Here is a 144,179-nt window from a genome sequence, read left to right on the forward strand (position 1 = left end):
AGGCTAAAACTTCTTTTTTTTTCCTTCAGCACTTTATGTCATGCCACTCTCTACCGGTCTGTAAGGTATCTACTGAAAAGTCTGCTGCCAGATGTATTGGAGCTCCAATATAAGGTTTTTTTTTGGGGGGGGGGGGGGCTGCTTTTTTATCCTTTCTTTATCCTTGGCCTTCGGAAGTTTGATTATTAAATGCCTTGAGGTAGACTTCTTTGGGTTAAATCTGCTTGGTGTTCTAAAGTCTTCTTGTACTTGGATTTTGCTATCTTTTTCTAGGTTTGGGAAGTTCTCTGTTATTATCCCTTTGAATAAACTTTCTGCTTCTATCTCTTTCTTTAGTTTCTCTTTAAGGACAATAAGTCTTAGATTTGCCCCTTTGAGGCTATTTTCTAGGTTCTGTAGGCATGGTTTATTGCTTTCTTCTTTTTCCTTTTGTTTCCTCTGACTGTGTATTTTAAAATAATCTGTCTTTAAGCTCACTAATTTCTTGTTCTGCTATTAAAAGACTCTGGTGTATTTTTTTTTTTTTTTTGGACAGAGTCTCACTCTGTTGCCTAGGCTGGAGTGCGGTGGCACGAACTCGGCTCATTGCAACCTGTGCCACCCGGGTTCAAGCGATTCTCCTGCCTCAGCCTCCTCAGTAGCTGGGATTACAGGTGCCTGCCACTGCACCCAGCTAATTTTTGTATTTTTAGTAGAGATGAGGTTTCACTGCCTTGGCCAGGCTGGTCTTGAACTCCTGAACTCGTGATCCACCCACCTCGGCTTCCCAAAGTACTGGGATTACAGGCGTGAGCCACCATGCCCAGCCAACTCTGATGCATTTTCAATATGCCACCTGCATTTTTTAGCTCCAGAATTTCTGCTTGGTTCTTTTTAATCATTTCAATCTCCTTGTTAAATTTATCTGATAGAATTCTGAGTTCCTTCTCCGTATTATCTTGAATTTCTTTGAGTTTCTTCAACAAAGCTATTTTGAATTCTCTGTCTGAAATGTCACATATCTCTGTTTCTTTGGGAGTAGTTCCTGCTGCCTCATTTAACTCATTTGGTGATGTCATGTTGTCCTGGATTATTTTGATACTTGAGATGTTCAATTGTGTCTGCACTGAAGACTTGAATATTTATTGTAATCTTTGCAGTCTAGGCTTATTTGTACCTGTTTGTCATGAGAAGCCTTTCCAGATATTTGAAATTACTTAGGTGGTGTGATCTAAGCTGTATTTGCTTTAGAGTGCACCCCAAGCTCAGCAACATTGTGGTTCTTATAGACCCATAGCATACCACATTAATGGTCTTGGACAAGATCCTGGAGGAATATCTGGATTACCAGGAAAAGCGTCACATTCTCTTTCCTTACTTTCTCCCAAACAAACAGAATTTTTCCTCTCTGTTCTGAGACCCTGATGCTAGGGGTGGAGTGACACACCCCTGTGGCCACCACCACTATGACAGCACTGGGTCAAACCTGAATCCCGCACACTACTGGATCTTACCCAAGGCCTGCTGTAATCACTCCCTGGCAACTGCCTATGTTCACTCAAGGCCCTGGACCTCCACAAGAACTATTCAGGTCTGTGTTTTTCCTTTTAGAGTGGCAAGCTTTCCCGGGCCCTGGGCAAGTCCAGAGGAGTTGTTCAGGAGACAAGGACTAGAGTCAAAAACCTTAGAACTTGACCACTTGTTCTACTGTATTGTGGATGAGCTTGCACTCAAACCACAAGAGAGAGTTTATTTTCACTTCTTCCTTCAATTTACGAGGCAGAGGAGCCTGAACCTGTGGCCATTGCCACCATAGGACTATGGGGACTATTGCTGATGTTCCTTTAAGGCCCAAAGTGTTCTTCAGTCAGCTTGTGCTGAGTTCCGCCTCATCTAGCATTCACTTTTTAGGGCAGTAGGCTCCCCTCTAACAGAAGGCAGGTCCAGCATCACCATCTGAGAGCCAAGGCTTAGAATCAGGTACTCCAAGAGCCTTCTTGGTGCTTTATTCCCCCGTGGCTGAGCTGGTACCTAAGGTGCAAGACAAAAATCCCCTTTACGTTTACCTATGCTTTTCTCAAACATAAGTAGGCTCTCTCCATAGCCACCACAACTGGGAATGTGCTGAGTCTCATTTGAAGCCAGCAAGTCTCAGAGTCTCACCCAAGGCCCTCGACATAGTACCTGGGTATTGCTGCTGGTTATTCAGTGCCCAAGGACTTTTCAGTTATCAGGTGATGTATACCACCAGGACTTGGTCCTTCCCTTCAAGGCAGCAGGTTCTCTTCTGGCTCAGGGTGTGTCTGGAACTGTTGTCCAGAAGATAGGCCCTGGAAAGGCAGCCTTATGACTCTGACCTATGCCCTATCCTGCTGTGACTGAGCTGGTATTCAAGATGAAAGACAAAGTCCTCCCTATTCTTGCCTCTCCTCTCCTTAAGCAGAAGGAGAGGGTATCTTTTGGAGCTATAAACTGTGCAGCCTGAGGTTAGGGGAGAGGTGATGCTAGCTTGCTAGCTCTCCTTTAGCTCCTCTCCCAACCCCCAAGCAACCAAGTTCACTGTCTCTTGACCCAGTTCAGTACTAGAACTTTCCTAGGAGTTGCACTTCTTGTGGCCTAAACTGCCTTTCAAGTTTATTTGAGGCATGAGAGCTCTTTAGCTTGTGATGGTGAGGCTTGCAGGAACTCAAATTCTGACTATTGGAATCAGCAAGTCTCCTCTGGCTAGGGCTTGTTTGCTCCCTCTGTGGACAGGCATCAGATATATTTTAACTGCTTTTCCTTTCTGCTATAACAGAACAGCACTGAGTTCAATGCCTCACAATTGCTACACTCTCCCTCCCGCAGTGCACAGAAATGTTCCCCACACCACATCACAGCTGCTAAGGAGTGGGGGAGGGGTGGTGTCTCCATTCAAGCCTGTTTTTTCTACTTCTTCAGAGTCTTTATTAGTTATACAAAACTAACGCCAGGTACTGTGAGAACTCACCTCATTTTTGGTTCTCATGAACTTGCTTTTGTTGTGTAGACGGTTGTTAAATTGGTGTCTTTGTGGGGGCGGGGGACTATCCTGTAGTAGCTTCTGTTCTGCCATCTTGCTCTGCCTCCTCTTTCTACTGCAAACTCTAATGGCGTGATTTTTAACCAGATGAAAGACAGGTCAAGATAAGTTAACCTCATTGAATCTGGGGACTAATGGCTAACTGTAGAGGAAAATTTCTCACTCACTCTCTCACTTTTCAAAAAATTCTGAATTACAGATATTGTTTACTTTTGGATATACTATTAAATTTCAGTGTGGCTATATAGATATTTTTATTATTTCTTCCTCCATTAAAACAGTAATGCCTTCCTATTTTTGTTGATAATATTTTTTACTCAATTACTGACAATGTAATATAATTTTTATTCAATTAATTTATAAATAGAAATGTTTTCCAGTTACAGCTGCAGTTGAAAATGACCAATCAAAAATGACAACTGGCCCTAATATATGTTATATTATATATTTTAATTTTAAAATTATGTATGTATATAAATATTTTATATTATTTTATATTACTTTTTAATACTTAATTAGATGACCTCCATAAGATCACCACAGACTGTCCTTTCCTAGGATTCAAAATATCCTTCTTTTTTCCTACTTGTGGAGACATTTATTGAATGGCTCCTTAAAAATAAAATGAAATTTTCATCACTGTAATCTTATGTTGGACATCAGCAGGCTCCTGTATGTATAAACTTATGTAAGTATACATGTACATATGCATGTATACATTTATAAAACTGGTGTCCTAGCTTTATTCTTTTACAGTCCGAAGGTATCACCAAGATGGTGTTGATAAATAGTGCTTCAGATTTACATTTACATTAAGTATGTTTAGTCAAAAAATAAACCCTATTTTTTTCTTGATCGTCTCATTTTAAAACACACTGTTTACATTATAGAGAATATTGAATCCAGTATGACTACAGCTGCAACAAGAAATTGTACTAAGTATCGAGTTTTTCACCCCTCTTCAGCAATGTCAGGAAAGTTCTATTTATTAGAATATTATTCATAAATGTCATAATTAAAATTATGTTAAAATTTATCTATGAAATTTAGTTTTGTATTGGCCAGAAATTAATTACCTTAATTTTAAAAATTATTCTCTTCAATATTGTTTGGATCTGTGTGCCCACCCAAATCTCATGTGAAATTGTAATCCCCAGTGTTGGAAGTGAGGCCTGGTGGGAGGTGACTGGATCATGGGAGTGAAGTTCTTGTAACTGATTTAGTAACATCCCCCTTGGTACTGTATAGTGAGTGAGTTCACACAAAATCTGGTTATTTAAAAATGTGTGGCACTTGCCCCTTGTTCTCTCTTCCTCCTGCTCCATCCATGTAGGACGTGCCTGCTTCCCCTTCACTTTGCACCATGACTGAAAATTTTCTGCATCCTTTCCAGAAGCCATCATTCTTCCTGTACAGCTTGTGGAACTGTGAGCCAATTAAACCTCTTTTCTTTATAAATTACCCAGTCTTACATATTTCTTTATAGTAGTGCAAGAATGGACTAATATGCTCTGCATGCTAATAATATTCAGCAGCCAATTTCTGGAAAAACACAACTAGCTGTAATTTTTTTAAGGAATGTGACTTGTTATGTTAATCTTATAATACTACATAAATACCAAAGCTGTAATTTTTTTAAGGAATGTGACTTGTTATGTTAATCTTATAATACTACATAAATACCAAATGATAAAGAATAATTACTTTCCAGTACTTAAAAAACCGATTGGGCTAAATGCCCTGATACTGGTTGGACTTACTACACTTGTTCTTTTCTAAACTTAGAGCTAATTTTCTCTCACACTTTGGAGAAATATACCTAAAAAGTTTACCAAAATTAGGTAATAGCCCCTGTGGCTTTGTATCGAATACAAATGCCTGTGGCTTTGTGTGTTTATGCTAAGATAACATCTCACCACAGTCTGCCCTGTAGGAAGGGTTTTATTCCATTTGGTGTTTTAATACTTACACACTGTTAATGTTTAAATTCACCAAACTTCTTGTCGTCTATGTGCCCACTGAAGTACCAAGGAGAAGCCAAAGATACTGACTTCCATGTTTCTACCATCACTTGGGAGTCCCTGTATTAGAATCCTCCCTCTAAACTGACCTTTACGTGGTGATATCAGTAAAGAAATTCACATAGATTCTGTTAGGCAACTTTTTTGTGGGTTTGTTGTTGTTGTTGTTATAATCTTAACCTAGATTTCTGCAACAGTGCTGGGAAAAGTAGATTCATGTTAGATTTTTATAGAACAAACAGGCAGAGGTTTATGTGCTGGCTAACACTTCTTGTTGCATTTGGCTAAATGCATTACAATAAGTCAAGGAATGTCTAGATATAATTCAAGAGCACACCAATTGGTTGTCCAAGATGGGACAAAGTAGTTCACAGGATCTTTTCCTATGACTAGGACTTGTCATATCAAGCAGTTTACAGATGTTCTATGAACATTTGTTGTTTTCCTAATGATTAATCTTAACAAGTATATTTTTAAAGCATCTTTAATGGTGTTGAACAGGTGTCATCCTGTTTTATATATCAGAGTATTCTACATCAAAAGGAGACTTAAATGATTGAGAAAAACATAGTGGAATCCAGAAAGAATGACACCTGAAACAAAGATGGTGAGTATAATAACCCATCTATCCTGTGTGTGGTTGTTTTTTCTCAGAATGAGGGAGAAGCTATAAAGCAAATATCTTTATCTTTATTTACAATAACTCATAAGTAATATAAACACTGACTTGGCTCTTATTATAACTGTATCTAGGGTACCATGAACTTTGAGTGACTGAGTGAAGATGGCAGACCCATACTGTATCTAACTATAGACACTTTTTGACCAATAAACAATGGGGCTTGCAGCCAGGCACAGTGGCTCATGCCTGTAATCCCAGCACTTTGGGAGGTCAAGGCCGGTGGATAACTTGAGGTCAGGAGTTTGAGACCACCATGGCCAACATGGTGAAACACCTTCTCTACTAAAAATACAAAAATTAGCCTGGCGTGGTGGCACACACCTGTAATCCCAGCTATTTGGGAGGCTGAGGCAGGAGAATTGCTTGAACCTGGGAGGCAGAAGTTGCAGTGAGCTGAGATTGTACCATTGCACTCCAGCCTGGGCGACAGAGGGAGACTCCGTCTCAAAAAAACAAAACAAAACAAAACAAAACAAAAAAACAAAGAAACAATAGGGCATGCTTTAACCATCAGTACACAGACCTACACATTCAATTTGTCCTATCCTGAAGGCAAATTTTCAATGCTTAATTAGCATAAACAATATACACTCCTTTGTTTTGGAACTTAAAATACTCTGACTTCTCTCCTTTAGTAAACTACTCAGTGAATTTATTCAATGGCATGTGCTCCCTTGCCAAGCATGCTAATAAATGCAGCTCTGTAATTTTTTTAATTGCAAAAATAAGACAGTTTGTCTACAGAAAGTACAACCATTTCTCTTCTGGAATTGAACAATTTTCCTATTAATATGTTAATATTTCTGGGTCCAGGCAAGGGTTGCCCTGTCCCAGATGGTACACAACCTAACTTTAGACTTCTATGCACCCACTTTTTAAAAATTTTTGAATTACGGAAAGGTAATTCACATATGTACATGTTTGTGGTGATTTGAGGATAGAGGAGGTGAGGGAGAGCAAGAGTCAAATGAAGAATATAATTTGAAGGCATTACATAAATAATTACATTATTTTATATTTTGTTTCTTGGTAGCAGCATTCTGTTTCTATTATAAGGTGTTTTAAAGTGGCTGAGCCTCTCATTTTAAGATTCTTTCTTGCCTTTATATAAAAAACAAAGAGACCAATGATTTTCTGTGCTTATTTTAATATCTCATATTGACATTCAATTCTTATTTTAATTAGGAAACATAATATTGTAAACTATGGTGTACAGTGTTTCAATATTTAATTCATTTAAAAAAGATACCTTTTTACGAGTGGTAATGAAAATACACGTGACTAAAAGCAGAGCACTGATAATTTTGGGGGGAAAAACTTAAATTTATTAAGGAAAGAAAGAAATTGAACCAGGCCATTGTTTTAATATGCACATAATTAACTGTAGAACTTTATATTGTGAAATTTAATTAAACACGTTCTAGCCATTTGGGTTTTGAAATGCTAGGTAAAATACTAAGTTAAAGATGTGAGGAATCAATATTATCCTTCTGGCATTTTTGTTTCAGCTACATAATAACTTTTTTAGTAGGTGTGTAAAAAAGCTCCTGATATTTTTGCCTTGATCTAAAGGAAAATATGTTCTATAAAGGGTAAATCTATTAATTAGAGACCCACACAACTTTCTTTCTTGCTAGTGTAATCGTTAAATTGATTTTTCCAGTCCATCATGTAATTGTTCCAGCGATGGAATCCTGCTTTCCACTCCCATTCTGCTTCATCAATATTTCCTGTAAAATATGGAATAAGTTGTATTAATCAAAATTTTTATCTGTTTCATTAACTGAAAAATAATTTCGAATACAAAAGCCATTTTCTCTAACTACACAGTACAGCATTATTTTCTTTATTTATTCTTTATTATTTGTTATTAGCTCGCTTTGCCTGAAAAGAGATTTTAATAAAATCTTTACAGATTATGTGAAAATGCAAATAATGTATATATAATTTATATAACGTATAACATATAAAATGGAAAATGAGTTTATATATTGTATTATGTATAATTACATTACATATATTTTCTTTAGTTTTCAAGAGGATATGTAGATATTATGCTCTTTTCTTGACCCACTTTAAAATAACACAAATTTCATTTAATGGTCTCATTTACATATATAGTTATATAACAGATAATTATTTCTGATGAAAATTATATATGACTACAGTCATCCTTAGTATTTGTGGGGAGTTGGTTCTAGGACCTCTCAGGGATACCAAAATCCTCTCATACTCAAGTCCCTAATGTAAAATAGCATAACATTTTCACATAAGCCATGCACATCCCTAGATAATTCATACCTAATATAATGAAAGTGCTGTGTAAATGTTTATTATATTATATTGTTTAAGGAATAATGATAAGAAAAAAAGGTCTGTATATGTTTAGTATAGATGTATTTATTTATCAAATGTTTTTGACTCGTGGTTGGTTAAATCCATGGATGTGTAACCCGCAAATACAAAGGTCATACTGTATTTATTAATGCATAAGGATAACTTTTTAATTATCATTCCACATAGATTTTACCCTTATTATAATACAATGTTTTATTTTATTTATTTATTTTTTTTTGAGACAGAGTTCACTCTTGCCACCCAGGCTGGAGTGCAATGGCGCCATCTTGGCTCACCGCAACCTCTGCCTCCTGGGTTCAAGAGATTCTCCCTCCTCAGACTCCCGAGTAGCTGGGATTACAGGCGCGTGCACCACCATGTTTGGCTAATTTTTGTACTTTTGGTAGAGATGGGGTTTCACCATGTTGGTTGGCCAGGCTGGTCTCGACCTCCTGACCTCAGGTGATCCACCTGCCTCAGCCTCCCAAAGTGCTGGGAATAGTCATGAACCACCATCCCTGGCCAATACATTTTAATGGGAAACAACATTAAGTCATTGTTTCAGCCACTTACCTTGAAAGCAGTTTATTAATTGTGTTGTAAAATAGAAAGATGATTCAGATAATTCCTGCTTTCAAGTAGTTTGCAAAGTATATGCATGTGTTAGGAGAAAGGGGTGTGTAGGTAGGAATAGCGTGAGGCAGTGAACCACTAATGGTCTATATACTTCAAGAACTTTGAAATTCTGATTTATTTGGAAGTGTATTGTTAAAAAATACAGATTGTGAACAGTAAAAACTATTAAATTACAATGTTTTAAGACACATATTTTTGTTCCTGGTATAAAGGCATAATAAGCAATATATATAACTGTGGTTTTCTTTTTAAACTTTTAGAATGCTAAGCTACAGTCATTAAACTAACAAAAAATTTTAAGTAATTTCATGTATACTGAAAATAGGGGCTGGCAACTCTTTTAATATATACTTTTCAGTTAGAAATCTTTGAAATTAATTAAACTTTGTAAGATATTACTTTGGAGGAGAAAATTTAGTGACTAATTTTAAGCTAGTACAAAAATAAAAATATTTAAACCTTTTTGCAGACATTACAATATCCCTTGTAATTTAGGATATATTTAGGTTTGAAATGTTCACAATGCTTGGACATTGGAAAAATATTTGAAAGTTTACATAAAGTGTTTCACTTTCATGTAAAAATGGCTTTTAAAAAGATCAGTCACTATAATCACAATTTTTTGGTGAATAATAGAACTTCTATAAAGGGTCAAAAAAGATTAGATGTGGAAGAAAGATGTTAAATATCATACCAAATTATCCATTTTTATGGTCTTTTAAAAAATAACAAAATGTTGTTTTAAATCTTACTTATATAAAATAAAAACTCTAAATTCCAGAAAAAATTTTTCTTGATAAATAAATTTTTGGTAATTTAAAATTTAGACCATGAATTTTAATCCTTATAGAAAGAGTCCTAGATCTGATTTTCCTTTTTTATTCATGGAATAATACCAAAATCACTGATTTACATAAATTTACATTTTTTCCTATGTGTCTTATCAAATGTCTATACAATTTAGTATTTTGAAATGCTTTTTAGTTCACAAATGCTCTATAAATCTAAATCTGCTTTAGAAATAGGGGGCATTGATTGAGACAATAAAATATGAAACATTTAATTATTTCCTAATGAAATCCAGAGAAAGTGAATACACCGTAATGAGTAAATAAAATATTGAGTTTGAAGTAAATCAAAATCAAAATTAAACGTTTTCCTCTTTCCTCTCCTTCTTTTCTTAGTCCGCCTCTCTTTCTTTGTCTTCTTATTTCATATTGGCTTGTTTATTACTAAGAAGACAAAATCTAGTCACAAGTCAATTTTCACATTATTATCAACATCAGCAATATTCATGATTAAAAACCATGTAACTTAAGTGGCTGGAACATCATAATAAAAAATTTAGGGCTGGCACATTATAAACAAGGATTAAACTTGATTAGCAAATTTTAACTTATTTAAAATTTGAGAGGATAAAGACCTTTATGGTAGGCAATGTATTTGCTTTACAATTGATTAATTAAAACATAATTATATTGTAGAACAGTCATAATGCTCAAACAATGTAAGTTTCTTAGAATTGTAACCTCAACCAAAATGCAGGCTTCTAACTCAATGTACTTATTGTGAAGGGGATCAATATATATTTTGTATGAATTCAGAGATACAAAGAAAGAATAATGCTGCCACCAATGTTTCTTTTCATGCCTCATGGTGTCTGAAAGTCCACAAATATAATGATAATAGCAATGTTGATTGTCATTCTCTAAGTGTAAATATTTTTTATGAGAAAGGGAAAAAATAATCAAATTCTGAATGAGAGAAGAAAAGGAAATGTGTAGAAAAGAGAAAAAGAAAGTGGAGGCTTGATACTAAATTCACAGGTCAAATATTGATGTGACGTTTTCTTTAAACAAGATAAAAATTAATTTTAGAAATAAAGAACCCTAACTTGTAGAAAGAGTTTTATTATTATTTTTTCTTCTTTATAGTGGTAACATTTTGTGTTTTGGACACTGTGAACATAATGGAAAGACTACCATAATATATTATGGTTTTAATTATATTTTATAAAGAAAAATGAATCGATTGACCTTTCCAGATTCTTATGTAGAGAGTAAATATAAAGTCCTCTTTATTCATACTACAATGATCATACTATATAATAATATGTATAAAAAGTGTCTTAATTCATAATATCAACAATAGGTCACATAGTATTTATCCATTGACCTCAGCTGATGGCATTTAAATAATACATGTAAAATACGGTAATATAGAGAAGTGAAGATAAAAGGACAAGGGCAAATATATAGCAGAAATGTAAATAAAAGAAAAAAATAGAGTTGGCAAATGTATAGCAGGCATGGTAAAAATCAAGGCCAAAAAATAAATGAGTAAATAAGTATATATTAATAGGATTTTAAATCCTCAATATTAATAAAGCTTACAATTCTCGTAACTATTTTTCAGAGAAATATCTTCATTCTTGTAGAATTTCATGCAACTTTATTATTTCTTAAATAAAAATAGAGCAGAAATAAATAAGGACATTGAGGACCTTATTCATATAACTATGTAGTAAGAATACAGTTGATTTAAAACATATGTAACCTTAGAGACAGATAATTTACTTTTTGCCAAAGAAAAATAATGTGTTAAAAATAATGTGTTACATTAGTTATCACCCCAATAAAGCTTATTAAATTTGTATTTAATAAATATATAAATATGTAAAATAGGGAACTGTATAATCTATGTTTACAAAATAAAAATTTATGTCAAGATTTCGAATGATCAAATAGACATATCAACTAAAAAGATTATCTAATACTTAAGATAGTTTGTGAATATTTATAACGTACACATATGTATAGAGATATTAAAAACAAGTTTCTCCAAAGCAAATCTCTGTGTGCAGGGGCAAAGCAAATTTGCAAGTACAAATGTTTAAAAGAAAAGGTAAAAAATATACACACAGTTGACCTTGAACAACATGAGTCTGAACTGCACAAGTCCACTTACATGTGGATTTTCTTCCACCTCTGTCAATCCAGAGACAGCGAGACCAACAGCTCCTTTTCCCCTCCTCCTACTCCTCAGCCTACTCAATGTGAAGATGACAAGTATGAAAACCTTTGTGATGATCAACTTCCACTCAATAAGTAGTAAATATATTTTCTCTCTTATGATTTTCATTTTCTTTACACTAGCTTACTTTATTATAATAATATAGCATATAATAAAAATATTATTCATAAAATATGTTAATCAAATGTTTACATTATTGGTAAGGTCCAGTCAAGTAGGCTTAATTAGTCAACTTAATCAGTAGTTAAATTTTGGGGGATTCAAGAGTTACAGGCAGATTTTCAACTGTGCAGGGGTTGGTGCCCCTAACCCCCAGATTGTTTTTCCAGAGTCAACTGTTTATGCAAACATAGATGATATTTCCAAATTTGCATTCAGAGGCAAATTTACTAGTAAATACTTTTACACTAAAACAAGAAAAAGCCAGTTTACAATAATTTTTAAAGCATAAATAAAATAAAATAAATATAAGAGAAGTGAATATATTCCTGATGCGAATGAACCAGCAAACAAAAGCAGCTATTTGGAAGAAAGACCCTACCTCAGAAATGAAATTATTATGTTGATGCCATATAATATTCTTACAATCTAGACTCTAAGAAGACAAAGGTAAAAAAGAATAACTCGTGAATATAGTAAAAGATTATACATTTATGAATCAATAACCAGAACATATCAGTTTCTCATTTAAAATTACTAAATGGCTTTACTCAGAATATAATTTAAATTCTTTAGCATGATGCACAAGACACTTCATCTCTGGTTCCTGCTTATCTGGCTTCTCTCCACTTTGCCTTCACATTGAGATTCAGTGCAGGTATCTTCTCTTCTTAAAAGCTTTCCATGGTCCTGGGCCCTGACTCCACTTCACTGTGAGTAAGCAGACCCTGTCATTTTCATCTGTGCAGCTCTAGCTGCTAGTGCAGTTCCTGGCTCACAGTAGCAGCATATAGGCTCTGTAAATGTTATCAAATTAGTTGACAAAAAAGACTTTTTAAAAGATAAATTATATTTCTATTAGGTATCTTGTTATACATCTGATAAGATGTCCAGAAAACATTCAGAAACTAGTTAACTGTCAACTACCTAGGAAAGATAACCCATTTAAAACCACCACAAATGTCTATTTATAATTTTTTTTCTCTTTCCATTTTTTATATTTTTGTGGGTAATTGCTATTAGGAATATTTCACATTAATTTTCATTAATAAACATTTTGCAAACCAGTCACCCTCCCCACCCACAAAATACTTATGTTGGCTTTAACAAAAATGTTAAGTGGTGTTTTGGAGAGGGGATTATACCAGCATTACTCATACTGATTGTAATTTTGACAACATATTAATCTCGTACTACGGATGCAAGTACATTTTCCACTCTGTAGGAAAAGAAACTGTTTGAAAATTCTGCAAGGGAAATGGCCTTCAATGAAATTCAACATCACCTCATGTTAAAAATTCTCAATAAACTAGGTATTGATGGAACATATCTCAAAATAATAAGAGCTATTTATGACAAACCCATAGCCAATATCATATTAAATGGGCAAAAGCTGGAAGCATTCCCTTTGAAAACCGGCACAAGACAAGGATGCCGTCTCTCACTCCTATTCAACATAGTATTGGGAGTTCTGGCCAGGGCAATCAGACAAGAGAAAGAAAGGGTATTCAAATAAAAAGAAAGGAAGTCAAGTTGTCTTTGTTCGTAGACAACATGATTCTATGTTTAGGAAACCCCATCGTCTTAGCCCAAAACCTCCTGAAGCTGATAAGCAAATTCAGCAGTCTCAGTGTACAAAATCAATGTGCAGAAATCACAAGCATTCCTATACACCAATAATAGACAAGCAGAGAGCCAAATCATGAATGAACTCCATTCACAATTGCTACAAAGAGAATAAACTATGTAGGAACACAGCTAACAAAGGATGTTAAAGACCTCTTCAAGGAGAACTACAAACCATTGCTCAATGAACTAAGAGTACATAAACAAATGGAAAAACATTTCATCCTCATGGATAGGAAGAATCAATATTGTGAAAATGGCCATACTGCCCAAATTAATTTATAGATTCAATGCTATTCCCATAAACTACTATTGACTTTCTTCACAGAATTAGAAAAATCTACTTTAAATTTAATATGTAACCAAAAAAGAGCCTGCATAGCAAAAACAATCTTAAGCAAAAAGAAGAAAGCTGTAGGTATCATGCTACCTGACTTCAAACTATACTACAAGGCTATAGTAACCAAAACAGCATGGTATTACTACCAAAAGAGACATATAGACCAATGACACAAAACAGAAATCTCAGAAATAACATCATACATCGACAACCATTTGTTCTTTGACAAACCTGAAAAATCAAGAATGGGGAAAAGATTCCCTATCTAATAAATGGTGCTGGGAAAACTGGTTAGCCATATGCAGAAAACTGAAACTGGACTCCTTCCTTACACTTTATACAAAGATTAACTCAAGATGGATTAAAGACTTGATGGTAAAACCTCAAAAAATAACAATTCTAGAAGAAAATCTAAGCAGTACCATTCAGGAACAAGGCATGGACAAAGACTTCATGACGAAAATGTCAAAAGCAATTGCAGCCAAAGCCAAAATTGACAAATAGGGTATAATTAAACTAAAGAGCTTTTGCACAGCAAAATAAACTATCATCAGAGTGAACAGGCAACCTACAGAATGAGAGAACATTTCTGCAATCTATCCATCTGACAAAGTTCTAATATCCAGAATCTACAAGGAATTTAAACAAATTTATAAGAGAAAAGCAAACAACCCCATCAAAAAGTGGGCACATAATACGAACAGACACTTCTCAAAAGAAGACATTTATGTGGCCAACAAATGTATGAAAAAAAGCTCAACATCACTGATCATTGGAGAAATAAAAATCAAAACCACAATGAGATACCATCTCACACCAGTCAGAAAGGCAATTATTATAAAGTCAAGAAACAATAGATGCTGGTGAGGCTGTGGAGAAATAGGAATCCTTTTACGCTATTGGTGGGAATATAAATTAGTTCAACCATTGTGGAAGACAGTGTGGCAATGCCTCAAGGATCTGGAACCAGAAATATCATTTGACCCAGCAATCCCATTACTGGGTGTATACCCAAAGGAATATAAATTATGCAACTATAAAAACCCATGCACAACTAGGTGCAGTGGCTCACACATTTAATCCCTGCACTTTGGGAGGCCGAGGTAGGTGGATCACCTGAGGTCAGGGGTTCGAGATCAGCCTGACCAACATGGAGAAACCCTGTCTATACTAAAAATACAAAATTAGCCAGGCGTGGTGGCATATGCTTGTAATCCCAGCTAATCCCAGCTACTCAGGAGGCTGAGGCAGGAACATCGCTTGAACCCAGGAAATGGAGGTTGTGGTGAGCCAAGATCACGTCATTGCACTCCAGCCTAGGCAACAAGAGTGAAACTTCACCTCAAAAAAATAAATAAATAAAGCCCATGCACATGTATGTTTATTGCAGCACTATTTACAACAGCAAAGACATGAAACCAACCCAAAAGCCTATCAGTGATAGACTGGATAAAGAAAATGTGGCACATATATACCATGGAATACTATGAAGTCATAAAAAAGTATGAGATAATGTCCTTTGCAGGGACATGGATGAAGATGGAAGCCACCATCATCAGCAAACTAACACAACTAACACAGGAACAGAAAACCGAATACTGCATGTTCTCACTCATAAGTGGGAGCTGAACAATGAGAACACATGGACACAGGGAGGGGAACAGTACACACTGGGGCCAGTCGGGGGTGGAGGGTGAGGGGAGGGAGAGCATTAGGACATATAGCTAGTGCATGCGGGGCTTAAAACCTAGATGACGTGTTGATAGGCTCAACAAGCCGCCATGACACACGTATACCTATGTAACAAACCTGCACGTTCTACACATGTATCGCAGCACTTAAAGTAAAATAAAAAAATAAAGAAAATTCTGCAAAAGACCAAATGGCTCAATATACATAAAACAGTTAAAATCTGGCAGATTATAAATTTTTATGTGGTATGAAAAATAATAAATAATAAAGTTTTTATTTTCTAAAAATAATTGCCTAATGGATGAATGATAAACACACACAGAAAATGTGAATTTGTATGATACAATATGCATAAGTAAATGTAACAACTCATATTGTTGACCTGAGTATTCCTTGGAAAAATGATAGTACTTTATACCTAGGCTAGCAATTTTAGTATAAATTTTCAAAGCATATTAATAGGACATAAATCTAATAAGAGGTTAGAGGCTCTCTACATAAACATGAATATATCACATATATATATTCACCTTGATACCTATGACCTATTAATTTGTTATATTTTTATTCTTCAGCTTTCTATGCCCAATTTTAAATCAATAATAATATCCTTTTTAACCAACTCAGTAATATGAATGATTTTAGTACTTTAAGATTATTTCAAATGTCACCAAGTCTTGTTGTGATTGTAAAACAGAGACAACTTGCTTTGTGTGTGGGTTTTGGGGAGATAGAAAAGATGGGAATCAATTTTTTGTTTAATGCCTCACAGGGTAAAGAGAAGGGAATAGTCGTGGAAGGCAATTTGTGAAACGGTAAATTTATAAACACATTGGCATAACTTTTTGAGTTCACTTCTTTGTGATCTTTGTTTTGCATGTATTGTCACATTTGGAAAAAAAATCGTTTTCTCTTCTATGAAAATAATAATGATAAGTTTTTTGTGTGTGGTTGTTGTTTTTTGTCTAGCCAAAAAGGACACTGAGTAAATTTTCACCAGAGCTAAGTCTATTTAACAAAGTCTAAGGAATTAGAAAATATTTTAGTCCATTCAGACTGCCATAACAAAACATCATACACTGGATAGCTTATATACAACAGCAATTTATTTTTCACAATTGAGGAGGCTTTCCAGCAGATTATACTTCCATCTAAGATCAAGCAACGTAGACTGTTGTCTGATGAGGACCTGCTTTCTGGTTCATAGATGGCAGTCTCATTGCTATGTTCTCACATGGAAGAATGGGGGAGTTCCCTCAGGATTTTTTTTTTAAAGCATTAATCCCTTTTAAACAGGCTTTTTCTCCATGAACTCATCACCTCCCGCAACGATTCACCTTCTAATACCAGCACCTTAGTGGTTAGGATGTCAACATATGAATTTTAGGGGGACACAAACATTCAGACCCTAGCAGAAGAGAATGCAAAGGTGAATTAACCCACAATTGCTAGTGGAGGTGAAGATAGGAGAGATTATACTGATATTTAATTAAGTCTGCCATCATAATTAAGAAACAACAACATTCTTCATGTATTTGAGTGTTCACTGAAAATCTGTCTCCATCACATTATTATTTTTCTGTTTTTGATCAGTTATTAAACTTATCATGGAATGCATATTTCTTTATGCAATAAATCTCAATCATTAATTGTTCTGTCGTAATTTTGAGCATGGGGTAAGAACATAGAGTGAACTAGTATAAACTTAGGCTAGGCTTTGTGAAGACTTCATGTAGTTTAAAGTGGAACAGTTAATTTAACTTGATTATTAAGTTATTCGAAGCCACTTGTTTATTTGTTTTGTTTTGCTTTTAATGAGGAATTGATAATTCAGGCATATTAAGACAATAAACTAGTTTCAACATTTTCTCCAAATCACCTTTGCACTCCCTCATCCTTGACTGCCAGTCTTGCTAACTGATTAGCAAATAGTAGTAAATGATTTTCAAAGTAACCAGTTCAAAGGGTATTTTGGCCCTTAAATTTACACGTGCTTTTTAGTGTTGGCAAGCATGATTTATTCAAAGGTCAATGGAGGAATTATTGGATCTAACTTTTTTTCTTCATTAGGATAATATGAAGGACTTCTGTTCTTTAAATAAATTTACTCTTCCACTTTTAGTGAAAAAATATTATTATCCTTGACAGTGGGTCATTTTTCTACTTCTTTTTCTTTTTTCAAATAGTTATGATATTGTAATATTGAATAGTTGTATCCTTGTGGAAATCTGAATTTGATAACATTTGAAATAAATATTGTGAATTTTATTTCTTGCAGGTGCATGCAATAACAGCATAGCCATGTGCTGAAGTATGGTCTGAAAGTTAAGTGTTAGAATTTGTGTGTTTAAACAAGTTTCAAGAATCATTTTATTTGAGAACATTTATTGCTCAAACGTAAACTATTGCTGAGGTGGTACTTACAAAGCTTATTGGGCTTCCATCTTGAGTAAGGTAAACATTTTTCCTTTTAAGAAAGCCAGCTAGTAGTTATTCTTTGAAATTTTTCTTTAGGTATAAAGTTGCTTTAAAAAAAATTCCAAAAACTTTAGCCCAGGTCATCTGACTAACGCATTCTCAAAACATTAAAGATTAAAATATTTGAAGTTTTGTGACTTGAAAAATATAAGATATGGCAAGAACATGGGCCCTTAATCTTTTTAATCTGTCCACACTATTTATTTATAAAACCTAAATCCTTGTAACTTCAAACTGATTTTGTTCAAATGTAACATTTTTATTACTAGTGAATACATGTTACAATAATTGTATCGTGCATTTACTTCAAAATTATAAAATATATCTAATATGAAAACCTTATTATGGGGGAATTAATTAGAAAAAATGGTATAATACAAAATTATATTTTCAAGACACACTGAACCTAACCTTAAGCATGGTCCTAGACCACAGCTAGGTAGGTATTTCCATAGAGCTCAGCGTTACACAAGCTAGGAATTTGTTCAACATTGTATGGGAAATAGCAGCAGCTGGCAAAAACTTTGGAGTTTGTTTATTTAATCTGCTTTCTGGCAGGTAAGTATTTGGAAATAGAAATTTGTGAAGGATAGTTTTTTAAAATGCTGATATTCAAATTTTATTGTATCATCGCATAAATTGCAATAGATCACACATGATTTAACCAGAAGGGCTCAGCTTGGCTTATAATAAATAAGTCACTTAAAATAACCCACTCATTATATCTCAAATTATAACCCTCTCATATAAAAATATTTTAAATAAAGATTAATAATATATAGTATGTGATATGATAAATGATAGTATCTCTTTGGGTCTCTTGGCATATTAATGAGTTACCTCATCGTTATTTACACCCGGAGGACAAAAGGATGGCACTGTTGCTCTGCCAAGAGAAGCAGAATCCCATCCCTGGTTATATATTATGTCACAGAACATTTGGTAATACACAGAGCACTGGTATATCAGAAACATTTCCCAAGCAGATGGAGTACATAATTATAATTTTTGTGAGTAATGTCTGATAATCAAAAGGCATATTAAGCAATCAAATACAGCTCTGAGATGCCCATATTTGCTGAAACTAGCCCACAACTTATCTAAACAAGAAATGGAAAACATCTACTGTATTATGATACCAAATATACAGCCTGAAAATTACAGATCGTCATGATGAGCAGAATAGCAAACTCTGAAGGACCTGACCAGCAATATGTCTGATGGCTGAAAATCAATTACTTTCAGAAAGTATACTTAAGGAACCACATGGATTATAAACAGCTGAAATTTTAAAATCTAGACAGTGAGTTGGATATATGTCATATTTGTCAGAGAAGATCAAACTAAGGTGACACATGTTTGATCACTCAAGTGGATTGAAATATTTTCTTAATAATGAATATTGAGATAATAATCTGAACAAATTTTCATCGTATTTCCTTACCCATTTCTCACCAATCACTTCCTTAAGACTAGTTAACTAAATAACTATTTGTTTATAATATGTAATATTATATCATATCATATTATGTAATGTGCGTGTGTGCTCTTAGATAAATATTTCCAAGTTCAGAATATTTAGAAATTTTTTATTGTGTTTTTAAATATGTAAACTTCGGAGTTTTTTTCTCCATTTAAATCAAGGTTCTATTATTTATCAATAAATCTGTTTTTACCAATTTATGCATCTTATTTTTTAGTTCCATACATTATGATTATTTGATATATTTATTTCTTTGTCCATTAATTAATTCCACAAAGATTATCTGAATAACAAGTAGGGCTCTATTTTAGTTTCCTTTTTCTATTTTATATTTCCACAGGGTGAAATCTATATTTTAGTTTTCTTTATTTAACTACTAAAGTACTGGTCATATAGTAAGAGTTCAAAACATATCTAAACTTGATAGAAGAAAGTCTTAAAAATAATGTGTTCATTAAACCAAGTTATTTTAAAGTCAGAGATACATATAGTAACTCCATCACCGTGCCTTGGAGAGTATACTTCATCCCTTTTTTACATAACCCATCATCTATTAAATAACCAAACACTAAAAACAGACACACCTGTCATTTCCAAGACTTTTGGAAAAAATGATGTCCAGAATCGACATTGTTGAGCACGTAGTTTCGTCATTATTCTTGTTGACTCTGTATTCAAGGTTAGATATTTTTGTTCAGTGCTTTTGAAGACAGGCCAGCTTGTGCTATTGTTCTGAGTCTCATTTGGATTCCTAAATAATAAAATAGAGACATTATAGTAAAATTGAAATCATTGTTAGATTAAAAAGAATATTGTTTTCTAACACTGTTCACAAGAGCTTTAAAGAATTTAAGACAGAAAAAATGTGGATATATATTGATGATATGAAACGTATGTGAACTGGGCTTAGTGGTTTGAGCACTGAGAACCACTATGTTATTTAAAATTGTAAGAATTGAAATTTAAAGTTGAATTTTTTATATGCATTTCTGCTTAACATATTGGAAGAAGAAATTTTTTATTTCAATAAAATATATCTTCATTCACACTTAAACGTGCTCAAAGGGTGGTGTTACTTTTGTTTCATTATCTTCCCTTATCCTAGGCCCAAAAATTTCACAATAAGGAATCATATCACTTACTCATCTTTTGCATCTATTTCATTCTATATACTCTTATTAATACTGCTTGAGTTTAAGACCAAGTTTAATTACAAATCTTATTATGTAATAATCTCATTACTCCAGGAAACTTCTTTCAGTCCCACTTTTAAGTTTAGCTAACATCTCATAGATCTGTTTACTAATTAAAAATCTTTCAATAATTCTTAAGTGGTTTCATATTAAGGTTAATGAACATGGTACCACCCACATTTCCAAATTTATTTTCAGATATTCTTTTTATACACCCAGCCAATAGGAGTTAGGGAATTAGATAGAGTTCCCCAGTAAATCCCTCCTTTTTTCATTTCTTCTCTTTGCTCTAGCTGTTACTTTTGCTTGGAATTCTTTTATTTTCCAATTTTATGTGTCTAAACTCATTCAAAACTTTCATATTATCTTTTTATGATATTTCCCATGCTTATAGTTGTTATTTGAAAATGAATAACTGTCGACTCTATCTTTTCAATATCTACAGTGTTGAGCTCATTTATACCTTTATAGCACTCAATAATATATTAATGCCAAGGTCACACAAACAGGAACTCAGAGATTTTTAAAAGTGGCTCTACACAGTCACTACATCTGTAGATTTCCTTATAATATATCTTTATGTTATTAGTATGAGTTAGACACAGATCTAGCCTCTAGAAATATAAATATGAAACACAAAGTTTTCCTCAGGGAATTTATAAGCAAGAAAACCCAGGGAAACAAAGAACTACAACATAAGATAGCATAAACCGAGTCTAAAAAAAGGGCCACAAATTGTTCAGAAGAAGGAGCAGTCATTACATGCTTGAAAGGAAATTACCTGATGGAATGGGAATCTGGCTGAAAGAGAGGAAATAAGGACCTGAGCTAGAAAGGAAAGTCGGGAAAGCTAGAAAAAGGGATAGAATTAACATAGACATTAATGATTAATCTACTTCTTAGTTCAAATAATGACGAAAAAACTAGTTTTGTTGAATTCTAGGATAGAAGGAGATACAATTGAATATATGGACTTAGGATATCAGTGTTGTCACATTAAGGTCTAACAGCCCTGGAAAATTGTTTGAAATCGAACTTGTAGGCATTTACTACTCTTGAGGAACTTTTGACTAAATGGCTAGTGTGAGCATAATATTTTAGAAATATTGATCTGAAGGTGGTATTTAGAATAATCAAGAAACTATAAAGTTTTTCAGCCTTTTCTAACATAAACAAAAGATTAAAGTGACAAAGATAAGTAATTCATTCCTTGCTCTTATTCTACCTTATGCTAAATCATATTAAGAAAAACTCTGGTTGAAATTTTCTAAAAGTTCAACACAAAAAATCCTTCATCATTCAGATACCTTCTGTATATTATTAATAGATAGAAATTTTGGAGTAGTATGAGCCGATCTAAGTTTGTTTTGTTTTGTTTTGTTTTGTTTGGCCAAAGTCTCTAAGTCCAGTAGAATTTGGAAGAAGTAAACATTCATCCAGTATGGTTATCAAGAGGCAGATTTTTGCCATCAAGAACTTATATTGAATATGCACCATAAATTCATATTTTATCATAGATGCAGACATGTTCAACCATGAATTCAGGAGCTTTAGAGACAAACAGTTTCTTGATGTACTAGTTTATTTTATGGAGGAATTGGATAATTTAATAAGAATTATTAATAATCAGAGCTATTCAAGCTAAACCAATATCATAGCAAGATTGAAACCTCCTGCTTTAGGGTATTATTTGAGAGAGGTCAAGGAGAAAATTTCTCCAGATCACAGATGGCACAATTGTCTAGGTAAATTATGTAGTCTTTTTTCTTTCTTTTAAAGCTGTAGAAACTAACAAGTACAGCTGCTGGAGGCTGGATATTAAACCAGGAGAACCGATGGTCTGATTCAGTACAGCAATTCTTATGTTCCTAAATTGTCCAGTTTTCTTCTAATTCTGCTCTACTTTACTTATGGCACCATTTTAACTGCGCATTCATTTCTGTCTTCTGTGAATGGCAACGTAAACAGAGCTGACTCGTAGTTGAGTTCAAGAGCAAAGCACTAATGACACTGCCAGTGAGTGTTCATTTAACAAACTTTGTCCTATGAAATAACTCATGACATACCAAATTGTAATTTAGAGATAATAAGATTCCTTTGCCTATAGATGCAGCTATTTCAAAAGATTGAAATAGCTATTGAAGTGATGCAGTATTTTATTCTATAATTTGAAGAAATCTCCAAAGACTTACAAAATAACAAGAGAGACAATTCTGTCTGTATCAATTAAAAGCTTTGTGAAATACAACATATTTCCACCATGCACAATTCCAAAACACTACATATTTTTTATTTCAAAATTATAACATAAATTTAAACATCTTGACTTTGCTATTTCTCAAAGAATTTTTTGTTCTCGTCACAAAATAAATACTTCAAAATAGTAATAACTAAAACTTTCCATGAAGTTGTATGTGTTCTATTCTTAGTATCAGGTTCTTTTTCTACTTTGTGGTATACCAAAATGCTCTACAGATCACCCATTAGAATTTTCTTCATATGTAGGTTTGAAAGGTTTTAAGACACAGCTAACTTAACAACAAAAAAAAGCAGAGTATCTTTTTTTTTACATCTGTGTTACAGAAAATTACTTGCTTGTCATTGATATTTCAGCACATAGTTGATAACTCATTTTATGAACAGATTAAAGAAAAAGACATCAATTGATTCAGGATGCCCTGATATGAAGAAAAATTATGCATCTAGCTTCAAAAATAAAGTATTCTTGGAATTATAGAATCCTAGTGCTGCCTACCTAAGCCTAAAACGAGAATTAAAATTATCCTTAGGAATTCAGAGACAGTTATTTCTAAGTAAGCTATAGTAATTTTTGAGAGAATATATTTTAATTAGCTTTAAAATCTAGTAAAATGAAGCTATAGTTAATAGTTACATATTAAAAGTCTAGATGAAATCTTTCACTGTCATAAGAGGTTTGAGGAAAATATATTGAATAAATTTTAAAATGTTAAAATATTTATAGATTCCATTCCATGTCACTTAAATGATATTCTATTGTAAAATAAGGAATAGAAGGGCTATAAGAAGACCTAAATTTAGAAAACAGATTCATTCCTTCATTCAACCATATTTATAAAGTGTGTACTAGATCAGGTATTATTTGAGTGGTAAGAGATTCAACAAATACAAAATAGAAATTCCTTTATCTTGCCATTTTTATTTGATGAGAAAGACAATAAATAAGATCAATAAAGAAATGATGTAATATGTTAGATGATACTAGGTGCTAGTGATAATAAAATGAGGACTGGGGATAAATAGAAATGGCGGGTGAGTAAGTATCAGTGTGTGTGTGAGGGGGGGATGGTGAGGGAGTCCATAATAAAACATGTGATTGTCCTTTGTCTCTCCCTGCCAGAAAGACTGTCCATGTGATTAGAGAGTTGAGACTTTTAGCCATGTGATATCATACTGACCTCCATGGAGGGGAAGGAGCTGAAGATTGATTTTAACCATGCGAACAATGATTCAATCGATCATGCCTAAATATAGTAATAAAATCCCAATAAAAACTAGAGATACAGGTGAGCTTCTTAGATTGGCAATACTCCATAAGTACACCGGCACAATAGATGTCCTGAAGATAATAGATCTCTGAGGACAGAGAAGTTTTGCATTTGGAACATTCTAAGTCCAAGATGCTCTATGTGTCTCATTCCTCAGCTGGTTCTAATTTGTAACTTTTTGCTATAAGAAAACTGTCATTGTAATTACAGGGCTTTTCTGAGTTCTATGAATAGCTCTTCTGAGTTATAAAATCTGACAGAGTCCACAGGGACTCCATATTTGTAAACAGCTAGTCTGAAGTGAGGGTAGCCATAAGGACCCTAAACTTACGACTGGTGTGAGAAATCTTGGACCAATTTCGAAGACTGGAAGATTAAACTTGACTTTCTCTAACTCTGGGTAAGGGAGCTTTGTAATATTTAATAGAAAATGAAGTGAAGACTTGAGGAGAGAAGGGATGAGCCAAATAGTTGTTTGGGGAAATAGTATTTCAGTAGAAGGGATGGAAAACAAAGATCATGAGAAAAACACGTGCTTAGAGTTTTCCAAGGAAAGCAAAGGGGACAGTGTGACTAGAGTGGAGGGAGCAAGGGAATGAGTGTAGGAGGTGAGGTTGGAGAGGGGACAGTAAGTTCACATTATTTAGTGCCATGTATGTCTTTGAAAGCATTTTGTGCCTACTCAGAGTAAGAGAGGGAAGAATTGGAGGGTTTGCACAAAGAAAGAACAAGACTGGCCAGGCACGGTGGCTCACGCCTGTAATCCAGCACTTTGGGAGGCCGAGGTGGGCAGGTCACGAGGTCAGAAGTTCAACACCAGCCTGGCCAACATGGTGAAACCCCGTCTTTAATAAAAATACAAAAATTAGCTGGGAGTGATGGCGGGCACCTGTAATCCCAGCTACTCGGGAGGCTGAGGCAGGAGAATGGCTTGAACCCGGGAGGTGGAGGTTGCAATGAGCCGAGATCACACCATGGCACTGCAGACTGGGTGACAGAGCAAGACTCCATCTTGGGGGGCGGGCGGGAAGGAAAGAATAAGATCTCATTTACATTGTTTAAAAGATCATCTGTCTGTAGTGCTGGGAATAACTACAGATGGTTCAAGGTGACCAATTAGGAGGCTACTAAAATAATTTAGGTGAGAAGTGTTGGTTGCTTGAACTAGAGACGTAGTGGCAGAAATTGAAATAATTAGTCAGATCTTACATGTATTTTGTAGGTAGAGCCATTACTTGGCAGATAGATTAGATATAAAGAGGAAAGGAGCAGGCAAGGTTGATTCCAAAGATTCTGGCCTGAGAAACTGGAAGAATGAATGTAGTTGACATTGCTGAGATAGGAAAGACTGCAAGAAGAGCACGTTTGGAATGCAATATCAAGAGTTCACAGCTGGGCATGATGGCTCACGCTTGTAATCCCATCACTTTGGGAGGCCAAGGCAGGCGGATCACTTGAGGTCAGGAGTGCAAGACCAGAGTGGCCAACGTGGTGAAACCCCGTCTCTACTGAAAATACAAAAATTACCCGATATGATCATGCCTGTGATCCCAGCTACTCGGGAGGCTGAGGCAGGAGAATGGCTTGAACCTGGGAGACAGAGGTTGCAGTGAACTGAGATCTTGCCACTGACTCCACCCTGGGTGACGGAGCGAGGCTCCATCTCAAAAAATAAAATAAAATAAAATAAAATAAAATAAAATAAAATAAAGAGTTCACATGTTAAGTTCACGTGTTAAATTTTACATCCAAATGGAGATGGTAAGTACGCAGCTGGAAATTTGTAGTTACTCTTGATTTTACTGATAGAATCTCTGCGTTTCAATTAGATCCACCAGTTCTTACTTAACATGCATTTTTTTATTGGAATGACCTTGCCTAGAATGTGACACACATTCCATGATTAAAAGTGAAAAAATAACAAAAGTTAGAATAGCTTTGTACTGAATAGGAGATTAGACAATATTACTTCAAGGAAACTTCAAATTCATTTAAAGGGCATAATATTACTTTTGATAAAAAAAATCTAAGTAACGGAAAATTTTCTTTTAGGAAAAATTACCCGGAAAAGAGTTAACCGAAACAATTTAAGAATAAAAAATCTTTGATTATAAAATACTTCTGATTATATGCTAATAAAATAAAGTGCTTCCATGAGAAATACTTGAGGGCTGAATTGCGACATCATAAAACTCAAATACTAGAAAACATGAATGGGATATTTTTACTTAGTAATGATTAGTAAAATAATTGGGAGAAAAGAATTATTGAAAAACAAGATGCCATTATAAGTGGAAGGTAGCAAACATATCTTTATTGTTACCTCTCTAATATTAATATAGATTTGAAATTATTTTGGTCAAAGGTTTTCACCAATTAACTAAGAATCTCAAATCGATTACTAAGATAAAATAGATTAATTTGTATGTATCACCATTTTAATGGTTACAAATTCAGTGTTCTTAGATGCTCACTTTGAAAAATTCATTAAACATGATATGGGTTCAATTCTGTATGTATGTGTATTGCAATAAAAACTGATTTAAAATGTTTGTTGTGCTGATATCTTCCTCCAAAAACTGCTATCATTGCTGTCTGGGCAACTTAAAGTTGTACATTTGGTTGTTTCATCTTACTTTTCCTATAAACAATGTCTTTTATTGATTTGCAAATACTTTTTCTCATTCTGGAGGTTGTCCCTTTTCTCTGTTAATTGTTTCTTTTGCTGTGAAGAAGATTTTTTTAGTTTAATACAGTTCCATTTGTCTAAATTTGGTTTTGTTACCTGTGCTTTTACAGTCTTAGCCATAACATCTTTGCCTACATCAATGTTCTAAAGTGTTTTCCATATGTTTTCTTCTAGTAATTTTATGGCTTTAGGTCTTAAGCTTTTTAATGTAATGTTCTCCCAGCTACACTAACAATGTTACTCAATTTACAAATTTCAATACAGCTATAATATTATAAAATACACATAATGCACTATACCAATTCATAGGATATACAATGCCTATATTTCCCCAAAGCATAGCTCCTTGTCCTATTCTCCTCCTACCATCTCTTCAGACAGATCTTCCTTGGGAACCAAACTGAAGTAGTCAGTGTTTATCACCTCATATTTTTCTATGTACTTTAGCTGTCCTTTTTCCTTTTTTCTCATGAGAGGGTAAGTCTCATTCAAACTATCATTTGATTGCTTTGTTCACAGCCTGAAATTGTGCCTGACTCATAGTGTGCAGGCAAGAAATATGAGTAAAATAAGTAAGAAACATCACAACTGATGTGTGGTTACCTCTTCGTCCTTCACAGTAAATGTTCACATTTAAAAACTACTACCACATGGAAAATAGTTCACAAATGACAATTTCCGTATTTTTAAGAAAAACAGTATTCCAAACCAAGTAATGTGAAATTCTGCTTCCAGTAACTATTTGTTGTGGCAATCAGACACCCTGGGACAACTTTTCAGTGTCTCACGTGCAAACCATTTTTTACCATGTTCATGCCTGTAATCCCAGCACTTTGGGAGGCCAAGGCGGTGGATCACCTGGGATAAGGAGTTTGAGACCAGCCTTACCTATATGGTGAAACCCCGTCTCTACTAAAAATACAAAAAAATAGCGGGGCGTGGTGGTGTGCACCTGTAGTCCCAGCTCCTCGGAAGGCTGAGGCAGGAGAATTGCTTGAACCCGGGAGGCAGAGGTTGCAGTGAGCCAAGATTGCGCCACTGCACTCCAGCCTGGGCGATGGAGCGACACTCCATCTCAAATAAAAAAAAAAAAATACACAGATTTCTTAAATTAAATAAATTAATTATAGTATTTATTCTTAACTATATACCCAAATAAAATGAGTTTAATATCCACTGAATTTTATTACAGCAATTTAATATTAATCCGTGAATGCATTACTAGTAATTTAATCACACTGGCTCCATTTTAATCCACAAGGCAATGTCCTAGGTAATTTGTTAGTTTTATAAAACCTTTTCTTTCATGGTTTTCTACAAGCTTCTAAGATGAATCTTTAAAGATAAAAGAAAAATGTAAGTATTTTTTCTTTGCATACTCACACATATACACAAGCTGTCATAGTCTGCTTGGGATTATATAACAGAATATCATACATTGGATAGCTTACAGACAACAGAAATTGATGTTTCATATTCTGGAAGCTGGGAAATTCAAAATCAAGGCATTGGCAACTTTGGTGTCTGATGAGAGGGCTTACTTCTTGGTTCATAGACAGCAGTCTTTTTGCTGTGTCCTCACATAGTAGAAGGGAGAAGGGAGCTATTTGAGGTCTCTGATATAAGAGCACTAATCTCACTCATGAGGGCTCTACGCTCATCACCTAATCACTTTCCCAAGGCCCAACCTCCTAATACCTAATACCATCACATTGGGAGTTAGTATTTCAACATATGAATTTGGAAGCACACAAGCTTTCAGCCTATAGAGCAGACAAACATGTGTGTGTGCATGTGTGTGTGTGTCTGTGTGTTTGCATCTCTGTATTCTGCAAATTGAATATTAGAAATACCCAAAATAACTGAACAAATATCATTTATATAAAATTTTATTTTATATTATAACATACAAATGAAATACTGTAACAATGCCAAATTATATAAATTGAAAATTATATTTTGAGCTTCAGAGAAAATCAGTCTTATCTATTTTTTCATGTCCAGTGCCTATCATAAACCTAGGAAAATATACACTGAAAAAAATGGTTTTTGCAGTAAGAATTAAGTGAATAGCTTTCGGAACTTTGGATGTATCTTGGATCAATTCAGTATCAGTTCTAAAATAAAACTTTTCACTTTATTAAAAAAGAAACTCACATTTTCTCATGTGTTAAGTTAAAGAAAAATGTCTTGTAAATATTAATCTTCTAAAACTCACATTGAAAACTCACACTGATTCTTCAAGTGTCGTGACATAGCAAAACGTTTGACTTCAATGTCCTTCATCTGCTGATGAGGAGTCATTATATAGACGACTTTCTCTTAAGCCTGTTCACAAACTAAAATCTAACTCAGATTTTCCAAGGCCCACTTATATTCTCCATCTTGACTTACTATAGTTTGTTAGGAAGGTCTTTATAACTGTATTCTTTTTGTTTTCTGGAAGATGTAATAAAGGCAGAAAAAATTAGTTACCAAAGCAATGTGAACTGTATAATAATGCAGCTGTGCATAGAGAATGTAAGAGGATTATTTGCAATTTAGATTATATTTAATGCAAATATCTCAATCTAGTTCACTTTTATTAGTTGCTTCCTCCCATCTCCAGACATTTCTATTGCTAACGGTAGAAATGAGAAAAATAATTACCGAAGAACAATTCCCTAGATTCATTATAGTTTGTTCAGTTTTTTTCTTAGTTAAATAATAAGGTTTGCTATTTTTGGGCAGGAATCAAGGTACCTAGAGGGACAGGATTATAATAGCATACCTTAGAAATTTGCAAAAATTCATAAATTAACTAAGGATGATTTCTTGTATCTAAATATACTGTGCTATAAGAGTCCATGGCCAAGTAGCTTATTAAACTTTTACTGTTTCATCATTCCTGACTTGTGGATTGGAATACATCCTCAGCTTCACAGAGAATTTGGATATAGGTTTTTATGAGAAAAAAGAAGGGAAGAGAAAGGGAGAGGAGAGGAGAAGAGGAGAAGAGAAGAACCCCACAGGAAATATATAATCTGTATGATCCTTTACACAAATTTGATCAAAGGCAAAACATTTCAATGTGCTAAACTTTCTAGGAAATAAAAAAGAAGACTTATTTTCATCCAGCACTAATAAAGGGGAACAAATTACACTTCATTTAAAAAAATACTAGGAAGAAGACATACTAGCTGCACATAATTTTCAAACTTTAAGAAAAATTAACAGCTGTAGTAAATGGAGGCATGCAAAAATATTGGATGAGGTTTCATCACTAGCAATAAGCAAAGACCAATTATGATATAATATAGCTTGACATCTGTTATCAAAGTGGATGCCTCATAAGTAAGAAAGAAACATTTGGTTTGAAGGGGAAATAAAAACACACACAAAAATGTAAAACTGAATCCTGCATATAAGGTGAGACTTCTTGAATGATTTCTGGTATCAGAAGTCTTCCTTTACTCTAATCATTTGTTTTATTACTAGATCCTAATGAAGAGCCTTGTTCATATTGTCAGTCAGTATTGTTAAGCTCTGTTCTGTTCAAGAAATAAAATGGAGTATAAAATGCCTTAAGCACAAAGAAATATTTTTTCTTTTTAATCCAAATCAAAATCTTCACGTATTTTCACCGTTGCTGAGATGTAGTGTGTTTTTTTAATCCTAAATTTCTAACTGGGAATCAAGTGCCCACTTAAAGCATACTTTTATATATTATGTGAACATTTTAATCTTAATAAGTATTTAAAAGAGGCTTGTGTACTTAACCCACTCTCCTAAATACTTCACTAAAGTCGTTGGATAGAGTCATGAAAACAAATTGGTTTCCAGTGCACAGTTCTCTTTTAGTAATTTCTTTGTATTGCACATCTTCAGTTATTCATCAGCTGAAAGGGCAAAGAGTTACCACACAAAAGATCTCTAAGATCTTTAGTACACTGTTGGTATGATGGATGAACAAAGCTTTCATGGTCTGGAAGATTATTCTGTCTTCTTTCCTCTGCATTGTTTGGATATAAAGGTTTGCATAATTAGCTGGCAAGTTAAAGAGGAGATACGAGGCAATGTTTAGCCTCCTCCAACTTCAGAAAATGAATTGGGCTGAATACTAAATCATATTAAAGAAAATCAGAAACTTTTTCTTTCCCTTCCTTCCTTCTTTCCCTCCCTTCCTTCCTTCCCTCCTTCCCTCCTTCCTTCTTCCCTCCCTTCCTTCCTTCCCTCCTTCGTTCTTCCCTCCCTTCCTTCCTTCCCTCCTTCCCTCCTTCTTTCTTCCCTCCCTTCCTTCCTTCCCTCCTTCCCTTCCTTCCTTCCTTCCTTCCTCCCTCCTTCCTCCCTCCCTCCCCCCCTTCCTTCCTTCCTTCCTTCCTCCCTCCCTCCCTCCAGTCTCTCCTTTCTTCCTTCCTTCCTTCCTTTATTCTTCCCTTTTTCCCTTTATTCATTAGCTGGGCAAGTGCATCCAGATGTCTTCCCTAATTTCCAAATGTGAAGATGCATTATGTTTGTACCCATTTTCATCTTCCAGAGACAACAAAGCAACTGTTATCATTTGAATGCGATCATACGAATCCCAGAGGAGTGACAGCCTAATGATCTGTAGAAAGCTCAAATGTACTTTCAAATAATGGCACTAGAACACTTATTTTAATAAGGGGGCAGACTTTGCATTAATTATAGATAAGAAAATAATCTCAAACTTGAAACAAATTGGCTTCTTTTTTGAGTCTTCCAAATTCTATCGGTTTTGCTCTTATTCACGTCTGTTTGCTTTAGTCTGTGCCATAAAATTGATGGCAGCAAGCCCACAGTTTCAGGGATGAGTCTAGGAACTGCCAGAAAATGTCCTGGAAACTTAGTTTTGTAGTAGCATATACAAATCTTAAAATAGCTTGATTTTAAATGCATACTTAAATATTAGAAAAGACTTGGGAAATAATACTCCAAGAAAATTATACAAAAATTTAATTGTGATGTTTTTCTTTAATGGGTAGTTTCAGCATATCAAATAATTGTTCTTGAATTCAAAGTTATTGACTTTATATCACTATTCACTGGAGGTCCCAACATTTGACTAATCACCTCCATTAGACTTTAAGGCTCCGTAATAGCAGACAACATGTCTGTTTTTTTGACTCTTGTAGACTTGCATAGAGTCAGTGTCTGATAAAAGGCTGTTTGGTAAAGGTTTTACCTGAGTAAGTAAACCATTAGACTAATTGTATTAGAAAGAACCTTTAAAGTGATTAGAATTATACTGCATACACTTGAAACTACAGCGTATCCTTTCAAATGAAAAATCAAAGTGTGTGTCTGTGTGTGTGTGTGTGTAGGTGTATTTTCTCTTCTAAACAACTGGTGTGGATGTTGGCTAAGATATTTTGAGGTTGTTTGAGACCTGTTTCAGAGGTATATGAGTAAATTTAAGAAGAATATACTTTAAAAAACATTTATTAGAAATTTTGTATCTATTAGACACTGAACTGAGCACTTCTTATGCAAAAACTCAGTTAACATTCACTATAATTCTTTGAAAGAGGCAATTTTATTATTCAGATTATATAGATAAGGAAGCTGAGATTGTCCAATATCACACAACTTGAATGGCTGAGGTAGGTGAATTTTCAAATCTCAAAGCCTACAATGTCAAAAACATAAATCTGGTGTTTTAATGATTTCAACTAAGTACCTCAACATTAACATTAAAAAAATTGATATTACTGTTTCCTAATAAAAAGCAATTTTGCTGAGTGTTGTGGTGTGTGCTTATAATCCTAGCTACTTGGGAAGCTGGACTGAGTTAGAAGGATTTCTTGAGCCCTAGGTTTCTAGATATGCCTGGGCAACATAGTGAGCTCCCCATCTGAACAAAAAAAGAAGTAAGCAGTCTTCTCATGCAGTTTTTCTAAAACAAAACGAAACAAACAAACAAATAATAAAAAAAAACTAGAGTATATAGTTGCATACAGAGATACAAATGGAATATAAACAAATTTCATTCTCAATGATAGAATTACAAATAATACAGTTTTTAGGATAATATCTGTGGCTGTGGGTGACTAGCTCATCTCCTTATTTCTTTAGTACTTATTCAAAACATATCTATATCATCTGACAGATAACTTAGAAAACTTTGATAAATAAATCATTTTTCAACTTTTAAGTTAAAATATTTTTTCTATTTTATTTGAAATCTTTACAAAAATCCTATCCAATTTTCAAAATATTTTGTCTCTATTTAGCGTTGTGTTTCCTTCCAAATGGCACAGATTTCAACTTGGAATCATGAGAATATAATTGCCTTACATATTCTTCCTGCTTTAGAAAAGCTGTATGTTATTTTAGTTTAACTTCCTTTTATGAACCTACACTCCTGCCTAGCAGTGAATTTAGGTTAAAAATTTTAAGGTGTTGAACCTAGTATCATTTTATGTATTAATATACACAGTGTCTAATATGCAATGAGGGGATTTTAGGTAATGTAATGAATTTAGTGAAGCTAAAATTTTAAATATATCTATGTGTATTTAATTTTATTTGTATATCTACATAAAAGATGTTGTATATAGGGAAAGTAAGATGAAACAACCAAATGTGCCACATTAAGGTGCATAGACAGCAATGACACTGTTTATGGAGGAAGCTGTCAGCACAACAAATAAACATTGTAAGTCAGTTTTGTTACCATAAACATATATACAGACTCGAGCCTAAATCATGCTTAATGAATTTTTCAAAGTGAGCATTGAACATTGAATTTGTAATGATTAAAATGGTGATACACACAAAATAATCTTATTTCATTTTAATAATCGATTTCAGATACTTAAGTAATTGGTGAAAACCTTTAACCAAAATAATTTCAAATCTATATTAATATTAGAGAGGTAACAATAAAGATATGTGTGCTACCTACCATATAAAATGCCATATTTTTCCACAATTCTTTTTTCCCAATTATTTTACTGATCATTAGTAAGTTAAAAATATCCCATCCATATTTTCTACTATTTGAAAGTGTTACAATGTCCCATTTAGCCTTCAATTATTTCTCATGGAACTACTTTATTAGCGTGCAATTAGAAGTATTTTATAATCAAAGATTTCTATTCTTAAATTATTTCAGGTAACAATTTTCTGGGTATTTTTTCCTCCAAAATTTTTTTTCTGTTACTTGAATACTTTTTTTGAATCAAAAATAATATTAGGCCCTTTAAAAGAATTTCAAGTTATCTTGAAGTAATGTTGTCTAATCTTCCATTCAGTGTTTTATTCTCTTTAGTATATCTGCACAAAGCTATTCTAACTTCTGTTTTTTCACTTTTAATAATGGAATATGTGTCACAATCTGGACAAGGTCATTCCAATCCCTGACAACTTTATTCGTTACTAAATCTAGTTGGAAAAATAGACCTGCATTCAGGCCCTACTAGAATTCCAGGCCCCAGGGCTATTTTTATTTTTTTTCTCAAAGAGAAATATGTCTTTATTAATACCAAATATAATATTAAGCTCAAAAATATCCCCATAAATTTTACCCAGGGTTTCTCTGCTTTTCCTATAGAATAAATTTAAATTCTCCCTATGACATAATTTTAATTGTACTTGACACCAGATGTATTCACTACTGCTACTCTCTCTCTGTATATATAGACCTCAAGACTAAAGATAACCTCTTCATTGTGAAAAAATGAGATTACTCTTATCTGGAGAAATGGCATATGAGGGCTAGTTTTCTGTTGATTTTTTAAAAATCCACAATAAAGAAACTGAACTGACTTTTTTTCAGGAAGCTGTTTGTTAGTCAATAATTGAATTTTATTGCCTGACATGTGCCAGGAATGTGGGCAATGGATATAACAGTAAACAGAACCTGTAAGTCACTGATCTCTGAGATCCATCAGTTTAATGATTGGAGATTAATAATAAATAAATTGATTAATAGATATTAATTTATGTAGTAATATCATCTATGAAGAAAATATAAGCAGGATAACCAAATTTTTTTAATAATGTGGTAATTTGGAACTGGCTATTGAGTCATAGAAAGGAGTTCTCAGCTGAACTGAAGAAGGGTATTGAAAGCCAACCTTCCTTCCTGCCCTTCTTGGCTACAGCTTTCTAGCTTTTGCAAACAAACAGAAACGTGAGAAAGATGAACAGGCTGGACTTTACAGCTCTCATGCATGCTAAATATAGCACAAGCAATTCCTTCTAGACTCTTCTGAAATGACAGTGATGAATGTGATTTCTGAATGACTTGCTAATTGCAGCTAAGTCAGTCACAGGATTTTGTTTCTTCTGTCCAAGGCGGATGTGCCATAATGAAAACCGCAAGGATAATTATTTTATACTGAAAACTATTATTTAATAACTTATGATTTGCATGTACCTTGGAAACAATCTCATGACTGTCATTCAGAAATGTCTATCTGAGGGAATGCTGAAGAATCAGAAGCATCTTGTTTTATTAAATGTTATACTGCTTTACAATTACAGCTACAGAAATATTGTTATGATCAAATTTGTTTTTTGCATTTTATATAAATACATCATTATGAAATATGGAACAAAGCATATAATATACATTATAAAGATAAATAAATAGAAAGATTTTGAAATTAGAAATTTAAAAAAAGTATTTTTGGATGTTTACTTACTACACTGAGCATGGTAACTTTATAAGAAACATGAGAAGTATTCCTGCCAATAGTATATTTATCTTGTTTATGTTGACCTGGTATTCCAGAAACAAGTAAGACCTTACTACTTAAAGGTTGTAAAAAGTAAAAAGTCAAATGACCATTCAGATTCTGAGTTCCCAAGACATAAGCTCACCCAAATTTCTGTTCTCTATACACTATTTTGACAAATGTATCCGTTTTTGCCTCTCATTATTCTTATACATGGTGATTCATATCTGTCTCTCCACATTCTTTCATCCACAATATCTTGCTGGGGTCTAGTCATAATATTACACACACTGCATACACACCTATATTTAGCTATTGCCCACTTCTATTTTGCAGGACCACACTATATTAACCCTCACTGTCCCCAGCCCAAATATTTTATGTTCTGTAATTTCATTAATGTCCCCAACTTGCTTCCAGTGGCACATTACACTCTGAGGTGAGAACTGTATGCTGCATGGTTTGGAATCACCAGCTTTGCAACCAGAGTCTGCTACTAAAAGCTGGTTGAATTTGCATGAAGTTATTCAAATTATCAGAGCGTATTTATCCATTAATTTGCAATAAGTGATATCAAGGAGACCAAGTTGGTTGAGTATAGTGAGCAGAGAGATTATCTTATCAGAGATTGTCAAACAATTTGTCATATGGGCCCATTTAGATAATGATAAGAAATTTAGATTTTATTCAAGATAAAATTAAAAAATCACTGAAGAGTTATTATCCAGGCAGTGCTAAGATCTGGCTTATATTTTGAAAGGATTGCTCCAACATAGGGAGGAGAATAAACTGGAGAGAAAAGAGTAGGACCAGGGAGACTGGCTATTGTAGTAAACCAGAAAACATACCTTGGTGGCTCAGATTAGGCTTGTAGTTCTGAAAATGAGACCTAAGTTACTTGCAGATCCATTTTAAAGATCAAGCTGATAGAATTTGCTGATGTGGAATGGGGAAAAATTTTAAAAATAGGAAAATTTGTTTTTTTTTTTTTGTAATTGTAAATGGAGACATTTACAGAGATATACATTCATGAGCATTTACATGATGTTTAATGTCATAGAAATAAATGATTTTTTGTTTTGTTTTGTTTTTGTTTTGTTGTGTTTTTTGAGACGGAGTCTTGCTCTGTCGCTCAGGCTGGAGTACCGTGGCGCGATCTCGGCTCACTGCAAGCTCCGCCTCCCGGGTTCACGCCATTCTCCTGTCTCACCCTCCTGAGTAGCTGGGACTACAGGCGCCCACCACCAAGCCCGGCTAATTTTTCGTATTTTTAGTAGAGCCGGGGTTTCACCGTTTTAGCCTGGATGGTCTTGATCTCCTGACCTCGTGATCCACCCGCCTGCCTCCCAAAGTGCTGGGATTACAGGCGTGAGCCACCGCTCCGGCCAATAGATGATATTTTTTAAAGGAAGAGTACAGGAAAAGAGAAGAAAAGAGAAATAAGAACTGAGCTCTGGGAAGATTTAGGAGGTTGGGAAGGTGGGAAGAATCTACATAATAAATAATTAATCATATATTCAAAAAGTATTCATTGACTACCTAATATGTGCCTAATAATGTCGTAGGTACTGGGAATATAGTTGCAAACAAAATAAACGAAAAGTCCCATCTTTTTAGAGCTTACATGTTGGTGAAAGAGAGAAAGATGAGCAGGATCAATCCGTTAAGTAAATACATGCTAAGGAAAATTCTAAGTGTGTAGGAAGTTGTAATGAGTTTCTAACTCATTCTATTCACTTGCTTAATTCTGCAGTACAGACACTAAGAAATTTAGTATGCACTTCTAAAAAAAATAAAAAGTCATATTCTTACTGAGCCAAAACAACACTGTCACACTTAATACATTTATTTAACAATAATCTGTTAATATCATCCAATTCCCAGACTATATTTCTTACTATTCTAAATTACTAAATATGTAATGGACCTAATAATTATAAACAATGTACACTCTTAAAGAGAATTCTGGTTTGGTTATTTTTCTAAAGGTCAAGTTGACAGAATTTACTGATTAACTGGCAGTGGAGAATGATGATCAATATTGACCTTGAATTTTTTGGCATAAGCAAGAGATATAATGAAGTTTTTTTTTAACTGAAGTGGGGAAGTATGTGAGGAGAATGTTAAAAGTAAATTAAGAATATATAAAGTTTGAAATGCATATTAAATACTTAAGTAGATACGTACATAAGGCACAGGGGTTTAGGAAGAGACCTGGGCTGCAGATATAACTGGAAGTCATCAGTATGTAGATGTTAGTTAAGGCAGTAAAACTGACTGATATCACCCATGGAATAAACATGCACAGGAAAGAGTGGTCCAAGGATTGAGCTGCAGTATATTACAATATTTTGACATGAGAAGAAATCACAAAGGAGACTAAAATGGTAAGCCTAGAAAGGTTAGAAAAAAAAAAAACTCTGATGATTTCTGGGTTTCCATGACTCCACTGAAAGAGATGCTTCAAGGAGGAGAGAGACTACACACACATCAAATACTGATGATTCAGAAATAATTAAGTGACTTCGCAACATGGAAATACAGACCAATATGAGAATAGTTGGAATGAGATAATTGGGATAGTGAAATAGTTTAAATATAGAATGAGAGGATAAAAGTGGGCAATTGGTAGAGGTAAATTATTAGTGAGTTTTGCTGTCAAGAAGAGTATGAAAATGGGAAAGTAGCTATTAAACAATGTGAAGTCTTTTTTTCAGATTACATATTTTTTTTTACAGTAGTAAAACTACATGAATAAATGGAGGGCAAAGATGATTTTTTAAAAAAAGAAGAAAAATACTTTTAGAACTAAAGTCTTGCATAGTCATATGTGGATGGGCTCTAGAGAATCCCACTGGCAAGTCTAGATGGGAGACAAGGGCATAATCGACATTGCAACTGGAGGGAGGTAGAGAGGACTTGGCCAGGGTTTTTGATAAGTTAATTGATTTTGCGATCTGATTAATTTTGGGTTTTGTTTTCTTGTGTGTGAGTGTGTAAAAAGCAAGTTTGTAGCTGTGCAAGTAGAGAAGAAATGTTTGAGTTTTGGGAAGACAGAACAGGTATAAATATCCTTTAGAAGTGTTGAAGGAATAAATTGGCTAGAGACATTAATGCCAGGCAACATTAAAGAATCTCTTGAGTTTAAGGTCTTGAATTTATTCACATAGTGTGTATACATGTTTATATCCAGACACATTAATTAAGCTGTTTGATAGCAATCACATATTTAAACATAAACAAGGTTGTGATTCTTGCAGGTGAGAAAGATTAAGAGAAAAAGGCCAAAGCATTTCACAGTTTATTTGTATGAACACTGAGATAATTAAAAATGTTTACAAGATTTTTAGTAGATAGAAGGAAAGTAAGCTAGATGCTAAAACATATTCAATGGATGAGTAAGATTCAGCAGGCTTTAAGCAGTTGAATGCAGCAAGAATAAAATGTAAATAGTATACTCTGATGTAATCTAGTAGAATCTACTTTAAGAGAGTTTATTCTGTGGAAGAAGGAGGAATAATGTTTTGAAAAAAATAACGAGCTCTTAGTAGACATATATACATATATATGGCTCTATGGTACACGAATAGCAGAATAAAAAAGCCATCACTTGAGAAGGGTGAAGATGAAGTAGAATCTTCACGATCAGTCAGGCATCAGTGTAAAAGAAGTGTTCATAAGTTGAAACTGCAGTTAGTTTTGCTGCCAGATTGCAAATCACAAAAGAAGAGTTGAGGGCTTTAGAAGCTTAGAAAATGTGTTAGTTTGACTAGTGTAGATTTCAGTATAGGTTACTAAAGGTTACTGCTAGGTTACACAAACCTGTTTCTGAAGGACTTTAAAACATGTTTCTTAGTGGCATACAATGTTTTGTTACATATTTTAATTCTTTAGCATATTTGCACACTCATATGCACGTAGGCAGATGGAAAGACATGTCTCTTCATATGATTCTGTAAGATCTGAGATACAGCACAGATGGATGATAGCAATAACCTAAATCATTAAACATAAAGATCATATTTTTAATCTTTACCAATCTTTTACTTTTATTTTTGTTAAACTTACTTTCTTTGCCTTTAGAAATGACACATTTCTTTTTCTAATTTTTAAAACACTTCTTCTTACTTTAATTTTCAGTCCGACATACGTTCTTAACTCATGAAATGGCCCTGGATATTGCTAAGTAAGAAAACTGAATAACATTCATTGATTTTCCTTTCTTCTCACACACTCTCCATATCTACCTGATTACCAGAGCTCATAGATAATATTCTCTGGACATCTGAAATCCATCCTCTGGCTTGTCTTTTCATTCCCAAAGTTACTCCCCAGTGTAGACCATTTGTATTGCTGCCCTGGAACACGACCATGTGTCTCCTCTCATTCTCCCTGTCAGCTTTCTTACTCTCTTCTATGCCATTCTCTCTTCTGCACACAAAATGATTTTTCTAAAATTCAAATTTGATAGCATTCTCCCCTCACATTAAAAAAAAAAGTTTTCACATGGTGCTCTTGGCACGTAATCTAAAACAAGCTTGGTTTACAAATGTACAGTCTGGTTTCTTCATAACTCCCCAGATTCATGTCTCCTCACACCTGCCTTTTTACTTTCTCTTTCTCTATCACCTCTCGGTCTTTGCCTGTACTGTTTCATCTTACCCCAAAACTTTTTATTTCTTTAAGAAAGGTTTCTATAAGCTTCTAAGACTGGACTGAGTTTCTCCTATGTTGTATTTCCCAAGCCTGTAGTTAATCATAGTATAGTTCTCATTATGTGGTTTGGTAAATTGCTTATTTGCTGTTATCTGCCAGCGGTAAGTGGTAACCTCAGTGATGGTAGGCCTGCATTTTACTCTACGATATATTCATACTGACTCCATAGCACCTAGCCCAGTGCCTGGCTCACAGTTGGTGCTCAATAAATATTTGTGAAGTGATTATAGTAAATCATACAGATGTGAGGTAACATTTAATATAAAATATCAGATATTTTATGATCATCATTTACATTCATAATGTTGGATAAAACCAAAAGGGATTAGAATCAGATACACAAATAATGGTGTAAACACATCTTTATAATAATAATTATATAGTTTTTTAAATCTGCCTAAATAATAGCCAAATCATAAATGAAGTATTATTCTAATTGTTTAATGGCCATATTTGGTTCTCTTTATGACAGTATTGAATGATTATGCAAAACTCAGTTATTAAATTAGAGAAAGAAAACAGCATGACCAGAACACTATAATCTTATAGAAACAATTATAAATCATGACACCGTGTCTTTAGGAGGTTATGTTAAATAAATACAATCAAAATCTCTAACTTTAAAACAACTATGATCGATCATATTTTCCTTAAGAAATTATTACTTTTTTGGGGGGTTGGTGGAGCGGAGTAGGAAATGTAAATGGTATCTAATTTTCATTTCCTTTTTAATTTTAGAGCTAAAATATTACAAAACTGAAGAAAATGTTTCACTGAGTTCTTCATGTTAATTCATTTAAATTTTTCACACTGGTATTTTTTATAAGTTCATTGCAAAAACCTTGAAGATTGAGGTAAATTATAATTGAATTATAATGTTTGTCTACCTTTCTGACATAATATGATTTTTATTTTTTCTGCGATCTCTCATGATAAAGGCCATTTTTAAAATCAAGTCATATTTTCTAGAACCTTATTTGTCTAATAAATTTCCTTAGGAAATATAAAGTTCTCCCTATTTAGAATACAATAATACTTTAATATACCTAAAACATAGTTGTTTTCAACAACCAGTTACCATCAGCGGCATAGTACACTCAGATATTTATTTAATAATGATTGAGATAAAGATAAAGAAATGTTATTATGAGATTTATTTATTTATTTATTTATTTATTTATTTTTATTTATTTATTTATTTTTCAGACAGAGTCTTATTCTGTCACCCAGGCTGGAGTGCAGTGGCATGATCTTGGCTCATCACTGCAACCTCCGCCTCCCAGGTTCAAGTAATTACCTTGCCTCAGCCTCCAGAGTACCTGGGACTACAGGCACATGCCACCACACTTGGCAATTTTTTTTTTGTACAATATTTTTAGTAGAGACAGGGTCTCACTATGTTGGCCAAGCTGGTGTTGAACTCCTGACCTCAAGTGGCCCACCGAACTGATCCTCCCATAATGTTGAGATTACAGGCATGAGCCACTACACCTGGCTGATGTATTTTAATGCAAAAATTATTTACTCATAGTGAAAATTGTATGCTTAACATTTGTTGATTTGAATTTCCTTTAATGGAAACTGACAACCTGGTATATTGTTGCTTGTTTTTTTTTGTAGTTGTTGTTGTTGTTTGAGACAGAGTCTCGCTCTGTCGCCCAGGCTGCAGTGCAGTGGCGCGATCTCAGCTCACTGCAAACTCCGCCTCAAGAGTTCACGCCATTCTCCTGTCTCAGCCTCCCGAGTAGCTGGGACTACAGGTGCCTGCCACCACGCCTGGCTAATTTTTGGTATTTTTTTAGTAGAGACGAGGTTTCACCGTGTTAGTCAGGATGGTCTCGATTTCCTGACCTCGTGATCAGCCCGCTTCTGCCTCTCAAAGTGCTGGGATTACAGGCGCGATATTGCTTGTTGTAAATAATGTTAAGTGTTCCAACTCCAGCTATTGAAAAACAGTGACAGATTCTAGTCATTAATTTATATATGCTGATGGAAAATAGATTTCAAGATTTATTTTAATATGTCAAATACATACCTAATTTTTGCATACCAGATACCTGTACCATATGAAAATAATGAGAAAGTCATATATTCCTTTTAGTAGCTGTTGATATGTTTAATTTGTAATACTTTAGTCACTTTTATGAACAAATGCTACATAATCTATGATGTTGTAAGATTAAAAATGTATTTTACTTGAATACCAATTTGGTTTTTTATAAACATGATAAATAAATATTTAATTTGAAACGCTATGACTATAGATCGGGTGAGGTGGCTCATTCCTGTAATCTCAGCACTTTGAGAGGATTGTTTGAGCTCTGGGTGGTTGAGGCTGAAGTGAGAGCCATGATTGCACCACTGCACCCCAGCCTGGGAGACAGAGCAAGATCCTGTCTTTTCAAAAAAAAGGCTGTGACTATACTGTGGTTACTTTATTTCTGACAACCAAAAAGACTAATTTTGAATCACATCTAGGTTGCTATAAATGTACTTCTAAAGAGCCATTCATATCTACAAAACACGGGCATATACTGCAGAAAAATGCTAAATATAATTTTCTCTCTGGATAAGTTAAGAAAGTAAAACATAAGAAAAAAGGAAACTATCAATTATGGAGTAATGTACTTACAGTTTTTATCCCTTTTGACTTTATATATTATATTAAGTTTAAAAAGTAAGAAAGCCAATGACTATGCTTACTTTATTTAAAAAGTAAATGATCCATATGTATTTCTCAAAATATTATTAAATTTTTTAATGGATATCATAATGTTATTTGGTATTTAGCTTATGGAAGAAAAAAACCGTTATGGACTTTCATGTTTCTATATCGCAAAAATGTTAATTTGTATTTTATGTGGTCCTCTTGAGGGATTGGATGGACAACATTAAGCCAATATAAGCAAACGTATTTAAATCCAAGTATAAAACCATAGCTAAACCCAACTTCCATGTGGTTTAAATTTTAAACATGTATGAGAGTTTTCAGCTTTTGTGAAAGCATTACACTATTGCCAAATTTGAATGTTCATGTGTTTTTTTTGTATGGCATTCTGAGTAAAACTTACTTATTGTATACTTTTAATGTTTTTATTATGCACTAAACATTTAGGATGAATGAGCAGATTTTAAATTTTGTATATGCAATGTGCATTAAAATGTTATTTCTCACTATGTATATGTCTATATAATCCTACATGTATAACTTTTTAGATCCATTGCACAAATTTATCATTTGTATTAAGGCAAATGTATTAAGGCAAATTGTATTAAGGCAAATGTTTGTGAGGTATATTTTACTCTAATAATTCACCCAAATTTCCATGCATTTTCATAACACAAGGGTAGCTTACTATCATAATATAGTACTCCCCAATGATAATGTACACAAATCCTCTAAGAGAAGTGTCATGGCTTTTATAATGATTAAACTTACAGTAATAGCAGCAGCTCACTTTAAGGATGTCTAGTACATCATTGTCTTAGTTAAATTTCTTCAACTGTCAACTTTTTAAAAAGTATTATCATACTAAGAATTATTTTATCACAGCTTATGGGAAAATGCTCCTATTTCCACTCTTTCGTTAGTATTTTACAGGGGTCAGTAGAATTTTACACATTCCTAGGAAACTTTTATATGTTTATTATTATTGATAGCATAAGTTACTATTAAAATTACTATTCTTAGTCATGCTTACTAAGTGACAGACAGATTGAAATAATTCTTTAACATCAGTTACAGAGTTGAGATTTATTTTGTAGACAAAGTAGTATGTTTCAGATAGGCTATCTTTTGCTTACTGAGTTTTTAAACATAAATATCTGATAACAAGTGTTAGTTATCTTCAGTTACACCCAGTGTGAGGTAAGGATATTCTTCTGTTCAAGTTGTGATATTCTAGCAGCAGATTCTAGTTCACAGAAAGTGTCTGTGAAAGTTTTCCATATTATCCCTCCTAGGAAGATTATGCCCACTCAAAATATCTCAATAGACATTACATATGGTGTTCCAGAAGAATGCAGATTCCCAGCACATCCATTTCCTTCCTGTGTGTGCAGATAGGCGTATTTTAAGAGATTCACTGAGTACTTTGCATGGATTCATCACTTAACATTGGTTCTTATTTTATCTTTGGATGTGTTATTTTATTGCCAGATTTCTACACTGAGGCTAGGCTAGGATATTGTGCCAGCCAAATCATCTACTAAAGGCATGACAAACATGATAGGAAATATGAAAACAAACACCACTAGTCGACGTGCTGCTGGGAGTGGGGATGCATTGTGTTCGTTAGCTCTGTTTTGGGGCTATCTGGAGAATTAAGTTCCTCCATTTGAAATGAATGGTAAGTTTTTCAACATTGGCTTCCTTAGCAGTGTTTGAGGTAAGCTTGCTGTTACTCTTTCATTTTCTTTCAAAATATTTTGGTCTTTAGTATACTGTTAAATGAAGAACTGGTGTGGTGCTTTCATCTCAAAGGACACACCATGACATATCCAGCTGATAAAACTGATGGGGAACTTTTCTAAGAACAGAGGTTTGGCTCAAGATTAATATATAACAACTCTAACTAAAATACGTAGTGGAGTGAAGTATCCTTTTTCTTCTACATCTTATTGGAGTTATACGTTAAATTGACTGAAATTTATTGCACAGTGACGATACAAGTAGAGCTGCATTACCTAATTGATATTTAAGACGCAAGAAATCTTTATTTTAAAAAATCAGTCATGAAAATAGCAGCAATGTTATATTTTAATTAGTAGAATATAAACACCCAAGAATCGAAACTATCTTGCTCAGAAGTGAAAAAGTAAAATTATAGGTGAATTTAAAATTGAGGATTAGACCGCTCCATTTTGTAGGCAGTTAGACTCTTGACAGAAAGGTTAAATTTAGAAATGATCTCTACATATGCAGGTGCATGTTTAAGGCTTCTTCTATCTGAATTTACATTTGATACCTAAGGAAACCAGGCTGATAAAAAAGTGAAAACATCCTTACCTACATATTCATGGATGGATAACAAGTTGTATGTAGATGTGCCTAAGAGAGCAGTGTAAGTGTGTGTGTGGAATGAAAGAATGTGTGATAAATGAAAAAATAATAAAATTATTTTAAACATAAGGGAGGTTTTGCATGAACAGACAATGGTAATGCTCTAGGAATAACTGAATTCTCTGTGTCTACCAAAAAACACTGAACTGACAAAAATTGATTTGCTCTTAGAAAATTCTATTTTTGGAATTCTGTTCTCAGTATTACATTTTTAATTTATAAATTTCAAATAAAACAATATAATAATTTAGAATAATATTTCCTGAGCAAGATGATAGTGTACACAGATAACCATAGTTTTACCTTCCTAATGCATAGAGTTAGAGCCTAAACACAGAAATATTATTAATAATAAGTACTGAGCCCAGTGAGGATTAAGAAATAATAATCAAAACAGTAAATTTAGAGTGACAAGGTAGCTAGGTGGTCTAGTAAAAAGAAATGGGCTTTGGTGTCAGAAAGACTTGGATACAGAAGCCCATTTCAAAGCATATCTAGCCTTTTGACTATTTTTACTCCTTTTGTTCCTTTCTGTCCGTCTCATCTTTCAATCTCCAGAGATTCCTTTTAGTGTAGATTAGTTCAAGCTCAAAGTATCTGAAGGCTGTATACTAAAGACTGTGAATACTGACCTTCAAGAACAGACGGAGGACCACCTGAATTACATCAGGAATAAACAAGTTTATATACATAAATGTTTTTGCATTCTCAATATTTTAGTACCAACTCTAAGATATACAATTTTATCAGTAGCTGAACAGTTTGGAAGTACTAAAAATACTATTAATATCCTTATCCAACTATTTCTTAGACATCAATCTATCAATGGAAAAAAAAATGGATCTCATGAGTCTTTGATTTTTTTTTTTGAGGTCCCACTACGTTTATCATGTATTTTATCAAATCTTTATCACACAGTTTATCAAGTATTTATCAACATTTTTACTCTATATATAATTTTAGACATTATCTATTCTTATTGGCATGATAATCTAACCATTTATTTTGCATGTTACACATAGGGAAACAATAAAATGATTTTAGTATACTTTCAAACAAATGGAGTGTTCCATGCTTAAACTGGATTTAGCATGGGCATTTACAATTTTCTGTATAATCACATCTTTATTTCATTTGAAAATTTATCTCTTGTTTGTATTTAGAACTCAACTACTGTAGAACAATAGAAAAATAAAAAAAAGAATTAAATATTTTACATAAAAATTTCCATGTTGTTTTTCATTGCCAGTGGCATAATTGTTATTTACTTGGGCTGTATTTTAATGTGGTAGTTTCTCATAATGAAAAAGGCTTCAATATTCTCTCAAAGAAAGCATAATACAGTGAATATGCATATACTCTAATCGTGTGTGAGTATTGGAGAGGTGCTTCCTTAAATGCCCCCTCAGATATGAAAGTATAGTCTGGTCATTAAAGGACTGGGGTCCATAGCAGTTTACACCAGCATTAGTTCTTCCAGAATTTTTTTCTATACCTCTTTCTCTGTGTCCTCATTGAAAGCTACTATAAATGTTCAATATCCTTCATAATGCAATAGGATTTTTACATTTTTCTAATTACTCTATCATCATTACTTTTGGTTTGAAGCATTCCATGAGAGTCCTTTTTTTTCCTATCAGGATAATTGTTTAAAACTTTTTTACCAGAAAAAATATCATAAAATTAGAGACTACTGTGGATTTAGCAAGAGAAGTTGCAAAATTATAATAAACAGTGCTCTGAATCATACTATTAAATAAGACTACTTACCAATAAAATTTACAAGATAATTTAATATGTAGTTGAAATCTCTCTATTGCTGAATGAATTTTTATATTATGCTTAGGTATTAAGTAATCAAATCATTAGGTTTACTATTTTATAATAATCATATATTTTATACTCATATTTTCTTCCTTATTAAATGAATAATATCTCGTTCTAAAATTACTAAATATTGCATTTTCATCATCTTATTCTTTTCCATTTGTAGATATTTGATTATGTGTCTATATCTAAAGTAGGTTCAAACCTCTGGTTTACCAATATTTTGTAAAGTCAATGCTATTTACAAAATAATATTTATTCTTTTTGAAATCTCATTGAAAAGTTTATTACAAGCATACTGTGTTACAACTGTGATTGAACTTATCATTTCGATTCCTTTACTTCAAAATCTTTTCTAGTCCAGAAAAGAAGGAAAAAATGTTGAAACACAATAAAAATAAACGTATGAGTTAAAAGCATATTTTCTGCAGAAATTTCAAGGATAACAAAGGACAATTATAAAGGTTTAATTTTATATTTAGTAGATAATCATTTATCTGACTCTAATATTATTTATTCTTTATATATAAATGGTCTGCATTGTACTAAAGGAAGATAAATAATGTAATTAAATTAAGAAAGATAAAAAACAACCAGTTCAGCTATCACCTATAATTTAAGGTAGAGATTTAAAAAAAGTCTTAATTTACATATACTCTAATGTAAGTCTGAGTAACTAACAGAATATCTGACGCCAAAGTTGATGGAGAAAGCAAGATTAGGATTTGTACATCCCAGAAATACAGTAATTTTTCGTAAGTGTTAGGTTTCTTTGACTTCCACAATGATTTCATTATAATAAATATAGGTAGTATCCCTCATATTACGATATCTGAATTAATTGTATACTAAGTATATAAGATTATTGTTAGTAAATTTAGTAATAAATAATTTGCACATGAAATCTGAGATTGCAGTCTAGTGCTGTAAATAGAATTAGTTTAAGGTTTTACAAATAACACATTTTCTGGTTTATGTTATTCTCCTCTCATTCTCTATTTCAGGGTTCATTAATATGATTCAAAATTTTTATGACTACCTTCTTTGAAATATTTATTCTCCAGATGTTACCATTTTTTTAAGAAGATAAAATGAAAGAAAAATCCAAAGCAATAAAATAAATGCAAATACATAGTTATAGCTTTAGAGATTCAGGTTAAAGGAGAAGGCAAGTTTATTTTAATCATAATGTTAATAGTTTAGTTTTTGCTCTTATGATGTTAATCCTTACTTTCCTCAGCTCACTAATACTTACTGGAAACCTGAAACGTGCATGCTGAGCCCTGCCTAGCCAAGGGCCAATCTTCAGGAATTCAGCCAAATCTTAGAAATGCAGCTTGTCCCTAGAGTCCCCATTTTCCAACACTTGCTGGCCTGATTTCTTTTCTGCCTACCAACTCCTGGGCCCTTTGCTGAACTTCTCTAAACTTATGTCTGACATACTTTTCAGCTTTTGTCAAAATTTTGTTCCTTGGGGCTACTTCCTAGTCTCTTTAGTCCCTAACTTGCAGTTAGGTTTACCAGATTTAGTGAAAACAAAGCAAAACACCCAGTTAAATGTGAATTCCAACTAAAATACAAATAATGTTTAGTATAATTATGTCCCATCAGACGTATGGGTCATATTTATACTAATATATGTTAGAATTAGTATTATATTTATACTAATTTTTAACTTATACTAATATTTAATTATAAATTTTATATCTATAATATTAGTGTTAGTAAATATTTATAATTAAATATTAGTATTAGTATTATATTCATACCAATATATGTTAGTATTAGTATCATACTTATATATTTAAAACAATGTATATTACATATATATATTCCTGGTTTAGCTTATTTTTCACATTTAACTGAATGTCCTGTATTTTATCTGGCAATATTACTTACAGTATGTATCTGGAATAATGTCAGGCATATTACATATAGTTTCTCAAATTTCCATAACAGCCAAGGAGATAGGTATTAACACTTTGATTTTAGAAAAAAAAAAAAAAATAAGGGCAAAGGAGATTGAATTCTTGCTCTTTTCCTTCCCTAGTGGTACGCAAAAATTCTAATAGAGAGGGAGCAAAGTTTAGGGAAGATGGATCTGGGTTCCTCCATCACACCACAAAGTTCAATTTGGAGTTCCGGTTTTCACTGATAGCTGTGGAATTTTGAGTAGCTTCAGCTCTGTAAGCCTCAATATCCTTATCAACACCTGTTGAGGATGATGATACTTCTTTAGAGAATTGCTACAACCATGAAAGTGAAGTCCTGAGCAGGGAGCTAGCAAATGTTAGCAATAGCTAGCAAATGTTAGCAATAATAAATTTAATTGATGTAATTTTTAATATTATAGATTTAAAATTATGACTCCAAAGGCTACCTGGTCAGTACTTTCTTTAGAATATCCTGACTATACAATAGGCTAAATTATTATTATTCTTTACATATTACATAAGAAGTATATTCTTTAAGGACAAGTATTTTTATTACTACATATTCATTATATTTTAACAGATTAATTTTCTATTAGACATTACATAATACTTCTATGAATGTTCAAGGACACACAGAGAGCAGCACGTACATGTTTTGTGGTCTAGGGTCAATATTTTGTCACTACTTATACCAGGTTGCTTATGAGAAGTTATTTTCCCCCGCTTTCTTGTCATGCAATTAGACTGTGACCTCTCAGTTCTATTGTAAGGTTACTTGCCTTCTGCCTATGCCTTCTTAGAAAATTGTTGTTTCTGATTTGTCTTTCATCAAAAAAAAATCAATGAGTAATTCTCTTAAAATTTAGGGCACAGTACAAGTCAATAGGTTTCAATATGACCTTTTCTATGGAATACATATCAAAGAAACATTTGTCATACTTTTTTGATGTTCAGAATATCTAGGATGTTGTCTGTTTTTCTCTTTGCTACCTGTCTCTTGATTCCTTTTATTTTAGATCCACATAGTCTTAATTACTGATGACCTAAGTTCTAACCAAGTGGTTTGCATTGTATTTATGAGGATAGTTTTCTATAAGGAAAGTAAATAAAATTAAGTAGATAGAGTTGATGATTACACAAAACCAGATTAATCATTATAATCACTGTACCATTCCCATCAGTTCACAATCATGTTGCAATATTCCCCATGAAAAAGCAAGGCCAATCGAAAACACCTCTACCCTCTCTTGTCCAGCCATCCCCTGAGTTGACTTCCCTGATCCACTTTAGAGTAATGCTCTTTGAAAGAGTTGCCTCAAATTGCAATTACTGATTCCTCTCCTCTCATTCTCTTTTGCATCTCTATTAAGGTTTTAGTTCCCACCATCCCATCAAAACACCACATCTTTGCTACCAATATGTCCACATTTCCAAACCCACAATCATACACAATTTCACATAATTTTCTTTGTACTCATTCTATATTCTATACGGATACTCCTTTCCTGAAATATTCTCTTTATTTAGTCTTGAGTGGATACCATGTTCTCCTAGTTGCCCTCCAATTCATTTGGCTACTCCATTCTCTCTCTACAGTTTTTTCTTCCTCCTCCCTCCCTCTAACCTTGAGGTGCTTAGACATGTGTTTTATCTAAAACCTCCGTAAGTGAAATAAACCTGTCTCATAGCTTTAAACACCATCTTCATACTTTTAGATACCAAATTTATAGCCCCTTTTTCTCCCTTGAATTTCAGATGTCTTGGCACAATAAAAATTTAAATATGAATTAAACAATTTAATTTAAATATTTCTGGAAAAACAGGTCCCTTAAACTTGAAATGTCTGAAATAGAACTTTTGATTTCACTCTCCCAACCATATCCTCCAATAGTTGTTAATATCTCAGGAAATGTTACCTCTACTCTTCTGGTGGCTCAAATAAAAAATTTTGCAGTGTAGTATCCTTGTCCCAATTTATTCTCTTATATTCCACATCCAATATCTCAGCAAATATTGTCAGACCTTCCTTCAAAGTATAACCTGATTCTGATCATTTTTTCCCACTTTTACCTAATCTATGATCATTTCTCAACTGGATTGCTGTAATAACCTCCTAGTTCTTCTGTACACTTCATGCTTGTGTACCTACCAGTCAGAGATTTCTTTATAATGTTTGAGCCAAAATATGCTACTCAAATTCCTGAATATTTCATAACTAAATGTCTCACTCAGGAAAGATTTCAGAAACTCATCCAAGCTTCAAATCATATATCTTGGCTCTTTGTACTTCTCTGACCTTACCTCTTATCACTTCCCCTTCACATACCTATTCCAGCCGCACTATCTTTCTTGCTGTTCCTGCAACATCCCAAATACTTTAGTCTTAGAGGTTGTTCTCTCTTCTGGGAAAATTTTTCCCCAGATATTCACATGATTTACTCTGTCCCTCTATTTTAATAGAACTTTGTCAGAAGCTTTACGTGACCGCCTTACAAATGATAACACATTCTATCTGCATCTTGCTCTATGCTTCTGTGTTTTATAGTTTTTCCAGAACTCTCACCATGATAACACACAAATATATTTGAAAGCTCACATGCATCAAGCATTATTGAGGTAATAGGGATGCAGCAGTAAACACAACATAAATAGGCAAAGATAACAAAGCAAATAAAAAACAGTGAGGCATGGAGAACAGAGAGAAAATCTTTACCCTCAAAGGCCTTACAATCTAAAGAAGGAAAATTGCAGCAGGTATAATTTCTTAAAACTCATCAATCTGACCATAATTATTTTATACTGAAAAGTATTATTTAATAACTTGTGATTTTAAAAGCAGTGTACCTTGGAAACAATCTCATGACTTTCATTCAAAAATGTCTATCTGAGGGAATGCTGAAGAATCAGAAGCATCTTGTTTTATTAAATTTTATACTGCTTTATAATTACAGCTACAGGTAAATTGTTATGATCAAATTTATTTTTCACATTTTATATAAATACATAATTACAAAATATGAAACAAAGCATATAATATAAACTATAAAATAAATAAATAGATTTTGAAATTAGAAATTATAAAATGTCATTTTGGATAAAGTTTACCTAGTACACTGAGAATGGTAACTTCATAAGGAGGATGAGACATATTTCTGCCAACAATATATTCTTATATTTAACTACTGTTTTTCTGATTTTAGGACTACTAAAGCATTATTTTAGGTACCATAATTTAAAATATCATTTTTAAATCAAGACATGCAGGTGGAAAAATTAACCCACAAAAATTAAAAATTAAAAAATTAAAGACAAATGTTAGTTGTGTGACCTAAACTTTCCAATCATCAGTAGCTTTCTTTGTAAAATAGGGATATTAATGCATTTTACACAGAGTGGTTGTAAAGACTACATGCAAAGTCTATCTGGAATATTTAGACTCTTGCTTGGATCTTACTGAAACATCTAGTAAATGGAAACTACCAACACGAAGATCATGAAGCAGAGGAAGAGACGTTAGTGAAAAGAACAACAATACCATCCTATTACCAATCTAGTTGTTGCTTACAGACTTATCTATAGGTATACCCAGATCTATTTGCATCTACAATAAAATACATATATACGTATTATTCACTGGGCAAGTTTTCACAATAACCATGTGAGGAAGGTTTTATAAGAGAAATAGAGACATAGAGGGAACAATTAACTTGGCAACTATGTGGCAAACATGGCTTCAAAATCAAGCTATTTTCCTCTAATGCCATGCTCTTTTGATGCATCATGCTATGTTGGAAATTCAATTAAAAGTCAAGGCCTTTCTTTGGAGGTGAAAAAATAAACAAAAAAATTAATTCTTAAGTACTGTGTGTTTAGGTTTTTAACTTCTTTTTTTTTTTTTTTTCTCCTGAGACAGAGTTTTGCTCTTGTTGCCCAGGCTGGAGTGCACTGGCACAATCTTGGCTCACTGCATTCTCTGCCTCCTGGGTTCAAACGATTCTCCTGCCTTAGCTTCCAGAGTTGCTGGGATTAAAAGCGTGCACCACCACACCCAGCTAATTTTTGTATTCTTAGTAGAGATGGGGTTTACCATATTAGCCAGGCAGATCTCGAACTCCTGACCTCGGATGATCCTCCCGTTTCGGCCTCCCAAAGTGCTGGGATTACAGGCATGAGCCACCATGCCTGGCCTAGGTTTTTAACTTCTAACTGGGATTATTTCAACATTTTTAGAATTAAAAGTAATTAAAATAAATAGTATTACATCTCTTAAAAGTGTTTATAATTTAAAAAATTATCATTCCAATTCTTTTCTAGGAAGTACATTCCTTCATAAATGCATTTACCAGTAAGTGACACTACTTTTTATATGGTTTATACAATGAGAAGAGTGTTAACCACAAAATAGTTTTTAATCAACATACTTATTTATTTTAAGGCTCTATCTGTTTTGCTGCTACCACTATTTTCTTTTATGCTGTTAACCTTGTCTTCTGTGTTTGTAGTTTTAAAAATATTTTAGGTGTGTTTCTGTTCTTATGTTTTTGCTAAATTCAATAAATAATCATTAGCCTGAGTCATATCTGATTGTGGAACAGAAAAACTCCATACAGAAAAATATATAAATTCACATTTTATTTACTATGTTTTGTTACTTTGCAATATTTAAGCTATTATTTCTGACAGGTCTTTTGAAGCATTACATCTGTGTGTACATTCCTGAAATTATTACTTTGATTTCTAAAAAAATGATTTATTAATATTAGACTGAATTTAATATGTACAAGTGGACTGAATGTTATACTTTTTCCAACTAAAAAACATGTGCAGAAACATAGAAAACAAATCAGGTTATTTCCAAGTAAATCGATCCTATAAATGAGATTTTCCATGTTTTAATGAGCCATTTTATACTGAGTGCATTAGTTTTTTTCTGCTGCACTGCGAGAGAGTATTCTGAAATACTTGATCAAACATATCTCAGTTTTATAGCTCTCTTTGTAGATTTGCCCCTTTGGGGGACATCGGATTTCTCTATCTCATTCCACTGTCATTCATTGAAAAATATTGCTGCACTCTGAAATGGTTCTGAAAGTGATCTTATATACACTTTAAATTGTCTCATAACACAATTATTTCTTTTCAAATACATTACACTAATGGGTATCCATTTTTTTTAAACCTACATTTATATTCTATCTGTTAAAATTAAGGTAAGTTACAGGAATACTACAGTTGGCATTTTTGCCTTATTCTTTTCTGAGTAACTCCTAAATTAATTTCTAAGGAGAAAAAAAGATTTAAAGTGATAGAACATTGATGCTGTTATGATAACAATAAAATAAATCCAAGGGGATTTAAGCCCTGATTCTTTTTTAAAGTCATGAAAATGTTCCATTGGGTTAATTATGATAATATACCACAAATAATTGTAGAATCAGAGGGTAAGAATTTTTCTCTTCACTCTGGAAGCCACGTGAACTATTATCTGTCGGAAAATCTAATTATAAGTCTGATAATAATTGGACTAGATGGCCAGATGACAGTCTCACAAACTTAAACTTGCCTCTAAGTCTCATGATGTCTAATTTTAGTCTGTTCTCTGCCCTTACCTCTATAACATTAACCAAGCAGGTATAAGCATGCTAACATTTAAAATTACAAGTTTACAACCAAATGCATTTTGTAAGCATACTTAATGACTGCTTTTAAGAATTCATGGTGAAGGCAGCCTGGCGAATGTATAATACAAGGAAATGAAAGTTAATAGCCTTGAGTCACAGTTAATCATTGTTCTGTCACCTGTTAGTTGCAATTCACTTTTCTTCTATGGAACACAATTTTCTCACTTAAAAAAGTTAGATAGTCTCATCATTTCAGCACTTTAAAATTCTAATAATAGAATGCATATACCTCACACCTTGTCATTGTGATAGTACACTGTTCATGTTAAGAGTATCTTTAACTGATATTATTTTGATATATTGAAGAGACCTCTAAGAATTGTATTGTGGTAAAGTTCTATAATATTTATTAGTTGAAAAATATAACAAAAAGTAAATTCAATTATAATTTGGAAATTAATTTCTTGGTGAAGGGATTTGCACAAATACTATATAATAAGTATAAATATATGCTAAATTCCTATACAGACATTTAGAATGAAGTAGCACGATTTCTCCATCCATAATTTCTTTGACCTTTCCCCAGTTTTTCTGTTGTCATTTAAAAACATGGAATGATTCCAATTAAAAAAAAAGAGAGAGAGAGCGCACCAAGAAAATATACCCATTTGGGAAATAAGTGATGTTAAAATACTGTTATTTCAATCCATTTTTTACTGTGTCATATAAAAATATACAAATTAAATGCTAAATATTAAATTAAAATTACATTAAAAACATTAGAGAACAAATTATTGAGTGTATTTCAGGTACTTTAATGACGTTATGGCCATCTGTATGGCCACCCTTCCTTCAGTGTGGGTGTGTGTATCTCAAATCAGAAACAAAATTGATTCCTTTAGGAATCTGTCAAATCTGCAATTTCTGATTATTACAATTAAAATTTAGTAAAAAGATGAATATCTATTTTCAAATTGTCCCAATCATTTTAAAATACCTTGTGTATTAACAGCATTTGGCTTAGCATGTAATTGTCTTACCCACTCCCCATTACAAAAATCAAGAACTGTTCTCATTTACTTTTTTCCAGATCAGTTAACTTCAGTGGTGAAAAATGTATTAATACATTTTTGTTCAAGTTTAATAAATTGCTCATTCTGTGATAAATTTCCTTAAAGTGTAAGGGAATAAATAATAAATAAAATATTATGATATGAGAATAGCAGCATGTGTGCTGTGATGTTACTTCCAAATTACTTTGTTAAGTAGCTTGTGATTTTATGATATCAAAACAGGACAAAATAAAAGTGACATGTCAGAACATTTATTCCTGGCAAAAAAGCATTAGAAAATATTAACCATTTCAGAGAGGTTCTGAATAAATAAATGATAAATAAATAAGAGGCTATGAATGAATGAATGAATGAAAAAGTATAGAAGCAAGTAAATTGCCTCAATATTAAAGTTTACCTTTATTTGAAAGCTTAGTTGATTAATTAAGTAGTTTTGAGTCAGGAAATTAAACAATTGTACTTTTTTTGGTGTGGAAGCTAAGTTTAATCTTAGATGAGAATAGAGCATGAGGAAGAACTGACTTTTTTAAATAGAGAAGTGGAATACAATTTTCTGTCAATGACAAGTTTTAATGGCAATGAGAGAGTTATATTTATATTCCCATTTTACAGATAAGAAAAAAATATCAGGGAATTTTAAGTAGCTTACCTAAGTTTACATATACAAAGGATCTGTAAAAAGATTGACACTGGGAACATTACATTGGCTGTCACACATGATCTGGAAGGCTGTGTAACTGCACTGTGAATGGTTCTCTCTGAGATTTTACACTGAAGAAGCTCTGAATGAATACAGCACCAAGGGAGGATATTGTAAAGAAAAGATCATCTGCAAGAGTAGAAAGAAGCTGGAGGGGTTTTGAAATAATGATAACTTCCATTTTATACTATCTTACTAATTACATTTGGCATATTTTCCTTCTTTAGTGCTCTGGTCTTTCTCATAACCCAAGTTTAATTTCACCAATTTTCTGTACCACTGGGATAGTATTGACAACATTTCATTAAGTTCTGGTTGACTTAATTTTTTTCGCTATCAAGTTATTTCTTGGATGGGTGATTGGTAGACGTATTATGTTGTACTGATATTTTCACATATATTATAATATAAAAGACATAATGCACATATAGACCTGTGTGTTATTTAGGTAAAATTTTAAGTTCATTTCTACAGGTAGCATTAGAGGAAGAACAAAACGAAGTAAAATATGTATAGGTAGCAATTCCAGTTAGCAAAGGCCTAAATTATATTATGACTTCTATTCTGTAAGAAATCTTAAAACACTGAAACCAAAGACATCAAATTTGCATGTCCTTTAGTGCTAGCTCAAAATAACCTTTAATTTTATTAAGAAATCAAATTTAAAAATCTTGTATCTCTTTGATAATTTATAAAGTAACTGAAAAATGAGTTTTATATAACTGAATGAGATCTATAAATGTTAAGATGCCCTTAAAATACCAACGGAGAGGAAAGTGTTGGACTTTCACCTTCATCCATGATAAGGTGAGATTAGCCTTCTCATCATAAACAATTATAATACTGGACAGAACAAACAAGGCAATGAATTTCAGAAACTGGATAATGGGCAATGCAAACCTATGACAGTTAAGAAAAGGGGAATGCCAATTGATAATGGAATAACTGGAAAAATAATCCTTGAAAACTATAACCTATCACTACTGAATCAAGAAGGAATAGATGTCTAGATAGCTCTATGTCCTATGAAGTATTATATTTATAATAAGATATTTTCCCATAAGGAAAACTCCAGATCTAAGTGGTTTCATTGACGAAATATGTTAAATATTTAAAGACTTAAATAATCCCAATGGTTTGCAAACTAAAAAATCTTGAAGCAGAAGGAAGATTACTACATATTTTTTTTCTCAGAGAGGAGATCTGTTCTGTCACCCAGACTAGAGTGCAGTGCCCTGATCATAGTCCACTACAGCCATGAATTCCTGGGCTCAAGTGATCCTCCTGCCTCGGCCTCCCATGTAGCTGAGGCTACAGGTGTGTGGCACCATACCCACCATACCCAACCAACTTTTTTTTTTTTTTTTTTAATGTAGAGATGGACTCTCTCACTTTGTTGCTCAGGCTAGTCTATAACTTTGGGCTTCAAGCAGTCCTCCTGCCTTGGCTTCCCAAAGTGGTGGGATTACAGGCATGAACCACCATGTTCAGCCTAAGATTATTCTTACATGAAAGCTTTACAAAGAAATTAAAATAAACAAAATTGTATACTTATATTTTTCATGAATAAGAGGAAAACATCAATAAATTATATTATTATTAGAAAACAATATAAAAATATATTAAAATGACACTATATTATGATAAAGTTGTTTTTATTCTAGGAATGCAAGATTGTTTTAATATAATTCACCACACTAACAAAATTAATGAGAAGACAAAGCAACAAAAATATGATGGTCCTTTCAATAGAAGCAGAAAGAGCATTTGTCACAATTTAATATCTATTTATAATAAAGACTCTCAAGAAATAGGAATAGAAGAGAATTTCCTAAATTTGACGAAGGGCAAAACTATAGTTAATATAGACAATACCAAAATTGTGAACTCATCCCTCTAAGATTTGAAACTATATGCTCCACATCTATTATTTAATATTGTGCTAACAATCCTAGAGAATGCAATAACAAAATCATCAAGAAAACGATAGATATAAATATTGAAAAGGAAGAAGCCAACTGTCCCCCATCATTCACAGAAAATAGCTTATTTAACCCCCAAATTAAAAAATTGATAAATCTACCAAACTTTATAAGTGAAATTAGCAAGCTTGCATGACGTAGAAAATCAAGTGTATATTTAGATACTAGCAAAATCTAAATTTTAAAATACATAAAACTGTTAGGGATAAATTTAGTTAAATATATCCAAGGACTGTACATGTAAAACTTTTAAATATTTATATAAATTAAAAAATAACAAAATAAAAGGAAAGGTATACCATATTCATGGATTTAAAAGCAGTAATGTTAATATGAACATTCTCTTTACATTAATCAATCATTTCAACACCTAATCAGCTTTTGTGAAAACTGAGAAGCTGATTCTAATCTTTATTTGGAAATGCAAAACTAAAATAGACATAACTGTTTTTTTTTCAAATCAAAAGTTTTGTTTGTGAAAACATAGTGTACTCCTTTAAACTCTCCAATTAAAAAAATACTGTGTAGACATACTATATAAGACACTCCAGTACTGGCATAAGAATAGACATGAGACCATTTAGTGGGACAGAATAAAATGTACTCATTCATATCCACACGTATATGGTCAGTTGATTTTCAAGAAAGTAGCCTAAGTAATTTAGTAAGTAAAGAAGTGTCTTTTCTAAAGAATAGTGATGTAGTATCTGAATATTTATATGGGAAATAATGAACCTCAATGCCTACATTAAAAGTTCACAGATATGAATGTAAATAATATTATGAATCAAAAGTAAAAAGCTAAAACCATAAAGCAAGAAGAAAACAGAAAAAAAAACCAGTCTTCACAAATGTTGGTGTAGGGAAATATTTATTTGATAAGATGGAAATAAATTAATAAGCTGAGATTCATTGAAATTCAACATTTTAAAAATCAAAGTAAGATATAAACTGGGAGAAAATATTGAAAATACATAGGATATGTATCTTTTTATATTTATTGTACTTTAAGTTTTAGGGTACATGTGCACAACGTACAGCTTAGTTACACATGTATACATGTGCCGTGTTGGTGTGCTGCACCCATTAACTCGTCATTTAACATCAGGTATATCTCCTAATGCTATCCCTCCCCGCTCACCCCACCCCACAACAGGCCCCGGTGTGTGATGTTCCCCTTCCTGTGTCCATGTGTTCTCATTGTTCAATTTCCACCTATGAATATAAGAATTCTTACAAGTCAATGAGAGATAAACCCAATAAAAATTGGCAAAAGACTTAAACATTTCAAAATAGAAAAAATACCAATGACCAGTAAGCATAAGAAAAGATGTTTCACATCTATATCCATCAGATAGAAACAAAGCAAAAGCACAATGAGATGTCATTACAAAGCCAGAAGAACAGCTAAAATTGAAGATTGATTAGTTGCAAGTGATGCTGAAGATGTGAAACAAGTGGGGCTCTGGTACATCACTGCTTTTGGGAGTATAAAATTCTCAACTAAGGAAAATAGTTGAACAGTTTCTTTAAAAAAAATAAGCATGTGCTTATATGTGTTCCTGCAATTCCTCTCACTTTTTACTCAAAATAAGAGAAAAAAAACATCTTCTACAACAAGACAAAAGTCTTCCAGAAAAATATTCGTAGAATGCTAGTCATAATATCCCCAAAAGGAAACAACGTATGAGTGAATGGATAAACAAGTAGTGGTACAATCATCCATAGGAAATAGCACTTAGCAGTGAATAACAAATAAACTACTTTACACATACAACACAGATGAATTGCAATTCTATTATGCTGAGCAAAAGAAGCGAGACACAAGATTATATAGGCTATGATACCATGAATATAAAGCTCTAGAAAAGGTAAAACTAATCTATAATAAAAATAGAATCAGTGATTGACTGGACATGGGGAGTAAGATGGCTGTTTGCAAAGAGGTGGGGGGGGACTTTATTCTGAGGCAATGGAATTATGCTTTATCTTTATGGAGTTGTACATATTGGTAAAAATTTACTGATCTTTATGTTTATTGTGTATATTTTTACAGTATGTACATTATATTTCAATGAAGATTATAAATAGTAGACATAGATTTACTAATTAAGAAGAATTTATTAAAACATTTCATGAATCATGAACTTGAAAACTCATTTTCCTAAATGATAATTACAGCTCCAATTCTACTTTTACTTCCTTAATAAGACATTTTGAAGTTCTGAGGAAGTAGAGACTAGAAGAGTTTCTCAACCTTGGCATTATTTACATTTTGGAATGAATAATTATATCATTGTGGAATGCCGCCGTGTGCATTACAGGGTGTTTAGCAGCATGCTGGGCCTTTACCTTGCTGGTATCATCTGTTTCCCTAGTACTGACACTCAAAAAGGGCTCCAGACATTGTTAAATGTCATTGGTGGGTAGAAAGAAAGGGGCCTAGGAGGAAAGTCTTTGCCCTTGGAAATTACAGATTTGGGACATCAAGTCTGTGGTCAGAAAGATGTGGATAGATTTCCAGACCTAACAGTTATCAACTTTGTTTCCACTGCCGTTCACTTAATTATTCAAAGCTTCTATATTAATTCGCATGTATACTTTGAAAGTAGATAACGAACATCAGGATATTAACATTATGCTTGACATCAAATCAACCCTTAACACAAATATATAATGTTATTATCTCTGTTCAACTGTGCAAATATCGTCTGCAAATAAAATTACTAAAATAACATCTTGTTATTGCCACACTACTTTACAGTTTAACTCTTTATAGCTTATGATCTCCATGACATATATGTATTATTATTATTAAAATGTCAATTTTTATTTATTTCCCATTATAAGGTTAATATTAAATAACCTTATTAATTAATTAATAATTAAATAATTAAGTATTAAATAATCCTATTAAGTGTCAAAGATTTTCTTCTTTGGTCTGTTATATGGGTGCCATAAACAAGGCATTTAACACATCTGATTCTTTGTGTTCTCCATTGTGAAATGAGAAAATATAAATTCCTCAATGATTGCAACATGCAAAAAAATGAAGTCCTTTGAAAAGTTTAGGTTTCAATAATTTCAAAAATCATCCTTAAATCCTTAAATGATTTACAGTTCCTAGAATTTAAAGAAAGAATTAAAAACATATATAAATGATGTAATATGGATAAAGTCTTGAGGGAGAGAGCAGAATGAGATATAAGTAATTCTAATACACCTCTAAAAATAAGCTGATCGTTCTTTCCTTGAGCAGAAATTTATGCTGATGTTGAGAAGGAATAAAATATTTTACAGCTACGGGTAATATAATAACCCACATATCTTGAAAAGGCAATATAATATTTTTTACTCATACTATCTTTTACCAGCTCTCATTCAATCATTAGCCAAATATTTGTTAAATATGATACATACCCATCATAGTACTTCAATGAATATCAAATCAAAACCACAGGTTCTGTTTCAAGAACGTAGTTTAGTATGGTTGAGGAAGAACAGCTTACAATGAAAGAGGAAATAGACAAGTTACAGTCAACTTCTGTGAGAGTGAACAAGAAGTCTGAAGCAATTGCAACTCTAGGAATTAAAGAAATGTTGCATGAGATGTGTAGTAGATTAAGACCTTAAAAAAGTAGGACTTTGTCATTAAAGAGGAAAGAGGTAGGTGTTCTAAACAGGGCACATTGAGAGAAGAAAGTTCTAAGGTGCAGTTAAACTCAGAATCTTTGGTATTAGTGAGATAACTGGCTTACCCAGAACCTGGTGTTACTGAGTAATGTGAGTTGCAGCAAGATTACAGAGGCCTTTTAATGCTAGGTGGAAGAATTATAACTTTATCCACAGTGAATAAGTATTAAACCATTTTGAAAAGAATTGTACAACTGATATTGTAGAAACATACATACAGTAACATGAAATACAAAGAATTCCAAATGGAGGGTGGAAAAGAACACCAGAAAGCAATAATGTAACTATCGGCATTTTGTTTAGTTATAAAAGATAGTGTGATAGACTGAATTACTGAATCAATCAACTTATGATTTATGTAAACATTTCTTGTATAAGTAAATTTCTAAATTTCTATTTTTTTTAAATTATTCACATTGGTGCAATTTACTCCCATGTATAAAATGTGGTTTTGGTTTACAAATGTAGTGGGAGAAAAAAAAACTACTTTATTTTCTATAGATACACATACATATTTAGAAAATATATTCTAAATGGTTATTTTTTCTGACTCTTTTGGACATACTATCACAATACTTATAATATATGGGGGAAATATGTTTTTTGTAATGTCTCTGATTATCTAATGTCAGCCATAAGACTGCTCAGGTGGAGAACGGCTTAGCTAAAACCTCATGGCCCCAGTCAAACACAGGCTGCCTCAAATCTGATCAGGCCTATTAGGAAAAAAAGAAAAACCAAACAATACAATGGCAAATGTATATTTTGGGTAAACTGAGGGCCAACTGCATCACCATCATGTCCCTTCAATTTCCTAAGCAGAGATACATTACTTCATGTATCAGGTATCATGGTACCAAGCTGAAGAGCTTGGGAAGAAATAGTCCTACTCTGACGTAAATCTGTGAACATTGTAAACTTGCAGGTTAAAAAGTATTCTCACATTAATTTTAGTTCTCCAACTAAGCATCTTTTTCTATAAAAACTTTGGCTAACATTGTTGAAATACTTTGAAATATTTTGGAGATGAAATCAGAAGATATTTTTTATAAAATTTCTAAGATGATGATTTAAACACTCTGACACAGGGAGTTGAAATGCAGTTCATAAGAAAAAATAAAACCAGCTTTGGTACAAATAGAACAAATAATTAAAACATTTCTGTGTCTTTATACTAAAGTCTACCCCAGAGACCAAGCAAAGCTAAGCAAAACGGATCAAACCAAGCCAGAGAACAATGACAAAAATCAGCACTTACCCATATTTTGCAAAATTTGCCCACCGTTTCACTATGGATCTACTCAAAATTTCCTCGGCTTTTGTGTAATTATCTCTTCTTTCCAGAGGTAAACCAAAGACAAATTCAATTTCATAGCCATGCATCACTCCCATCCATTCTGGCCACGGAAGTTTGGAGGATCGGTGTTCAAAATAGTAGAAAAAGGCATTATTTCCCCATTCTGAGAACTTCTTGGTGAACTCCAAGGCAGGGCATATGAAATTATAATCCCCAACAACATCACCCAAGGCCTCACGGTAGTTTTCAGGTCTCTGATCATCTACCCAGTCTGTGTAATGAAAAAGGATGGATTCCTTTCCAAACTCACTCACTCCTGGAAAAAATATTTTTAAACCTTCCTGAAATTCTTTTCTAGTTATGATACTATTGTTATCTTTGCTGAAGCCAGGAGCACCATAGACTAAAAAAGCTGTCCCTTCATCTTTATTAACACCCACCAAAATCTGGGTTTTTTTAAATTGTCCAAGTTCAAGTAATATGTCTGGCATGTCAGTGAGAAAATCACCATCCACGGTCGGACCAAAGTTTACTGACAAAGGAGTCCCATAGGGGACAACAAATGCTTCATTCAGAAGAATTTCTTGGGGATCTTTATTTCTAAGACACTTGATTATTTCAGTCTCATTCTCTCTAGAGCAACCAGTCAATTTAGCTAAGTTCAACGTTCTGTTCCTAGCTTCATAAAGAGATGTTACCGCCCAAGGAGCATTAAAGGATCCACTTTGCAGAATGGCTCTGGTGAACAATGAATGGCTTCCAGGAGAAAGCAAATGCAGGCTAACTGAAGCTGCTCCTGCACTTTCTCCAAAGAGAGTTACACTTTTAGGATTTCCACCAAAGGCTGCTATATTTTTTTGAACCCACTGAAGAGCCAACTGTTGATCAAATAAACCCATGTTCCCTGGAGCCTCAGGATTTCCTGGCAAAGCTAAGAATCCTAGGGCACCCACCCTATAGTTCATTGACACTACAATAACTCTTTCAACCCGAGCCAGAAACTTGCCATCATAAACATGTAAAGATGATGTTCCAGTTTGAAAACCACCACCATAAATCCATATCAATACAGTGGCATTTTTTGGTTTAGGTGCTGGAATCCATACATTTAGATATAAACAGTCTTCACTGAGGTCAGTGTTTGGGTTCCACATCTCTGATCCATGGAAGCCTGGAAAACTTTGATCTATGTTCTGACAGCAAGAATTTGCATATTTTGTGGCATTCCAAATATCAGACCACTTGGTCAGAGACTGTGGCTTTTTGAATCGAAGTCTACCAAGAGGTGGCTGTGCATAGGGAATTCCAAGAAAGGCTGTTACCGTGCCACCAAAAACTGTCAAGTTCATCCCTCTGACTTTTCCATTCTTTGTTGCAATTATGATGTCATCTTCAGTATGTGACTTCCCAATAAGCATGCAGAGCAAAAGAAACCAAAAGAGAAATCTGATGCATATGATTGTGACTTTGCTATGCATATTGATTTCTGAAAGAGAGGTAAGTATAATGTTTTATAAGCCTTCTGCATATAGCATATTATACTTTATTGATGATAATTACCTAAAATATAGTCGTTAGTAATTCTACAAATTATGAAAACAAATAAACCTGCTTCTGTAAAGGCCTACATAGGAAAAAATAGAAAACAGAGATATTTTAGTTTTCAATTTAGAAAAAAAAATAGTGGAATGGAAAATAAAAAATATTCATTTTAGGGATATTTATTGTCAAATCTTTGTAAGGAAGAGCTAGTATTTTAAATAGAATGTTTGTCCTAGCCAAATTTAATGTTACTTCTGACTATATGTACAGCTCCACCAAAAAAGCAGTAAACAGTAGTCTACCTACATCAGATATAATTTCTGCCTTGGTAAGAGGAGAAAATACAAGTTCATATATTCTCTGAAATATCATGACTGGCTGGTTCTTGGCAGAATTGTTAAGTAGGTTAAGAACTTTTAAGGATCAATAGATTGTCATTATTGTCCTTTTCTGTTTTCCTTGTCTTTTCTGTGGTCCCTTTTGCCAAGTGACATCTTCCTCTATACAATCCTATTATACAAACTGAAGAGAATTTAGACAATTTATTCACAGAATATTAAGTAACAAATATATGGTAGTCACCATTTATTCTACAAATTGTAAAAACTAACAAACATGCTACCACTAGTAAGGGCTATGGAAAAAATAAAGAGCGAAGGCTGAGGATATATTCCAGGTAATTTCTCCAAAATTTAATAAACATGAGGGACTCTTTACCAGATTTATAATGTCAATAGAGAGAACCAGGGGCTAGCATTATAATGTCTGGGAGAAGATTGTGGCTTAAGAGGAATTTTATACTCAGTATTACTCAATATGTATTCATATTTGTTATAGCAATTTGTTAACAGATTAAAGTATATGCAACTAGTGAAGCTAAATGTGTTAGCACAGTCAGAATTATTTGCATTTTTTATAATGAAAAAAATGACTGAAATTAGAGGATCAAAGCTTAGAAACTATTGGGCCACATGGCAGAAGCAAAAATAATCTTTGTGACCTACAAAATCATAAGTATTTGACATTTATGAAATAATATTTAATGGATGACATAGACTATTAGAAGAGATCTAAGTTTTATCAGAAATTCATAATGCAGATGTGAGTTTCTTTTCAATAAAAAAGAAATTAAAAATCAGATTTGGAAACTCTGTGACAAAGAGGGACAGCAAAATGTGATGCAAATATCATTTAAATGAACTAATGTCTCTTTTGAGATGGAGTCTCACTCTGTCGCCAAGCTAGAGTGCAGTGGTGTGATCTCGGCTCACTGCAACCTCTGCCTCCTGGGCTCAAGTGATTCTTCTGCCTCAGCCTCCCAAGTAGCTGGGATTACAGGTGTATGGCACCACACCCAGGTAATTTTTGTATTTTAGTAGAGATGGGGTTTTACCATGTTGGCCAGGCTGGTCTCGAACTCCTGACCTCAAGTGATCCACTTACCTCGGCCTCCCAAAGAGCTGGGATTACAGGCATGAGCCACCGCGCCCGGCCATAGAAGAACTAATGTGTTTATATAACTAAAATAGTCAATTACAAATACTGATTCTCATTCACATAATAATAACAAAGATCCATTAATGTACAAAGCCTTCCCTTTATTTTTTCTCATGCTGTAATTAGGTTGCTGAAATCCAACCTACACAACCAATAAACGAATCCTACAAATACTAAGCATTTGTATTAGTTTTGTCTTTGTTTATTTAATTTAGATTTTCTCAAAGAAAGAGAATAAATAACTATTCTAATGCCTATGTCCCAGACGTAGGGTATCATATTTCAAATCAGCCTAATTCACCAATGGTCATAGGATATCTAGTGACCTACAAGTATTTTTTATCCCAATAAATATCTCAATTTATTAATCCATGGTCTGGAGCATTTGGTTCAGGGCTTGATACTTAATGGATATATCTATTTCTATATCTAATTCTAACAATATTCATATGTATATGCATATATATTTACATATAAAATGACTGCTATAATAATAAGGTTTTAAAAAAATCAAGCCACAAGATTATTATTTTTTCAGTTCTGTTTGGTACAATTAGATGTGTGCTAAGATCAATAAAACATAATTAAAATATATTTTTAGCAGCATTTCTACATTCATGATATTTAGGTACTATTATATATAATTTAGGTACTATTATATAATGTATCCTTGTCATATGCCATTTATTGACAGGGATACATTCTAAGAAATGCATTGTTAGGCGATCTAATCATTGTGCACACATTATAAGTGTACTCACGCAAACTTAGATGCCATAGCCTACCACACCTTTAGGCTATATGGTATAGGCTGTTGCATCTAGGCTACAAATCTGTATAACATGTTCCTGAATACTGTAGGCAATTGTTAGAAAATGGTAACTGTATGTGTATGTAAACAGAGAAAAGGTACAGTGAAAATACTATATTATAATTGTATAAGACCACCATTATTGATTGAAGCATCATTATGTATTGTATGACTGTATCATAAATCACAGTAAATAAATAAGTAAAATATAACAATGACTTAAAGTTTCCTGTTACCTGACACTAATAACATTTCAGACATAATCAAAGTTTTAGAGGCACTCTACTGCTTCAGTTCTTTTTTCTTTCTGATAACCGCTAATCCTTTTCTCTTTAATAAATGCAGGAGAGCATCTGGAGAAAAACAAAGTGCTAGTATGATTTTTTTTATTTTCTGTTTTGAAAACATCCTCTGGGAAGAAAAAGTGAATAAGGTGCAAAGCTGATTGGGCGGTTCGTTCTAAGCTGCAATTTAATAAATTAATTGCATCATCCCTGGTTGTACCCATTCTCCCTCTTGCCTAGCTCAGTCAATGTTCTTCTAAGTCTAATGCAAAAGCCATCTATTTTTTCCTTGATTTTATTTGAATATTAGTTTGTCTTTAGAAACCAAACACCAAATTGAAATAAATTTTGGTCTCTGATAGTTTTCAAACTTGTTCTACAAACAGTTTATATTATTGCAAAGCAAGTACTATAGTTGCTACAAAACTGTATTTGTGTTTTGTGTAATTATGAAATGTGATGTTTCATTGTTTATGTTAAACAGTTGCTATAACATCTAAATGGTTGTAATATCTTCCCATGTCACTTAACTTGATTTAATACAAAATTTATTATATGTTGATATTTATATTTTATGCTGAGTAGGTCTTGTTATATAATAATATGGTATGAATTAAAATCTTTAATTTTTCGATAATGATATCTGAGTTATCAACTTGCAAATAATGTAATTGGTAACAATCAAAGCAATTCTTGTAAGCATGCATTCATTGCAAAAATGACAATATAATGCTAACTCATATGTATTGTTGCAGAGTGTCATATGACATATTATTTAATGTGTACTTTAATATAAAAATATGCAGATGTTCATATACTGTTAGTGTATTGTAGGCTAATGTTTTTATATTTAATTGCAGTACTTTATTTTTTAAATAAGCATCACTTTGCCCTTTTTATAATCTGGTATTATCTATTCTAACATGCTACTCTGTAGTTTTGCCATTAAAAGACTTTAAAAATTTTGATATGTTTATCATGTAATTGAGCAATCGAAAGAGAAATAAATGAAAATAGAATAAAAATATTGAGTCTATATCTCAAAATTTTTATTAATGATTAGGATATTCAACAAAACATTATCGTTTTTCTTTTTTTTAATTTTATTATTATTATACTTTAAGTTTTAGGGTACATGTGCACAACGTGCAGGTTTGATCGTTTTTCTTTTAATAAATTCTGGTGCAATTGGATACTGTCTCACATGATTCTGAGAGAACATAGTAGCATAAACATTATCATAAAAATGGGGCACATTTTCACAAATACAGCTGTGTATCTGAATTTAGATCAATTTGCTTATCAAAATAGTATTTAATATTGGAAATAAAGACAGGAGTTTTTGTTTGGAATTCAGACCATTCTAGTTTTTGAGGAATTGAGTTTTTGAGGAATTTGAGTTTTTGAGGAACTGAGTTTTTGTTTGGAATTAAGAAAATTTACTGGCAATTTTTGAAAATGCTAAACTGTTATAACAATAACTTTCAAATAAAAAAGGTGACAAATCTTTTTTTGTATTTTTAATTCAATTTTGAAAGTACTATTAATATTCCCTAGCTGATTTTAACAAAAAATACTAAATGTTATACTATAAGATGTGAGTGTGATAAAATAATTTGTATAAAGAGCTATTTTTTGGGATACTTGAATATCAACCAGATTTTCAAAATAAGGGACAAGCCAAGAATTTTTAAAAGATGTTCAAGCAAATATTCAAAATATTTTCCCTGTGTATAATTTCCCTATCTTTTAAAAAGTTACAATTAAATAAATATTTATTTCTACTTGGAAATAAACCCTCTTAAAATGGTAGAGAAAGAGCCATCTAGATAATATTAATATGATCTAGAACAAGCTCTCTTAAATGTATTTGAAGAAATTGGAACAACGACGTCTTTATATCAAACTTAAAAAGCTTGTTTTGTTGCAGACTAAGTGAAGTGGGGAATTGAGGAAGTCTGATTATAAATAGACTACATCACTGTCTTTCAGGGATTCTTCAGCTATGCTTTAGGCATGTATACATATAGAAGACACTACATTAGATATAAGAAACTTAAGATGTTTTATCTGTCCTCAATTAGGAAGAACATTTGCAAACTTCATTGTGTGAATAATTTGAACATTTATTAGAGAGATTTCTTGAGTCTTCTCTGAAAATTAAATCTCCTCTTAGGTTGCTATCTATTCAATTACAATTCTCTTAACATCTGGGACCGTCTAATTTTGGTAAGAATGAGCAGATGCTGGCAAGAAACCATCGAAATGAAGATAATATTCAATGTAAATATATATTATACTTATCAAGAAATGACTCGAAGAAGGAACCAAATTTATAGATAAGATGTGACTTGTTTAGCTATTAGTAGCTTATGTTTTATAAAAATGAAATATGGAATACATCCCAAACATATTTTTACAATTAAAAAACTAGGACAATACAAACAAACAACAACAACAAAAAATTAGGAGAACAAAACAGAACTTTGATAACCCAATTAGAAATTTATTTGGCATCCAAAAGACTACTTTATTTTATATCCAGAGAAAATTCTGAAGATTTTTATTCAAATGTTAAAGTCACACTTTAAAAGCTCACGCTTATCCTTAAACAAAGTAACTACTTATATAAGTAAACTGTCATTGTATTTATTGTAACTATGAGATAGTTTATATTAAGGAAGGCATTACACAGACTAGTGACAGGAGCTCCTAATTGAGTTTATTATCATGAAATATATTCATAAAAATGTAGAAGACATACTCATAAAATAAAAATATATAATAAATAGAAATCATAAACAATGAAATCACATTTCAGTTTACTTTTAGTCATTCATAGATTTTATAATCCTTAATATTTAATTCCCTGGTTAAAGTGGAACTGATGTTATCAAAATAATAGTTTTACAAGATTATAGGATGAGCAGAAAGTACATTTGCTTACTATTTCTATAATAGTAAAATAATAGCAAATGTAAAATATTTTGCTACAATTTAAACAAACATATAAAAAGTGAACACAAAGGGCAAAGGGGACACGCTCATAAATCACTGTAAATCAAATTAGAAAACAGGTTTTGTTTTTATTTACATAAAATAAACAGACCTCTCATTTGCCAGTTGTTACTGTTAAAGTTTTAGGTGACAAAATGTTGATTGAGAAAAGTATTTTGTTCAGGAAAAAGTAAGTTAACTACTAACTTTATCCCATTTAAAAAGAAAAAAAAAGGAAGACTAATCAAAGATTACTTTTACAGAGAGATTCAATAAACAATGCATTTAAGGGTAAGCCAGTATGAAATGTTTTTTCTTAGGAAACTCACTAAGAATATATATCACAGTGATTCCACACGTGCTATGGTCCTTTATACAGAGTTGAATAAATTCATTATTTTCTCAGCAGTTAAATAAACAAAGTCTGCGTTCCCTGAATAATAGGAAGATTTGATGCATGTGCCTGCTGGCTCACTTCCTCTGTCCCATTTGCAAGCTTCAGTAACTGTTCCCCACAGAGCACCAAAGGGACACAACAAACACATGAAGAGATCACTCTCATCCCACAGAATGAGCTTTACAGTAACTTGGATCTCTACACGAAGGTGTAAATTCAGAGCAACTTACCCGATTCTCTGCAACAAAGATGGCAAAGTTTGCAAGGAGTGAAAATCATGTAATACTTCGGGGAAATGCAGGATGCAGCTGCTGCTCCAGCCTGTAAATTGGACTGCACTGACATTCAGTGTTACTGAATGTAACAATCAACTGTTACTGACAAAGCTCGCGAGAGTTGGCAGCAGCAACTTGAAATCTGTTCAGAGGCTAATGGTATAAATGCAATAGTGATTCATTTACAGAAGTATTACAGGATTCATGCTTTACAATTGCAGGTAGTCTTCTAAGAATGAAGAAAAAAAGCATAGAAGATTCTTTAACTAAAATAATCTGAAATGTAACAGAAAATGCATGTTTCTTTTAACTCTAAACTTTAAAAAAATTTTCCTTTTTTTAAGAATATACATATTTCCTATGCTTGTCTTAAGATTTAAAGACGTATACATCATTCTAAAGTAGTGCTATTATTGAAATCCATTATAGCTTCAATCTGTGCTAATTATATAGTTAGAGAAGATAGTAATATAGAAAATAAGAAACACAATGCTCTAGATATAAGCTATGCAAATCAAAAACTTAGTTCTATTAACTGAATGGATGTCTCTGATATGTATCTCCTTTCAACCCCCACACTTCAACACTTATTTAAGTCATACAAATTTCAGCATTGGTAATTTCCTATTCAGAAGACCCTGCAGGCAGTCATACATGATGAGAAGCCACAATTTTCTGGTCAAGACAGGAAAAATAAAATGAATAACCTTCACCAAACTCTATAAAAGAGACACATTTGTCAACTTGCAGTGCACATGCTCTGGAGAATATATTTATGTCTTTGGCGCTTATCTTTCTTGAAATGATGTTCAGGAAAATAATTTTTTAAAAAACCTTTGATAAACTCCTTAATCCCTATCTTCTCAATGCAATATATTCTTAATCTTCTGTAAGTGATAGCTTTCACTTTTGAATCTCTTACTTGTGGGCTTTCTATGGACTAAACAGAAGGCATGTATTAATATTTGCAGGTGAGCACTTTTTTGCCTTTTAATAGAGTGTTAAATTTTCAAACAAGCAAATATAATTAGCATTTGTTGTAATTCTACCTTATGCCAGTCATTATAATTGACAATTTATATTAAATATTTTATATTATTTCAGCAAATATGAGAGTTAATATTATTAACCACCTCATCAGATGAGAAAGCTAAGGTTTCTACAAATCAGAAGCTTACTATATTTCTTACCACTAGTAGCTGTTGGAAAACAGAATTTTAATCTGTATTATTCTGTTATTTTATGTCAACTGCTTCCAAGAGAATAACCATTTTGGTCTTTTAAAATTATCTTTTCTGTGAAAATTGCTACTTAGGCAGTGTTAATTCAATGATAAATATCATGATCACAATAATTTATAATGTATTTAGAATATAGTTTATGTAATAACAAGTTAGTTACACAAAAGGTACAGAATACATAATCTATCTGAAAAGGAGAAAAAGGAGGTGGAGCACAGTGGTTCATGACTGTAATCCCAACATTTTAGGAGGCCTAAGTGGGCGGATTGCTTCAGTCTGGGAGTTCAAGACAAGTCTGGACAACATAGCAAAACTCAATTTCTGCAAGAAAATGGGTCAGACATGGTGGTGCAAGCCTACATTCCCAGTTACTTGGGAGGTAGCTGAGGTAAGAGTATCACCTGAGCCTAGGAGGTCGAGGCTGCAAGCCACGATTGTGCCACTGCACTTCATCGTGGGTGACAGAGTGAGATCCTGTCTCAAAAAAAAATTAATCAATAAATCAATAAAAGCAGGAAAAGGCTTTTTAAATGGAAGTATATTGACAAATTTGCAATGGTTTTTATAGTGATGGCATTTCTGTTTAAAATATAGTAAATCTGATGTTCCACATGAGAGTTCATGGGTTCAATATACATGATTTTTAAAAATCCAAATGTCAAAATTCTTCTCTCCAACCCAAGTCCACTGCATTGTTTCCTGTGCTAGCATAAGGTCAGCCTATCAAACGCGGCAATTATTAAGGAATATTTTGTGACGTTAGTGAATTCAGCAAAGCATTTTACATGCTTCCTGCATCTACTCACTGCTAGGTAAAATATGTCACATATATACACATATTTCATTTTCATCTTTAAACAGGAAGCCAAACAATAAAATAATTGGTTTCAAGCAGATCTTTATCTTTAACGCATGTTTAAACTGGCTAACTAGCAACATCAACTGATTACACAAGTTGGCAATTTTTCTTCTTCTCAATGTCTTTACTTCAAAGAACCACCTTCTGTTACTGTCCCTGTAGTTCTTTTCCTCGCATGATTTCACAGCTATGCCACATTAGTTCATTCATTATTTTAGTGCACCTCTAAAGCATTTATTCTTCCTGTCTTGAGAGTTTCTTCCTTGTGGCTCAACTTACAGCAGCTGCTTTGCTTCTGTGGTGTCATCATTTTCTCACACTCATCCAGCGGAAGGATGTAGGTCACACACAGTGAGCTTGTTTCAGGGTTAGTAGGGAAGCACTATTCCATTACATCACAGCATGGATGGTTAATGATCCTGCTGTTAAATGTTGAGTATGCCTTGTAAGCGACACTGATGAAATACCACAAGACACTTGACACGGCATTAACACTGCGCACATTTTGCAACCATATATGCTGAAGCTTGGGCAGGACAATCATTATGGTTTTGGCTCTATGATCACTTTCAGTTAGCCAGTCACAGTGGTTTTTTGCTTTTAAGGTCCCATTGTAACTCAGTTACCACTGTTTTCTAGATAGCAGCATTCAGTAAGATTTGAGATGGTGTGAAAAACATTAATCCTGTATTATACATTAGTTTTCCTTAGGCATACTGATGCCAAAAAAGTGCTCTAAACTTATATTAATTTTATTCATTTTTTTTACAATAGCACTGCATTCTCTGAAATGAATATGGATAACAAAGAAAAGTATATATAAGTATAGATAGATAGATAGATAGATAGATAGATAGATAGATAGATAGATAGATAGATTTTTTTTTTTTTTTCCTGAGATGGAGTCTCACTCTGTCGCCCAGGCTGGAGTGCAGTGGCAGGATCTCGGCTCACTGCAACCTCTGCCTCCTGGGTTCAAGCAATTTTCCTGCCTCAGCCTCCTGAGTAGCTGGGATTACAGGCACCCACCACCAAATCTGGCTAATTTTTGTATTTTTAGTAGACACAGGATTTCACTATGTTGGCCAGGCTGGTCTCGAATTCCTGACCTCAGGTGCTCCACCAACCTCGGCCTCCCAAAGTGCTGGGATTATAGGTGTGAGCTACTGCATCCAGCCCAGAAAAGTATATTTCTACATTTTACATATCACAGAGAATGAAAAGACCATTTTGTATATTCCAATCAATTTTTTAAAATATGTGTATGTGGTTATAGTTACATAGATAAATATAGTGGTAGTCAAATGGCTTATCATCATTCTTCTTGCTTTTTATCTTATGATATTAATTTCCTATTAAAATATTTTGATTACTGTGTGATATATTATCATATGGGCATATTATGGTTCATTGTATCTCTTGTTACTTATATGATGATAATAATAATTTTAGGTAATAAATATTATTTGAAAGCACTATTCTATCCACTTTGAATACATGAATTCATTTAAAACTCATGACTACCTTTAAAATAAGCACTATTATTAACCTTATTTTACATTTGAGAAAATATAGCCACAAAGAGTTTAAGTAACTTGCTCCAAATCATACAGATACCGAGGTTAGCTTCTGACTTTTTTTATGTATTATTACAATAGGCATTTTGTATATCGATATTTGAGTGCATCTTTTAATTATTTTCTTAATTTATTTTCCCAGAATTGGAATAACCAAATACGACATGGACAAAGTACATATACATATATGTGTGTGTGTATATATACATGTGTGTATGTATATATATTTATATGTATATTCAATCTTCTGAAATCCTACACAGACTGTTGAATAGAGATAACTTTCCAACAATTCTGGCAAAAAAGAGAAATGTTCTTATAATCAGAACTAACCTGAACATGTCTCTGGAGCCCAGGTACTAGACCCTCATAGCTGGATGTGGCAGGTGTTTGAAGGTGGATATCTCCAGAGATATTAGAAGTAGGTCCAGAGCCACAGGTAATAAAATTCTTTAGTGATGTTGTAGCAACTAATATGGAAGGCCTTGCAGGAAGTGACATCTGTAAGGGATAACACATAGATATTTTGGGGTTAAGGGAGAGTGAGTGATGGGAGGTCTGTGGTGCCTTTTACATGAAGATACAGATAGTTTGGTTAAAGGAGTTTTGGAAAGAGACAACAACAATTTGGTGAGACACTAGAATATTAGACTCTAAGAACAGAAAGAAAATCAAGAAAAAGCAAGAGCTTCTAAGGAAATGTGGTGCCAAGTGGATTTTCATGGAATTGGCAAAGCCAGCAGAATCAAAGTAAGAAAACAAATTCTGAACTAAATTGTTCAGGGCTTGAGCAAAAAAGGAGAAACTCATTGTTTTAAAACATAAAAAAAGAGAGAAAAACAGCAAGCTTCTTTGTTTATCACCTAATTTACTGAATTGGCTTAAATTTACTCTTCCCAAACCCTTGACTATCTTTGGAGTCTCACTCTCAGAAAAATTGCAAAGTAACACATTATCAAATTCATCAAAGTGCTATTTAAACATCCAGATTTCTAGGCCACATCCCTGGGCTTTGGTTTCAGTAGACTTGAGGACAGCGTTATACTACTGTCCTCTGTGAAGCTGATAGAGGGAGTTCACAAACTACACACTAAGAGGCAAAGTCCTGGAGCTTGGATACTAAGGACATTTTTGTGCTACCATATATATATATATGCTTTTTCTTTTTTTTAATTGCTTATTCTCATGCACAACTGTACCTTTTGCTTCAAGCTAATTTGGAAATACATCATACATAGTCTTTGGTAGCCTACTTTCATATAACCTATCTTAAGTTTTTCCAAAATAATGCTATCGAATATTTTTTTAACTTCATTTATATGCCTATGTATTAATTATTTGTATAAGTACAATATAATTTATCTAACTTGCTTTTATTGTATATGAAGGCTATTTTAAATTTTTCCTGGAAATAGTAACATAAAAATGGACTTAGTAATTATAAATATTTTTAAATATTTCTTATTTTCTATGGAATAATTGCTTAAATCAGAATTCTTCAAAAGGTTATCTATGCTTTTATGGCTAAGACATATCAACCAACTACCTTCACAAAACATCAGCAATTTATACTCTCACCAGCTGTCTAGGAAAGTGTATGTTGTTCTCATGCTCAAAAACGCAATTTATTATTACATATCTTTTGTCATTTCATTTGATAAAAATGTACTATTTTTAGTTTATTTGCTTATAACTGTTACCACCCATATTTCAGGTGTTTAAAAGTAACTTTTTATTTCTGTACAATTTTAAATTTATGGAAATTTTCAAATTAGTGCAGACAACTTCTATATAATATTTACTCAGATTCACCATGTGTTAATATTTTAAGCCATTTTCAGTTATGTCTTCCTTTATACATGAGATAAAATATGTGCATTTACAAATTATTTTTTCTGAATTATTTCAGTTATTTGTAGTACCAATGTCCTTTATCCCTTAACACTCTGGTAAGATCTACGAACATTCCCTTTTCTCTGGCTGTAAATATAATAAGTGAATTCAATCAACAATCTGGTAATAGAATACAAGACTATTTGTGAGGAAAAGCCCTGTTATTATGGAACAACTCTAATTTAAAGAAGAAAGACAACTAATATATGTAGAAGGAATAACACAGCAGAAAAAAATTTTCATACCTTGATGAATATACTCATTCAGTTAAGAATTAACAATTGGTGTTAAGATCACTAGATGTATGATTGAAGGAAAACTGGATAGGTGATATTCTTGAGAAACCACACATATTTCAATCCAAATTTTATAACTAAAGCAAAGGGTAAATTTTAATGTCACAAATAGCAGAATCAATAAAATGTTAGGTAAACAATATCACCAAGTCTATCTAAAAATTTTAATTTGAGTCTTTTATTATCACATTGAAGATATGAATTCAACTTTATATTTATATGAAATAAAGAAAATAAATGAAAGAAACAAATTGTATCTCAATGGAGCACCCAGCCAATTCCTGAAAGTGGAACATTCTGGCTTGGTCATTTCAACAAAACAATGAAAGTAAAGTTCTATGAAAGCCTGGGCAAAATGCAAGAGACATAATCACATGTAGTATGTGGTTCATGACCAGAAATGGGTTTTTTGGGGGATAAATTTTGGAAATTTAAATAATTTGGTGGTACTAGCTTAGAAAAAATTTACTGAGGTGAAAATTCTTGAAGAAGTGGCCTGCAGAACATTATGAAAAATATAATCCCATTGTGGTATGCGTGTATACAGACAGACAGACAGACAGACACACGCACACACACACACACAGATTTGGAAGAATAGAAATTAAATGACTTTATGCTGAGACGATTTGGCAGAGATATTTATACAAAATTATGGAAACAATTTATTTTTATTTTGCCTTATATTTAAGAAAATCAGGAAGAGAAGGAGCTGCCAAATTTTCATTATTGAAATGATATAAACTTCATGTCAAAGCAAGTTAAGAATAATAAAAAGCCAGCACTTTGGGAGGCCGAGGCGGGCAGATTACGAGGTCAGGAGATCGAGACCATCCTGGCTAACACAGTGAAACCCCGTCTCTACTAAAAATACAAAAAATTAGCCGGGCATGGTGGCGGGTGCCTGTAGTCCCAGCTGCTCTGGAGGCTGAGGCAGGAGAATGACGTGGACCTGGAAGGCGAAGCTTGCAGTGAGCCGAGATCGCACCACTGCACTCCTGCCTGGACGACAGAGCGAGACTCCGTCTCAAAAACAAACAAACAAAAAATAGAATAAAAAGAAAAGAGAAGTTGGAGTTTGAAGAAACTGAGGCAATGAGATTTTAAGGGGAAATGGAGTAAACAAATTGAGAAGAAGACTAAAGATAACAAATTAAAGAAAAAGGAGCAATTTGGGAAACCACTCTAAAGAGTAGAAGTTTTGGGGAGGTAGAAGCATAATAAAGACTTCTAGAATGATATTTGTGGTGAAGTGTAAATCTCTCCTGAGAATCTTCAAACTTGTTAGGAGAAACCAACACTGTTTTTTAAAAGTTCTGGAGCAGATGTGTATGTGAGTTTTTGTGTGTTTCTGTGTATCTGTGTGTGTGTGTGTGTGTGTGTGTACATGTACTACAGAGACAGTGGATACAAAAGTATCCAGAGTTGGGCTTCAAGGGAAAAAATGGTACAGTCTCATTTAATAAAGTGGCTGAATATTAAATATGTTAATTAAGAAAATAAAATTGTTATGCTATTATGTTTCTGAGGTAGAAAATTGTACTACTTTATATGATTTCTTCATTTCTGTAATTTGAAAAGTTTCCTAATTTGCATATAATATGTTCAAGTAAAAATAAACTTCTTATAAAATAAATTTGATTATCATAAGATCACATTTTGGAGCCATGTAGTCATTTCTGAGATGAGAGTTAAAGAAGAGCATCCAGTGGCACCCTCCACAGCGGGGTCTCACCTTCAAAACCAGGGTCATCTGGTGCTGTCTTCTCAGACTTTTTTCTCTACCTCAGTGTTTGTCTTCAGTCTTTTTTCCCTTTATCATCTTTGCAATATTCCCAGATATCTTTCTGTTTTTTTTTTTTTTTGTAACTGTATTTTATTACTTCAGAATAGCTTTGTAAATGCCAAAATTTACATCTTATTTCTTGGGGGGAGTCAAAAGCTACAATGCAGAAATTGTGAAGTGCTGAGATTCACCTTTGTTTTGGAACTGGATCACCAATGTAATGCCAAATAATCTGATATTTAGCTAAACACTGTATTGCTAGTATATGACTGCAATTACTAAATATAATTAGGCAAATAATAATTAATCTTGATATGTCTTAGTACAACCTGTATCTTAACATTGTTTTTCAGTCTGCTCATATTTGGTGATTATATTCACAGCATGATTTTACCATAAAAAAGAGATTTACTCAGGGTGTATTTCTAAATACATAGAAGCTTATTTTGCTGGCCATGAAAAAACAACAGTATAATTTACTGCCTCCAAGTAATTGTTTTATTTCTGACTTCCTCCTTAAACCCAATTAATGGTACTTTAGCCCTTTTCTGTATCATCATTGTTCTGAAGTCAGATTTTTGGCTCCGTTTAAATGATCAACGTGACATAAAACATATAGATTAGTGTTACAAATCCCCAGAAACATAACTGGAAGGGACAACTTATTTGCAGGCCTCACAAAGTATTCTTCTGCAAATAGACAACCATATCTAACTGATTTTTATGGACAAATTGTTAAAACTATGTCTACATTAACTTTGTAAATTTAAATCAGTAGTCACAGAAAAGGCATGAAAAGCTCTGTGATGATTGTGTCAACTTAACTGAGTAAATGAATGCCCTAATAACTGGGAAAACTTTTTTTTTCTTGGTCTGTCCAGAAGAGATCAGCATTTGAATCAGTAGACTGAGTAGCTCTCACCAGTATGGGCAAGTGTCATCTAATCCCTTGAGGCCTCACCTAGAGAACAAGAAGGGAGAGAAAGAATGAATTTGCTCTCTCTTCTTGAGCTGGGACATCCATCTTCTGCCCATCCTCTGCTCACCTTCTGCTCCTAGTTCTTGATTCTTGGACATATGTCATCCCCACTCAATTGTCGAGCCTTCGACCTTGGACTGGAAATTCCAACACTGATCAGTTCTTCTGGATCTCTGGCCTTCAGATTTGGACTGAATTACACCAACAGCTTTCCTGGCTGTCTAGCATGCAGATAGCATATTGTGGGAATTAGCCTCCATAACCGTGAAAACCAGTTTCCATAACAAATCACATCTTCTCCATCTCTATATATCCTATTAGTCCTCTTTCTCTGGAGAACCGTGACTAATACGAGATCTCAAGCGAGAATATGCATTTCTGTCTTGCCTATTTAATTAAGTTTTGGGGAAAAAAATCACATGGAGTAATGCACAGAAATCTTGTTATGAGATTGCCAAAAGTTCCATTTATCACCTACTCCATCTCTTATCCTATAGATATTTTATGATTTTCACAACTTTGTAAAACACAGAAGTATACATATTGAAAACCATTTATAAACTATTTCTGGATTTAAAAAGAAGAATCAAATTGATATTACAAAATAATGTATAACAAAAGCACTACATATAAACCCATTGTAACTTGCAACTGAATAGATATTATTATTAAAAGAAAATTGATAGATGTAAATGCTTGTTGGAATAGAAACAAAATTGTAAACAGTGAAGAATCCCATGCAAGAGCTAAAGAAAAGAATGATAAAGAAAACCAAGAGACAATATAACATTAGAAATTGTAGTAATGAGAACAGAAATTAATAAAATAGAAGATGGGGGGAACGACAATGGGAGCAGCAAAAGCAGAACCGAGTTCTTTGAAATATTCCTATCAAAAATCTGGGAATAATTATAACAAAATATAAGCTCTGTATGATAAATATTTTACGTTTTTATTAAATACATCAACAGATGACCTCTTCTACCCCAAATAGAAAACTATGTCTTGTTCACACATGGGAAATCTCAGTCCTGTAAGATGTTCAGTCTCTATTTGTTACACAATTCCAAATAAATTCCCTTCAAAATTTTTAACGAACTTGAAAACTCACTTGAAAAGTTATGAAAAGTAATGAGCTCAAAATAGCCAATATAGTTTTAGAGAAGAAAAGTAAATAGAAATTAATTTGTCTCATTAGATATATTTAATAATGCACTTTGATGATTAAAATTACATAGCATTTGGATATATTGCATTTGGATAGTGATAACCTTGTAGAAGAGAATAGAGATTCTGTATCCTCAGTTGTATATAAGGATATATTATATGGTATATTAGAGGGATATTAGAACATGACCTATGTAATAAGTGAAATGAAACAAGTGTTCATCATATAGAAAGCATTTTGATTAAATTTCTACTTTAACTATAAACCATACACAAAAATATTTCTGCATGAATTTGAGACCTATGTATGAAAAACAAAATGTTAAAATTAAGAAAACCATGAGACTACCTCAGTGGAATTCAGGTAAAGGCAATTTTTCTAAATAAGACACAAAAGGCCATTATAGAGAAACATTTAATTGGAATAATTAAAATTCTAAAATTACCAAGAAAAGCTTAAAAAGTTAAAAAATACACAAAGACAGAAAGATGCATATAACCAATAAAGAACTATACTCAGAATATAGAAAGAACTAGAAATTAAAAATAAGAAGACAACTCAAAGAAAAAAATGATAAAAAGATCTGAACAAGCAATTCACGAAATGGAAAGCCTAGTGGCCAATCAACATGAAAAAATCTCAATTTTTCTAATCACTGATGATATGAAAATTAAAAAACAATTAGATGCCAATTCACACAAACAGAAGTTGTCCAAATTGTATGTCTGCTATTGCTCAGTATTAGCCCAGAAGGGAACTAGGAATGTGAAAACATGTTACTGAATTTTATGTTGGTATAAATTTTTAAAAATATTATTGAATATATCAACCCTAAAATCAAAATTCTAGGCATATACACTAATGAAACTCATGCACCTATACACAAAAGTCATGCAAAAAGTCTAGATTTTTATAATTTTTTAATAATATAAAGATACTAGGAAGGACCAGATTATGACTAGACAAATTTTTATGGTCCTAGAGTAGAATAGCATGTAATAATCAAGAATAAAGATAGGCCGGGCTTGGTGGCTCACGCCTGTAATCCCAGCACTTTGGGAGACCGAGGCGGGCGGATCATGAGGTCAGGAGATCGAGACCATCCTGGCTAACATGGTGAAACCCTGTCTCTACTAAAAATACAAAAAAATTAGCCGGGCGTGGTGGCGGGCGCCTGTAGTCCCAGCTACTCCGGAGGCTGAGGCAGGAGAATGGCGTGAACCCCGGAGGCGGAGCTTGCAGTGAGCCGAGATCACGCCACTGCACTCCAACCTGGGCGACAGAGCGAGACTCGGTCTCAAAAAAAAAAGAATAAACATCAATACCAAAACGTTGAGAGAAAACATCGACATGTGGAATGGCATGATGTGTTTTTAATACATTTTAAGTACATACTAATTTTTATTTTGTTTACCAAGGTATATGCATTTGCTTGGATGAATATAATATTTGGATAGTTGCTATATATGGAGAGGTAATACATTTGTAATATATCTATACTATTTATTGAACCTGTTGACTCTTGACTCCTCACCGTAGCCCTTAGAAAATTTTGAATTTTAAGTTTATTTGTATGTTCATTATTAGTTTTGTCTTTTTCCCCATAGTTATGGATTTTAAAATGAGAAGAAGGACCATGTCCAGTTCATAATCCACTAGTGCTCAGCCCTAACAGTGCAACTCTGGTGTTCATTAAATAATTATTGAATGAATAAATCCCCATATTGTATACTCCCAACCACATTTGATATTATCTTTTTCTAATAATTGTATACTTATTATTTAAAAATTCTCTTTGAACGTTCATTTATATGATTTATATATTCTGAAAAATTATTCCATTCCATTTCAGTTAAATCTTAAAGTATTTTTCTTCTATTATAGTTTTTTTTTTTAAATAATAGTATGTGATTATTTTCCCTCTCTAGTTTGAAATAGAGAATTTAATAATTATAAATTACTAAAGTTACTAAAAGGTATAAATACCTTTATATGCTTAATTTAATCATTATTCTCCCTTCTTTATATACTTTCATGCTATAAAATATGAATTTGTTGACTCCATTTTGTGTTCTATTACTGTATATTTTCTTTTTTATATATCACACTATATTTGGATCTTCATGTTTTATGTTGAGGTTTTCTTTTATTTTTTTGTAACCAAATAATATGAACTTTTTTCCTTCAGCCTTTAATTTCCAGGGTACGTGCGCAGTATGTCCATGTTTGTTACATAGGTAAACGTGTGCCATAGTGGTTTGCGGCACAGATCAACTCATCACCTAGGTATTAAGCCCAGCACCCATTAACTATTCTTCCAGATGCTCCCCCTTCCCCTGCTCCCGCAAAAGGCCCCAGTGTGTGTTGTTCCCCCACAATGTGTTCATGTTCATGTGTTCTCATTGCTCAGCTCCCACTTATAAGTGAGACCATGCAATTTGATTTTCTGTTCCTGCATTAGTTTGCTAAGAATAATGGTGTCCAGTTCCATTTATGTCCCTACAAATGATGTGATCTCATTCCTTTTTATGGCTGCATAGTGCTCCATGGTATATATATACCACATTTTCTTTATCCAGTCTATTATTGATGGGCATTTGGGTTGATTCTATGTCTTTGCTACTGTGAATAGTGTTGCAATGAACATACACATGCATGTATCTTTATAATAGAATAATTCATATTCTTTTGGGTATAAACACAGTAATGGGATTGGTGGGTCGAATGGTATTTCTGCCTCTAGATCTTTGAGGAATCACCACACTGTCTTCCACAATGGTTGAACTAATTTAAACTTCCACCAACAGTGTAAGTATTCCTTTTTCTCTGCAATTTCGCCAACATCTGTTGTTTCTTGACTTTGGGCCTTTTTATTTTTCCAGATGAAATGTCATTTTTTTAAAAAAAAAAAAAACCTAATAATATATCCATCCATTAGAATCTGGCTTATACAAAAGCAACAGAAAACCAACTCATTAGCTTGAGACAGCATGGGTTTTATTTTTCTTACATAAGGAATCTGGAGGTACATGGCCATGAAAGGAAACTAAAAAGTGAAGGTGTTTTTAGTCTGCTGTATTGCAACCCTGAACAGAATTTGTATTTTGTTAGTAAGGAAGAGGCCAAATTTGCATAGTATAGAAAACTATTAATATTTACCATTGTGTAGTACTTTTAAAAGTTCCATCAGTTAATTTCATTAATTAAGGAAAAGTGTCTTCTTATAAGTAAAATGGATATCTCTCAATTTATTTATCTATGTACCTAAAAGTTAATGTAAAAGAATTATGATATATTTTAAAATATAGTTTATATCCTATGTATTTTTGTATGTCTTTAGTTAACTTTACACTAATTGGCAATAATTTGTGAATATATAACCAGAAAAATATTTTTATTATTTTTTTTGGAGATGGAGTCTCACTCTGTTGCCCAGGCAGGAGTGCAGTGGCACGATCTTGGCTCACTGCAACCTCCACCTCCTGGGTTCAAGCGATTCTCCTGCCTCAGCCTCTCGAGTAACTGGGATTGCAGGTGCATACCTCCATGCCCAGCTAATTTTGTATTTTTAGCAGAGCTAGGGTTTCACCATGTTAGCCAGGCTGGTCTTGAACTCCTGACCTCAGGTGATCCACATGCCTCGGCCTCCCAAAGTGCTGGGATTAGAGGTGTGAGTCACCGCACCCAGCCAATATTTTAATTTTTATTGCTAAGCATATTGTGTTTCCTAAAGCACAAATTGTAGTGCCAATAATGATTAGTCCTATTTCTATTTTTCCTCCTTTTCATCTGCCTAAAAAATATAGGCATAATTTTAAGTGTAAGTTGTACTCAGTGCTTAAGTCAATTAAACATCTGAAAAGGCTGGGGTAGGTAGTCACAGAAAATAAAAGGGATGCACTTAGAGTAAATACCTTATTGTTGCTTATGTGTTAATTTTCTTGTGTCACACTCCTATATTCAAATTTATAAAAGGGACCTAATTTTGTTTGATTTTGTGAATTTACGAAGATAAAATTCACCTTGCAAATTTCCTGGCACATAATATATACTATATAAAAATTTGGTACTTGCTTGACTATATTAACAAAGTATAAAATATGTCTATTCTTTTTCTTAAAACTTCTTGCAATGTACAGTGTGCCTCTTTCTCTAAGAATTTCATTGTTAAAAAGAGAAAGCACTCTTTAAAAAATGCTCCTCATCACTGGGGATATTTTTTGAAGCCATTCATCTATTATAGGTGGTTATCTACTACAGGGATTTGTCAGTACCTTTCCCCAGGGTATTTTCTCAGCCAGTTTTATTCCAACTGGATGCACTCACTGAAGAAATTTATCTGAAGGTTGAGCATATCTATTTTATCTAAGGAAGGCAAAAGAAAATCTGGAACATCAAATTCAGAAAGATATTCCTGAATTAGTTAGACACGTACCCAAGGTGATTATGCCGATGGATGGTTGTATTCATGAAATGCAATGGCAAAGGGAGACCTCATGGAATGCATAGGTGCACGTAGGCATTAGCAATCATGGCTCCAATCAAAGCCTTACTGCTCTTGCTTAGAGGAAGGTTTGTATTAAATTTTAATATAGCACACCCAATCTTAGTAACAGCTGATTATTTATGATATTTTGAAGGCAGATCATTAGCAATGTTTTGAGAACTACTTTAATCAGAATTTAAGTTTTTACTTAAAGTTTACAATATTTAATGGGGCTCAATTTCTGTAATGGAAGACTTGAAGTAGATTTGTCTGGGAGACTTCTGGTATATGCCTGTTTTCTCTGTATAATTATTAGTAACACAAGCTTTCACTCTAAGATATTTAATGACCAATTACATAAGCCCCTACTGATGTTAAAAAGAAGTCAGTGAGAAATACTATAACATATTTCTACGTGACAGAAAACAAATATGAACTCAGAGTTTTTAGTAATATATTTTTGTGTAATGATATGGCTATTAATGGTTTATATATACTAAAGAGAAAAAAAGTATCCTTTTTGTGAGATCACTATGTAAACAAAGAAAGATCTTCAAAATCTCATTAGCATGATTACTTTTCATCATATTTTCTTAAATTACCAAGGTATTTCATCACCTGTTAAGATAAAGCAGTTCATGGTATCAGCCTGGCACAGAAAGGATTTATTGACTGTGTAGTCTGGAATGTTACATAGTGATGAACATAAACTCTGCTTCTTGCCACTCACACTTCACCTTGCAGTGTTGCAGCTGTGCTTAGCAACAGAATGCCAGATGGCACGGAGACATCAATTGATTACTACTCAGGAACAATGTCACTTACCAGAACGGAGGACAGATAAATTGACAAAGACAATGCTATGTTTGCAAGCCTGAATAAAGAAGCACTTTAAGTAGATTTATGGCTGCATTTTAAAACATATACTCTTTGGAAACTTTTGTCCAAGGATAAGGCAACAAACAATTATATGCACATTCATGTTTTGCTAGAATCTTTTTTTTTAATGCTTAGATTTCTGTGCCGGTCTACACATGTAGAAGATAATATATTAAAGCTTTTTGTTGTATGCTATTGCAAACACCAAATTATCTAAACTCTGTTTTTAAAATGCATTCTTAACTATCTTTTTGTGCTGATCAGTTAACATTACAAACTTGGGCTAGAGAGAAAGGCAGTAGAAAAACTGCCTAAAGAATTCTGGAATTCACAAGCTGTCAGCATGAGTTATCTGTTCACAAAGAATGTCTTTTATGAGTAAGCCTTGTTTTTGTAGAAGGCATTTATTATCACATTTGGCATCACTTTATGTAGCATATCTTGGACTGTTTGCACTCAAATCTTGGCTGTGCAATATATCTGATGTCCTGGAATGGATGTCAATGCTGAAAAACACACATGCCAGGTTACTCAACTTATCTGTGGTAAATAAGTCCTATAGATTTTCAAAAATAATATGCCATCTTGATTGTTGTAGCTTCTTCTCAAATTCATTTGAAGAGATGCTAGTATGACAGCAGAAATTCCATTTCAACAAATACAGTTCATTGCTGCTTTTGTGCAGTGCATGAATTGCCGATAACTATCGTTCTTGATAAAGAATGTGCATTTACTTAAGTTCAAATATAATATTGCTTTGGATAGAAAATTGATCTACTCATATGAAATGTTACCAAAGTGCCTCACTTGCTGCAAGAAGAGCTTTACTTGGAAGACCTAGGAAGACTATTGGAAAAGGCAGGTCCATGGATCATGGCTCCTTATGTGTTGAGTTATAATTTTAACTCTGCAAATGTAAATTTATTGTCTATAACTGAACTCATTATCTCTCAGAACACACTTTCTTGCTGATGGTGGTGGCAGAGGAGTGGATCTTACACCTGTTTCTTAAACATAATTTGATCTCTTCTGGTTTAAAATAGTTGTTTTCACTTAAATATTCTGTCAATATAAAGTTGAAACACACTACGAGAACTATTTTCTGCTTCAAAGGGTCTCTTTCTGCCATGACTTTCTGGAGTTCTGTGCCTTGCTTCAGTGTGAAGCATTTTAATCTTTATCAAAGGTATTATCCATACACAACATCTTGTCCTCACTGAACTTCACACTGGCCGTCAGTCCTGAACTGGTGGCTGCAGGTGTGCCCCCTGGTTCTAACTGGTTCTAGATTATCAGGCCGGCATTCACTGAGGATGACTGTAGCCCCCAACAGCCTCAGATCACAAGTTTACCTGATTCTGTTCTTCTCTGATTCTAACTTGGGGTGTCTTGCAGGTCACAGGTCCTCTTGGTATTGTCACATGTCCAAAGAGAAAATGAAGAAGTTCTGCAGCTCTTGCATGCCTCAAGCAAGCTGTGAGATCTTTGTGGCACCATTTTTGCCATTGCTTCTGCGTGTGCATGTCAGGCCTCTATTTCTAGTCTTCTTGGTTATCATGTACCTCAGGTATAAGGTCTTCTCTTTCAGCTCACCCCTTTCCCTACCATGGGATTATTTTATCTTTTCCCAATTCAAGACTTGGGGCCTGGGTCCTTATCAGAGATCTCAAGACCTTAAATATCTGGATATTTATATTCTTAGCACTTTTGAAACATTTATTTCCTTTCTAAGTCACAGTAAAGCTGCCATGATATCATTTATCTATTATGTCCTCTATGCACTTTGGCTTTGGCAAAGAGCCATGCTCAGATTTTTAAGTTCCGTCTAGATATTTGAAATGAAATTTCTAAAATGTAGGGGGAAAATTAACAATGCCTATTATCTTTCTGTAAACTAAAAAAGACATCTAACTTAAAAGTAAAAATTGAACAATAAATACTTTATTTTGGCTGTATTTGACCTTGCTCTAATACAAAGCATGCCATTATTTCAATAGGTATGGAAGCCAGGGTACAACCGAGGTTATTAGGAATAGAATTCTATTGCTTTAATCTACAAAATATAATCTCGATTTCATCCTACCTCAGTAAGACTTTTCCTACCTGGAAAAGACACTTCCTCTTACATAAGCGTGCCATTTAATCCTAGAAGTTGAAAGCTGAATATTATCAAACTTGATTGTTCTATCACTTGCCATCTCTCCAAATTTGGCTAGGTAAAATCTGGAAACTAACTTTTATTATCTTATGTGAACACTAGAGGGCACTATGCATTTCCCTAAAACAGTAGTTCTCAAATAATTGTGCCTCAGAATCACCTAATGCGCATATTAAAGCATATTGCTGACCTCCATCCTCAGAGTTTCTGATTCTTTAGGTCTGAGGTGGGCCCATGAATTTACATTTTCTTCATTAGTAGCTTTGCCACCAGCACAGGCAGAGCTTTCTTTGAGCAATTGTGCATCATTATCCTGTTGTGACTCACAATGGCATCTGGCTCAAGAGTGATGGAGGTGTCCTCATATCTTAAACAATAACAAAACTCAGTGTGATATTCTTCTCTGACTTCCCAAGGCCTCGCAAAAGTGACTTCGTGTCCATATTTCCAGCTGCAAATTTTCTTTCTGGCCTTCATATTGGCTCTGGTCTTTTCCTATAAATCCCACCCCTTTCAAATATTCTCTAGGCCACAACACTTTGAGCTTAAGATGTTGCTGTGGATATGTTCATTCTGTACCTGAAAAGAGGCTTAATATGGTGACAGTTCAGAGTCCAAGAAAGAAGATTTAGAAGATTTACAGACGATTTTATAGGTCTTTCTTTTTCTTCTTTTCTTACTTTCCCTGAAAAACCTGTTTCTTCCTTGGTGTGCATGTATACATGTTTGTTTTCCTAAAAGATCATGACCCTGAACTCAAATAACTAGGCTTCTGGTTTTTATTATAGGGATTGGTAATTATTCTGTCTGCCGTATGGATATAAATCCTCATGAATAACAGATTTGGGGCTGGACTCCATAGTGCAATCACTAAGGTCTTTCCTGTGTATATCACTGTAAGTTCCTGAATTCTCTTATGATGTTCAAAAGGCCTACAATTGTGCAAAAAGTAAATATTGGAGTGTCCACATTGGCAATTTTGAATAAAGCTCAGAAGAATCTTGCAGCATGTGTGAGAATCACTTCCATGGGATGACTCACAGGCAACCTGCAGGAAATTGTTGAAGACCTTGCCAAACAACAATAAAAAGCATAAGCTACATGACTTCTCAATCCAGCTTATGTAAGGCATGTGCTTATATGAGAACTGGTATGCTTCAAGCCTTGGCTTGCCTTCCATGGTGCTCAGTGAGAGTGGTAGGGCTCATGCTTGCCAGGCTTATGATGCTGTATTTGCTTCTTGACATATGGTCACTGTAAGTTTCAGCACTAACTATTGCAGGTTTCATTGTCTTCTTCTAAACTCTATTTCAGACCAGATGAGGTATATCTTCTAGGGGCTAAGCTTCCCATCTTTATCATTTCTCCAATTATTGATGTGACATAAACATATGTCCTGCTATTTAAAGTGACTTCCCTTTTGCTTTTGGAGAACATTTTTGACATGGTTTGGCTGTGTCCCCACCCAAATCTCATCTTGAATTCCTACATGTTGTGGAAGGGACCTAGTGGGAGGTAATTGAATCATGGAAGCAGGTCTTTCCCGTGCTGTTCTTGTAACAGTAAGTCTCACGAGATCCGGTGGTCATCTGATGGTCATTATAACAGTGAGTTTTCCTGCACAAGCCTTCTTCTTCTCTTGTCTGCCGCCATGTGAGACGTGCCTTTCACTTTCCACATGGTTGTGAAGCTTCCCCAGCCATGTGGAACTGTCAGTTCTCCATTAAACCTCTTTCCCTTGTATACTGCCCAGTCTCAGGTATGTCTTTATCAGCAGTGTGAAAACGAATTAATACAATTTTATTCTCTTACAAAAGCTAAATTACATAAATCAAAAGCTTTGACTTTAAAATAGACCCTCGAAAAGCCTATATTGTAAGGACTTTTTTTCTTTCTTTTTATATACCTGCTATGTTAAATTTCCTTGAGGCAGCATATATTGCCCAGATGCACTCTGGAACTTGCACGACTCAAGCACTGGGATCTTAGGTGTAGGAAGGCAGTAACTTTGATTTAGTGCTATCATTTCTGCTAAAGAATAGCTAAGGCAAAATAATTAACATAAAAATACTGGAAGCATTATTCAGTAAACAATGTTTTGTGTCTGAAACATGCTACAGTATCACATGCGGGTAATACCCCTTTATTGATTAGCATATACTAGCTCCAGGACACTGTTTTTTTCTGATATAGACATGGGGTTTTACGGACCCTTTTAGCCCCAGTGCTTAGTACGGTAATTTGATTATTAAAATTCTTAATATATTTTCACTGAATAGGATAAGAGAAAAAGAAACAGGAGATCTCAGTCATTTTAAGTTTTTATAGTCATAGAGAAAATGGCAATAATCTCAGGAATTGTAGACTGATCTAGGACAGAAGTTTTCAAAGTTTTGAGACTTTGGACTCCTTTATATATTTAAAAATTATTGAGGATTTTAAATATTTTTAAAATATAAACTATACCTATTAATATTTACAGTATTAGATCTTAAAATAGAAAAAAATTAAAAATATTTATGGATTAATGTATTTAGTTCAGTAATAAACATGTGTTAACATGAATATATTTTTATATAAAATAACTCTTTTTCAGATCAGCAAACAGTATAATCAAAAGAGTGTCATAGTTTCACATTTTTGAAAATTCTTTTAAATATCTATATTAATAAAGACAGCTGGACTCTCATATCCACTTCTGAGTTCAATCTGTTGTCATATCACATGTTGTGCAGCCTCTGGAAAACTTCACTATACGCTCTTCAGATAATAAATGTGAAAAGGCAAACAAGGTCTTAGTATTAGGAAAATAGTTTGACTTTATGAAAACCCTGAAAGGGTCTTAGGGAAATAGAGGCATCTCTGATCACATTTTGAAAACTGTTGGCCTCATTATTCATGGGTGGTTTTATTGTTTTCTTATAGCCACTAAATACAATCCTCAACAATTAAAAAAATACAAAAGTAAATAGATAAGCAAAAGAAACAAAGGAAATATGGGGAAAAACTATTAATTCTCTCTATATCTATTTAATTCATACCCTTATAAATATACCTGTATGTTTAAAAAATTTTCCTAAACCAGAGTATATTTAATGTGAAGTGCAAACTGAAGGAAGAAAAACAGATTTTCCATATTATTGTATCGATTTGTTTTGTATGGTATATTTACAAAGGTATGGTTAAAAAAATGTGTATTATATTTTTCTTAATGAGAAAAATATGACAACTTAGGACCACATAAGTAGAATCAAAATATCACAAAATTATTGAATTTTAGTTTTTAATGCTGTCATCATTTATTTCAATAAAAGTTCCAGATATACTGAAATTTTAATAAAATGGAGACAGCAAATTTATTATACATCAACCAAATTCAAATTTATACACACTCGAAGCAACTCTCAAATGTGCCTAGGTAAAAGTGTTTGTAATTCAGCTTTGAAATATAAAACTAAAAGATAGGTGGCACATAAATTGGCATATAATTCATAAGCTGTGGTTTGTAGTCTTAAAGTTCAATAATGACTGTCAATATAATAAATACGTAAATAGGTGAGAATTGTTATTTATAATATCAAAATATAAAGCATACAATGAAATTAAAACATTCAGAAATATTTGTGCATGTTCCAAATGGTCTCGCATCTTCTTCTACTGAGTTTTCGGAAAGTGTGTTTTTGTAAGCAGAGTGGTAAATGAGAGACATACACACAGAACAGAGCATAATATAAATAAGCTAGGACCTAAAATATGCTAGAACCTTTGTGTCTTTCTCCATACATAAATCAGAGAAACAACATTGATATCAGAATTGAGACTCAGACATTCAAATAGTAGAGATTTAATATCTCAGTATTAAAGAACTGAGAAATATACCATTATGATCTGTGTTTCTGCCAGTTATTTGTATTTGTATTATATGTGATTTATTTGACTTCCTTGGGAATTATCAGTCAAGATTCCACGTCACTAGCTCTCTATTTATATTATCTAAAGTCCTTTACAACTCCAGTTTGATTAGCCTTTTTCCTTTGAATAACAGCTTTTATTTTTTCCTGAATGGTTCATTTTACCTATTCTGTAGCCTGTATTTAGGGGAGAATTGATATAGCACCTCAATTCATATATCTTGATATCACCATTTATTGTTCACTTGAAATAATATTTTCTCCACGTAAGAAAATGCAGTTATTCTCAAATGATAGACTGGAGAGCTCTGTGGTTAAGGAGTAAAATTGTATTGAGATCTAGAAAATACCCTGGGCTTAAAGGTGTTTACAAAACACCTTTAAGCCCAGGGTATTTTCAGCTTCTTTAAAAAAATAAAGAATAAACTAAATTGATACATTCCATCAAAATCTTCTCTTAGAAATATTTTACCTTAAAGATTGAAACCACCAAAAGTAACAAATATATTTACTGGGGAATACATCATCCTTAAACCAAAGCAGTGCCACTAAACATTTCTTAAAAAACTCACCACATAAGCTTCTTTCATAACAGAAGGATCTGTTATTCTCTGAATGTACAAGTAGTATGTGATCATGAACATCTCATTATAAGCATCTGTGCAGTTTCCAGATTCATGCCAAGATTCCTACATATTGGATAATTTATCATAGTGCCATCTGCTTAAAATCATAGTTGCCAACATGGATGGATTATCAGAAAAAATAAATTATTTTGTGTCTTTTTGTAAATGCTTTTGATGATATATGCATGAAAATTCTGCATAGATCATTAGCTCTTCAAAGCAAAATAACGTTGTAAACATGGAAAAACCTTTGAAAATAAATTTAATTCCAATCAAAGCAATAACTCTTAATCAAAATGATAACCAAGTATCAGTTGTTCTGGTCAGTTCATGAAAAAATGCATAGAAATAAGCAAAGTGATATTTTGGGGAGAAAAATATTCCATCTCTAAACATTTGTGCTGGTCTCATACAGTTACAAACTTATTTTCATAGGAACATAGTGAATACATGTGGTTATTTAATTTGTATGTAAAATTTCCTATTGCAATTTATTTGTAATTACAATTTTTGTCCTTTAGAACTAAAGATCATATTATAAGTGATTAACACTGGAAATAAAACGCAGTGCATCCAAGCTTTGCTATATCACAGTTTGTTGAGAAAATGACCTAAAATTGTAGTTCACAGACAATCTGGGTGCAAGGAAATTTGAAGTCAGCTAGTCCAACTCCTTTATTTTAGAGATGGGAAATTATTATTCACAGTGATTAAATGTTCACTGTTACAAAACTAGTTGTATTACTCAGGGGGATAGAATACACACACACACACACACACACACACACGGAGACAGAGAGAGAAAAAATTATTCTAAGGAATTAACTCATGTACCTTTGGAAGTGAATGTCCAAAATATTCAGGATTGGGCACGAAGCTGGAGACTCAGGGAAGAGACACAGTCTAAATTCAATGATAGTCTGCTGGCAGAATTCCTTCTTGCTCTGGAGAGGTCAGTCTTTGTCCCATTCAGGCCCTCAAGTGAGATTGAATGAGGCCCACTCATATTATGAAGGTCATCTCCCTTACTTGGTGTCCAGTGATTTAAATGTTAATCTCATCCAATAAACCTTTTCACAGAAACATCCAGAACAGTGTTTGACCAAACCATGGCCCAGCCAAGTTGATACAAAAAAATTAGGTATTCACACTAGTGTTTACATTGCACTTTCAATGTTCTATTTCCATTGCTGAGGGAACTCTTTGGGTATTTATACATTTCCTTTCATGGTATTTCTTACACATCACTCTCCCTTCACAGAATTTAGTATATATGAAATTGCCATTACAAAGTGTATTCTAAAAATATAGTGAGTATTTGACTCCCCTATTAAATGGACTGAGATGTCTGTTCGGGTTCAATAACAAGGTTCATGTGTTATATAGATCCTAGGTAATAAGGATCTATAATTTCTAGAATTTTTCATGCTGGTTATAAAATTTAAATAGGATCATAACCCTAGAACTATTTAGAAAGGAGAAGGGACCTTAAAACTAAGTAAAAGTAATTAACTAAGAGGTTTGCGCCACAAACATTCAAAGGGACCTTCTTGAATAGACTTAACACGAAGTATTTCAATAAAGGTACACATCAGCCCTTTATAAAAATTCTTTTGCACTTCTGTGTCCTTATTTCTGCTATTTCTTTTCTGATTTTCAACTCATTCTCATTCTCCAAAACAAAACTGAACCATCACCTACTCCTCCAATTATTTTCTGGTGGCTCCTTCCCGTGTGCTCCTAGAGCGACTTGTTTGTATTTTCATATTTCAATCCAGACAACTTCCTGTAACAGAGTTTACTCATTTAAGTGAATCAATATTATTTTCTACAACAAAATTCCAACACATTTAGTTCCCTATAAAAAGCATTCATATATTCAAAGTTCTTTTCTTTCTTTCTTTCTTTCTTTCTTTCTTTCTTTCTTTCTCTCTCTCTCTCTCTCTTTCTTTCTTTCTTTCTTTCTTTCTTTCTTTCTTTCTTTCTTTCTTTCTTTCTTTCTTTCTTTCTTTCTTTTTGAAAGGAGTCTCGCTCTGTCTCCCAGGCTGGAGTGCAGTGGCACAATCTCAGCTCACTGCAAGCTCCACCTCCCGGGTCTTTTCTTTCTTTCTTTCTTTCTTTCTTTCTTTCTTTCTTTCTTTCTTTCTTTCTTTCTTTCTTTCTTTCTCTCTCTCTCTCTTTCTCTCTCTCTCTCTCTCTCTCTCTCTCTTTCTTTCTTTCTTTCTTTCTTTCTTTCTTTCTTTTTGAAAGGAGTCTCGCTCTGTCTCCCAGGCTGGAGTGCAGTGGCACAATCTCAGCTCACTGCAAGCTCCACCTCCCGGGTTCAGGCCACTCTCCCGCCTCAGCCTCCTGAGTAGCTGGGACTACAGGTGCCCGCCACCAGGCCCGGCTAATTTTTTTGTATTTTTAGTAGAGACGGGGTTTCACTGTGTTAGCCAGGATGGTCTCGATCTCCTGACCTCGTGATCCGCCCGCCTCGGCCTCCCAAAGTGCTGGGATTACAGGCGTGAGCCACTGCGCCCGGCCTCAAAGTTTCTTTTTTTGAGACGGAGTCTTGCTCTGCTGTCACCCAGGCTGGAGTGCAGTGGCGCCATCTCGGCTCACTGCAAGCTCCGCCTCCTGGGTTCACGCCATTCTCCTGCCTCAGCCTCCCGAGTAGCTGGGACTACAGGCATCTGCCACCAGGCCCAGCTAATTTTGAAGTCAAACATTTCTGGAACTATGGAAAGAAACCTTTTAATCATTTAGGATTGGTCTTTAGCAATTTCATTATCTGAAACAATTCAACTTCCTGATGATTTTCACGATGACAACTAGCATGTAGATATTTGCTAATATTTATTTTCTTTATTAAAAAAAGAGTATAGTCGTCTTTCAGTATCTTCAGGGGATTCATTCGAGGACTCCTTGCAGATACCAAAATCTGCTGATCTTCAGGATTCTTACAGTTGGTTCTCTATAGCCATGGGTTCTGCATATATTGACATGGAGGGACCATTGTAATGTCTTCTGTAATGTCTTCTGTAATGTTATAGTTTTATATCTAATATCAAAGCTTCTTTCTGGATTTTCTCCTTTACTAATTGCTGAAATAGTTGGCTTTTAATTGGATCATTAATTTTAATCATGGTTGAATCATATATAAGATTATATAATATTTTCATAGGTGTGAAATATTTGACAAAAGGTACTGTGCCTATTCACCCGTTTTTTGCCTTTTTAACTTTTTTTTTAATGTTGTGGGTATATAGTGGGTGTATATATTTATAGGGTACATGACATGTTTTGATATAGACATGCAAAGTCAAATAAGCACATAATGGAGAATGGGGTATCCATCCCCTCAAGCATTTATCCTTTGAGTTACAAACAATCCAATTACACTCTTTAAGTTATTTTAAAATATTCACCTCTTTAGCAATGGCACCTGTCATCTTCCATAATAGGTACTACTCAATAATTGTTATTTTAAAACAATAAATACATCAGATACACTATGTGACAGCTATTAAGGTAAACTGATTTTGGATTTCCATCAAGACAAACCATAATAAAACTACAAATTTCTTTTTATGCTATTCTTAATATTTTATTATGAAAAGGCTCAAACATATATAAAAGTTGAAATAATTATACACTGAACACCCTAATATCTACCACCTAGATTCTACAATTACCATTTTGCTATATTTATTATATCCCATATCTATCCATCCATCCACTTATCAATCTATCTTAGTTTTTTGATACATTTCAAAGTCAGTTGCAGACCTCAGTACACTTTATCCCTAAATACTTTGACATGCATATCATTGACCTGAGTTCAGTATTTATTTATAAACTTTTCTGAAGTAAACTCTACCACATATCACCTGTTTTTTTTGTAAAAAATACTATGCCTTTCCTATCAAGCTCTTTAATATTGAGAACTGCTTCTTACTTAACTCTATCCCCACCCACCAAATATCTAATGACACTGGTAATGAGTGATAAACACAATGAAAATAGTCGTGGCTAACATATGTCAAGCACTTCCTTTGTTCCAGGCACTGCTCCAACAACAAATTTATTTTTCTGTACCTTCTACACCATTTTGCTACTAGCACACTTTTGCACTTTACTAAATTCAGGAGCCCTATGCTGTCTTCGCTTCCATCAGAAAAAAAGTTAAGATTTAAAAAGCTGTTACTTGAGAGTGCTGAATAATATAAATGGATACATCACCAAAGGTTTTTTTTTTTTTTAAATCCATCTAACATGGAAACATCAACACAATCGGAAGAGATAATTATAAATCTATGTTGACTACACCTGACGTTTAGGTACACTTTATTTTGAAAGTCATAATTAAAATGAAATATTAATATCTTATGTGTGGGTAGAGCAGCACTTTATAGTAAACACATCCACATGCACACTCAAATTTTATGCTCTTTCTAAAAACCTGTGAGACACGTAGGACATTTCTTAGTTTCAACTGTATAAAGAAAATCTAATTGGTCCAGTTCAATTTTTAAGTGTGATTGCTAAGGTCAAAACATCTCTTAGTTTAGGAACTGGCAGTTGCTCAATCCTAGTATAATCAAATGTGGTTGGAATAGGAGGAAAACTGATCTCATCTGATAAAATTCAGGGCTCCTATTGGGTCTATTGATATGACAGTATCCTTTAAAGTCTTTTTTACTTTTTTTTTTTTTTTTTTGTCATTGAGAAGCCACTAGGTCTTAGTTCTCTGTTGCTTGGTAGCAAATTATCACAAACAAAAAAATAGAAGGCTTAAAACAACCAGGATTCATCACTTCACAGTTTCTATGGGTCAGTAGCCTGAGCTAGGCTGAGCTTTTTTGTGTGCCTAGCATCTCATAAGGTTGCAGCGTAGGTCTGCCAGGGCTGCAGTCTTATCTGGATGCTTGACTGAGAAAGGATCTATTTTCAAGCTCACTCAAATTTTTGGCAAGATTCATTTTTCTTCACAATTGTATGACTAAGTGCCCCAGCTTCAGGATGGGTAGTGGATAGAGATACCTTCCTTGTCATGTTGGATTTCCTAACATGTCTGTTTACTCCATCAAGCCACTAAGGAGTGTCCCTAGAGCCAGTCTGAAAGCAAGATGGAGTATTATATGATATATCCATAGGAGTGACATCCCTTCACTTTCCTTTGCCAAATTCTATGTATTAGAAGCAAGTTACACCTCCTGTCCACAATCAAAAGGAGATTATTACACAAAGGTGTGAACCTCAGGAAGACCCGAGCTTGTTGGGTGTATGTATTCATTAAAAACAGGTTTTATCAGCCCTAGATGAAAACAGCAGAAATAAAACTTTCTCTGAAGTTTTAACATCACTAGCAAATGATGACTCCGGTATTTAAAAATAAATCACTCTTGTTCCCAGAATTAAAACCTCTATATGATGAAAAGTTTATATCCGGCTCCTTTTCTTGGCTCTTTGACTTCTATTACACAGCTTAGCAGCATGAGTCAGTTCAGCCCTGGCTTCAAGTCCCTTCCCAGCTTCATCCCTGGCCTTCAATCAGTATTCACCACTGTAGCTAGTTGGCAGATGATGTGTTTCAGATGCCTGCACTCCACACCTGCTTCTGAAATTTCAAACACAGAGAGGCATAGCATGGGAAATAGGCCCACAAGACACTGTCTGGGAAGAGAGACCCCAAGGCAAGCAGAAAGTAACTCAACAGAAAGCAGAGGAAAATCAACTGAGGAACAGAGAAAATAAGACGATAAAATGAAGGAAATGGCAGGAGTAGAGGGAGACTCCTCTCTTTATGTTCTACATGTTTTATCTGGAATATTTTTAAAAATGCAGACTTGGCTATAAGTACAAAATTGTAGGTGGCAAATCGATACCCTGAGGGCTGCATATTTTAAAGATGTAAATGTATGTGAAGCACACTGCAGGCTGCTCCTCCTCCATTGGGAAGGATGGCGGAGGTGATTCTGGATGAATGGTGAGCAAGGATGCAATATAGAGACTTAGATGGAAGGGCAAGCAGTTCAATGGTAGTCCAAAGCAATCATCAACGTGAAGGGACCAGAAACTGAGGTTCGGTCCTGAGGCATATAGTTAAAGATCAAAGAGAAGCTAAGTAGTAAGGTCTAGGGAGTATTATTCTGGGAAAATCCCTAAGAAGGAGGTTGTTCTTGAAGATAATGCTTGCCACGTGGTGAGCTGGCTGCACGTGTCAGGAGTGTAACAGACTGTGGTAGACAGAAGATGTGTCCTACAGCATCAAGAAATCCTGAAAGTCCTCTGCTTTAGTCATCCAATGTGAGGCTACTCGTTCATTCATCAAATATAGCAGTCAATAAAAGAGATGGAAACATTTTCTTTTGTGAAGTCTGGTATTTTAGTCAAGGGAATCAGACTCTCATATAATAAATATGTACATTAAATAATGACAGTTGATATGTCCCATGGAAAACAACTAATAGGGCAAGGGGTTTCAGAAGTATCGAGTTAACTATAAAATAGACTTCACTGAGAGAGTGACATTTAAACAAATTATTGAAGAAAGTGAAGGCATAAGCTGTACGGATATGTCCTGAGATGGAGTCACATCTGCTGTGTCTGAGGAATAAAAAGGAGGTAAGTTTTCTGAGGAGACTGAACAAGGTGTATATAGTTATAGATGAGAACAGACAAGTAAGGAAAGACCTTATCATGTAGGACTTTCTAGGACATTAACAAAACTTTGGCTTTTACCCTGAGTGAAATAAGAAGCTGTTGGAGTGTTTAGACAGGTAACAGGAGGCCTGGAAATTTTGTTGGTAAGATGCTGCACCTACAAGCAGGCTTCAGTGTCCTCCCCTATGACTGATTTCTGTTCCTACTCTTTCTGACCTCCAAGCTATAATAATCCTATCAAACATACAGAAATTTCCTGACCTTGCATTTGCCCCTAATTCCAGCAGGTGATACTGCTGGAATATGATCTGGGAAGTAAATTTCAGGGATTGACAAATACCTTTGCCTTGTAACTAAGCAGTACCTGAGGAATGTGCTTTAAAATTTTATTTTTTATATTGATGTTTTTGTAGTATATGAACATAAAACAAAATCTAAGTCAGCAAAGGACAATTTTGACATATTTGCAGGTCACTAAAATCTGATGATCGTGATCTGTATAATGTTAAGTCAGGGACAGAGGGCAGTGATGCCTAAAATCATATTCTAATTTCACATATTTTCAGTATACGACTTTTAATTATTTTTAAATGGGAAATGACCCACCTCCATCCTTTGGATTTTAATGTTCCCTAAACACTTCTCCCTTTCTCCACTTCTTACTTTTATCCACACAGACGTAAGCAATTACCTGGTTGTTGGACAAAATCTGTTGGTATGCATTTTTCTATTTGACAGAGCTAATCTACCAAACAATATAAACACTGGGGATTTTATTTCTTCTTCCATCTCCATCTCAAACCAGTGTAAAACAGAAAACAAAACAGGAGCACTTGCTCTTCAGACTTAAACTCTTCCCCAGGTGAGTTCTGCCAGGCCTGGATGGAAGCTCAGCCGATACTAAGCCCACATGATCTCACTTAACTCTATCAATCAAGATAGGCTTATAAAACTGACATTTTGTACTTTTTTGCCTTTTTTCTCAATCTGTTAGAAACATTCGGGTGATGTAAAATGTTTATTAGGCCTCTTTAAACTCTAGACGCTCTTTGTAGAGATTAAAGCATACGTTGGTCCCGAGATAATACAAGAAATCTGAAACCCTGGTAATTAAAAGATGGCTATATCATTGTGAAACCATGATTTTTCACTGTTTTCAGCTTTGTGCTGAAATTTCTCGTCAATCTCAATCTTGCAATAGTAATATACTGCTACTAGGTGAAAATGATGCTACATATTCCAGACTTCAAGCTTCATTCCTTTTGATTTACCTAGAAGAAGTGAGCACATATTTATGTCTCTGTTAATAAAAAATAAATGGCAAGTGCAAAAGTCTATCTTAAAATGCAAATAAACCATACCAACACAACCCATGCTTTTTTTTCAATTGAAGAAGATTTATTTATGGGGCATTTATGCATAATCTTAATTGTATAGTTTAATAAGTTTTGACCAATGTATATACCATAAAACCAACAGGCAATCAAGCTGTTGCATGACCTCAGGGTGCCTCTAGTGTCCTTTAAAGAATATGATTTTTGAGGGCATAGAATAAAAATGTTAGTAGTGGAAAACCCAATTTAGAAGGATATCAGGATTTCCAGGGTTGGGTATAGTTCAAAAAGCATCTCTTCACACAAATCACATGGGAAACTGAGGGTGTATGTCTTACTTCTGCCTTAAGAGTGTTAACTTCTGAGAATGTGTTGTGAGAATAAATGCTCTAAGAGTGAAAAAAATGGGTGGAACACCTAGAACATTTAATCAAATAAACCCCTAGAAGCAACACAACACCTACTTTCAATAACCCTGGATGAAACATCAATCTTAAACATTGATTTGCCCATTGTTGATTTGAAGGCTAAAGATTTCCCCTGAGACCTATGTTTAAGTTAGGTGTTTCAGATAGCTTTTTCCTTATTGTTAGACAAAATTGCTGGACATAGACAGTTTAGCTAAGTAATCAGAGTACCTCTTTAAATTTTCAATGGCCTCATGTGTGGCATAACAGGAGAGTAAGAGCTATCTATGTGGGTCCTCTTTGTAGAAGAGCTTCTACCAGCCTTGGAGTGTTTACTTTTATCATAAGAAAGGAAATATAAATTTATTTACAAAGATAAGTTGCTCACTCATCTTAGATATTTCAGATGGATTTTTCCAGACAGTCATAATTTAATTTTTTTTCCTCTCCTAAAATGGCTTAGCAATCTGCAACATTTATAAAAATGTGATTCAGGATTTTTCTCAGCCCCTTCACTGAACTCCCTGGAGGGGCACCCCCCTACCTGGCCTGTGGGCTCAACCCCTCATAGGAGGAAGCACATGAGTTGAGCAGGTGTGGGATCCAGGCACCAATATAGGAACAAGCTCTGCACGGGTACCCCAGCCAGACCAGGCATGTAGCCTCTGGGGGGATGCAGTGGCACCCAAGGGAGGGTGCCCACGACACCGAAGCCCCAGAGGTGGTGTTGCAGTGCTCCCTTAGTTCTGCCATCCATGGACAGCAATGTGTTAGCAGCTCAGTTGACCCCTTGCCCCATCATGTGAAGTGGCTACCCTCCATAGGCAAAGGAAAAAGGCCGGTGTGACAGCCTTTCTGTGTACCCAGATTTAACGGGTCACAAGCTCTTGTCCAGTGTCCAAGAAGATGGTCACATGGGTGGCTGAAGGATGGTGAAGGCAGAGAATTTTCTGAGAAATGAAAATGGCTCTCAGTGGAGAGGGGAGCTGGAGAGGGGATAGGAAGGGCAGATTGTCTTCACCGAAGTCAGGTTGTCTTTTTTCCAAAGTCAGGTCATCTTCTCTCTACTGGTAGAATCTGGGCTCTTATAGGCCCAGGATGGGGAGTACATGCTGGTTGGTTTGTGAATATGCAAAAAGGCTAAAGTGAAAACGCCACTCAAAGGTGAGTGTGACAGTGTAGAAAACCAATTAGGAAAAGACAGGTATATGTAAAATAGATGAAGGGTGGAAATCAATCAGAGGAAAGCACGCCAAACAGGAGGACAAATTCTCAATCAGGTCTGAGGATTTAACTTTTAGCTTGGCTTTCAGGCTTTAAACTGTCTTTGTCTCGGACTGGGGTTTCACCAGGTACTCCTCTCTCTGCCTAGGCATTTACCTGCCTTCTGTCACTATCCAGTGCAAATTGGTTTAGTAAAATAGCTTTAAAGATTTCATGTCTTAGGGAAACAAAATAATCTACCCCAAACAAAACTCAAATAAAGCAAGTGTAATTGTAAATACTATGAAAATTTAAATAAATTTTAAATAGTATATTATCAAATAAATAGTAAAACATTAAGAGAAATTTCTTATCTTTGTTTAAAAAAATTGTTTTTCCCTAAGTTATTGGGGTATGGGTGGTATTTGGTTACATGAGTAAGTTCTTTAGTGGAGATTTGTGAGAACCTGGCACACCCATCACCAAGGAGTATACACTGCACCATATTTGTTGTTTTATCCCTTGCCCCCTCCCACTCTTCCCCACAAGTCCCCAAAGTCCATTGCATCATTCTTATGCCTTTGCATCCTCAGAACTTAGCTCCCACATTTCAGTGAGAATATACAATGTTTAGTTTTCCATTCCTGAATTACTTCACTTAGAATAATAGTCTGCAATCTCATCCAGATCATTGCAAATGTTAATTCATTCCTTTTATGGCTGAGTAGTATTCCATCATATATACATAACAGAGTTTCTTTATCCACTCGTTGATTGATGGACATTTGGGTTGGTTCCACGATTTTGCTATTGTGAACTGTGCTGCTATAAACATGCGTGTGCAAGTATCTTTTCTGAATAATGACTTCTTTTTCTGGGGTAGATACTCAGTAGTGGGATTGCTAGATCAAATGGTAGCTCTACTTTTAGTTCTTTAAGGAATCTCCACACTGTTTTTCAAAGTGGCTGTACTAGTTTACATTTCCACTAGCAGTGTAGAACCATCCACACCAACATCTACTGTTTTTTGATTTTTTGATTATGCCATTCTTACAGGCATAAAGTGGTATTGCATTGTGGTTTTGATTTGCATTTCCCTGATCATTAGTCATGTTGAGCATTTTTTTCATATGTTTGCTGGCCATTTGTATATCTTCTTTTGAGAATTGTCTATTCATGTCCTTAGCTCACTTTTCAAAAGGATTGATTTTTTTTTCTTACTGATTTGTTTGAGTTTGTTGTAGGTTCTGGATATTAGTCCTCTGTCAGATTTATAGATTGTGAAGATTTTCTTCCACTCTGTGGGTTGTCTGTTTACTCTGCTGACTCTTCCTTTTGCCTTGCAAAAGCTCTTTAGTTTAATTAAGTCCCAGCTATTTATCTCGTTTTTATTGCAATTGCTTTTGGGTTTTTGGTCATGAAATCCTTGCCTAAGCCATTGTCTAGAAGGGTTTTTCTAATGTTATCTTCTAGAATTTTTATAGTTTCAGGTCTTGGGTTTAAGTCCTTAATCCATCTTGAGTTGATTTTTTGTACAAGGTGAGAGATGAGGATCCGGTTTCATTCTCCTACATGTGGCTAGCAAATTATCCCAGCAACATTTGTTGAAAAGGGTGTCCTTTCTCCATGTTTTTGTTTCCTCCATCAAAGATCAGTTGGCTGTAAGTATTTGGGTTTTTTCTGGGTTCTCCATTATGTTCCATTGATCTATGTGCCTATTTTTATACCAGTACCATGCTGTTTTGGTGACCATCGCCTTATAGTATAGTTTGAAATCAGGTAATGTGATGCCTCCAGATTTGTTCTTTTTGCATGGTCTTGCTTTGGCTATGTGGGCTCTTTTTTGGTTCTATATGTATTTTGGAATTGTTTTTTCTAACTTTGTGAGGAATGATGGTGGTATTTTGATGGGGATTCCATTTAATTTGTAGATTGCTTTTGGCAGTATGGTCATTTTCACAATATTGATTCTACCCATCCATGAGAATGGGATGTGTTTCCATTTGTTTGTGTCATCTATGATTTATTTTAGCAGTGTTTTGTAGTTTTCCTTGTAGAGGTCTTTTGACTCCTTTGTTTTGTATATTCCTAAGTATTTTTTTTTTTTTTGCAGCTATTATAAAAGGGGTTGAGTTCTTGATTTGATTCACCACTTGGTCACTGTTGGTGTATAGAAGAGCTACTGATTTGTGTACATTAATCTCATATCTGGAAACTTTGCTGAATTCTTTGATCCATTCTAGGAGTTTTCTGGAGGAGTCCTTAGGGTTTTCAATGTAAATGAACATATCATCGGCAAACAGGGACAGTTTGACTTCCTCTATACTGATTTGGATGCCGTTTGTCTCTTTCTCTTGTCTGATTGCTCTGACTAAGGCTTGCAGTACTACGTTGAAGAGGAGTGGTGACAGAGGGCATCCTTGCCTTGTTCCCGTTCTCAGGGGGAATGCTTTTAACTTTTCCCCATTCAGTACTTTTTTGGCTGTGGGTTTGTAATAGATGGCTTTTATTACATTAAGGTATAACCCTTGTATGCCGATTTTGCTGAGGGTTTTGATCACAAAGGGATGCTGGATTTTGTTGAATGATTTTTCTGCATCTATTGAGATGATTGTGTGATTTTTGTTTTTAATTCTGTTGATGTGTTGAATCACATTTATTTATTTGTGTATGTTAAAGCATCCCTGCATCCCTGGTATGAAACCCACTTGATCATGGTGGATTATCTTTTTGATATGTTATTGGATTCAGTTAGCTATTATTTTGTTAATGATTTTAGCATCTATATTCATCAAGGATATCAGTCTATATTTTTCTTTTTTGGTTGTGTCTTTTCCCGGTTTTGGTATTTAGGTGATGGTGGCTTCACAGAATGAATTAGGGAGGGTTCCTTCTTTCTCTCTTTTGGGTAATATTGTCAAAAAAAATTGGTACCAATTCTTTGAATTTCTGGTAGAATTCTGCTGTGAATCCGTCTGGTACTGGACTTTTCTGTGGTGGTAATTTTTTAATTACCATTTCAATCTCGCTGGTTGCTATTCGGCTGTTCAGGGTATCTAATTCTTTTTGATTTAAGCTAGGAGGATTGTATTTTTCCAGGAATTTATCCATCTCTTCTAGGTTTTCTAGTTTATGTGTGTAAAGGTGTTCATAGTAGCCTTGAATGATCTTTTGTATTTCAGTGGTGTCAGTTGTAATATCCCCTGTTTCATATCTCAGTGAGGTTATTTGGATTTTCTCTATTTTTTCTTGGTTAATCTTGCTAATGGTCTATTAATCTTATTTATCTTTTCAAAGAACCAGCTTTTTGTTTCATTTATCTTTTGTACTTTTTTGTTTGCTTGTTTGTTTGTTTGTTTCAATTTTGTTTCTCTCTGCTCTGATGTTGGTTATTTCCTTTCTTCTGCTGGGTTTGGGTTTGGTTTCTTCTTGTTTCTCTAGTTCCTTGAGGTGTGACCTTAGATTGTCTGCTTTTGCTCTTTCAGACTTTTTGATGTAGGCATTTAAAGCTATGAACTTTCCTTTTAGCACTACCTTAGCTGTATCCCAGAGGTGTTGATAGGTTGTGTCATTATTGTCATTCAGCTCAAATAATTTTTTAATTTCCATCTTGATTTTGTTTTTGACCCAATGCTTATGCAAGAGCAGGTTACTTAATTTCCATGTATTTTCATGGTTTTGAGGGTTGCTTTTCGATTTGATTTCCAGTTTTATTCCACTGTGGTGTGAGAGAATGCTTGATATAATTTCAAATTTATTAAATTTATTGAGGCTTATTGTATGGCCTGTCATATGGACTATCTTGGAGAAAGTTCCATGGGCTGTTGAATAGAATGAGCATTCTGCAGGTGTTGGATGAAGTGTTCTGTACATACCTGTTAAGTCCATTTCTTCCAAGGTATAGTTTAAATCCATTGTTTTTTGTTGTTGTTCTTGACTTTCTGTCTTGATGACCTCTCTAGTGCTGTCAGTGGAGTACTGAAGTCCCCCTCTATTTTTGTGTTGCTGTCTATCTTATTCCTTAGGTCTGTTAGTAATTGTTTTATAAATTTGGGACCTCCAGTGTTAGGTGCATATATGTTTAGGATTGTGATATTTTGCTGTTGGACAAGGCCTTTTACCATTATGTAATGTCCCTTTTTGTCTCTTTTAACCACTGTTGTTTTAAAGTTTGTTTTGTCTGATACAAGAATAGCTACCCCTTCTTCACTTTCAGTATCCAACTGCATGAAATGCCTTTTTCTACCCCCTTACTTTAAGTTTATGTGAGTCCTTATGTGTTAGGTGAGCCTCCTGAAAGCAGCAGCTAGTTGGTTGGTGAGTTCTTAACCATTCTACAGTTCTGTATTTTTTAAGTGGAGCATTTAGGCTATTTATAGTCAATGTTAGTATTGAAATTTGGGGTACTGTTGCATTCATCATGCTTTTTGTTGCCTTCATTGTTTTTTATTTTTATTTTTTGGTTTTTTGCTTTTGCCTTTTAACTTGTATCTTTGTTTTATAGATCCTGTGTGCTTTATGCTTTAAAGAGATTCTGTTTTGATGTGTTTCCAGGATTTGTTTGAAGATTTAGAGCTCCTTTTAGCAGTTCTCATAGTGGTGGCTTGGAAATGGAGAATTCTCTCAGTTTTCATTTGTCTGAAAAATGACTGTATCTTTCCTTCATATATGATACTTAGTTTTGCTGGATACAAAATTATTGGCTGAAGATTGTTTTGTTTGAGGTGGTTGAAGATAGGGCCCCAATCCCTTCTAACTTGGAGGGTTTCTGCTGAGAAATCTGCTGTTAATTTGATAGGTTTTCCTTTATAGGTTACCTGGTGCTTCTGTCTTACAGCTCTTAAGATTCTTTCCTTCTTCCTAACTTTGGATAACCGGATGACAACGTGCCTAGGTGAAGATCTTTTTGTGATGAATTTCCCAGGTGTTCTTTGTGCTTCTTGTGTTTGGCTATCTAGGTCTCTCACAAGACCTGGGAAGTTTTCCTTGATTATTCCCCCAAATATGTTTTCCAAGCTTTTAGAATTCTCTTCTTCCTCAGTAACACCGAATATTCTTAGGCATGGTCATTTAACATAATCCCAAACTTCTTGGAGGCTTTGTTCACATTTTCTTATTCTTTTTTCTTTGTCTTTGTTGGATTGAGTTAGTTCAAAAACCTTGTTTTCGAGCTCTGAATTTCTTTCTTCTACTTGTTTAATTCTATTGCTGAGACTTTCCAAAGCTTTGCATTTCTAAAATTGTGTCCAAAAGTTCCTGAATTGTTGATTGTTTTTTCTTTAAGCTATCTATTTCATTGACTATTTCTCCCTTCACTTCTTGTATCATTTTTTGGATTTACTTGCACTGGGCTTCGCCTTTCTCTGGTCCCTCCCTGATTAGCTTAATAACTAACCTCCTGAATTCTTTTTCAGGTATGTCAGGGATTTCTTCTTGGTTTAGATCCATTGCTGGTGAACTAGAGTGATTTCTGGGGGGTGTTGATGATCCTTATTTTATCATATTACCAAGGTTGGTTTTCTGGTTCCTTCCCATTCGGATAGGCTCTGTCAGAGGGAAGGTCTAGGGCTGAAGACTGTTGTTCAGATTTTTTTGTCTCATGGGGTGTCCCCTTGATGTTGTACTCTCCTCCTTTTCCTATGGATGCGGCTTCCTGTGAGTCTAACTGCAGTGATTGTTGTCTCTCTTCTGGGTCTAGCCACCCCGCAAGCCTACCCAGCTCCTGGCTGGTGCTGGGGATTTCTGCACAGAGTCTTGTGATGTGAACTGTCTATGGGTTTCTCAGCTGTGGATACCAGCACCTGTTCTGGTGGGGGTGGCAGAGGGTGCTGGCTCCGTGAGGGTTCTTAGCTTTGGTGGTTTAATGCTCTATTTTTGTGCTGGTTGACCTCCTGCCAAGAGGTGGCGCTTTCCAGAAAGCATGAGCTGTAGTAATGCGGAGAGGGACCAGTAGGGCGCAGGGCCCTAGAACTCCTAAGGTTATATGTCCTTTGTCTTCCAGTACCAGGGTGGGTAGGGAAGGACCATCAGGTTGGGGCAGGGCTAGGTGTGTCTGAGTTCAGACTCTCCTTGGGCGGGTCTTGCTGTGGCTGCTGTGAGATTCCCAGGTCACCAGAGCTGTGTACCTAGGAGGATTACCGCTGCTCCTGCTGAGTCATGCAGGTTGTCCGGGAAGAGGGGAAAAGCCGGCAATCACAGGCCTCACCCAGCTCCCACGCAAACCGAAGAGCTGGTCTCACTCCCACAGTGCCACCCACAGCCTGTTTCCAGGCGGAGAGCGGGCTTAAAAACTTGTCCGAGGCTTTCCACCTCCCAGCTGCAAAAGAAAAGGGCTTCAGTTCTTCCCTCACCTGTGAAGTCTGCAAGCCAGATTCACACCCTCTCCTGCGTTCTGGCCAGGAGGCTTCTCTCCCTGCTCAAATTGTTACAAAGTTCAGGTGGGGAAGTCCTTCTCCCGGTGGGGTTTTACCCCCTGCTCCTCTGGCCACCCTCCTGATGGATCCCTGTGGTGCCAGGCAGGCAGGAATGGGCTATGGGGATTCAGTGAGCTCCCAGGGCCTCCCAGCTACCTCCTCCACCCCTGTATTTCAATCACCTCGGCTCTCTAATTTGACTCAGCTCCAGGTAAGTCGAGAACGTCTCCAGCAAACAGACCTTCAGCTTCTCCGGTGGGGGTGTGTGTTTGGGAAAGGAGGGTCTCTTTCCCACTTCTGCAGTTGGGGCACTCACAGTATTTGGGATGTCTCCCTGGTCTTGCAGGAGCAGTCTGCTTCCTTCAGAGGGTCTGTGGGTCCTCTCTGGGTTGCTGGTTTGTTTTTGCAGTCAATCTGGTGCTAAAATTCACAATGCAAGCCTCTGCATACTGCGCTGTCTGGAGCTGCAGTCTAGTCCTGCCTGCTGTCCGCCGTGATCTGCTGTATCTCTCATACCTTAAATATTTTTAATATGGAGTTTTAGCATGTTGATCCTATGATGATGGTGATGATGATGACGAGATAACTTAATCAGTCTCTCCTAGTACCAGTCTCTGGGCCAAATGCTTTGCATGCATAACCTCAATGCATCCTCACTGCGACTCTGTGAAATAGAAAGCATATTATAACTGGCTTGCAGTTGAATTAACTGAGACTTAGCAACACTAAATAAGTAATGCCTGAGTTGGCTTATCTGAAAAATTGGCGGACTCAGGGTCCAAAACCAAACAGTATTAATCCAAAGACCTATGCAGCTTCAATGACAATATTTCTCCAAATATGGGCCATGAAACATTTACATCATTGTCAGTAGAAAATGCAGATTTTGTTCTCACACCATGCCTTCTATGTGTATGTCCAATGTTAATTCAATAATTACATTTTGACCATACTCAATTCTTAATACACAATTCCAACATCTACATTTTCCTAAGAGCTTAGTGTATAACTTCAAAGGCCAAGAATGAATAAAAAGGATTATTTCATCCATATGACCAGCTTTTGGAATGGGAAAAAATAATTTCTGTAGACTTTTCTTGTCTATGAAAATTGCCTAAATATTATGGCATCAAAAGAGAATGACTTATTTTTACTAAATATGAAATTCTGTTTAATGTATAATAATGCAATGATTCTCAGTCATTTGACTATCCCTCTACATGAAACAACTAAGGAATAAAATGCATTCCTGTCAGTAAAAGTGGCTGACTGAAGCCGTGATCTAAAAATGGGAAGAAAAGGAGACGTGTAGTTAATTAAAAGACTCTTAACCTCTGATTTATTTGAGAATCCCTAATGACATTTTTGTCAACCATTACTATTGTTAATTTCAACAATGTGCTGTTTTGAAAGTTGGTGAAAAAAATCATAGAAATATTATTAGCAATATTCACAAGATATTTATTTGTGGATCAAACATTGTACATGTAGTAATGGAAGTATAGAATGTTTGGGAATTAGCCAAGAGGAAGGTCCATTTTATCTTGTTTCACCAAAGAAGGATAAAAAATTGCTTGCAATTCAACAAGAGGAAAAGTATATTCGTGCAACACAAAATTGTGGGTAATACATTTTATTGTGTAGTAAATATGTATAAGAAAAAGAGGTTTATTATATACTGTGCATGCTGACATAGCATATTGTTTATGACATGAATACATAATTTATAGAAAATGATTAAATTATTTCAGAGATTATTTTACATTCTATCACTTATAAGCTATAAATATTTTGTTGCTAAAAATTCAATGATCAGTTTTAGTTTAGACTGACAGATGTCCCCACATTAAGATGTCAGATACTTGAGTTATTCATTCTGAATAAAACCACAATGCCAAATGCTGCCACAGAATGTACAGAAAATTGTCATATCAATTAAGATGAAGTCAGTAACGATCCATATGTTAAAAAGTCATAATTGTGAAGGCTGAGTCATTACTTAGGAATTTGAGTTTTATATGTTTAAGAATACATCATTGACATATTAACTATTTCTCTTTCTTTGCATCTATATAATTCAGCAGTACTTAAAATGACATTTTGTCAGCAAATTTCAAAAATTTTTGGAATTAAAAAACTCCAAAACTTACTGCAAATTGATACCCTGTACACATCCCTACATTATCTCGGCTGTATGTCTTCACATGCCTGCAAAGATGGTCACAATGGAGTGTTTGAAACCATCATTTTCTTTGTAACTTTTGTACAGCACATAGCCTCTTGAAATCTTGTCTGTATTGCAGCTCTCTGTGTGCACCTTTTATCATCTCTACTGAACTCTAAGCTCTTTGAAGGTAGAGTCCAAGTGTTCATCTTTGTTTCTGTGCTTATAGATTAGAGATTTAACCGTGGTAGGTTTTGAGTTAAAAAAAAAAATGTACTTTCCCAATTTTGTTCTTCCCATAAATGACCTGAGCAGAGAGGTTATGAAAACAGGTATTGCATTTCTATGATATAATTCAGGGGAGAGTCAGGACCTGTGGTTTCTGCAAGCTGTTATCACAAACATAGGCCATTTATAGTTGTCATAAACATTTGTTGCAACAAGAGAAATATTTAAAAGCATTTTCTTATGTGGACATGACTGCATTATGAGTTTTCAAGTCTCTTTTCTCCAATATATTGTGAGAATTAAAAATACGTATTTATCATCTACTACATGAGGCAGTGGGTTGTGTGGAATGGGGAGGAAGAGGAAGCTGAAGTACTAAATCTGTTGATATCTCTCTTGATCATGTTTCCATGTGTCTGGAATCAGTGGCCAGAGTCAAGAAATCTCAAGAAGTTTCATATCTCTAAATCCCGTTCAGAGACAAGGGATATGGAAGTACAAAGATGGACTCAGTAAATTGCCTAACTTATGTGAATCTCCTCAAATATCATTAATTTCAATGTATTCCTTTTTATCAAACCCAAAGTACACTCAATTTTTTACATTGGTTACCTTAAATTGTACTTCCTTTCTATGGAAATAACTGTTAATACACAATCAGTATCTTCTTATATTGATTAAAAATTGCTAATCATATTATAAGATCTTACATTTCTATTAATATTTGAATTATTAAACCTGAACAGCTACACACTTCAATTAATAAAATTTTCTTTCATTGACAAAAAGCTGTCAGACTATATAATAAAACTACCTCATTTTAAATACCAAAATACTGAATAATTTTACATTCAACTCATTTATTAAGAATAATACAGAATATGTTGCATGACAAGCATTCACAAATGTGAATATAAGATATTGACATAACCTAAATTAGAATATACAAATATATTTTATCACAATATTTTATCTATATGGATGAAAAATGTCATTTCATACAATTTAGAGGTATGTTCAATGTGTCTTGAAACAACAAAAAACTCTATTCAAAAATAAGTGTTTTCAGAGAAAAAAAAAAGAGTAGGTTTTTATTTTTTTATTTTTATTTTTATTTTTTATAATATGCAGTCATAAGAAAGAATGAGTTCACCCCGTCTCTACTAAAAATACAAAAAATTAGCCGGGCGTGGTGGCGAGCGCCTGTAGTCCCAGCTACTTGGGAGGCTGAGGCAGGAGAATGGCGTGAACCCAGGAGGCGGAGCTTGCAGTGAGCTGAGATCGCGCCACTGCACTCCAGCCTGGGCAACAGAGCGAAACTCTGTCTCAAAAAAAAAAAAAAAAAAAAAAAAAGAAAGAAAGAAAGAATGAGTTCATGTGTCCTTTACAGGGATATGATTGAAGCTGGAAACCACCATTCTAAGCAGACTAACATAGGAGGAGAAAACCAGACACCACATGTTCTCATTCATAAGTGGGAATTGAACAACAAGAACACATGGACACAGAGAGGGGAACATCACATACCCAGGCCTGTCGGGGGGTGGGGGTCAAGGAGAGGGAGAGCATGAGGACAAATACCTAATGCATATGAGGCTTAAAACCTAGATAACAGGTTGATAGGTACAGCAAACCACCATGGCACTTGTATACCTATGTAACAAACCTGCCCGTTTTGCACATGTATCCCAGAACTTAAAGTGGAAAAAAAAAAAAAAGTGAGACAGTTTTCTTGTGCTGGTCGTAGGGCAACAGCTCACTTCATTTATACTGACAGTTTTCTGTATTTGTTATATACATTGTGTCAAGAAAAGAGAGACATATGGAATTTCTAAATACAATCATCACTGTTAAGGTTTCCTATAATTTAACTTTTTAAAGTTTCCTTATTAAATTTTGTTTCTGTTGTTGCTCCTGTGCCCTATTCAACTCATTTAACACTTTAATACTTTGTGCCTTTTCCTGATACAAATTTCCCTCATGGTCCCCCTTTCCCTTCAATATTGTTAGCAACTCAAAGTCAGAATTGAGAGTCCATCTTACTCCCCGTTGTATTTCCCACATAACTTATTGTGGGTTCATAGGAGACCTCATAATTGTTAACACCAGGGGAAAGAATTCTTAATAGTTGACAAATACGTGGACAAGGGTGAGAGGTAAAAAGAATAATGTTCTCAAAAATTGCATGTTAAGCTTTTTCATGTGCTCCTGGATTCAGTTTGCCAGTATTTTATTGAGGATTTTTGCATTAATGTTCATCAAGGATATTGTTCTAAAATTCTCTTTTTTGGTTGTGTCTCTGCCCGGCTTTGGTATCAGGATGATGCTGGCCTCATAAAATGAGTTAGGGAGGATTCCCTCTTTTCCTATTGATTGGAATAGTTTCAGAAGGAATGGTACCAGTTCCTCCTTGTACCTCTGGTAGAATTCGGCTGTGAATCCATCTGGTCCTGGACTCTTTTTGGTTGGTAAGCTATTGATTATTGCCACAATTTCAGAGCCTGTTATTGGTCTATTTACAGATTCAAGTTCTTCCTGGTTTAGTCTTGTGAGGGTGTATGTGTCGAGGAATTTATCCATTTCTTCTAGATTTTCTAGTTTATTTGCGGAGAGGTGTTTGTAGTATTCTCTGATGGTAGTTTGTATTTCTGTGGGATCGGTGGTGATATCCCCTTTATCATTTTTTATTGCGTCTATGTGATTCTTCTCTCTTTTCTTCTTTATTAGTCTTGCTAGCAGTCTATCAATTTTGTTGATCCTTTCAAAAAACCAGCTCCTGGATTCATTAATTTTTTGAAGGGTTTTTTGTGTCTCTATTTCCTTCATTTCTGCTCTGATTTTAGTTATTTCTTGCCTTCTGCTAGCTTTTGAATGTGTTTGCTCTTGCTTTTCTAGTTCTTTTAATTGTGAGGTTAGGGTGTCAATTTTGGATCTTTCCTGCTTTCTCTTGTGGACATTTAGTGCTATAAATTTCCCTCTACACACTGCTTTGAATGTGTCCCAGAAAGTCTGGTATGTTGTGTCTTTGTTCTCGTTGGTTTCAAAGAACATCTTTATTTCTGCCTTCATTTCGTTATGTACCCAGTAGTCATTCAGGAGAAGGTATCCACCATGATCAAGTGGGCTTCATCCCTGGGATGCAAGGCTGGTTCAGTATACGCAAATCAATAAATGTAATCCAGCATATAAACAGAACCAAAGACAAAAACCACATGATTATCTCAATAGATGCAGAAAAGGCCTTTGACAAAATTCAACAACGCTTCATGCTAAAAACTCTCAATAAATTAGGTATTGATAGGACGTATCTCAAAATAATAAGAGCTATCTATGACAAACCCATAGCCAATATCATACTGAATGGGCAAAAACTGGAAGCATTCCCTTTGAAAACTGGCACAAGACAGAGATGCCCTCTCTCACCACTCCTATTCAACATAGTGTTGGAAGTTCTGTCCAGGGCAATTAGGCAGGAGAAGGAAATAAAGGGTATTCAATTAGGAAAAGAGGAAGTCAAATTGTCCTTGTTTGCAGATGACATGACTGTATATCTAGAAAACCCCATAGTCTCAGCCCAAAATCTCCTTAAGCTGATAAGCAACTTCAGCAAAGTCTCAGGATAAAAAATCAATGTACAGAAATCACAAGCATTCTTATACACCAATAACAGACAAACAGAGAGCCAAATCATGAGTGAACTCCCATTCACAATTGCTTCAAAGAGAATAAAATACCTAGGAATCCAACTTACAAGGGACGTGAAGGACCTCTTCAAGGAGAACTACAAACCACTACTCAATGAAATAAAAGAGGATACAAACAAATGGAAGAACATTCCACGCTCATGGATAGGAAGAATCAATATTGTGAAAATGGCCATACTGCCCAAGTTAATTTATAGATTCAATGCCATCCCCATCAAGCTACCAATGACTTTCTTCCCAGAATTGGAAAAAACTACTTTAAAGTTCATATGGAACCAAAAAAGAGCCCACATTGCCAAGTCAATCCTAAGCCAAGAGAACAAAGCTGGAGGCATCACGCTACCTGACTTCAAACTATACTACAAGGCTACAGTACCCAAAACAGCATGATACTGGTACCAAAACAGAGATATAGATCAATGGAACAGAACAGAGCCCTCAGAAATAATGCCACATATCTACAACTATCTGATCTTTGACAAACCTGAGAAAAACAAGCAATGGGGAAAGGATTCCCTATTTAATAAATGCTGCTGGGAAAACTGGCTAGCCATATGTAGAAAGCTGAAACTGGATCCCTTCCTTACACTTTATACAAAAATTAATTCAAGATGGATTAAAGACTTAAACATTAGACCTAAAACCATCAAAACCCTAGAAGAAAACCTAGGCATTACCATTCAGGACATAGGCATGGGCAAGGACTTCATGTCTAAAACACCAAAAGCAATGGCAACAAAAGCCAAAATTGACAAATGGGATCTAATTAAACTAAAGAGCTTCTGCACAGCAAAAGAAACTACCATCAGAGTGAACAGGCAACCTACAAAATGGGAGAAAATTTTCACAACCTACTCATCTGACAAAGGGCTAATATCCAGAATCTACAATGAACTCAAACAAATTTACAACAAAAAAACAAACAACCCCATCAAAAACTGGGTGAAGGACATGAGCAGACACTTCTCAAAAGAAGACATTTATGCAGCCAAAAAACACATGAAAAAATGCTCATCATCACTGGCCATCAGAGAAATGCAAATCAAAACCACAGTGAGATACCATCTCACACCAGTTAAAATGGCAATCATTAAAAAGTCAGGAAACAACAGGTGCTGGAGAGGATGTGGAGAAATAGGAACACGTTTACACTGTTGGTGGGACTGCAAACTAGTTCAACCATTGTGGACGTCAGTGTGGCGATTCCTCAGGGATCTAGAACTAGAAATACCACTTGACCCAGCCATCCCATTATTGGGTATATACCCAAAGGACTATAAATCATGCTGCTATAAAGACACATGAACACGTATGTTTATTGCGGCACTATTCACAATAGCAAAGACTTGGAACCAACCCAAATGTCCAACAATGATAGACTGGATTAAGAAAATGTGGCACATATACACCATGGAATACTATGCAGCCATTAAAAAGGATGAGTTCACGTCCTTTGTAGGGACATGGATGAAATTAGAAATCATCATTCTCAGTAAACTATCGCAAGGACAAAAAAACCAAACACCGCATATTCTCACTCATAGGTGGGAATTGAACAATGAGAACACATGGACACAGGAAGGGGAACATCACACTCTGGGGACTGTTGTGGGGTGGGGGGAGGGGGGGAGGGATAGCATTAGGAGATATACCTAATGCTAAATGACGAGTTAATGGGTGCAGCACAGCAGCATGGCACATGTATACATATGTAACTAACCTGCACATTGTGCACATGTACCTTAAAACTTAAAGTATAATAATAATAAAATAAAAATAAAAAAAAATTGCATGTTATCATTATCTGAAATGATCCTCAAGTTTTCAGTAATAAAGTATAAAATGGTAAAAATTAAAAAAATAAATTAAACATCTCCTTATCTAGAGGCATAACTTTAGAAATAACTCTACAGTCTCTTAACTATTTTCATCTTTGATTAATGACCAGGTTACATTGGAGAAAAAGTCAGTATTTTCTACTGGTAAATTACGCAATTCTACCAGTAAAGGTTTAGGCATGATTTGGACTGTTTTAAATAATTTGCATTTTGAAAATACTCATTCACCACCCTAATGTGTCACCACTATACACTCCATAGGGTAAGGTGAAGGGTATGCATTGAAGTTTTTAGTCACATCGAAGAATGTAGATTTAAAATTCAAATGATGATGGAATCAGCCTGCATTAGAAAGCTGCTTTTCAAATTATTCGAATTGATGTTTGCATAAATCTGGATAGTGAAAACAAAAGTATCTTCTACAGCAAAATGGTAGATCTAAATATACAAAATCAAAGCAGAGTTATGCTGTGTTATCTTAAAAGAAAAGGAAGTGTCAAAATTTGGTTAACAATATTAAGATCCCTGAATAAATAATAAAGTATAAGATGATTACTAAAGGAAAAACAGAAAAATCACCAAAGCAAATTAGTTTGTTTACATTTTCTGTGTTCAAAGGGCTGTGATCATTTCTTAAAATATAGCAGTAAGTTCATTGTGTTCAGATTAAATCAGCAAATTTAAATGATTAAAAAACACATAATAAACGTGTGTTAATAAAATGAGCATATACATAAAAGCATAACTATAATGAATGTATATAATATATGTATATACAAATAAATTCATGCACGTGTATATATATACTAGAAGGCAGAGTCTGTGAAGATAAGAGGTGACAGAGTGTTCTACTTTAGATTGGGAAGTGAAGCAATGTGAATCATAGCTCTCGGAGTTTATGTTTATATCTGAAGGGTGATCAAAGGGTGGCGTAAAGAAGTGGTGGGGAGGTACACAGTTCGGTCAAATAAAACAGCAAGTGCGAAAGCCCTAAAGTGAGATTTACCTGTTAGAAAACTGGAAGGCAGGTCAGTGTGGCTACAACCTAGCAAGTAAAGGTGATACTAATAAAAGGTAATTTTGTGATAAATTTGTGAAAGCCAATGGGAATTCTTCACCGTCTATCTCACACTTCTGCTACCCTCTGTGTTGGTTTCGTTTTCAGGCAGTTTTCTTCCCATGATAACAAACATTAGCAGCTCCAGTCTTTAGGGCTCACAACCCATGGACATGACCTAACTTCACAAACCTGCTCCTTTGAAATCTCTCCCACCCAAGTTAAAGGGAATTCCATCTTTCCTATTATTTGAGGGCAAAAAAAGTCAGGATTACCTTTGTCTCTTTGTTTTCCTACATTCCAAATATAAGCAGTAATTCTGGTAGGAGGCACCTTCAGAATATTTCCAGTTTCTGTCCATTTTTACCACACATGCCTCAGCTATTATCTTCTTTTACTTGGATTATTACAATAACCTTTTCAGTGATCTATTTTATACTTGTACTGCATTCTATTTTCAATGCAACAGCCACTTCTCTGACCTCATCTCTACCTCATCTGCCATCCTTTCTCTTTACTCACACAGCTCCAGTCACACTAATAAGCCACACTGTTTACATAAATTTTTCTGAGCTTTAATTCACAGGATCTATCTCATGAAATTATTTAAATAATTATATGTAAACATGCATTTAAATGTTTCTTGTTATGTTTCCTAAAAACTTATAATTAAATATTAGCAGGCATATTAATATTATTGCTGATTAAAATTTTGGTTTCTCAATAGAGAAAAACATCATACCATTCAAAGAGACTTTTATAGTTTTGTTTCTAGTTGTTACTTAAGTTAATATAATACTACTATAATTTGCACACTGCATCTTATTTTGTAATGCACCAAGTTAAAAATAAATTATTAATTTTGTATTAACATTGCTGTAAATTTGAGCCAAGTAGAAAAATAATATTCTTGATTCAATATTTAGATTTTAGGTGACTATAAATGCACAAAAACAATATCCTTCAAAGAAAGACGGATTATAGGTCAAATTAGCACAGGGACTTGACATAATCTGTGATTCTTGTGTGAATGAGTAAAGAGTGGCAAGAGGTTCTTAACATCCACAAACACTGAAACTAATTAGTGTAATCAAGAGGACATTACAAAAAATATGTGGTCTTTTTTATTACTTATTTGCAATTTTTCACTTTGAGTTCCTTATTCTTGCATCTAAAAGGCAATTTAAAAAGGGACTTGGAGAAAATACTTTAGCCGAGAATAACTATCTGTATCTTAACTGTGAACCCCGAATATCTGAGACAGGTCTCAGGTAATTTAGAAAGCTTACCTTGCCAGGGTTGAGGACACGCACCCGTGACACAGCCTCCTCAGGAGGTCCTGACGACTTGTGCTGAAGGTGATCAGAGCACAGTTTGGTTTTATACATTTTAGGGAGACATGAGACATCAATCAACATATGTAAAAAAAACCTTGATTTGGTCTGGAAAGGCGGGACAACTGGAAGCAAAAGCTGGAAGACTTGAAGCAGGGATGGGACTTCCAAGTCATAGGTAGAGAAGAGACAAATGGTTGCATTCTTTTGAGTTTCTAATTAGCCTTTCCAAAGGAAGCAAACAGATGTGAATTTATCTTAGTGAGCAGAGGGGTGACTTTGAGTAGAATGAGAGGCATGTTAGCCCTAAGCAGTTCCCAGCTTGACTTTTCCCTTTAGCTTAATGATTTGAGAGCTCCAAGACTTGTTTTCTCTTCACATTACTTTCAGAATTTTTCTTGATCTCTAGTTTTCTTGTTTATGGTATTGTTCTTCTTACTGCTTAAACAATGGTTAGATGGTAGTTCATGATAAGGGAACAAACATTAAAAAAAATAATGCCCTGTATCCAATAGTAAAAACACTATCTGTTTCACTTTCTGCGCTGCTTACTTGAAAAAAGCATGGTGAGCATTATTAGCTCATCCAGTTAACTTTAAAGATTGTGAAATCTCTTCAGTCTCTATGCCCTTAAAAAAATGGGACGTCGCATGTACTTAATATTCTAATTAATCAATTATTTATGAAATGATAGCATAATGACCAATCAGAGACAATATACGCAACAATGTACCTAAACCCCTTTCAGGAGGAATCTCTTGCCAAGAAATAATTGAACCATATGCATAATATAAAATATGCATTTCTGTACAGGTCTTTAATCTCTGCAAGAAGAGAGGTACTCTTGATAAATAATAATAGAAATACATTACCATTTAAAATGCTAAATAAGAAGGCATTCCTAATCTCCAGTACTTTATGTGAATTACTGCTCTTTTTCTGGCAAAATGTAATTTGGTAGACAAAACCTAAGTTTTGATAAACATAAGTATAAAATATGTCCTTTGTAAGGCAGGCTATTCCATTGTGTTTCATAAAAATTTATCATGACAAAAGTATAAATCTTAGTTTATTCTTTAGTCTGTTTTTCTTTCCTTAATAAAACATAGTTTATAAAGTAAATTAGAGTTGAATGGCGTATTTGTTGTCATTAATAAATGAAACCATCATTTATTCATTAGTGAAATTGAAAGTATTATGTAATAGGACCTTAGAACATGGGAAGAGTATAGAAAAATAGAATAAAAATAATCAACATCAATATTTATCAATGTTAGCATGTTATACAGTTACCTATAGTGTTTCAATGTGCTGTCATTAATTTAAAAGAAATATGATCATAGAAAAATGTATAAACTTAATTAGGACTTAAAAAGTGTATACCCTTTAATAAAAGGGATACTTTTAAGTTAATAGATTCATAATGAAGCATTAATTGACTAAATATTTTAACTGGGAAGTTAGTGAAAATATAAATATAGGCTCAACTTGAAACCCTATATGTAAGTTATAGATAATGCTCCAAATATAAAAATATATATATATATATACACACACATGCCTGAAAAATGATAAAGATATTTAATAATTAAGTTTGTGGTATCCATATTTACCTGACATTGAAGATGTCACAAATTTGGCAGAAATATATTTTTTTCATTTTCCTGTTTGTTGACAGTGTTGATGGTAATACTTAATTATTCTATTAGCAAAGTAATTAATTAAAACCTAGCTAATCTGGGCTCTATGCTATGAAATGGTATTAAATACAGCATAATATTTGGTCCTAAACACCAAAGTTCTTATCATCAGGTTGTGGAAGCAAAGTATAAATACAATGAACCCAAATCCAAATGGAAAATCATCAGGTAGTATCTGGACCATTATAATGCTGTTTTCCCAAAAATTGAACTGGACATGTGGAGATAGGGACAGGTGTTTGGAAGCAGAACTGAAGATTACAAAGAAATGTCAGTGCACAATATATGCATCAGTGAAAACCACAAAGGATTAATGTAAGTCATGCAGAAACAGAAGCTAAGATGAGGGAAAGTTATGGAGTGGAGATAGGAAACACAGAGTAAAGGGAGAACAGTTAATTGTAGCCACAGGTAGAGTGTAGTCAAAGAAAAAAAATATTTAATTTTAATGATGGAGTATGACATTTTCCTACTGTTGTAGATATGCTTGAAATACATTTAAGATCAGTGAGGCAGTTTAATTCAACCACTGGGAGCTGGTTGTGTTCTTGCTGTGGGATATCATGACATAAGACAACGCTTTGTGACTTTTCTTTTCTTTCTATTCAATTTCTTTCTTTTTCCATCTACACCTTTAAAATAAAGCATCTATTTCACTGTTATATGAGGTTACCACATATATTAATTTCCTATTACTGCTGTAACAAATGACTACAAATTGAGTGTCTTAACACAAATTTATATCTTATAGTTCTAGAGGATGGAAGTCCTAAAATGGGTCTTACGAGGCTAAAATTAATCTGTTGGTCAGGCTGCAATCCTGAAAGGAAGACTGTAGGGAAGAATCCGTTTCCTTAACTTTTCTAGCTTCTAGTTTTCCAATCTCTGTCTCTGACTTGGGCCCTTCTGACTCCATTTTATAAAAATCTTTGTGATTATATTAGATCCACCTGGATCAGCCAGTATAATCTCTCTGTCGAAAGATACTTAATCACATATGCAAAGTCCCTTTTGCCATGTAAGGTAACATATTCAGAAGTATTGAGGATTAGGAGGTGGACATCTTTGGAGGGTCATCTTCACCTTCCCACACTTCACATAATAAAACTTCAGTGAACAAGTTGACAAATGGTTTTAGTATATGATGGAAGTTTATTAGCAGGAGAAAATCCTTTGAATTTGGCCCACCAAAACATAAACTCAGTTAATGTAGCAGAGGGATTTGAGAAGATTGACTACAATTTTGAAAGTAGTTTTACTGTGGATAAAATGCTATCAAACAGCATTGCATGCTATAGAAAAATATTTTGTGAAAGAGTCAATCTATGTAGCAAACTTCATTGCTGTTCTATTTTAAGAAATTAACACAGCCTCCCCAACCTTCAGCAAGCAGCACCCTCATCAGTCAGCAGCTACCAATATCGAGGCAAGACCCTCTATCATCAAGATGATCATGACCTGCTGAAGGCTCAGATTATCATTAACAAGTTAGCAATAAAGTGTTTTTAATTAAGATATTTACATTGATTTTTAGACATAATGCAATTGCACACTTAATAGATGACAGTATATTGTAAACATAATTTTAATATGCAATGGAAAGCCAAAAACTTTGTGTGACTCATGTTATTGTGATATTTGCTTCATTGCAATGGCTTGTAACTGAACCCACAGTATCTCCAAACTACACTTGTATTTGAAAAATAAAAAAAAAGGAGGAGAAGCAAGTTGAATTGAATTTTGAAGATTAGACGAGTTTTCTTACTGTCAAAATAAAGGAGTAATTTAATGCCAGGGTACAGGTAGAGAAAAAACAACAGCATAAACAAAGATATGAAGAAGAAATAGGTTCAAAAGAGAGATACTTTGATCAACTAGTGACAGCAGAATATTCACAGAAGCAAGGAGAAAGAGAATAATTTAAGAATTTAGATTTGGAGAATGTATGGAAAAGTTTGAAAATGTAACAAAAAAGCCTTCATCTTACCCCATAAGCATTGGCTTTCCAATATAATAATAGTAAAGAAAAAGAAAAGTTGTGGTAAAGAAAAGGCTGGAGGGAGAATTCCAGGTTGCTATTACAGTATGAAATCAAGAAATTCTAAGTACCTACTTCTATAATGAGGTTAACAAAAATATATATATAAATGTTAATCTTACTTTGAATTTGAAGAGAATTTTTTATTTGGTGAATATAGATATACAAAATATAATTTTTGAGTGTAGATAGATGTGATTAAAACCTTCTATTTTTACTATTATTTATCAACATTTATTGTCAGTTAACATAAAGAAGTAATGGTAGTTTCTTCCTATAGCAACAAATAAAAAGTAATATTTACATCTAATTAGAACATACTTAGGCATAAATATGATTTTAAATCTTTCATGCTTATATGTGAATGAGTAAAAATATCTGAAATTCAAAGTGAAAACTGATGTTTTACAGATAAAAAGAACTGTATTGCTTTTACATTTTTACACTATTTAGAAGGCTTTATTGTTCTTCTTGGCTTGTTATTGATAGTTTCATCTTCATATACAGCCTAATCAGAGCTTGCACTATTGCTATGAGAGTGATGTGTCATATCATCACAAAGGTGAGAAAGAAAAAAAATACACAATTCTTTTTGGTTTAGGAAGCCCTCTTTCAGAAAAATTCTTCTACTACTAATGTAGTAGAATTTATATGTTCATGTCAATCAAAGACAGTTAATCCCAACTCTAACTAAACAACAGTGACTATTTGAAAACAAGATTTACCTTGAATACTATTGTCTTTGATATTAGACAATAGATGATAAAATGCCTTAAGAAATAATGGATAGTGTTTCAAAATAATACTATATGCCTGGTACTTTATAAGATATATTTCTCACAAAAAATACTACATTCTCTCTAATATAAGGATACTGCAATCCAGAGAGGTTAAATATTTATTGTCACTGAGCTAGAAATTGGTGATTGGAGTGTGGAGAATCAAACACTTTATTTCTATTTTTGCCACCTGGTTGCCAAAACTCTTTATATTAAACAGTATTGCCTCTCTGAAAACTAAAAATTTGAATTATGTGCTCTCCAAGGCCCATCCAATATCAACATTCTATAAATATTAGTGTAGCTAGGATAAAAATATGACTCCTAATTATCTCCCTTATAATAGAATTGTAATAAAATAAAGAATCATTTTATGACATTAAAAAAATTAATGAACTAATTCAAGGACAGGAAAGCACAAGCCATGAAGTAAGGCACAACTTTCAGAAACTAAATTGTTGGAAGAACTGGGTTGATACGTGCCTTTCAGAGTTTTTGATCTAATCAGATATGGAGTGTATTTTAAATATGAACACCTGACAAGGTCTTATGGCGTAGAAATGTGCTGAGAATCTAGCCAGAAACAATGATTATCTGCACTCTAGTCACCTAACAAACAACAATAACAACAAACAAACAAAAAGGCGGTATATCAGTAAACTGTTGGTGAATATCAGTCATTCTCAAACCTCTTTGTGCATTTGAATCATCTAAAGTGCTTTTTAAAAGATGAATATCTGGACCCCTCTACCATGAAACGCTGATTTAGCTGATCTGTCATGAGGATTAATTATCTATATTTTTAAGTATCACTTTGCATTTATATCTATTATAGATGCTGCTATAAGAACCTCATTAAAAACAGTGAGGAAATATGTTCCTCGAAGCTTGGTAGTGCCACAATATTTATTGCTGTTACAGTAAATTATTAGGGTAAGAATGAATTCTTCAATGAACAATAAATATGCTAGATGTTTCAGAACATGAGAAATTCTTATTGTATGCCAAAAATAAGCTCTGGGACCACATGGAACCTTTTTTATGAAGGCCATAGAAACCCTTGCCATTAAAATAATGTGCCTCCTCATTTCATGAATATAAATTCTTAAGTTTTTATTTTTTATCAGTAGTATCAATGGATGAAAATATTTCCAGATTATGAATTTTCAAATGGACAACACTGAAAATATGGTATCTGGTTGGCCATTTGTTGAAAGGTGAGATGCCTGAGGGAGGGACCCATATAAGGAAGTTTTGCTTTTGTTCTTATAATTTAGAGTTATAGAAGGGTTATATCTGGGATATGTTTTCTAAGATGAACTTAAGTTTTTATATGCTCCTTCCAGGCTTCTCAGAATGTTATTACTCATACATTTAAAATTTTGTCAAATAGATAAAAGGAAAGCTCCAAAATATATAACTGTTCTTGGACTGGTTCCTTAAAAAGAATATTCACTTGGATTTCTGGCTTACAGCTTAAATAATAACATTACTATTGCTAACAAATCTTTGTAAAGACAACTAGAGAGAAATACTTACATCACTGCAGCATATGCATGGTTTTCTCCACAGGCCAGCGTTTCCAACTCTTTGGTTTGTATTAAGGAATTTACTAGCTCTTAGGGTTAACACATTTAGATGGGTGATGTGTGATCAAGAAAATCGTTGTTCCAAGTTCGGATGAACCACCATTGCCTCATAAAATAAAGCAGAATAATAATTGCTTAAAAAGGAAGAATTGGAGCTGGAAAACAAATGTTTTTACTGGTAGTTCTGGGTAAAAAGGAGTGCATCTTGTGAGGTATACATGATGTTAATAGGGATCTGTCTTAGTTTGTGTTGCTATAAAGAAATAGCTGAGGCTGGGCACGGTGGCTCATGACTGTAATCCCAGCACTTTGGGAGGCCACGGAGGGCACATGACCCGAGGTCAGAATTTTAAGACCAGCCAGGCCAACATGGTGAAACCCCATCTCTACTAAAAATACAAAAATTAGCCAAGCATGGTAGCAGGTGCCTACAATCCCAGCTACTTGGGAGGCTGAGGCAGGAGAATCACTTGAACCCAGGAGGTGGAGGTTGCAGTGAGCTGAGATAGTGCCACTGACCTCCAGCCTGGGTGACTGTTTTCAGAGTGAAACTGTCTCAAAAACAAAAAATAAATAAATAAATAAAATAAAAATAAATAGCTGAGGCTGTGTAATTAATTTTTTAAAATGATATTTATTGGCTTATGATTCTGCTGGCTAAAAGATTTTACTTCTGGTGAAAGCTTCAGGCTGCTTCCATTTATGGCAGAAGGTGAATGGGAGCAGGTGTATGCAGAGATCACATGGTGAGAGAGGAAGCAAGAAAGAGACAGGGGAGGTACAAGGCTCTTTTTAAACAATCAGCTTTCCCAGTATCAGAGCAAGAACTCATTCATTACTGCGAGGATGGTACCAAGCCATTCATGAGGAATCCACCCCCATGACAAAAACACCTTTCATTAGGCCCCACTTTCAACCCTGAGGATAAAATTTCAACACGAGGTTTGAAGGGGACTAATATCCAAACTATAGCATGATCCATCTGTACTTGTTTGTTTTTTACCTCTGTCACCTAAGATAGGAATTAGAAAGCCAGTATTTTTAAAAGAGAATTTGCTCTTTTGCATGATGGAAACAGCATTTAAAAGCATTCTTGGGATGAAGCATCTCAAGAATGTCATCTTCTTGGGGGAGAGACTCTTTGTGAGGGGTGGGAAGCACAGTCGAATCAGCAGGTGAGTTCCCATGCCTCTTTGCCCTGCCGTCACACCATCGAAAAAATATAAATCTTCAGATTGAATTCAGTCAAACTTCTGGTCAAAAACTGGGCCATGGTCACTGAGCCTATTTCATTGGCAGGCACACTGACACTCACTGCCTTCCCAAATATCAATTGTACATTGATATTACATTGCAAACTCACATGCCCCCACCCCTTCAAAATTATTTCAGTTTTCCCCATTATTTCTAAACTGGCAGTAACTTCACCTTATCCATCCTTTTCAGCAGTTGACCTTGCTATGAAATCACTTTTTCTATACATACCCACCATCATTGTTTTATCCTGTTTCCTGTTATAGTGTAAAGGTTTGGTTCACCGTAAGATATATCCTTACATGTGTGTTCTGATGCTCATCTTCTCTATCACCACCTAAAAGAATGTCTATGCATACATTAGTTGGTCTAAAAGAATCTGTGATAGAGAAACGTGGTTCTTTACATTTACTACAAAGAGTCAATTTACATTAGGGATTAATGAGAAGGAATGATTTCACTGGAGATTTTTATAGGAATGGAAGAATAACTGTTGTAAAACACTGAATAGAATTTCACTCAAAACTCAATTAAAAGTGTCTAGTGACTATTCAGAATGATGTCCTTTTGCTTTTCTTCCCACATAAGGAGCCCAGCAGTCCCAGTCCTACTTTTTACATAGCTAGGTGTTCCCCATTAAGTCTTAATTTTCTTTTTTCCCAGGTAAAATAAGCTAACTCACATTTATCCTAAATCCATACTTGCCTCATTGCTTAAAACTCTTCTCAGCTATGTGGATTGCCAATAATAATCTGTGCCCAACAGATTAAAGACCCTCCGCTTACCAGAAATCACCTTCTTTAGAAGTAATAGATAATTACAAATATCCCAAGAAACTACTCAGCTACACAATTATTCCTTTTCAGTCCCATGCCTTCAATTTTTCCTTCATCAGTTCTTTCCTAACCCATATTTAAATATATTCAAAATGTTTCTATTAGGTTGGTATAAAAGTAATTGCGGTTTTTGCCATTGAAAGTAATGGCAAAATTCACAGTGGATTGTATTGTGTGTTGTTCATGAGGGACAACATATGAAATATATTATGTAGTGTCATTGGTCACATCATATATTATAATGTAATAGTGATTCATTATTATTTATATTCACTTATGTTTTCAGACTATGGCTATGCCATTACTTTCAATGGCAAAAACTGCAATTACTTTTGCACCAACATAATAAGGGAAAAGACAGGCAAACAACAACTAAACCTACACCCACATGCAAACAACCAATCCAACGGCCTAAGTACCATCTGTAAACAGATAATTCCCCAATGCCAACCTCTATATGCTTAACAACAACTCATATACCTAAAACTCAGTATGTCCAAAATCGGATTTGTCATTTTTTCTTGCAAATTTTCCCCTTCTTCAAGTTTTTCTGTCTTATTAAATAACCTCCAACTATTTAATCTGAAAAATACCTTTGATTTTGTATTTCTTCTCCCTCTACATTTAACAGTGACCAAATTCAGTTGATTGATTGAGTCTTTAATGTCTCGTAAGCCATATACTATTCTCCAAACATACTGCCCCTAGTGTGGGTCACCACATCTCTGTTCTGACCACTGCAGTAATCTCCGGTTGGTTTCCCTGCATCCACTTACTCTACTCCAACACATTATTTTCAAATAAAAAGCTAGTTAGTTGTGCCAGTTCTACTTAAAAAATATAAATGAATTCCCATTGCTCTTGTGATAAAATCCTAAACATTTAATACAGCTCATAAGAGTCTCCAAATGAAGCCTTAACTTTCTTCCTACTCTGCACCCATAAATTCTTCTTACAGTGCCTCGGGATGTCACATTCTCACTCTGGTCCAGTGCTTTGCATATGCTTTATCCTCTGGTTAGATTGAGCTGACTCATTCAATACTGCAGCTGCACTTCAATAAAATCCACTTACCTTTATAATATGAGCTTAATGCCATTTTATTATAAAGCCTTCTCTAACTTCATAGACTAGGTTAAAATCCTCTGACATATTTCTTGTATCATCATATTTACTTCTACATATCACATACAAAAGAATTTAGACAATCAATTTCATGAGGACAGCTATTTTGTCTTATTATTCCCAATATTCCAGTGATCAAGACAGGTTTTCATCAATAAATGATTTATAGAATTAATTATATATATGGTCACAAAAGTCTGAACTATTGTGTGGTTTGTTTGTTTTGTTTTTAATTGCAGAGCAAATCTCTTCAGTGGTATAGTGAAGGCCCATGCTTATTTAGAGAAAATGAGAGACATGAAGCATCTAAGAAGACAGGAAATAAAAGAAATGTCAGGATAATGCACTGAGTTTATTGCAATTTTGCACAGTGTGTTGTATTATGCATTGTTAATAAGGGACAACATATGAAATATGTAGTGTCATTGGTCACATCATATATTATAATGTAATAGTGATTAATCATTTATTATTTATATCCACTTATGTTTTCAGACTATGGCTATGCTAAAGAATGGACACGTATAACTGAAAATTTTAGTCTTCACCTGAACAAAATTGGTTCAGAGCTTTTTTTTTTTTTTTCACAATAATAAACTTTCAGCACTAAGTGCTGGAAAGAGTGGTCTCTTTGAATGAATAGATCAGTGAGGCACAGAGATAGAAAGGTGAGGATTTAACAAGTTGCCTCTGGAATAAAAGAAGAATACAAGAAAGAATTTCAGTTTCCAGATATCATCTAAGGAAATGTATTAAGAATTGTGTGAAGAGGAATGCCTTTCTAGAGATCACATTTATAGTCTTTCCTTTTTTATTCTTGTGACATAAAGAGGGGTTTTCCTTTGGGCCAAGAGTTCATTGGAAACATTTATGAGATGTGATTTTTTGCAATATATGCCACATCATGAGGTTTGTAACAAAGGAAGAAGAGGAGGGGGTAGTCAGTCACTTTAGAGACTGAAGGAGCTACAATAACGGCTCTTCCCAAGATACTGACAGTCACTGTAGTAAAAAATGCATATATACACACATAATTACAATTTAAAGCTTAGTGTAAGCACATTGGAGGGAAGCATGGCACTGGTCTGTAACCTCTTGAGAGTTTTTTTGTTTTGGCACATGGTTCCTGTATAAACAATGCTTGCATCCTTTAATGGCAATGCTTGCAATTGTCATCTGACACGAAAGCATGTATCTATGATATGGGACAGTACCATAAGTATCTGGGCACAAGAGGGCGCTCCAGAGGTAAGTAAGAAATGTCAGAGGGGTCGCAGGTGGGCATTGCTCCTGGGTTCCACCAGAGTAGGCACCTACCAAATTTGTTTCAGAACTCCTAGTGCCCTGGCGTATGGGAGGCCAAAATGTTAGAAGGGACTTTACATAGAAGCACTAGAGAATCTAGCGATAGTGAAGAGTGGGTTGCAGATAGCCACATGTTCAAATTATTTCATGAAATGCATTTCTCATGGTAAATATTGATTGAATCATTTCTACTGAAGATCAAATATTGAAGCTTATTCTTCACTCAGGTACATGGTGGCTCTGAGAAGAAGCAGCTCCTCCTGATATGTTGAGACAAAGGGCTAATAATGCAGAGAATGGTAGAAATGGTTAGGACTTGCTTCAACTTTTAAGAAGTACTGTCCCAGTACTCCAGGCAGCAAATTGACATTTTATCACTATAGGTCATTTGCATTCACATTCTCAGGATAGAAGCCTATCAGAAAGTCAAACAAAGAAAAATAATACTATCTCTGCTTTCTCTTAGATTTGTACCATGTGAAAGTCCCCAGAGTCCCCACTCAAAAACAGTATAATTTCCAGAACACCTGAGAGAAAGAAGCCACAGAAGGCTTTGCCATATCTGGGATTGTGCTGAGAGCAAGAAATACAAAATAAAGCTGCAACGTGTTTGACCCTTTAGGAAAATATTGTGCTAGTTTAAATCTAGTTTGTGGGAACACAGAAGGCATGCTGATATATTGCATATTCCCTGAGTTCCATAGGCCCTGTGCATCCTCATCTTTTAGGTGCATAAAAAAATCAAGAATTATAAGGCTGTGGGTAGAACATGGTACTCTGAATAGACTTATTAATAAATTGCAAAAATATATCCTGAATTCAGAATGTCCTAGGGTGTTTAGAAAGGTTCTGGTTTTCATCACAAGATTTCAAGAAAAGATATAATTAAATAGTTATTGTTAATGAGAATAAGGCAAAATGGATTTGTTTTCTTCAAACATTTTATTATTTTGACAGGGTGCTTGAAGACGGTGCTTCCCATTCTTCCTGATGGAAGGATACGCATAGAAAATGATACCATTGGCATGAGACACAAAAGTTAGTTGAGAAGGCTGCTCGAGGCAAAAGGTTTTCAGGCCAGGTGACTCCGGAAGCCAAAGGCCTACCATTTAACAGTGACGAAAACGAGTACAGCAGCACATCCAAATCCCTTGCTGCCTGGAGGACTGCAGTGGCACACTGATTAGGCAGCTAAGCCCGCAGGTTATTTCAGGGGTACCACTACTCATCTTGACAGGAAACATTCACTGGGGACATGATTTAGTTGGAAGGTTAGTTCATGTTTGTTTTCAAATTTATTCTTCTATAATTGTTTGTAATAGTCCTTTTCATGATTTTTTTTTTTTTAATCAGCAGTCTCCCTCACTGCCCTCCCTCCCCAGGCTTTTACATCAATATTCTATTTGTGCTTTTCTCTATTTTTCTTTATTCATCTTGCCAGAATGTTAATAGAATTAATCATTTCAAATATTCAGCTTTTTGTTTGTTTAATATTCTATAGCATGTGTTGTGTTCACTGTTTCATTGATTTCTGCAATTACTTTTATTGTTTCATTTATTTTCTCCTTGGATTTATTCTGTGCTCTTTAAAATAATTTTTGACTTGAAAGCATTGCTAATTTTAAAAAGTCATTAAGGTATAACATACATATAGTAAACTGCTTTTCTTAATGTACATTTCTTCAAGTTTTGATAAATGCATATAGTTGTGCAACTACCACCGCAATCATGATATAGAATAGTTCCATCACCCCCCAGTTCTAACGTGTTTCTTTGTATTTGACACTTTTCCCTCTTCTAGTCTCTGGCAATGACTGATGTGCATTCTCCCCTTTTTTTTTTTAATCTTTTCTGGATTATCTATAAAGAGAATCATGTTGTAAGCTTTTGGATATGGCTATTCTTCACTTGGCAAAGTTTATTTTTTTCTTTCCTCCTCCTCCTCCTCCACCTCCTTCTCTTTCCTCCTCCTCCTCCTCTTCTTCTTCTTCCTCTTCTTCTTCTTCTTGTTCTTCTTATTATTATTATTTTATTTTTCATTTTTATATTTTTTGAGATGGAGTCTTGCTCTGTTGCCCAGGCTGGAGGGCAGTGGCACGATTTCGGCTCACTGCAACCTGTGCCTCCCGGTTCAAGCAATTCTCCGGCCTCAGCCTCCCGAGTAGGTGGGACTACAGGTGTGAGCCACCATGCCCAGGTAATTTTTGTATTTTTAGTAGAGACGGGATTTCACCATGTTGGCCAGGCTGGTCTCAAACTCCTGACCTCAGGTGATCTGCCCATGTCAGCCTCCCAAAGTGCTGGGATTACAGGCATGAGCCACTGTGCCTGACTGGCAAAATTAAATTATAACATAAACATGTTGCTTCATATATATATAGTATTTCTCTTTATTGTTGAATGTTCTAGTGTATAGATATGCCACTGTTTGTTTATCCATTCTTCAAGTGAGATACTTTGTGTTGTTGACAGTTTTTTGCTGATTATGTAATATGCCATTAAAATCATATATGTACAGGTTTTTTGTCTTAATATAAGGGTATTAAAGCCAAATAGATGCTAATGTCCTGTACAAAGGTGAAGTCTACCTGGATTATAAACCTAAATTTGAAAGATAAAGAAATATACTTAACAGAGAAAAATAGAATTTCTTTAGTAATTTATAGGCAGGAAAAAACTTTCTAATTTTTTTCAAATGCACAAAAGAAGAAATGTAATATTGTGATCTGATCACATTATTTCTCTTCGGTGGAAGAGAAATAGAGAGAATATGCAGCTGAAAGAGAGAAGTTATTTACGATGCTCGAAACCAAATGAGGATATTTAGCATATACAAGGAACTCCTGTAAATTAACAACATGCAAGATCCCAAGTTCAAAAGTAGAATATAAACAAATAATTTTCAAAGAGAGAGAAACCCAAGCCTATGAAGCGAGTCTATGAAGGGAGATTTAAAATTATAAATATTTGAAAAAATACAAATTCATGCAAAAATAAAAGATCTCTTTAGGCTGATTTTACTGGAAAAAAAAAAATGAAGAGGTTGGATCATGCCCAATGTTGACAAAGTGAGGATATATAGAAGCTGCTGAAGAAGCTGTAGGCTGGTAAAGCCATATGGGAAAGCAAACTGGTGTCACTCACTCAAATTTAATATATTTGTATGTTGAAAGTCAGCAAATCTTCCCCTGGGCACTTAGCCTATTAGGAAATATGAACCAGATTGTTAATTTTGGTGTTTTTTGTGGTATCAGGAAGTTAGCAAAAACCTGGGAATCCAAACACAGGAGAGTAGATAAGTGAAATAGGAAAGATCCACTCAATGGTATGGGTATTATGAATAGATAGTAAAATGAATCTTAACAAAAAGTTTAATGAAAATACTAATATCAGAATAAGATATAGGAAACAATACAAATTTTACAACAAACACATGCATACAAAACAATTCTCATTTTTGTAATAATACATACAACACCATTAAAATGTTAAATATATTTGAATGATAACTTAAGGAGTTCAGAAAGAAAATAGAAGTAGAGGATAGGAGTAAACAATAAACCAGCAAATAGAAATCAAGGTGGCATTCTATCGAAAAATACAAGAAAGCATATATTTACATTCCCTTTCTCTGAGTTTTTTTTTTTTTTTTTTTTTAAGTGCTAATCAACTAGGTGACAAAATTGGTTTTTACTGGGCCTTAGAAAAATACGAAATCTTTCCATACTGGACTGCATGAAGGAAATAGAATTAAAATTTGATTTTGGTAAGTTTCTGCTGGACTTAGGTAAAATAGGATTGACATAAAGTAATTTCAGTGTAACATAAAAGTTGAGATAGTCCTAAGAGAAATGAAACAAGGTTCTACATGGTTCTAAAATGATTTTGACATTGAGGAGCTAACTGTGATAAAGTGTTTAAGGCTTTAGTAGTTAATTTAGAGTAATGTTTTGACTTTGCATTCTACAAGCATTTGCAAATCTTTGTCATTATACACAAGAATATCTAATTGGAGGGCCCTGAGGAACCACGAAGAGACCTGTTACCTTCACCAACAGGGATCTGCCTATAGTGAAAATTGTAACTTAGTTGTTTTTTTAAAAAGACTTTAACTTAAAATTCTCACCATAAAATGTTGAACATTTTTTAATATTCTTTTTCATATATATATATATTTTTGTTATACTTTAAGTTCTAGGGTACATGTGCACAACGTGCAGGTTTGTTACATATGTATACATGTGCCATATTGGTGTGCTGCACCCATTAACTCGTCATTTACATTAGGTTTATCTCCTAATGCTATCCCTCCCCCCTCCCCCCACCCCACAACAGGCCCCTGTGTGTGATGTTCCCCTTCCTGTGTCCAAGTGCTTCTCATTGTTCAATTCCCACCTATGAGTGAGAACATGCGATGTTTGGTTTTTTGTCCTTGCAATAGTTTGCTGAGAATGATGGTATCCAGCTTCATCCATGTCCCTACAAAGGACATGAACTCATCCTTTTTTTTTGGCTGCATAGTATTCCATGGTGTATATGTGCCACATTTTCTTAATCCAGTCTATCATTGTTGGACATTTGGCTTGGTTCTAAGTCTTTGCTATTGCGAATAGTGCTGCAATAAACATATGTGTGCATATGTCTTTATAGCAGCATGATTTATAATCCTTTGGGTATATACCCATTAATGGCATGGCTGGGTCAAATGGTATTTCTAGTTTTCTAGATCCCTGAGGAATCGCCACACTGTCTTTCACAGTGGTTGAACTAGTTTACAGTCCCACCAACAGTGTAAAAGTGTTCCTATTTCTCCACATCCTCTCCAGCACCTGTTGTTTCCTGACTTTTTAATGATCACCATTCCAACTGGTATGAGATGGTATCTCATTGTGGTTTTGATTTGCATTTCTCTGATGGCCAATGATGATGAGCATCTTTTCATGTGTCTGCTGGCTGCATAAATGTCTTCTTTTGAGCAGTGTCTGTTCATATCCTTTGCCCACTTGTTGATAGGGTTGTTTGTTTTTTTCTTGTAAATTTGTTTGAGTTCATTGCAGATTCTGGATATTCGCCCTTTGTCAGATGAGTAGATTGCAAAAATTTTCTCCCATTCTGTAGGTTGCCTGTTCACTCTAATGGTAGTTTCTTTTCCTGTGCAGAAGCTCTTTAGTTTAATTAGATCCCATTTGTCAATTTTGGCTTTTGTTGCCATTGCTTTTGGTGTTTTAGACATGAAGTCCTTGCCCATGCCTATGTCCTGAATAGTATTGCCTAGGTTTTCTTCTAGGGTTTTTATAGTTTTAGGTCTAACATTTAAGTCTTTAATCCATCTTGAATTAATTTTTGTATAAAGTGTAAGGAAGGGATCCAGTTTCAGCTTTCTACATATGGCTAGCCAGTTTTCCCAGCACCATTTGTTAAATAGGGAATCCTTTCCCCATTTCTCATTTTTGTCAGGATTGTCAAAGATCAGATAGTTGTAGATGTGTGGTAGTATTTCTGAGGGCTCTGTTCTGTTCCATTGGTCTGTATCTCTGTTTTGGTACCAGTACCATGCTGTTTTGGTTACTGTAGCCTTGTAGTATAGTTTGAAGTCAGGTAGCGTGATGCCTCCAGCTTTGTTCTTTTGGCTTAGGATTGTCTTGGCAATGCAGGCCCTTTTTTGGTTCCATATGAACTTTAAAGTAGTTTTTTCCAATTCTGTGAAGAAAGTCATTAGTAGCTTGATGGGGATGGCATTGAATCTGTAAATTAACTTGGGCAGTATGGCCATTTTCACAATATTGATTCTTCCTATCCATGAGCATGGAATGTTCTTCCATTTGTTTGTATCCTCTTTTATTTCATTGAGCAGTGATTTGTAGTTCTGCTTGAAGAAGTCCTTCACATCCCTTGTAAGTTGGATTCCTAGGTATTTTATTCTCTTTGAAACAATTGTGAATGGGAGTTCACTCATGATTTGGCTCTCTGTTTGTCTGTTATTGGTGTATAAGAATGCTTGTGATTTTTGCACATTGATTTTGTATCCTGAGACTTTGCTAAAGTTGCCTATCAGCTTAAGGAGATTTTGGGCTGAGACTATGGGGTTTTCTAGATATATAATCATGTCATCTGCAAACAGGGACAATTTGACTTCCTCTTTTCCTAATTGAATACCCTTTATTTCTTTCTCCTGTCTGATTGCCCTGGCGAGAACTTCCAACACTATGCTGAATAGGAGTGGTGACAGAGGGCATCCCTGTCTTGTGCCAGTTTTCAAAGGGAATGCTTCCAATTTTTGCCCATTCAATATGATATTGCCTGTGGGTTTGTCATAAATAGCTCTTATTATTTTGAGATATGTCCCATCAATACCTAATTTATTGAGAGTTTTTAGCATGAAGGGTTGTTGAATTTTGTCAAAGGCCTTTTCTGCATCTATTGAGATAATCATGTGGTTTTTGTCTTTGGTTCTGTTTATATGCTGGATTACTTTTATTGATTTTCATGTGTTGAACTAGCCTTGCATCCCAGGGATGAAGCGGACTTGATCATGGTGGATAAGCTTTTTGATGTGCTGCTGGATTCGGTTTGCCAGTATTTTATTGAGGATTTTTGCATAGATGAACATCTTTTTATATTCTTATTTGCTATCTACATAACTTCTTGGTGAAGTGTCTGTTCAGATCCTTTTGCCCGTTAGTAATTAGATATTTCATTTTCTTATTGTTGAGTTTAAGGTTACAGTTTAGTTTTGATTCAGAATTGATAGCATCTTAATAATCAAATTGCTATGGGAAAAAATAAATACATGTGGTGATTTTTTAAGTACTTGCTTACTTGAAAAACCATGAGGTGAGGAAATAGAGGAAGGCAACTCTAACGATATACAATTTCAAAATTTATTAGATATTTTATCTTTATTCAAAAGGCATTGTTCCTACTTCAGGAATAAAGTCAGATCATTCCAAAAATCACGATATAAGGTGTATTTTTCAAGGCAACATGACCATATTTGTTGGGGTACCTAAAGGGATTGAGAAGATTGTGCCCACACAGGTCCTTTGAGAAGCAAATGGCAAGGTGTTTTTATGTTTCCCAGGGGGTTATTGGGAGAAAATTTTTATAAAAGGTATAAGGGAGAGGAAACAAAAGTAAGTAGGAAAGGATTTTCATCTCTGATACAAATATGGCATCTATAAAGGAGATGGGGAAGAAAGACAAATTGCATAGGAAAAATCTCAGTCTGTGGTTCAACTTTAAGAAAGTCTTGGTAGGACATAAGATAAATAGAAAGCTCTGGGACAAAGAATGCCCAGCAGTGAGTTCCAAGTTGAAAATAAATTGTCATAATACTGTTGCCATATTCAGCTATTGACTGATATTTATGGGAATATCATAACTTCAACTCCAACGTGGTGGTGGATTCCTAAGAGACTGCAGCTAAAGATCACTAGCTAATTTCACACCTCGTGGCAGGTTCCTTAGAGAAGGGAGGTCTGCATAGCATATTTCTATTGTTGCTACAACCTTCTGCTTGTTCCAAGAAGTTTGTTTCTCCATCATTAGGAAAGTAGCTCTTCCGTGGTTCTAAAGTACTCTTTCTCTTGAAGGGAGACTTAGAAGAGAAAGGCTGGTGATACACAAAATGGCCCCATTGCTCTCAGGACCATGACTTGTACTCACCCTTTCCACCTTCCACTATCCATTCTTAAACCCTCTTTATTCTCATCTGTGATCTCTTTATGTCTTGATTATTCTTTCCTCATTCCTAAGGAATCTGTTGTGAACAAACCTTTATTTACGATGTGATCTAATGCTCATTTCTGAGGAATCTGAATCCCTTGCATGCATACCCTTCTCAAGCCAGAGTTGTCGCATTTATCCACTTACAGTGTCAACTGGAATGGGAATACCAACAGGCACCCATGTGAGTCACTTAAGCTCCCTACATACTTTTCCTGTTCCAATTGCGTAACAGCAACTCTATCTCATTTTGCCAGTCAGAGGCCAGTTTCTGTGGCCTCTGTCTTGAAAGGAACTCCTCGGTTAATCAGGATTTCTACCAGATCTTGCCTTTGGATTAGCCAACACTTTCTTAGAGCTACAACACAACCAGGAGTTTTTCTACCCAATCTTCCCTCTTTCTTCATTTCCTTTCACAGGTATCAAATCTGCATCATAGTCTGGATGCTTTCCCTTCTACTACTGATCCCCTCCCCCTGTATCTTTCACAGACGTTATCCCTCAGTAAGTTTCTGGCACTATTAACAGTCTTGGCATCTATTTCCTAGAGGACAGAAACTGAAACGATAAGCAAGTGTGGAGAAGGGAAAGAGAGTAATTCAGCTTGAAAATTTCAGAGTCCCCATCTGTTAGTATAAAATAAGTGTAAACATTCTAACGTTATTTTGATTATCTGTCTTCACTGCTTTATAGTCAAGAGATTGGCAGTTTAAGTTGTTAGATCAAAATGTGCCCAATGACTCTTCTTTGGAAGCATCAAAAGAGGTCCTGACAACATTCTGTCATGATTTGCACTCTTAAGAAAAGCAAGTTGGCCGGGCGCGGTGGCTCACGCCTGTAATCCCAGCACTTTGGGAGGCCGAGGCGGGCGGATCACGAGGTCAGGAGATCGAGACCATCCCGGCTAAAACGGTGAAACCCCGTCTCTACTAAAAATACAAAAAATGTGGCGGGCGCCTGTAGTCCCAGCTACTTGGGAGGCTGAGGCAGGAGAATGGCGTGAACCCGGGAGGCGGAGCTTGCAGTGAGCCGAGATCCCGCCACTGCACTCCAGCCTGGGCGACAGAGCGAGACTCCGTCTCAAAAAAAAAAAAAAAAAAAAAAAGCAAGTTAAAGTCATAGAACAGAGAAGAAAGAAAAAAGAAGTGTCCTTGGAGCCTGCCATTCCTTAAATATACTGCTGAATATTGTACTCATATACCTTTTCATTGCTTCATTGTTTTCTCTAATAAATCCTTTCCTTCTCTCTGGTATGCAGCTTTTATCTATTAATCTATTATCTTTACCTAACCTTTTCCTTAAAGCAAAAATATAACTAAAATTATTCATTTTAAGTTTATTTTTATTCATTCAGACTAATGCAGTATTACAGCATCCCATTTTTTTTAATCCTAAAAGGCAAATCTTATTCCTGATTATGTAAGTATGTATTCTAGGTTTATATTTAATACCATTCTTTTTTATTTCCATTCCTTAAAAGAGTTGTTTGTTATGTTCTCTGTTATGAACCAGATACTGAATTTAATTTGTTTATATTTAATTATATAAGATATAAAATAGCTTCAAAGTCATATCTACAAAATAAGATTTATTCCAAGAATTCTATTTTCTATTCTTATCCCTTGTTCCCTTCACACTGCCTCCTTCCTCCTTCATAAATAGATTTTTTTAAAGTTTTAAACTAGCTTTGCATATTTTATGAAAGCAAATGCATATCTGCTTGTTTTTTCCATTTTTTGTAGATAATAAATATCATATAATATTGCTTTTTCCTAGCCTTCTGTTTATATTTAAATATCTGTTCTGAAGATTTCTAAAATAAACTCTGCATTGCTATAGGAAAATCATTCAGATAGTTTTATTAAATAAATATGTTCTTATTTGAAATATATTTATATTGCAGGTTCTTTTTGAACTCTTCAGATAATTTCTTTGACATTACACTTGGGACCCTCTATGAGCAAATGGCAAAAGCACATACCTATAATATACACAAACATATCTATAGCAAAACCAAAGACTAAATGATGAAATAAATCAAATAATGAAATAAATATAAAACACACTGTGTTAATTGATTGAAAAATTCAACATAATAAAGATGCCAATTTTCCCCAAATTGATTTAATTTCCATCAAAATCTCACAAGATATATTGAAGAAATAGCCAAGATTATGCAAAAATTTATAAGTAAAACCATGGGCCCAGCAATAGTTAAAAGATTTTGAAGTAGTATAAAGTGAATGGAATTACTTAACCTGATATAAAGACTTATTATATAACTACAATAATCAAGATAGGCTTGTATTGTCAAAGGAATAGATACGTAGATCAGTGGAGAAGATTCAGAACCCCAAAATAGCCCACACAAGTGTGCTCAACTGATTTTTGGCAAAGTACAGAGAAATTTAATAAATAAAGCACAGTTTTTTCAACAAATGGAGGTGGAACAATTAGACAGGCATAGGGAAAAAAATAACCTGATCTAAACCTCGCACTTTATACAAAAATTAAGTCAAAAGAAAATACAAGCTTAAATGGAAAAGATAAAACCATCAAACCTAAGCAGAATACTGGCATAAATTGTAACATTTTATCAAAAATCTCCTTAAATAAACAATCTTTAATTTGAATTAAGAACCATTGAAATGACTACAGAATTAGTATTTGGTTAGGATGGTTCAGAAAATATGAACAGCCACAGCCTAGTTAGGACAAAATAAAAATAAAGTACATCTTACATGCATTTATAAAGTAAGAGCAATGTAATTTACCAAAGCTAGCATTATTTACTTTGAAAACTTGGATATAGCTCACCTTAGTAAAATTCAAATTATGTAGAAAATTGCTAAAGGCCTGTACATTTGAGCAATTAAAAAGTATTGAGTACCATTTTGCGCTAGTGTAGTCAGAAAGGGAAGGACCTATTTTAAAAAAAATCTGTGAATGTTCTGAAATGCATCAATATCTCATTTTTAGTTTACTTTTATAATATACTGGTTATTTTTACTGCTGTTCCCCTACAAGGTCAATATCAAAGAAATACAAGTTTTTAGGTAAGGGACCTATCTTATTTTATTTACCACTATAGTAAGCCATTATTACCTTAAAAGAAATTGAGAGATCAATGGAAGTTCTACCAAATTAGATATTTTACCTAGCTATTTTCTGATTGTTACCAGCAAGATTATAGCAATGTAAAATTAGTATTGCTTGACAAACTTAGAAGAAACTTTTTCTTTCATAAAAATATGCTCATAAAACTTATGTTAATTTTTTCTGCTAAAGAAAATATTTAAACATCGTTTTGAATATTTAAAAACCATTTTTGTGTATGTGTTTGGGATTTTATTTGCATATATAAAATTGCTATTGTGAATCACTTATGCTGCATATTTTTCTATTTCATATATATTATGTATTTTATATATTTAAAATATGTATTATGTATGTATTTAATGTATATTATATATTAAAACATATTACATATATTTTACAAAATACATAGGTTTTTAACATAGTTTTTATTTTAAAATTATATATTTAAAGTTTTTTTTGTTTTTTTTTTTTTACAAAACCACTAGTCCCACACAAATCATGAATTATAATCAGAAAAATAGAAGAGTAGGGACCCCTGAAAATTTACCACTTGGAAAAAGCAATGATAAAACTGGTAAAAATGTTCAACTTCTTCAAAAGTCTTGAAGAAGTCGACTTCTTCAAAATTGATATTAATCAAAGGCTATCAGTAACCTGTTGAGCACTTATTCAAGAAACGTGGCTGCATCTTAGCAATAACAGTTAACTTTTTAACACGTTATGTTACTCTACTCCTAGTCTTCTTTCTGTAGCTCAGTGGTGGCCTTGAAATATGACAGTTTACATCTATATGGAAGGGAGGAGAACAAAGTAGGAGCTTTTCCAAAGCTTTGTTATTGAAAAATTGTCATTTGACTTCTCTGGTGGTTCCTTGAAATACCTGCGTCGAAAGACTATTTGATCTTACTCAAGCCTCATTCAGTGCTCAAAGCCTCTTTTCAGGAGACTTTGCCAAAACTATTTACTGACAAATGATTAAACGTCATGGCTTCCTGGAAAAAAATGGCTAGTAGTTGAGGCAAAGAAGAGAATAACAAAAGTTTAAGAGGAAAAGCTCAGGAATTAGATGTCCATAGGGAATTTGAAAGGCTCAGACATATTCCTTGGAGTCTAGAAGACCACAATGCTTGCCGATGGCTGTACACATTCTCAGAAAGTATATAGTGAGGCTCCAAATTCTCACTTCTGACTTATCTTGAGGCTCTGAATAAACAGGAAATGAAGGTTAAGACAGAGTGGCAAATTTAATGGCTAAGTGTTGAAAACATGCTCTAACACACACAAAGACCTTTCTATAAAGACTGAAAGATTTATTGGTTACAGATATTTAAGAAATTCTCTTCAATTATTAGCTGATAACTAATCAAGCAGAGAATTAATGGCCACATTTGACAATACAGATTTTCCAGAATTAGTTCAGAAACGTCACTAAAAAATTACTGTAAAAGCAGTACTAACAACAAATCCTGATTTGGTAAGATAATCTGATTTTTCACAAAACATAATACATGTTAAGAAACTGGAAACAGTTTCTTTAACTCATACACAGGGGGGAACAGTAACAGAAACTGTTTCCAAATATCCAATAGAAAATGTAACTAATAGAAGCTGTTACCAAATAACCAATAGAAAACGTAACCTATAGAAACTGTTCCCAAAGAAGCTCAGATGTCAGACTTAATGGGCAAACATTTAAGTTGGCTATTTTTCATATTATATAAGAACTAAAGGAGATCATATATAAAGGAGTAAAGAAAAACCTAAGAATGATCTCTTACCAAATACAGAATAACAAAAAGAGGAACGAACCAAAAAGAAATTATGTATTTACAAAGCAAAAGATGTGAAATGGGAAATTTACTGGAGGTACACAACAAAACATTTGAACAGGTAACAAAAGAATCACCAAACTTGATGATAGGTCAATTGGAATTATCTAGTCTAAAAAACAGAAAGAAAAAAGAATGAGGAAAAAATAAGCAGAACCTCAGAGACCATCAACATACACAGAATGTAAGTCCCAGAAAAAAAGGACAAAGAGAAAGAGGAAAAAATAATACTTGGAGAAATAATGGCCAAAACCTTGTAAATTTGATGAAAAATTACTCTAAGTACAACAATCACAATGAACTTCAAGTAGGATAAATTCAAAGTGATCTACACCTAGATGCATTATAATCAAACTGTTAAAAGACAAATACAAATAGAGCATTTTGAAAACAGCAAGAGAAAAGTGAGTAATTCCATACAAGCGATACTAAAAAAAAAAAAAAAAAAAAATAATTAATAGCTATTTCTTCCAAAGGTAATGGAATGAGAAAGTGCTAAAAAATTTTAACTAAAAAAATTCTATCTATCTGGCAAACAAAACCTTTAGGAAATGAAAAATTAAGAGACTATGCTCTCAGGGAAACAAAAATTGAGAAATTTTATTGCCAGCAGACTTGCCCTATATGAAATAGTAAAGAGAGTCCTTCAGGCTAAAATGAAAGGACACTAGACAGTAATTCAATTCCACATGAAGAATGAAAGAATATTTCTTAAGCTCACTGCCTAGGTAAATTTAAAAGGCAGTATGAATATATTTTCTATGTTTGCAACTCCTTTTTTTTCAAATCTAATCTGATTTAAAAGACAATCCCATAAAGCAATATTTATAAATATATGTTGTCACCTAATATATAGTGATGTAATTTGTGAAAATAATAGCATAATGGGGGGTAGAACTGTATAGAAACAAAGATTCTGTATTTCATCTATTGAAATTAAGCTGTTATTAGGTTGGTGCAGAAGTAATTCGGTTTTTGTCATTACTTTCAATATTAATATTAAGTAATTGTAATGTTCTTATGTACAAAAAGTCTTAAAGAATCCACCAAGAAAGTATTAGAGCTAATTTAAATGGGTTCAGAAAGTTTACAGGATACAGAATTGATATTAAAAAATTAATTGTATGTCTATACACTAGCAATGAGCAATCCAAAAATGACATTGACAATAGCATACATTAAAAATAGCATTCAAAAGAATAAAATATTTATAAATAAATTCATCAAAAGTAATACAAGACACTAAAAACTACAAAATATTGTTGAAAGGAATTGTAACAAACTTTAATAAATGCAAATTCATCCCATGCAAATGGATTGACATATTTATTATGGTTAAAATGGCAATATTCCACAAAATAACCTACAGATGAAATGCAATCTATA

At 34.1% G+C, this 144,179-nt stretch overlaps 1 protein-coding gene across 3 annotated transcripts, besides 4 other annotated features; it reads right to left on the reverse strand.

Annotated features, from left to right (window-relative positions):
• BCHE (butyrylcholinesterase) lies at positions 6,871–71,390 on the reverse strand. 3 transcript variants are annotated; one of them, NR_137636.2, is made up of 5 exons: positions 71,281–71,390; positions 63,484–65,008; positions 20,112–20,278; positions 11,684–11,762; positions 6,871–7,473 (listed from the first exon to the last, which is right to left on the reverse strand). NR_137636.2 is itself a non-coding variant. In NM_000055.4 (4 exons), the coding sequence occupies exons 2-4, from the start codon at positions 64,998–65,000 to the stop codon at positions 7,349–7,351; spliced, it is 1,809 nt and encodes a 602-aa protein (NP_000046.1). In that variant the 5' UTR covers positions 65,001–65,008; positions 71,281–71,390; the 3' UTR covers positions 6,871–7,348. The 3 variants fall into 3 exon arrangements, 1 of the variants encoding a protein (NP_000046.1); NM_000055.4 differs by lacking the exon at positions 11,684–11,762; NR_137635.2 differs by lacking the exons at positions 11,684–11,762; positions 63,484–65,008.
• Positions 40,259–40,308: an enhancer, noted in NCBI's record as "active region_20770". NCBI's record gives its function as "activates an Ori minimal core promoter by ATAC-STARR-seq in GM12878 lymphoblastoid cells {active_cell/tissue: GM12878}" and the evidence as "EXISTENCE:reporter gene assay evidence [ECO:0000049][PMID:35858748]".
• Positions 71,208–71,502: an enhancer, noted in NCBI's record as "tiled region #7963; HepG2 Activating non-DNase unmatched - State 24:Quies, and K562 Activating non-DNase unmatched - State 24:Quies". NCBI's record gives its function as "activates a minimal TATA promoter and a strong SV40 promoter by Sharpr-MPRA in HepG2 and K562 cells {active_cell/tissue: HepG2 | K562}" and the evidence as "EXISTENCE:reporter gene assay evidence [ECO:0000049][PMID:27701403]".
• Positions 108,505–109,704: an enhancer, noted in NCBI's record as "CDK7 strongly-dependent group 2 enhancer chr3:165592326-165593525 (GRCh37/hg19 assembly coordinates)". NCBI's record gives its function as "activates an origin of replication core promoter dependent on BRD2, BRD4, P300/CBP, MED14 and CDK7 cofactors, with strong dependence on CDK7, by STARR-seq in HCT116 cells {active_cell/tissue: HCT116}" and the evidence as "EXISTENCE:reporter gene assay evidence [ECO:0000049][PMID:35650434]".
• Positions 108,548–109,071: an enhancer, noted in NCBI's record as "H3K27ac-H3K4me1 hESC enhancer chr3:165592369-165592892 (GRCh37/hg19 assembly coordinates)". NCBI's record gives its function as "activates a minimal SCP1, AML or CMV promoter by ChIP-STARR-seq in primed H9 embryonic stem cells {active_cell/tissue: H9 hESC(primed)}" and the evidence as "EXISTENCE:reporter gene assay evidence [ECO:0000049][PMID:30033119]".

Source organism: Homo sapiens, chromosome 3, assembly GCF_000001405.40.
Source record: "Homo sapiens chromosome 3, GRCh38.p14 Primary Assembly".
Classification (NCBI taxonomy): domain Eukaryota; kingdom Metazoa; phylum Chordata; class Mammalia; order Primates; family Hominidae; genus Homo; species Homo sapiens.

Excerpts from the sequence above, each read along its gene's own strand:
- BCHE (NM_000055.4), bottom strand. The coding sequence starts at position 65,000 with ATGCATAGCAAAGTCACAATCATATGCATCAGATTTCTCTTTTGGTTT. Across the intron at positions 20,279-63,483 it reads GCAAATTTTGCAAAATATGG|GAATCCAAATGAGACTCAGA; the intron begins GTAAGTGCTGAT and ends TTTATTATTTAG. Across the intron at positions 7,474-20,111 it reads AAAAGTCTTGGAAATGACAG|GAAATATTGATGAAGCAGAA; the intron begins GTGTGTCTGTTT and ends CATATTTTACAG.